Raw genomic sequence first — 144179 nt, forward strand, 5'->3', positions numbered from 1 at the left:
GAAAGGAGGGTATAAGATGAACATCAACAAAAGCAAAACAAGAATAATGGAATGTAGTTGAGTTAAGTCGGGTGATGCTGAGGGAATTAGATTAGGAAATGAGACACAAGTAGTAAAGGAGTTTTGCTGTTTGGGGAGCAAAATAACTGCTGATGGTCGAAGTAGAGAGGATATAAAATGTAGACTGGCAAAGGCAAGGAAAGCGTTTCTCAAGAAGAGAAATTTGTTAACATCGAGTATTGATTTAAGTGTTAGGAAGTCGTTTCTGAAATTTATTTGTATGGAGTGTAGCCATGTTTGGAAGTGAAACGTGGACGATAAATAGTTTGGACAAGAAGAGAATAGAAGCTTTAGAAATGTGGTGCTACAGTAGAATGCTGAAGATTAGATGGGTAGATCACATAACTAATGAGGAGGTACTGAACAGAATTGGGGAGAAGAGGATTTTGTGGCACAACTTGGCTAGAAGAAGGGATTGGTTGGTAGGACATGTTCTGAGGCATCAAGCGATCACCAATTTAGTACTGGAGGCCAGTGTGGAGGGTAAAAATCGTAGAGGGATGTAACCTCCCCCTCACTTATCGACCTTAATGACAGTGAAAAATTAAACCAGTAATGCAATTGGGACAATGAGCAACAAAGGTTCATGCTAATGGAAAAGTCTGAAAAGCTGAGATTTGCCATACATTACGTGCCATACATTACGTGCTTTCAGTCTTTCTGGTTGGTTGATTGAAGGTTTGAAGTCGTCGATCGAGGAGGTGGCGACAGTCACTCATTGTCGAGCATCATGGTTGCAGAAGCTGGATGTTGGCGTGCCTTCTTCTCGGCACAGTCACCAGGCAAAAGGGGCTCTTGACATGCGCCAGCTAATGCTTCCCCTCAGCGACACTGTGTCAGAAACTATCATAGCAAGTCGAGCGCAATTACATGCTGCCAAACCCCGAAAGCGCGGCAACTCGCGGGAGCGTCACACAACACACCTGCTCCATCGCCCTACTCCAGCCATACTTCCCTCTGCCTGCCCTCCACACGGCAGACTTGTTGTTGTTGTGGTCTTCAGTCCTGAGACTGGTTTGATGCAGCTCTCCATGCTACTCTATCCTGTGCAAGCTTCTTCATCTCCCAGTACCTACTGCAACCTACATCCTTCTGAATCTGCTTAGTGTACCCATCTCTCGGTCTCCCTCTACGATTTTTACCCTCCACACTGCCCTCCAATGCTAAATTTGTGATCCCTTGATGCCTCAAAACATGTCCTACCAACCGATCCCTTCTTCTAGTCAAGTTGTGCCACAAACTTCTCTTCTCCCCAATCTTATTCAATACCTCCTCATTAGTTACGTGATCTATCCACCTTATCTTCAGTATTCTTCTGTAGCACCACATTTCGAAAGCTTCTATTCTCTTCTTGTCCAAACTAGTTATCGTCCATGTTTCACTTCCATACATGGCTACACTCCAAACAAATATTTTCAGAAATGACTTCCTGACACTTAAATCTATATTCGATGTTAACAAATTTCTCTTCTTCAGAAACGCTTTCCTTGCCATTGCCAGTCTACATTTTATATCCTCTCTACTTCGACCATCATCAGTTATTTTACTTCCTAAATAGCAAAACTCCTTTACTACTTTAAGTGTCTCATTTCCTAATCTAATTCCCTCAGCATCACCCGATTTAATTGGACTACATTCCATTATCCTCGTTTTGCTTTTGTTGATGTTCATCTTATATCCTCCTTTCAAGACACTGTCCATTCCGTTCAACTGCTCTTCCAAGTCCTTTGCAGTCTCTGACAGAATTACAATGTCATCGGCGAACCTCAAAGTTTTTACTTCGTCTCCATGAATTTTAATACCTACTCCAAATTTTTCTTTTGTTTCCTTTACTGCTTGCTCAATATACAGATTGAATAACATCGGGGAGAGGCTACAACCCTGTCTCACTCCTTTCCCAACCACTGCTTCCCTTTCATGCCCCTCGACTCTTATGACTGCCATCTGGTTTCTGTACAAATTGTAAATAGCCTTTCGCTCCCTGTATTTTACCCCTGCCACCTTTAGAATTTGAAAAAGAGTATTCCAGTCAACATTGTCAAAAGCTTTCTCTAAGTCTACAAATGCTAGAAACGTAGGTCTGCCTTTTCTTAATCTTTCTTCTAAGATAAGTCGTAAGGTCAGTATTGCCTCACGTGTTCCAACATTTCGACGGAATCCAAACTGATCCTCCCCGAGGTCCGCATCTACCAGTTTTTCCATTCGTCTGTAAAGAATTCGCGTTAGTATTTTGCAGCTGTGACTTATTAAACTGATAGTTCGGTAATTTTCACATCTGTCAGCACCTGCTTTCTTTGGGATTGGAATTATTATATTCTTCTTGAAGTCTGAGGGTATTTGGCCTGTCTCATACATCTTGCTCACCAGCTGGTAGAGTTTTGTCATGACTGGCTCTCCCAAGGCCGTCAGTAGTTCTAATGGAATGTTGTCTACTCCGGGGGCCTTGTTCCGACTCAGATCTTTCAGTGCTCTGTCAAACTCTTCACGCAATATCGTATCACCCATTTCGTCTTCATCTACATCCTCTTCCATTTCCATAATATTGTCCTCAAGTACATCACCCTTGTATAAACCTTCTATATACTCCTTCCACCTTTCTGCCTTCCCTTCTTTGCTTAGAACTGGGTTGCCATCTGAGCTCTTGATATTCATACACGTGGTTCTCTTCTCTCCAAAGGTCTCTTTAATTTTCCTGTAGGCAGTATCTATCTTACCCCTAGTGAGATAAGCCTCTACATCCTTACATTTATCCTCTAGCCATCCCTGTTTAGCCATTTTGCACTTCCTCTCGATCTCATTTTTGAGACGTTTGTATTCCTTTTTGCCTGCTTCATTTACTGCATTTTTATATTTTCTCCTTTCATCAATTAAATTCAATATTTCTTCTGTTACCCAAGGATTTCTAGCAGCCCTCGTCTTTGTACCTACTTTATCCTCTGCTGCCTTCACTACTTCATCCCTCAGAGCTACCCATTCTTCTTCTACTGTATTTCTTTCCCCTATTCCTGTCAATTGTTCCCTTATGCTCTCCCTGAAACTCTGTACAACCTCTGGTTCTTTCAGTTTATCCAGGTCCCATCTCCTTAATTTCCCACATTTTTGCAGTTTCTTCAGTTTTAATCTACAGGTCATAACCAATAGATTGTGGTCAGAGTCCACATCTGCCCCTGGAAATGTCTTACAACCCAAAACCTGGTTCCTAAATCTCTGTCTTACCATTATATAATCTATCTGATACCTTTTAGTATCTCCAGGGTTCTTCCACGTATACAACCTTCTTTCATGATTCTTAAAGACTTAGCACTACCAAAGATCCTAAACACTTTGGTTCTCCACACGACCTATGGATGTAATCGATTGATAGCATATATATATATATATATATATATATATATATATATATATATATATATATATATATATATATATATATAGTAAAACAATTACAATATATAAACACACAGAAATGCCATATCTTCAGGTAACATAATAAGGAAAAAATTTATAGTACAATAGATGGAAATAGGAGGGATGTTAATTCTCAGTTTCATTTATTACTGTCTCATCAGAATTATACAAAATTTTATTTTTCATCACATTCATATATATGCGAACTCGCCTTTTTCCACGAAGTCGAGAGTTGCATTTCAGCATTGTTTGCCGAAGCACTGCATTCAATTCTCAGGTTAGTGTCACATGGTGGTACGATTGTGGCAAGCTTTACTCCCCAACGGGTCACTTTCATCCGCTATGACCGAATGTGAGGGAGAGCGGAGAGCACTGTAGACAGCGAAAATGTTGGTGGTTGACACTCGCCCTGTTGCCAGGGACAGATGATAATAATAATATATGCTGGAGCTCATCCGAGATCATCCTGCAGACACTTATTTAAAGAGCTAGAGATCTTCACTGTAGCCTCACAGTATAGATACATTCACATATGAAATTTGTTATTAACAACCCAAACGAATTCAAAAGCAATAGCGATGTACATGGCTGCAACACTAGGAGAAAGGATGATCTTCACTACTCAAGGTTAAATCTAACTTTGGCTCAGAAGGGGGTAAATTATGCTGCCACAAAAGTCTTTGGTCACTTACCTAATAGCATCAAAAGTCTGACAGATAGCCATATAGCATTTAAAAGGACATTAAAGGAAATTTCTTAATGCCAACTCCTTCTACTCATTAGATGAATTTTTGGATATAGGAAGTGTGCAATTTCCCCAACACCACCCAAAAAATTAAAAATATTGAGTGTCATGTAATATTTTGTGTATTCTAATTTCTTGTATAGACACCTTTTATTAACCTGACACGTTCCCCATCATTACGAAGTGTCGTATTCATGATCTATGTAACAAGTACTAATCTAATCTAATCTAGATGCTTTTGTATCCCGTTTACGATCTCGACAAAGCGGGAACACAGAGAGCTAGGTCTACCGAAAATGAGCATTTCTGCCGTCAATAACTGTTGCCTTGACCATGCAGATGTTGTAATATTGCATCTCACTCAATACCATAACTATAAAGAAGTGCTGTTGCCGAAAAATTATTGCAGCCTGAAGGAACCTGTAGTTTTTGAACTAGCACATGGTGCGGACAGGGTCACAATTTAAATATCTCAAGTGTTAGCGAACATTACAGATCGAACGGTTTTTGCAGATTAACAACATAAAAACATGTATCACAATTTACAATCTAAATGTTGTATATTAATTGCTGTCAAGTTAAATAGCATTCCAAAAATCTCTTCTGATGAAGCAATATTATGTGCATATGAATCGCCTATGTGACTTACAAAAAATGGAAATGAAGTTCCATGCTTCTTTACAGAGCATAGGGGAACGATGCGAGAGACCCGCACCACTTTACCAGGCAAGGTCCTGGTGGAGGTGGTTTGCCATTGCCTTCCTCCGACCGTGATGGGGATGAATGATGATGATGAAGACGACACAACAACATCAAGTCATCCCGAGGCAGGAAAAATCTCTGACCCCGCCGGGAATCGAACCTGGGACCCCGTGTTCGGCAAGCAAGAACGCTACCGCGAGACCACAAGCAGCGAAAAATAAATAATGGTACAAAGAAAGATTTAAAATATGACTGACACGGGATTGGTCCATGTTAGCGAGCACACAGAAGATGTTGCTGACCTCTGTGCAGTACTGTGTTTATCAAATTACGGAACACACATAGCATCTCTGCCTGAGGGATAGCAACAGTACTGTTTCCAGAGTTGTTCTGTAGCTATTCCAATGTGTGAGAATTGAATGTATCTGACCCGCTGATTGCCGTTTCCTCACAGAACCTCGTGCACTCGTAACAAGGTTGCCAAGGCAGTGAGAGCAGCTGCTCCGTCTTGATGAAAATATCTTTACAGTCATTCTTCACCTGTGGGTTGATCCACATGTGGATTAAACAGTTCCTAGACGATAGCAGTAAAAGTCATCTTCAGATGCTGCGAATACTGCTGTTACGTGTACTCACTGCATGGACTCCAACAATCGGCTTGGAGTCCAGACTGTCTGGTTCAAGACCAGGCAGACAGCACACAAAACAGCAAAACTGTCTGTTTCAAGTCGAGGTAGCGACTACACATAACAGCAAAACTCGCAGCACCTGAAGAAGAAGGCAGGGTCGGTAGTCGAAATATTGTGCATAAACGGTAACAACAACTCGGCAGAATAGCCGGGAGGACACCATTCATCAGTCACGCCGTGAAAATCTGAGAGATAGAAAACGGTATTGAGATTTCGTCGGAATTTTTTCCAGGGTTTCCTCCGCTCGAGCTGTGTTTTCTGGCTTTTTAACTATTTCCTAATTTTGTTACAGACCCAGTTTGAACTATTTTATACTAAATTTTGTATTATAGATTTTGCGGGAACTTTTACCAAAACACTACCAATTTTACATTTTTAATTTACTGGCATACGTGCCCATCTCAGCATTTCAAATATGATTCTACAGCTTTTTTTGACAATGCACAGTATACATTAGTTTAGGTTGTACCCTAGCACGACGTTAGTTAGGCTTAACAACAGATTCCGACGTAAAGCAAACGCTACATCCACAGTATACTGAGCTGTCCGGTGTGGCCTTGCGGTTCTAGGCGCTTCAGTCTGGAACCGCGTGACCGCTACGGTCGCAGGTTCGAATCCTGCCTCGGGCATGGATTTGTGTGATGTCCTTAGTTAGGTTCAAGTAGTTCTAAGTTCTAAGGGACTGATGACCACAGATGTTAAGTCCCATAGTGCTCAGAGCCATTTTTTAACAGTAAAATGGTCGTGCGGTTCTAGGCGCTCCAGTCCGGAGCCGCGCTGCTGCTGCGGTCGCAGGTTCGAATCCTGCCTCGGGCATGGATGTGTGTGATGTCCTTAGGTTTGCTACGTTTAATTAGTTCTAAGTTCTAGGGGACTGATGACCACAGCAGTTGAGTTCCATAGTGCTCAGAGCCATTTGAACCATTTGAACAGTAAAATGAAACAAGTAAACAAGGCGAAAATGTAGTTCCAGTTTTAAACTCTTGCGCTAACAGTTTTCAGATGTTTTCCACGAATTGTGCTTCACATAACACTCGACAGTGAACCCACCAGGGTAGGTGAGAGCGCTAACACGGTGCTTCCTGGACTCGGGTAGGCGTGCCGGCCCCGGATCGAATCCGTCCGGCAGATTAACAAGGAGGGCAGATGTGCCAGCCAGCCTGGATGTGGTTTTTAGGCGGTTTTCCAGGTCCCGCTAGGTGAATACCGGGCTGTTCCCCATGTTCCACCTTAGTTACATGGCTCGCAGACATCTGAACACTTATTCACTATTACATGGATTACACTCGACACAGACAATTGGGGTACACTAATTCTGTGCCAGGGTGTCCGGGGTGGCGGCAGGAAGGGCAGCTGGCCACCCCTTAAACATTAACACGCCAAATCCGATTAACGATGGCTGACCCTGCGTAACTGTGGGACAAGGCTCAAGTGATAGATAGATAGATAACACTCGACAATGAACATGCACTGTTTTATCGTAAGCACTTCCCCAGCCAAGTGCATCTACATCATAGTTTCCAGTCTTTTTTGTGACAGGCAGTTCTCCTGTTCCTTATACTCCTCGTTCTGGCCCCAGACAGGCCAATCGAACCCTACCGATAACCGTGTCATCCTCTGCCGATGCGGTGTGGAGGGTCACGTGTTCAGCACACCGTGCTCCCGGTTGTTGTCGATTTTCTTGACCTCGGAAGAGCTTCTACTCGGTCAAGTAACTGCTCATTTGCCCTCAAGAGGAGGAGTGTATCTCGTTCCAGTCCTCCAACCACGGACAAAGTCCCTGGTAGTACTGGGAATCGAACGTAGCTCTCCTGCATGGCATTCAGGTACGCTGAACACTCAGTGGACACCAGCTCTTTCCAAGTATGATGTCCACGTCAGTCTTACACTTTCCAATTTGATTTTGTTTAACCTGGGTATGGATAGAGCCATTGTACGATAACTTGTCAAGCTATGTCTACAGTTTGCACATTTCTTCATTCGTTCCTCCCTTGTATGGCCTCAGATCATTTCCTGTTCTGCGAACTTCTAACACGTCTAGTGGATCATAACAATTGGAACACGACATTACACTCTATAGGCACTCCTCACGTTCACCGGGACCATACTACTGCAGTTAAACATCCAAGTCATTCCATAGCCACGCCGCCGACATGGCGTCGTATTGAAAAGCGTGAGCCAGAAAGAGATTCACATGGAAGGTAAGAACCTGGCTTCTTCACACCAAAATTGTACTCCTCGTTATTCTGCTTTTCACGTACACATTCACAAATAACAGACATTTAATTAAGCACGCCTGCTACTGGGAGACAGTAACTGAAAACGCTGCGGGAATGGGCCCTTTACTAACTCAAATTTATCGAAAATCTCTTATGCACTCCTTCGAGGCTAGGAGACAGCACAGATCACTCCTATTTATAAAATGGGCCAAAGTAAGCTTGCACATAATTACGTACTATCTTCGGTGAAGTCTGTCTACTGCAGAATGCCAGTGCACATTAAAAGCTCGAACGCTATGACATTCCTGGAGGAAAAGAATTCATCTTAAAGAATCAGCATGGTTTCAAGGAAAGCCACTTGTATGAAGAGCAGCTCCTTTTATTCACACATGATATCTTGCAAACAACTCCCTTGTCCCTAAATTTGAAAAGGTTCGACACTGTATCACATTCTCGACTGATAACCAGGAAACGACCCTAATGAGTATCCTGAAAAATACGTGATTATGATGAAAATTTATTTTACTTATAGAACATAGTAAGTTACATTAAACGCTGAAAGTTGAATAGTAACAAAGGTGGCATCCGATGTTTCCTAAAGAAAGGCAAAGGAATTACTGAAGTTCTGAAGTGGAAAATTTTTAGTTGGATAACTATAAGAAAATGCAGGACGAATTGCACAATATTCTCCTTTCGTATAATGAAAGACTACTCTCCCTAAATGTGGATAAATGCAGGTTAATGTCTTTGACGAAAATAACTCGCTAGTATCCGATTACAGTGTTAGGGTAAACTTCTGTAGACAAAGACATCCTTTCAACATTTAAGAGTTACACTACGAAACGATTTAAAATGGGATGTACAGTTAAAATAAGTAGTAAGAAATGCGAAAGTAGAGACTTGTATTTGTAGGAAGGATTCGGGCAAAGTACTGTGATCTGTAAAAGAAGTCATACGCAACACGCTACTGCTGGTAGCTCTAGAGAACAGCTTCAGCGTTTGTAGTCCTCATCGAGTGGGCACGACAATGGGGTAAACCACTGGTGTGGTGCTAGGACCCCGAGAGGTCGTTATAGCAAAAGCCAAAAACTCATAGTGACAGTTCTGCCATCCTGTTCCTCACGAAGAGATCGTGAGAATAAGAGGAGGGATTGGGTCGCACACAGAAGTAGACAGACAATCCATTTTTATTTTCCTTTGCTCCATACTTGAAATGAGTAGGACAGAAATACTCATACGAAGAATCATCTACCATAAACAATATCAAACAATTCCTCATTGTTTTTAGTCATTTATCTGCTATTATATCTGCACTTAATAGTGGTTTCTTATCTGCACTTCTTAGCTGACACTTCTTTCTGAATTTGATCGTCCCTTTTCGATGCTTAACTGGCAGCAGTTATTTTTCACCCTTTTGACGGCAAGTGGCAACCATATACTAGATTTTTCTTAAATCTGCGGCAGTGGAAACAAAGTAAACTGAGTAACTAAAAAAGTGAAACACAATATAAATTTTTATAAACATTTGAATCTCTTTCTCATTAAATAACGAGCTTGGCGATGTTTGTGTGGAGAATGATTACGGATGTGTCAAAAATTTGAATGTGGATGTTGCGACTCATGATAATGGTGGTAGTGGTGGTGTTTTGTGGTGGTTGTGGCCGTCTACAAGTTGTTTGTGGAGACGGCCTTTGTGAAAATCGAGTACTGATGGTTGCGGATAGATGAAATAGGGACAGAAGATGGTATTTTGGTATTGAGGTTTAAGAAAAAGCTTCGTGTCGTCGTGTTGTGTGGACAGGAGGTGAGACAGGCTGCCTTGATGGTTACAATATCGTTGTGTGAGTTGAGTGTGGGATGATATGGATGTGAGGGTGTGAATTTTATTAACAGCTGCGGGATAAGATTTTGAACGGTGATATCGCCAATGACATAGACTTCTACCTGTTTTTTCCATTCTTCTCTAAACTGTTCATGTCAGTATTTTGCAGTCGTGACTGATAAAACTGATATTTTGGTTATATTCACTTCTGACAGCACCTGCCCTCTTTCTTCTTTCTCTAATTTTTCCTGGCCATATCTCGTATCTTCATGGTGTCAATGAGTTTATCTGGTTATGACAATGTTATAGGGTGGCCGGATGGACTTCCTGTAGCCACTCCCTCCTCCTCTCACCCCCCCCCCTTTCACCTATGACCGATGCACGCCGTCTGACTATGTCTACGTTATATGTCATGTGCATACTAACGAGAGTGGCTATCCAGGCGTTTGGCACCTGCCTTCTTTGGAGTTGACATTATTACAAACTTAGTTAGGAATTTTCGCCACAAAATTCTTTCCTGCTGTTTTCTTTGGTATTGAAGCTCTTACATACCTTTTATCAGGAATTCCTCGCTCTCTCTGCGTCCCCCCTCCATCGGTGCTAATTTATGTCTTTTTTTGCTGTTTTTCCGTTACTTAAATAGATCTTGCCATGTGCAATGCAAAAGGGTTGTGCTTAAAAAAATGCAAATAGGCACTGAAAAGTAAAGACTCAATGTCAAATAACTTGGAAAATGGTTGCACTTCAACTTTATATTCATCAGCAGAAATTAAAAGATATGAACATATTTACATCATTGGACATTGTTATTAACAAATAGGTGAAATCTGTAAATAAATATCAGGTGCGCGAAGTTAATTCTTTATACAAAACTTCCATGAAACTACTTCCTTAAAAAATTCACATTGATGTTAAAAAATGAAAACGGGTAAACAGTCATGTGATTCTTTCATGAAAATATGCATTTACGAGATATTGAAACAACAATATCTCAATAGACAAACAATGCGAGTTATGAAATTTACAAACCAAAACTGAAAAATATTCCCTAAACGCGACAACTCACGACTGAAATTTGAACACACGCAGATATCTGGTTGTAAATTATGTTATTAACCAAATTCTCACTAATTCAACAGCATTTCGAAATTCGGCCTTCACACAAGTGAATATCTGCTTCCTACCACACATGGTACCCGCGTCTCTCTCACCCGGACAGACTACTTCACAACAATGTAAACTGTGGAATCCAGAGAGTCTCCTTAATACACGTACTCAGGAAAAGTGTTTATCGTGGCAGATAACACAAACGAACTATCAGTAATCACAGTGCTACAACTTCTCAACTTTTGCCCACATTTTCACATGCCATAGTTTTTGACACTTGTTTTATTTTATCTGATCATTTGTTCATCATCTTTTCCGTATCAATCTGTGTAGCGATCTCCAGTCCTGACACAGATGGTGTTCGATGGTTGGTCTAGCCAGCACATTCTTCAGGTCTAACTCACACCGACAGCATGTATCTGGTCGCAGGTTGTTGAGAGACTGGTATATCACCACTTGCCAGCCACTACGTTTGGTTTACTCTAGCACAGATCTGAAGCGCATGGAGTGGCGTAACCGTATTTGTCAGACCAAGCTCAGTTCGAATCGATGGCTAGTTGGGTTAGAAGCGCTGTTGGTGCTAAAGATGGTTGCTAAATTTTGATCCATGCGTAACCCCTAATTATATATAAAGTTAATGAAGTATTCTGCACAGTATATTGTGTATGTACAATAAGTAGCCTGCCGGGGTGGCGGAGAGATTCTAGGCGTTACAATCTGGAACCACTCGACCGTACAGTCGCAGGTTCGAATCCTGCCTCGAGCATGGATGAGTGTGATGTCCTTAGGTTTGTTAGGTTCAAGTAGTTCTATGTTCTAGGGGACTGATGACCTCATAAGTTAAGTCCCTTAGTGCTCAGAGCCATTTGAACCATTTTTTACAATAAGTAAACCTTTAGGTATGTCCATCCATCTCGTTCGTGGTCCATGGGACTTTGACTGTTCACTTATGTAATAAAATGAAACCCTACTTTTGTGTTGTCTGGTTGTCACTGTATGCTTGTGCCAAGGGAAGCAAGGAGAGGATATTGTTTGATGGCTGGTATCCTCCTCTATAACACAAACAGCGGGCATGTATTAACGGGATTCTTAATGCATAAGAACAAGAAGTTACTTAACTCAAGATAGTGTTATGGTACAAGTGTGATAGTCCAAGTGAGCCTCACTGCTGGTGAAGTACAAGTCCCACCATGTACACTACTCTGGTCACTAGGTACTGACTGACTCTGAGCAAGAGGCTGTGCTAACTATGACTGCAACTCCCATTGGGCCGCGACTGGTGACTTTACACTCACTATACGACTGACTGGGCCGAATGGGCCGCAGCGGCGATCTAAATACTTCTAAATACTTGTGGCTGAGAGGGCGTTGGCGGTACGTTTCTTGCGAGTCTGTCTTTGGCCTCTCTGCTGATTGGCTCACTTGCTCTGGTGTCTATTATCGATCTTCTCAGAAACTCTTTGCCGCCTGGAGTTCTGGCATCAGCTTACACCACCACACCTGCAGCAGTCATTTAGATGTTACTTTATTACGGACCAACCAGTTTCGATCTGCAGGCATCACCTGCCAATTGACTGGAGTGAGTTGGTAGCTGATGGTTGCAGATAAAGCATCGCTGTTACTGTATTCTACGAAAGCCAGGTGGCAGATGTTGGCCATTAATGGTGTCGTATATACGATCGGATTTCAACCCCTCAGCATCAGCTAAGGCATGAGGATGGTGCACCGAGTCATATGAACTGGTCGCCGTATAATAAAATTACATCTAATGACTGCTGCAGTCATTATCTTAAATAAGTTAAATGACGTTACTTTATTTCGTTCCTGGTGCCGCAGTGTTAATGGCAAGAGGTTTAGTTCGCAGAAAAACAAATACAGTATTTTAGATACAGAAAACAAGTGTTGTGTTGGCCGGCAGTGTATACACAGGAAGCTTTGCGGTGATAGCGCGAGCTGTTGCCGCCAAAGCGGTGATGTGCCGTGCTGTGCTGTGTGGTGTGGTGTGGTGTGGTGTGGAGATTACGCAAGCAGGAAGCCGTACGCCACATTCGGCAGTCGGCAGTCGGCAGGCGAAGGCCGGCGCGTCGCCAGTCGTCGCGCTATGCTGTCCGGCGGCGGCAGCGGCGGCGGCGGCAGCGGCGGCGGCGGCGGCGGCGTCCTCAGCGTGGGCGGAGCTTTCGGCTGGCCACTGCCAGAGCTGCGCGATGACGTCACGCTGCCCTCGCGGGACCGACGCCTGCACAAGTAGGCGTCACCGCGCTCCGCGCTTGCCGACTCTCGTTATCTTGTTTGACAAGCTTCTCTCAACGAAGCATCACAGATTCATAAAAAAACACCACTCGTGTGAAACACAACTTGCTACATCCATACAAGGCACCTTCCAGTTAATACACCTTGGCGACAGGAGTCCCGGGATAGGTATAATAGGGCAATGCAACAGCAGAGCAGTCATTTGTACTCAGGTGATTCACGTGAAAAAGGTTTCCAATGCGATTATGGCCGCACGAAGGGGATTAACAGATTTTCAACGCGAGATTGTAGTTGGAGCTACCCGCATGCGACGTTCCATTTCGGAAATCATTAGGGAATTCAATATTTCGAGATCCACGGTGTCAATAATGTGTCGAGAATATCAAATTTCGAGCATTTTCTATTACCAGGAATAAATCACTTGACGACCGAGAGCAGCGGCGTTTGCGTAGAGATGTCAGTACTAACATAAAAGCAACAGTGCATGAAATAACCGTAGAAATTCATGTGTGACTTACGACTAACATATCCGTTAGGTCAGTGTGTCGAAATTTCGCTTTAATCGGCTATGGCAGCAGACGACCGACGCGAGTGCCTTTGCTAACAGCACGTCATTGTTTAAGACATCTCTCCTGGGCTCGTGACCACATCTGTTGTACCCTAGACGACTGGAAAACCGTGGCCTGGACAGATGAATCCGATTTCAGCTGTTAAGGTATGGTGGTAGGTTCCAGTATAACGCAGACCCCAAGACGTCGTGGACCCAGGCCGTTAACAAGGCACTGTGGAAGCTGGTGGCGGCTCCATAACGGTGCGGGCTGTGTTCACATGGAATGGACTGGGGTCCTCTGGGACAATTGAACCGATCAATGACTGGAAATGGTTATGTTCGGCTACTTGGAGACCATCTGCAGCCAGTCGTGGACTTAATGTTCCCAAATAATGATGGAATCTGTGGATCCCAATGCACTACGTCATCGTGCAACAATTGTCCGCTACTGGTTGCAAGAACATTATGGACAATTCGAGCGAATGATCTGGCTACCCTGATCGCTCAACAGGAATTCCATCGAATATTTATGAGACTTAATCGAGAGTTTAGTTCGAGCACAAAATCTTGCACCGGCGACGCTTTCGAAATTATGGACGAGTATAGAACCAGCAGGGCTCAGTATTTCAGCAGGCTACTTCCAACGACTTGTTCCGTCCATGCCACATCGAATTGTTGCACCACACCGCGCAAAAGGTGGTCCGACACGATATTACGAGGATCCCATGACTTTTGTCACCTCCGTGCATAGGCTGGTGTACACGTAGATTCTGCCTTCCTAATTTTGAGAAAGGCTTTCGAGTCTGTACCGATACTATCAGACGGAATATCTTTACTAATATGTGATTCACTGAAGGATTATTTGATTAATACGACCTAGTACGTTATAGTGGACAGCGAATGTTCCACAGAAACGAAAGTAACATCGAGAGTGAAGCAGGCGTAACTAGACTCCTCATATTTTGAATATACATAATCGTTTAATAAGATAGCATCAGCAGCACCCTAAAATAGTTCACTTACAATGCTGTTGTTGCAGGAAAGTATAGTCGTGAGACGACCGTAAGAAAACCTGGAAAGGCTTCCATATAGTGTAATGAATGGCAGCTTTCTTTAAATCAGGATGAATACAATGAAGTAACCCGATAGTATCTGACTACAGAAACAGTTGTGAGTATCTTCAGTACGTCGCATTTGAGGTGATATTTAGAAGCGATATCGCTAGTGACGATCATGTAAAATTAGTATCAGAGATACTTAGATGTGCTAGTTAGTTAGTTATTTTCATCTCCATGGGTTATTTATATGACTAATCGTAATGAAATGGAACGAGTCTCTTTACACGAATGTGCAAAGATGGCTACATCCAGAACATTTACAAGTGTTTGTAGTTTTTTTCGCATAACCAAATTAGTAAGTAATACTCACAACTTTTTATGTACTACATAAATAGAAAGTCTTTTGCGGAATAGCATTTGCCAAGGAGAACCTACTTCAGTTTGTTTACAAATTAAATTTTGCCTCATTGTGTAGGTGATCCAAAGTTCGCTGATAAAGTATGCACCCCTATTTGGCCTAAAGTCAATCATAACGTAAAATAATGAATGTTATCTTTTTCATATGCTGCTGTAATTATATACATCATTGCTTAAAGGGTTCTGGGAAAATGAAATGCATCTGTAATGGACATTACATACACGACGGCAGTGCGAGTATCTCAGAGTATTGATCTCCTGTTTGTAGTCCTTCTCAAATACGCTTGTCAGCAGACGTCGAAAGAATTCAGAGGTGTACAGCTAGGTATAGTCTATACAAAAGTATAATAGCAGTGTTCGGGCAATGCAAAAGCCAATATTTCGAAAAAAGAAGACACAGATCTCGCGAAATCCCTTTGGGTAAATTGGGAGAATCTGTAATCGATAATTGTGTGGTCATTATGCTGCCATCTACTTACATCTCGCCTAGGAATAATGAGAGCAGGAAACAGCGATTAGGATGCGTACAGAGACATAGAGCCAGTCAGTTTCTCTCGTTCAGAACTCGAAATAAATAAGAAAGAAAATCTATAACACTAATACGATGTACATTCCGCCATGCACTGTACAGTACGTTGCGAAACACATATATAGTAATTGTACCTTTGAGAAGGACGCGTAATAAGACATCTGGAACATTTCCGCTGCCTAGCTATTTGTTTGAAAGTTTGTTTCTATGTCCAGTTTTCCAGTTGTTAGCAAGATACAATTTGTAAGTAGCCTGCTTATGTGAAACTTCCTGTGTGCCGGATCGAGACTCGAACTCGGGCCCTTTGCCTTTCGCGGGCAAGTGCTCTACTAGAGAGCAGACGAGCTTCTGTGAAGTTTAGAAGGTAGGAGACGAGGTACTGGCAGAATTGAAGCTGCTTGGGTAACACAGTTGGTAGAGCACTTACCTGCGAAAGGCAATGGTCCCGACTTCGAGCCTCGGTCCGGCACATAGTTTTAATGTGTCAGGAAGTTTTATATCAGCGCACAATCCGCTGCAGAGAGAAAATCTCATTCCAGCCTGTGGCTAGATGAACTTGAAGTTACAAGTTAATAGTTAGCTGTGCCAGCGGTGAGCAGTATTAGAGCGAGCGGACGGTTTGGACGTGTGTCCGTCATGGAGATTTAGTGTTGGTTGGAAATGGATCCTAAAATGATGACTGGTGTATCTGCTAATGTTTGGGAAAGGCATTTATTGACGATTATATAATTTTTGGAACTGGATGTACACGATTAAGGTAAAACCTGCTAAATACATTGTTTGCTTTTTCAACAAAATCTTTCTTTCGCTAACCAAATGCCTACTAGTGGTTAGAGACTATAGTAGTTTTATTTAGTTGCCTGTAGTTGCTGATTGCTGTATTTGGTGTAGTTCGTGTCATGAAGATTTTCTGTGACGTATTAAATGTATGGGTAATTGTTAGGATTTCTCCTCATTCAGAGCCATTCTTTTGTGTTAATCATTTCTGTAGTTCAGTAGTTCTCTGAAATAACAAAAATAAGCAAAGAGACAGAAGGTTCAGTCTCCCCCAGCAGTTCCAGTAGGTTCTGTTGCATTCAGCAGTTTAAGTAAAAAGGTAGAGGTTTCACCTGTCGACCTGGAATCTTCTGATTTTCTTATAGTTTGAATATTAGTACACAATTAGAAATTAGTTATTGTCTACTGCTAGCGCGTAATTGTATATAGGGAATTCCCTTTGTAGTTGTAGTCTGTCATTGTTGTACTGGATTGTAATGACCAAAGCAGTTGTGTCATGCGTGTGGATTTGCACTAAGTATTTCGCAGTAGCGTTTGCAACTAATCAGATATTGATTATTTTTAGTGCTACTGTAGTGTGTCTTCCTATTTTTGCTTTTCAAATTGTGTTTTTGGGTGTTATCCTAATAAATACTGTGATAATCGTGGCGTGTGAAAAGCGTAACACTAGGCTCCAAAGCAAAATGAGAAATGACAGTGAAGACGGGCGTAGCATGTTAGAATCACCTAGTAATGACTTAACAAATAAACAAGACAATAATTTGATAACTGTGCATAGGGACATGGAACAGACAGTAAATAACGGGGTAAAAATTGAAACAATCAGAGAAGAGGGAACTATTGTCGATCGATCGTTCGATCGTTCGGTAACAATTCGCCTCAGTAATGCGAAATAACAGAACAAATTCTTGCAGATACCATAGATTCAGGTTTTGCGTCATTACACTTTTCTCAATTAAGTCAAGACACATTTTCAGCTTTTCAAAATGAGAATATTGCCGGTGCAAACGCGCAGCTAAAGAGCACAGAGGAACATGTTCAGTCACTAATGCGATGTTATTGGCTGCCTCTGAGCACTATGGGACTCAACATCTGAGGTCATCAGTCCCCTAGAACTTAGAACTACTTAAACCTAACTAACCTAAGGACATCACACACATCCATGCCCGAGGCAAGATTCGAACCTGCGACCGTAGCAGTCACGCGGTTCCGGACTGAAGTGTCTAGAACCGCACGGCCACCGCGGCCGGCTTGCGTTGTTATTGCAGTTAATTCAAAATCAGAAGCAAATGGAACAAAATCAGAAACAAACACAGCAACAAATGGAACAAAATCAGTAACAGCTTCAATCGTTAGACATAATTGACAAAATTAGAGAAACACTGTAACAGACACGTGGAGATTTAACTGCTAAGCTACTTAAAATCGAATCGAAGTATCAAAAGATCCATGAGGATGTAAAAATACAAATTTGTGATCATTTTCAGTATATTTCTTCGCGACATGAAAACGCATTACAGAATCATGCTACAGCCATAAAAGAACTGCAGATCAATGTTCACGAAAATCACAATACCTTGCAGGCTGAAACTGACTCAGTTGCATCTACCGATACGGTCACGCAACTTGTAAAAAATCAGGAAAACTTAAAGGACACAGTAGACACGACTAAGGCAGACATGGACACTCTAAAATTTGGTTCAAAAAAACACACGGAGGAAATCAGCACATTATCGGAAAAAGTAGTCGAAATTTCGGATCAGTTAACAGATTTATCTACGATGATAGGGGATGATTTGAATGATGCATGACCGGTAGCCTTTACTGACACAGAGGAGTACAAGGAAATCAGTAAACTTAAACAAAATCAGAATCAAATTAATATGCACACAAAAGAGAAATGCTGGCAGTAAAAGATCAATTGGCACAGATGAAACTTCTACGTTTTTACTTAAACTGCTCAATGCAACAGAACCTACTGAAACTGCTGGGTGAGACTGAACCTTCTGTCCCTTTGCTTATTTTTATCATTTGAAAGAACTACAGAAGTTTCCCTGATAAATACAACTCAAACTTATCCTATTCATTTATGACCCACAATATTTGACTGCAAACAAAAGCATAACCCTGAGTTAGAAGAAATCCTAACAATAACCCATACATTTAATACGTCTCAAAAAATCTTCATGACACGAACTACACCAAATACAGCAGTCAGCAACTACAGCCAGCTAAATAAAAATATTCTAACTACTAAAGTCTCTAACTACTTGTAGGCATATGGTTAGCGAAAGAAAGATTTTTTTGAAAAGTAAACAATGTATTTAGAAGATTTTATCTTAATCGTGTGACATCCAGTTCCAAAAATTATATAATCGTCAATAAATCCCTTTCCCAAACATTAGCAGATACACCAGTCATCATTTTAGAATCCATTTCCAACCAACACTAAATCTCCATGACGGACACACGTCCAAACCGTCCGCTCGCTCTAATACTGCTCACCGCTAGCACAGCTAACTATTAACTTGTAACTGCATATCCGTCCAGCCACAGAGTCTCTTACAGAGGTCGCACAGAACAGTCAGCGATATTAATGCAGTCTACAGCGCTGCAAACATACAAACACATAAACAGGCTAGTCAAAACTTCTCAGGCAAAGGGAGCGGTACAGGCAGGATGGCGTACGCTGGAAGGGGCAAATTCCAAGAAGCCGTAAACCATATAGGAGGGAAAAATGAGGATGCAAAAACAACAACAAACTATAAAATAAAGAACTTCGTAATTCACAAGTCTTCAGGACCACTCTATGTGCTGTTCTACTGATTTCACGTAGATCGCGATGAAAATAATTTTTTGAAGAGATTTCACGAAGCGACATTAACTGTGAATTCAGTGGCAAAAGTGCTGATGCGCGTATGATTGTTAGTTCGTGGCATCATATTTGCGTTTCTTATCGTATAGATTCTGTAACATTACTGCTACACGGTATTTCAGCAGCTTTGTCTCGTCCCATGTTCATTATGTGCTTAGTGTGAAAGACAACAGCAGTTTTTGGAAGGAATTTAATGGAGTAAAAATGGTTCCCTGAGGAGCGAAGGGTTAATGCACTCATTTATGAGCAGACATCACACAAGTTTTTATTGTTTGCTCTTCATTGGTATGCATTGTAACTTAAGGCCTAGCTATTAGTTAGAAGTTGTATGTTGTGACCCATTTTTACAGCTTCTCGTAAGAAAAACTGAAATACTAAGGTATGAGTCATTTTCCTCACTCGATTTACAGATTCGCAGGTGCGTTTCTGTATTCGTTAGTGACAGGCGACTCTAATGCATCGTACAAAGTTTTTGTGCTTACAGGTCACTGTAGAAATGCAAATGAAATCTGTGCTCTCGCATAGCCTACTGCCCCTGATATCACCTTCCTGACCCCCCACGGACGGATCACCATCAACAATTAACTAACTAACTGTATCACATACGCAACTTCATTTGATGATGAAATTTCGCACAGCGCCGCGGCTCCACTTAGCAGCCTCCGAGTTGAGCTCAGACGCATTAACGCTGCTACGGATGTAAATAGATCATCTGAAATTTATACGTGTGTCAGACCTGAAACACAAGCAAATCATAACAAATCATCTTTTTGACCTGATTGCCTGCCTATATCATTTTTCAGATACGCAGCCATAACGACATTGCGCTAAACCGCTCTACTACTGCTTTGCCGGTAAACATGTTCCTCGTTCTTTGCATATACAGCAGCCTTTATCTAATGAACAACTTGGAACGAAATTTTGGAATGGCTGCGAATCGGAAGAAAGGACTCCATTGCATCTGATGACCAATTTTGTTTAGTTCTGATAAAAGATGTTGACTCAGGGGGAGAACTGAGACGCTGAAAAAAAAGGAATAGAAAAATTGTTATGCCTTCAAACCGTATTGTTTGATGATGACACACACATCAAAAAAAGTTTTTCATCACCTCGGTTCCGAGAGTTCCGGAACCTGTACAGAAAATTGGAATAGAGGTCAACTTAAACATCATTTCAGTCCTTTTTATTTCTCACGAAAACCACACATAGCATGTTGTACCACCACACAGCGAGGCCTTCAGTGGTAGTGGTCCAGATTGCTGCACACCGGTACCTCAAAGACCCAGTAGCACGTCCTATTGCATTGACGCATGTCTGTATTCGTCGTGGCATACTATCCACAAGTTTATCAAGGCACGTTTGGTCCATATTGTCCCACTCCTCAACTGCGATTCACCATTGATCCCTCAGAGTTATTGGTGGGTCACGTCGTCCATAAACAGCCCTTTTCAATCTATTCCAAGCATGTTCGATAGGGTCCATGTATGGAGAATATGCTGGCCACACTTGTCGAGCGATGTCGTTATCCTGAAGGAAGTCATTCACAACATGTGCTCAATGTGGTCGTGCATTGTCGTCCATGAAGACGATGGCCTCGCCAATATGCTGCCGATATGGTTGCACTATCGGTCGGAGGATGGCTTTCAAGTATCGTAAATCCGTTACGGCGCTTTCCATAACACCAGCGGCGCACGTCGGCTCTACGCAATGCCACCCAAAAACAGCAGGGAACCTCCACCTTGCTGCACTCGCTGGACGGTGTAGCTAAGGTGTTTAGCCTGACCGGGTTGACTCCAAACACGTCTCCGACAATTGTCTGGCTCAAGGCAAATGCGACACTCATCGGTGAACAGAACGTGATGCCAATGGTAAGCGGTCCATTCAGCATATTGTTGGGCCCATCTGCACCGCGGTGCTTGGTGTCGTGGTTGCAAAGATGGACCTCGCCATACCTCACCATGGACGTCGGGAGTGACGTTGCGCATCATGCAGCCTACTGCGCACATTTTGAGTCGTAGCACGACGTCCAGTGGCTGCACAAAAGGCGTTATTCAACATGGTGGCGTTGCTGTCAGGGTTCCTTCGAGCCATAATCCGTAGGTAGCCGTCATCCACTTGAGTAGTAGCCCTTGGGCGGCCTGAGCTAGGCATGTCACCGAAAGTTCCCGCCTGTGTGTGTCTCATCCATGTCCGAACAACATCGCTTTGGTTCACTCCGAAACGCCTGGACACTTCATTGTTGAGAGCCCTTCGTGGGATAAAGTAACAATGTGGACGCGATCGAACAGCGGTACCTTCCGTCTAGACGTGGTTGAACTACAGACAACACGAGCCGTTTATCTCCTTCCTGGTGGAATGACGGGAACTGATCGGCTGTCGGACCCATCCGTCTAATAGGCGGTGCCCACGCATGGTTGTTTACATCTTTGGGCGGTTTTAGTGACATCTATGAACAGTCAAAGGGACTGTGTCTGTGATACAATATCCACAGTCAACGTCTATCTTCAGGAGTTCTGGGAACCAGGGTGATGCAAAACTTTTTAATGCGTGTACAATAATTGATCTCATTATAAGCTCCAGTTATAGCAGTTCGTACTTCTTTAAAGGAACAGGTGTTGACTGAACAGCACACACTGTGTATATAGCAAATAAATTCTAAAATGTTACAGTTATAGAACCATACTCTAAAGAAAGGTCAAGCAAGAATCAGCCTTTGCTTTGCAGAATTTTATGATGGTTCGTATAAATGTGGCAAATAACGATTTTATATGCAATTTAAAACACATTGGGAAAAAATGGTAATGAGTGTATGGCATCATTGGCCGGGCGGCCCCTATTCGCGGAATTTCGGCCACCAAGTGCAAGTCTTATTTCATTCGACGCCGCATTGGGTGAATTGCGCGCTGGTGATGAGGACGAAATGATGAGGAGGAAAACACAGCACCCAGTCCCCGAGGGGAGAAAATCTCCAACCCGGCCGGGAATCGAACCCGGGCCCGCTTGCGTGGGGGAGGCAAGCACGGTACCACCCAGCTATACAGGCGGACAGCATATTGGAGTTATGCAGGAAGTAAGCTTCTCGGCCACAAAAAGAAAGGGAGCATAGTGAGATGGATAAATGTGTTGAAACATGTAAAGGAGTGGCTGAACGACTGGAATGTAAATACATATCGTTCTGTTTTATTAATTTTTTTTTAATTTCTGCCTCACAAAGGTTGCCGTGGGAACTGAAACGTCTGCTTCTCTTTGCCACAGTTAAAATATTGACGCGACCCAATTATTTTTCAGTTGTAATAATAGGTGGAAATTGGTTGTAGAAAGAGAACAACTATAGATACATCATCTGGACAAAAGTATCCGGACAACTCTATGTACTGCATAACTGACCACTAGATGTCACGTTGGGCGCTTCAGCCGGTATAAAAGGAGACGGGGAATGATCTCATTTGAGAAGAAGTAACATCACAATCGTGCAGTCACAAGAGTTCAGTTACTTCGAGCGTGGACTAGTTATCGCATTTCACATTAGTGGCAAATCTGTCAAGGACACTGAAATCTATCTAAAGCAGACCAAGTCGACTGATAGAGATGCGATTCTGAAATGCAACCGCGAAGGAACGACCACAGCTAACCCAATATGGACAGCATCCGTCGAGCACTGCGGGGACAGTTGTAAAAAATCTCATAAAATCAGCAGAACGAATCTCTCGTGAGTTCCACATTGCTACCAGCTGTCCAGGTACCAGGATGGCTACGCGTAAGGATTTAAAAAGAAGGGGGTACCGTGGTCGAGCAACTGTTCCTAAAACACATAATTCCGCAGTTTAAGTGGGAATCGACGCTGGAGGTGCTGTGAAGAGTAACGCCACTGGACGATGGGTAACTGGAAACGAATGATCTGGAGCGATGCATCACGCTCTACCCTGTGGCAATCCGATGGAATTGTTTGGTTTGCTGAATGCCTGGAGAATGTTAACTAACATAATGTGTAGTACCGACAGTGAGGTGATGCGTCTAGGGATGTTTTCCCAGGTAGGGTGTGGTCCCCTTACTGTATTTAAGAAAACTCTAAATACGGAAGGATATGAGCACATTTAACAGCATCGTGCACAGATTGAAGTAGCGGAAAATTTCGATGCTGACTACTGTGTCAGCATTACAAAGCAACCCGTCATAAAGCAGTACCTGTGAGGCAGTGGTTTGTGAACAGTTACATTCGTCAAATGGGCTAGGCTGTCCAGAGGCCCAACTAGAAACCAGCGGAACACCTTTGATACAAGTTAGAACGTCAACTTCGCTCCAGCCCCCTGCGTCCAAAACCATTATCTTCCCTGGTTTCAGCTCTTCACAAGGAATGGGCTGCCACTCCTCCGTAGACTTTCATACACTTTGTTCCGAGGTTGAGGCCTCCGTAAGAGTGAAGGGTTGATACAACCCATATTAATGTCCACTGATAGGTCTCCGGATACTTTGGTAATACAGTCTAGTGCCGTATTTTCAGATAACGTTGCCACGACTTCTTCATAACACGAGTAGTGCACTGAGCCGATGGGGGATGATCAGTAGTCGAGAACTGAACCGATCACTACTCGCTAGTTGTCTGAAAGATTCGCCACTATGACAGAGTTTCGTAGATTGCCGTTTCTCTTGAGGTATTCTTACACACGAATCCGTAGACGTGTGCTTTGTTTCTGGGATAAGGAGTAGTGTGATTAACTAACGTTTCATTTCGTCCAAGTATTTCTCGTCGTCATCTCACTGCTGCCGCAGTAAAAATGACGCTATTCGCATGCGTTTTGTTTTGTGTCAGGTTTTGCAGCACGCATCTGACTCAGGTTTCGGAACAACAAGCGCTTTATGACAGTTTCTTGGGGTGTATACACCAGATGAGAGCCGAGTACCGTAGTCGTAGGCGAGCGACTGTTCTCTGCATTGCACAGCCACATGTTCCATAAGATAGTCACTGAAGGGGAACAGCCATACATTCCACTCTTTATCGCGAACACGCTAATCGCCATCTGAAAATGAACTGTGCCGATAATGCATCATCTGCTTGTATTTTAATTCTAGGCTATCAAGTAAACTGATTTCACTATGAATTTGATTTGTAGCGCCGTTCCGTGATTTCAAAGCCCATGAAAGGACGAAGTTGGTAAAGAAGAAATCGGAGCTCCGGTTTCAGTCGTTACAGCAACGATACTGGGAGCGACAGAAGGTGCTGTCCGTTACGTGAGACATCCACGCCTCGAAATCCTCACATACGACCACTCACCTTTAGCAGTGCTTGGTTTGCTATCTTCTGATATTATGAGAAACTTACGCTCTACGTAATCCCAGTGCAATATTCGGAAATATTCTTTCGCACTGCAGCTGAGTGTGCGCTGTTTTCAGACTTTCTGGCAGATTAAACCGTGTGCTGAACCGAGGCTCGAAGAGGAAAGGAACCTTGGCTTTCTCAGGGAATGCTCTCATTGACCAAACTATCGAAGCATAGACTTCAAGTCCGAAAACCTTTACTGCCACAAGTGAGACTGTGGAATCGGGTCACGAGTTGCGTTTGAATAGCTATAAAAGAAACCGAGTCGTTCAGAGCGCCTCCCGTGGAAGCCAAGGGCCCTGCTGCATGTTCTGGCCCGAAGCATGCTTTTAAACTAGAAGAATACGTCAGAGTAAAATTAGCGTGAATCGTGTTCATAAACGGGTCAAGGTGTGACGCAATAACACTACAAGAAAAGAAAAAAAACATCCAACACAAAATAAGATTCACTTGTTCAACCAAATTATAATTAGTAACAGTCGCCTATCCTCTGGTAATATCTTTCTCTGATAACTGCATTTGTAACGATTCTAATAGCATACTCTGTCACTTTCTCCGTACTTGCGCTACTTTTCTACTCAATTGAGAAGACTTCCCTAAAATCTGTAGCCGTGTCAGTAAATTACCAGAGCCATTCGTAATGTTCATCAATTAGTTCATCATCAGCAGAGCTAGTTGGCATAATAACTTGTACTACTGTAGTAGGTGTGGGCTTCGTATCTATCTTGGTCACAGTAATGCGTTCACTATGCTGTTTGCAGCAGCTTACCCGCATTCCTGTCAGGAAGGTCGCAGTTCGTAGTAATAGACGGTAAATCATCGAGTAAAACTGAAGTGATATCAGGTGTTCCTCAGGGAAGCGTCCTGGGACCTCTACTGTTCCTGATCTATATAAATGACCTGGGTGACAATCTGAGCAGTTCTCTTAGACTGTTCGCAGATGATGCTGTAATTTACCGTCTAGTAAGGTCATCCGAAGACCAGTATCAGTTGCAAAGCGATTTAGAAAAGATTGCTGTATGGTGTGGCAGGTGGCAGTTGACGCTAAATAACGAAAAGTGTGAGATGATCCACATGAGTTCCAAAAGAAATCCGTTGGAATTCGATTACTCGATAAATAGTACAATTCTCAAGGCTGTCAATTCAACTAAGTACCTGGGTGTTAAAATTACGAACAACTTCAGTTGGAAGGACCACATAGATAATATTGTCGGGAAGGGGAGCCAAAGGTTGCGTTTCATTGGCAGGACATTTAGAAGATGCAACAAGTCCACTAAAGAGACAGCTTACACTACACTCGTTCGTCCTCTGTTAGAATATTGCTGCGCGGTGTGGGATCCTTACCAGGTGGGATTGACGGAGGACATCGAAAGGGTGCAAAAAAGGGCAGCTCGTTTTGTATTATGACGTTATAGGGGAGAGAGTGTGGCAGATATGATACACGAGTTGGGATGGAAGTCATTACAGCATAGACGTTTTTCGTCGCGGCGAGACCTTTTTACGAAATTTCAGTCACCAACTTTCTCTTCCGAATGCGAAAATATTTTGTTGAGCCCAACCTACATAGGTAGGAATGATCATCAAAATAAAATGAGAGAAATCAGAGCTCGAACAGAAAGGTTTAGGTGTTCGTTTTTCCCGCTCGCTATTCGGGAGTGGAATAGTAGAGAGATAGTATGATTTTGGTTCGATGAACCCTCTGCCAAGCACTTAAATGTGAATTGCAGAGTAGTCATGTAGATGTAGATGTAATAAACTCCCCTACTCTACCTTGCAAAAAAATCCTATTTTTTATTCATTATTAAACCTACTTCTGCATTATCCCTATTTGATTTTGTATTTATAACCCTGTACTCACCTGACCAGAAATCTGGTTCCTCCTGCCACCGAACTTCACTAATTCCCACTATATCTAACTTTATCCTGTCCATTTCCCTTTCTAAAATTTCTAACCTACCTGCCCGATTAAGAGATCTGACATTCCACGCGTCGATCCGCAGAACGCCAGTTTTCTTTCTCCTGATAACGATGTCCTCATGTGCAGTCCTCGCCTGGAGATCCGAATGGGGGACTATTTTACCTCCGGAATATTTTACCCAAGAGGACGCCATCATCATTTAACCATACAGTAAAGCTGCATGCCCTCGGGAAAAATTACAGCTGTAGTTTCCCCTTGCTTTCAGCCGTTGCAGTACCAGCACAGCAAGGCCTTTTTTGTTAGTGTTACAAGGCCAGATCAGTCAATCATCCAGACTGTTGCCCCTGCAGCTACTGAAAAGGCTGCTGCCCCTCTTCAGGAACCACACGTTTGTCTGGCCTCTCAACAGATACCCCTCCGTTGTGGTTGCACCTACGGTACGGCCATCTGTATCGCTGAGGCACGCAAATCAAAGAAGGAAAAACAGAAAGGTGGAAGGAGTATATGGATGGTCTGTACAAGGACGATGTACTTGAGGACAATATTATGGAAATGGATGTAGATGAAGATGAAATGGGAGATATGATACTGCGTGGAGAGTGTGACAGAGAACTGAAAGACCAATGACGAAACAACGCCCCAGTAGTAGACAACATTCCATTAGAACTACTAACAGCCTTAGGAGAGCCAGCCCTGACAGAAATCTATCACCTGGTGAACAAGATGTTATGAGACAGGCGAAATACCCTCAGACTTCAAGAAGAATACAATAATTCCAATCCCAAAGAAAGCAGGTGTCCACAGATGTGAAAATACCGAACTATCACTTTAATACGTCACGGGTGCAAAATACAAACGCCAATCCTTTACAGACGAATGGAAAAACAGGTCGGTGAAGATCAGTTTGGATTTCATAGAAATGCAGGAACATATGAGGCAATACTGACCCTACGACTCATCTTAGAAAACAGATTAACGAAAGGCAAACCTACGTTTCTAGCATTGTAGACTTAGAGAAAGCTTTTGACAATGTTGTCTGGAATACTCTCTTTCAAATTCTGAAAGTGGCAGGGGTAAAATACAGGGAGCCAAAGGTTATTTACAATTTGTACAGAAACCAGATGGCAGTTATAATAGTTGAGGGAAATGAAAGGGAAGCAGTGGTTGGGAAGGGAATGAACAGGTTTGTAGCCCATCCCAGATGCTATTCAATCTATATATTGAGCAAGCAGTAAAGGAAACAAAAGAAAAATTTGAAGAAGGTATTAAAATCCATGGAGAAGAAATAAAAACTTTGAGGTTCGCCGATGACATTGTAATTCTGTCAGAGACAGCAAAGGACTTGTAAGAGCAGTTGAACGGAATCAACAGTATCTTGAAAGGAGGACATAAGATGAACGTCAATAAAAGCAAAACGAGGATAATGGAATGTAGTCGAACTAAGTCGGGTGATGCTGACGGCAATAGATTAGGAAATGAGACACTGAAAGTGGTAGTTGAGTTTTGTTATTTCGGGAGCAAATTAACTGATGATGGTCGAAGTAGGGTGTATATAAAATGTAGCCTGGCAATGGCAAGGAAAGTATATCTGAAGAAAAGAAATTTGTTAACATCGAATATAGATTTAGCCATGTATGAAAGTGAAACATGAACAATAAATAGTTTGGACAAGAAGATAATAGGAGGTTTAGAAATGTGGTACTACAGAAGAATGCCAAATGAGGAGGTATTGAATATAATTGGGTAGAAGAGAAATTTGTGGCACAACTTGAGTAGAAGAAGGGGTTCGGTTGGTAGGACATTTTCTGATGCATCAAGTTTTCACCAATTTAGTATTGGATGGCAGTGTGGAGGGTAAAAATCGTAAAAGGAGACCAAGAGATGAATACACTAAGCAGATTCGGAAGGATGTAGGTTGCAATAGATACTGGAAGATGAAGAAATCTGCACAGGATAGTGTGGCATGGAGAGCTGCATCAAACCAGTCTCTGGACTGAAGACCACCACCACAACAACAACAACAACAACAAAACAAATAATTACAACTCTCAATTTGAATAAGGGCTTGTTCGAGAAATTACTCAACACAGTCTATTAAATCACTCTCCCCTTGCCCCCCCCCCCTCCCCCCCGCCCACACACCCACACACATAAAAATCTGCAATGAAAAGCATTTACAAGGATTAGAATTATCCCTTGGTATCAAAGGAGACAAACTCGTTTAATTTTAAGCTTTTAATTTTGCCGTCTTAAATTAAGCCAATAGATGATTGGTCCCTCTCATACCAACTCCACAAATCAACAGTATGAAACACTTCCAGACACTTCAAGTTAGAAGTAACAATTTGACCAATGCAACAAGAGCTCTTGACTTTATGAAACAATATCGGATCAACAGCAGTGCAAACAGTTTCCTAGTTACCCATTCTCGCACACTCATTCAGCCCAAAACATTGTAATTATCTCTTTGTGTCACTCTAACCGTCACTATCTCCTGTCTCACAGCCACAGTCTCCTTAGTTCTGCCCTACTAATTCTGTCTCTTCTCACTGTCACCGTCTCCCTCTTGCTCTCTCTCACTGTTACTTTCTCATTCATCCATTCCTTCCCATCGCTGATGTTTCTTCTCACTATCTTCCCTCCCCCCTCCCTCCCTCTCTCTCTCTCTCTGAAAACTAATTTTAAACCTCAGTGCTGAAGTACTATAACATGGGGTTCCAAAAACCCTTCTGATGTTAACTGAGACACTTTACAGCGAAGTTCTCCGTACTACGTCAGATAACAAACTAATGTTTTCGCTTCGCATCGGATTTTACGTGCGTATAAGTGAGGTAACTTCGATGCTCTGTAAGTCGAAACGAAGAAAATTTGAAGGGTTGATCGAGATCGTGATCTTAGGTATGTATCGCAGAAACCATGGCACCTTGCTGTGTATAGGCGTCTTGGAATCGACGACTCGGTTTCTCCCCAATAGAATAAAGATTTTTCAAATCGGAAAGATGGCAGTTCTAGATAAATACCTACAGAATACGCAGCAGCTCACTCCTTTTAGTTATCTAGGCGTAGACGCCAGTTGCTGACGGCGAAAAATGCTGAAAAACGCTTTCTTCTGTTTTGCTCCCAAACTCCCATGAATTAAACGGTGCCTCTATAAGCCTCTTAAAGCGCACTGTTAACAACATCTAATGCAAAAAGAACCGACCCATTTTCTCCATTTATCTAAACTGCAGGAAGTATGTAATATTGAAACTTTGGCTCTGTTCTGTTGGACATACAAATGTCCATAGCCCAAGGGCTACCCAAAAAACTTCACTCTACCATTATGTCGCCATTAATACCCGAGGGATGAACCACAGGAAAATCCCGTTTTTATTTACGGCGTTTTGGAACGTATTGGTAGCGCATGCTGTATCATGCGTACCGATTTAGTGCCATTAATGCTGTGTTCCAAAAATGCATTCTCAGAAATTTCTTCCTCAAATTAAGGCCTATGTTTGATATTAGTAGTCTTCTCTTGGCCATAAATACTCTTACTGCCAGTGCTAGCCTGCTTTTTATGTCCTCCTTGCCTCATCCGTCACAGGTTATTTTGTCGTTGTGGGAGAATCCCTTAACTTTATTTATTGCAAACACCGGAGCACCAAAACCAAAGATGACAAAACAACTCTCCGAAGAGACTCAAAAAAGGCCTTTATCAAGACCATCACTAGTGACAACTTCCTGCAATATTGAAGGCTTATCTGTAAATAAAGAAATTTTATTATCTGACATGTGCAAATGAAACAACTGTGATGTTTTAGTGTTGCAAGAAACACACAGGGCACCAACTAGCCATAGACCAAAAATACAGAGCATGAAATTAGTTCTTGAGAGACCACACGAAAGGTACTGAAGTGCTATATTTGTGAAACCGAACTTAGACATATGCTCCTGTGCTCTGAACTGCGAAGAAAATATAGAAATTTTAACTATTGAGCTACATACATGTACTGTAACATCCGTGTACAAACCACCCAGTGCGAGGTTCAAATTTACGGAGCCTGGAAATTTCCATTCAAAAAACATTAAAGTTGTACTAGGAGATTTTAACTGTCACGGTCTCATAATTGGGTTATAAAGAGACAAATGACGATGACGAAATGCTGGAGATCTGGGCAGACCAGGCTAAACTGAAATTGATACATGACCCAAAGTTGCCTGCATCATTTAGCAGCGGAAGATGGAAACGAGGATATAATCCAGATAACATCTTTGTCTCCGAAAAGGTATCCCTGCAAACTGTAAAGCAAATCGAGGACCCAATTCCAAGATCGCAACACAGAGCAATAACTTTCTGCATTACTGCAGTAATCAAATCAGATGTAATGCCCTTCAAGAGACGCTTCAATTTCAAAAAAAGCTCATTGGGACACAGAGCAATAACTTGCGGCATTACTGCAGTAATCAAATCAGATGTAATGCCCTTCAAGAGACGCTTCAATTTCAAAAAAGCTCATTGGGAACATTTCACACAGGACCTTGATAAGGAGATATTGGAGATTAAACCAGAGATACAATCATATGAAACTTTTATAGACCTTGTCAAGAAAATCTCTCGACGGTGCATACGTAGAGGGTGCAGCACCCAGTATATCGCTGGACTCAATGGTAGCAGCAAGGAAGCTCTGAAAAAGTATGAAGAACTGTACAATAAGGACCCCTTCTCAGAGGAAACGATCCAGGCTGGTGAGGTACTGATGTCTGGTATCTCCGAAGCGAGAAAGGAAAAGTGGTGTAACCTCCTACAAGAGACGGACAAGAAGCGCAGCAGTAGGAAGGCATGGAAACTGGTCAGAAGTCTCAACAACGACCCAATAGAACCACAACCAAATTACAGTGAAGCTACACCTGATCAGATAGCTCACCAACTACTCATGAACGGAAAAACTAAAAGGAAGATCATGAATGGCAAAATTAAAAGAAAAATGAACGAGGAGATTAAGTTCTTAGCTCGCCCGTTCTTCATTCAGGGACTACAAGATGCCATCAACGATTTGAAAAACATTAAGGCCGCTGGCCTCGATGATCCGAGACCTGAGCAAATTAAACATTTTGGACCAGGAGTACAAGCATGGATCCTAGAGCTAATGAATAACGGTATTACAACAATGCAAATTTCTAAACTGTGGAGGAAAGCTCGGGTTATTGCGTTACTAAAACCAGGGAAAGACCCAGCTGAAGCTAAAAATTTTCGGCCTGTCTCACTGCTTTGTCATTTATTTAAAGTGCTGGAGCGAATGATCCTCAAACGCATAGCTGATTAGGTGGACAACGCCCTCATTAACGAACAAGCTGGATTTCGGCCAGGAAAATCATGCTGTGGCCTAATCCTTAATCTCACACAGTACATCGAAGATGGCTATCAGAGCGGAGAAGTAACTGGGGTCGCATTCCTGGATCTCAGTGCTGCATATGACACAGTTAACCGTAAGTTGCTTACCCAGAAAGTGTATAATGTCACTAAGGACTACACCCTTTCTATGTTCGTGAAATGCATGCTACAGAATAGACGCTACTATGTAACCTTACAATCTAAAAACAGCCGATGGAGGACACAGAAAAATGGACTTACACAGGGTAGTGTATTGGCTCTAATATTATTTAACATCTATACCAATGATCTTCCCATCAGCCACCAGACACGAATGTTCATATATGCTGATGATGCAGCAGTGGCCACTCAGGATAAAACCGTTGAACAAGTGGAGGAGAATCTCACAGGAGCCTTAACAGAACTTGCTACCTATTACGACGGCAATAATCTCAAACCAAACCCTAGTAAATCTCAAGTATCCGCCTTCCATCTTAGAAACAAACAAGCCAAACGGAAACTTCGAGTCATGTGGCAAGGGGAAGAGCTGAAACATACAAACAGCCTAAAGTACCTGGGAGTAACATTGGACAGAGCACTTACTTTTAAGCAGCACTGTCACAACACTAAAACAAAGGTCTGTGCCAGGAACAACATTCTGCGGAAGCTAACAGGTTCATCGTGGGGAGCTCAACCACATGTTTTGCGCACCACGGGTCTGGTGCTGAGTATCTCAGCAGCGGAATTTGCGGCGCCAGTTAGGAGGAACTCTGCTCACACTAAGCAAGTTGACGTCGCCGTAAACGAAACTGTACGTATTGACACAGGATGCCTCAAACCAACTCCCACAGACATCATTTATCCCATCATAGGCATAGCACCACCCACTATCCGCAGACAAGTAGCTGCAGAGATCGAAAGATCAAAACAAATGAATGATCCTCGACACCCGATGCATATGCACCGAAAACAACGTGTCCGGCTGAAATCCCGCAGGAGTTTCATTGAAACTACTGAAGAGCTCGCCACCAAGCCCGTCGCAAGGCTGCTATCTCTTTGGGAAGAAATGGTGCCACACTCCACAATGGAACTACTTGAGGAGGGATCTGCAGGATTTCAACTACCTTTTACAACTTGGAGTTCATTAAACCGGCTGCGTACTGGAGTAACTGGGTGCAAATCAAACCTATTTAAATGGGGTTACAGTGATAGCGATAGGTGTGAATGCGGAGCAATACAGAACTTGGACCACCTACTGATTTGCCCAGATATGTCTATAACATGCACTAAAGATGATATTTTGAAAGTCAATGACAAAGCAAACTACGTTGCTAATTACTGGGAAGGGAAGATATAATTGGTGCATCCGGATAAAGAAGAAGAAGTTTATTGATTGATCACCAATTTTGTTGTTAAGTTCCTCAGTAGTCTCATTTATGATAGAACCGTGGCGCTCAATGCGAGGGGACGTTTTCATTCGGTAAGAAGATCCTTGCCGAGAATTTCGAGAAACCACCCACGATAGGTCAGGGTTGCGGCGCTAGCGAGGAAACGCATGCGAACGGCGAGAGGGGGTTTGGAGATGTGCCGGGATGGAGACTGGCCCTTAGTCAGTCGACTGCTGCCGCCTTGGTCGGCTACAATTGTCTACTCTGCGGAGGTCCGTGAAGCTGTGAAATGGTGCTCTCGTGTCTATTGATACCATTGTGTCCGCTGCCTGATGGGACCAATTCCGGCGAGTGAAGACGCTGAGCCTCGCTGCGCTTCGAACAAATCTGAGTGTAACCAATGTTCGTAAAGTGGCGAGTTGGATCACAAGCTGGTTGTGAATGTTTCTCATAAATCAGCTTTAATGCTTGGAACTTTGTACTCCGGTTAAAGGTCTCACAAGTGTAGTAGGATCAAGCATACACTTGCATCTGGGCTGGTGGTATAGCTTTGGCCAGATGAATTACATCACCTAGTCTGTTAAGATTCACAACTGTAAACGCTTCTTTGTCATGTCGTGCATGATGTAAGTACATACATTGAACCTTATTAGTGCAGACTGCCAGTAACTTGGTACATTCAGGTTTCATTCTTGTCAGATAACGGAGTTTACACTTGTATCAATGCTCATGCGCCAAGCGCCCATTTAAGCAATATGAGCTTTCGCTGGGACCAGCTATTGCTCCTTGGCATGTTGTAATCTCTAGTCCCTTAACTGGTCTCCTTTCCCTCCATGTTGTTGGACAAGCAATTCCAGTTGTTTATGGTGGTCCAAATGATTTGGGCCGATCACCTGATGGAGGAAGAAAAATGCCCAATGCAGTAATATGTAATATTTTGCTGAGACCAAAGAGAAATGGGGAACGCCTTGTCCTTGGATAATGGACTAAGTTACGTACACAACAGTTGCATTATCATTTTTATAGGTTTCTGTTAAAGTGTCGCTCTTAATTTGCTGGCCACTTGGCAGCTAAAGTGTATATAAGGGTGTGGCTACCAATACTTTCTTACATTCTGTGCGAGTGCATGACATTCATTTAATCTCTGTAAATTACACAATTACTGTTTTTTTTTTCAATTGCAGCCAGTGGTATGTCTTGAGAAGTGATTGTTTCTGAAATGAAGTAAGTAACGGGGTATTCTTGATGTTATAAATTCAGTCTGTCATTGTCTTAACGTCAGTATTTGTTAGCCTTAAGTTTTAGCACGAATTTAGGAAATTGCTAGACGTTCAATATGTTGATTGCCTTAACAATTGCTAAATTCGTAAAGCGAACATCGTACTTAAAATACCATTATTCTGAATGTTGTTTTGGGTTTTGTTAAAGCTGTTAATAACACAGGGTTTTTAAGGAAATTTTTATCTTCTTTAAGGTGATCATTAATTTTTTTCTTTTTTAACGGATTATTTTTAAATGTATCTGAGATTGTTCAAGCTGAGTGAGATCTAAAAAAATTCTCTTTAAGATGTCATTATTATAAAAACATGAAATTAACAAAGGTTGCTATATCACATTAAGCTTGCCAATTTTTAAATAAATTTTCTGTTAGAAATTTTTAACTGTGAATGATGTTGCGATTGTGTTATCTTTGCATTCCCCTTACACACCACAGCCCACGTGCTGGTCTTTATATTTCCCCTGGTAAAACCCTTTGGGTGCTTCATATTACTTTCGTCTCTCTTCGATTTATTCTCAGTCCAAATTCTATTTAACAAATCCCATAATTCCTCGTCACTTTCACTGCGGATAGCAATGCTATCAGCAAATCTTATTATTGGTGTACTTTCACCCTGAATTTTAATCCCACTCTCGAACCCTACTTTTAAATCCTACATTGCTTCCTGAATAGTAGGCGCGAAAGAATATATCCCTGTCCTACATCTCTTCTAATCCAAGCACATTGTTCTTCGTCTCTCACTTTTACTGTATTCTCTTTGTTCTTGTACATATTGTAAATTACCCGTCTTTCTCTACAGTTTACACCCATCATTCTCCGAATTTAGAACATCTTGCACTATTTTGCATTGTCGAACTCTTTTCTAGATCGACAAATCCTATGAGGCCGCCTTAATTTTTCTTCACTCTCTCTTCTGTTGTCATGTACAAAATCAGAACTGCCTCTCTGGTGCCTTTATCTTTCCTAAAATCCGCCTGCTTAACTGGGTTGTAACGTCGCCCCATGTGGCTCCGACTGAAATAAGTCTCGCACTTGGCGGCCGAACCTCCGCTGATGGGGCCTCCCGGCCAACAGTGGCATACGCTCATTTCATTTTTTTATCTTTCCTACAGCCAAACCGTTCATCTAACAGTTACTCAATTTTCTTTTCCATTCTGCTGTATATTACTCTTTTCAGCACCTTGGATGCGTGAGGTGTTAAACTGTTGGTGCGATAGTTTTCGCCCCTGTCTGCTTTAGCTATATTCAGAATTGTGTGGATGATGTTTTTCCGAAAGTCCAATGGTACGTCGTCAGTCTCATAGTTTCTTAACACCAATAATCGTTTGGCTGTCATTTCTCCTAATTATTTTAGCAATTCCGATCTTTTGTTCTCTATCCCTTCAGCTTTATTTGATCTCAAGTCCTCCAGAGCTCTTTGAATTTCTTGTATCAGGTAATCAGAGGCGTTCTATGTACTCTTCCCACCTATACGCCCTCTTCTCTGCGTTTAACAGTGGAATCCCTATTGCATTCTCAATGTCACCACCCTTCCTTTTTTCACCAAATATTGTTTTGGCTTTTCTATATGCGCAATCAGTCCTTTAGACAATAATATCTTCTTCTTTTTCCAAAAATTTTTCCTGCTTCTCTGGACTTTATATTTATTTCATTTCTAAGTGGCATATTCCTGTATTCCAGTCTTTCCCCAAACATTTTGTACTTTTACCGTTGATCAACTTAAGTAGGCCTCCTTCCTCTGTTACCCAAACTTTTTTTGCAGTTAAGTGTCTTATAAATACAGAGGGGTCCAAAAAATGTATCCACTGTTTAAAAGTCCATAACTCGTAAACTAATCGACGGAGTTGTCTCATTTTTGGTGAAAGTGTAATGGTCACCATTAACATCCACACACAAACGATGCCGCCGAACTGCAGCACGAACTACTGACTGCAACGTGTTCAGTTGGATATTTGCACATGAACGTACGATGGATTCTCGAAGTCCATCCAATGTGCGTGGCTTTTGTCGATAAACGACGTCCTTTAGTGTTCCCCACAGGTCTAGGGAACGTGGTGGATACTCCACAGCACCTCTAAGACCTATCCATCTTCCTGGTAGATTTTCGTCGAGATACGCCCTAACACGATTTTGGTAGTGGGCTGGGGTTCCATCTTGTTGAAAGTAAACACTTCCGTCTCCATACAAGTCTCGGATGGCAGGTAAAATGGATGTCTGAAGCTTCTGAAGGCACACCTCATCGGTAACTTTGTCGTCAAAGAAGAATGGCCCAATCAAGCCCAGGAAAGACAACCCAAACCAGACATTTACTCCTTGCAAATTTATGGCTTTGTCTACACGGACGTTCGGATTTTCGGCGGTCCAGTAGATGCAATTGTGGCGATTTTCTGTACCACTGAGTTTGAACTGTGCCTCATCAGACCACACAATCATTTCTGCAAACTCTTCATCGTTGCACACCATGTTACTAAACCACTCTCAGTACTCCATTCTGCGATCTGAGTCGTCCTCGTTCATTGCCTGTAGCAATCGTGGGATGTAGCAATTCCACTTTGCTGTCTTCAAAATTCGCCGAACACTTGAGCGGCTGACTCCAGTTTCACGGGCACACTGTCTCACAGACTTCTGTGGTGAGCAAGTCAATTGTTATAACACACTTGTTACTGTTACAGGCCGTCCAGATCGTTGTTTGTGTACGTGTTTAACACAGCCTTCGGCTTCAAATTTGTCTCGAATGCGACGAGTCATAAAACGTGTCAGTGGCTCTGTTTGATACTCATTTCGCCATTGTCGTTGAACCTCATTAATGTTTTCGTACTTCAAATACCACGTCAAAACTGACTTCCTTTCATCGAATGTAAACCTTGCGCCAGCCATGTTCGCTCGACTAACTAGGTACTAAGAACAAAACACTGACTATCTGGCGACTGTCATCTGACACCACAAAACAACGCAATACAGTGCTTGTGTGGCGACTGCCGGAACTACAAACTGTTACACTACCAGAGATGAGACAACTCCGTCAATTAGCTTGCCAGTTATGGACTTTTAAACAGTGGGTACATTTTTTGGACCCCTCTGTTTGTCTTTCCAACAGCTGTGATTGCTTTTTTTAGAGGTTTACACTCCGCTTCAACTGGATTGCCTATTGTGTTATTCTTTATCGCAGGTTCCACATCCTTAGCAAACTTCAAACGCCTCTCATCATTTCTCATTACTTCAGTATCCCACGTCTTTTACACTATTCTACTGTACAATGCTCAATCTTCCTTCTACTCTTCATCGTTGCTAAATTGTTATCTGAGTCTTTATGTATTCCTGGATACGGCTTAGAATCCCGAATCTCGTTTCGGAATCTGTCTGGCTATGATGCGATACAGCTGGAATCTTTCTGTGTCTCCGAGACTTTTCCGAGTATGCCTCTTCTTATGATTCTTGAACAGTATTCTCTATTATCATCTTAAATTTACAGTATAACTCAATTAGTCTTTCTCCTCTTTCCTATTACCTAGTCCATATACTCCCGAAACACTTTCTGCTATACCTTCCCCTACAACTGCGTTCGAATCCCCCATTATTATTATTAGACTTTCGTCTCCCTTTACATACTCAATTATCCGTTCAGTATCCTCATACTTTCTCTATCTCTTCAACTTCTACTTGCGATGTAAGCACGTATACCAAAACTATCTTCGTCAGCGATGATGTTGTGTCCATCTGGTGAGAACAACCCTATCACTGAACTATTCACAGTGGTTCGCTCTCTTCCCTAATTTTCTATCCGCAGTGATCCGTTATTCCATTTTATGCTGCTGTTGATATTACCCTATATTCATCTGACCAGAAATTCTTATCTTCTTTCCATTTCATCTCACTAACCCAATTATATCCAGAGTGAGCCATTTCATTCCCATTATCAGATGTTCTAGCTTCCCTACCACCTTTAAACTTAACGACATACCATGCTGCGAGCGCGGGGTAGCCGCGTGGTCTTAGGCGCCCTGTCGCGGCCCGCGCGGCTCCCTCCGTCGGAGGTTCGTGTCCTCCCTCGGGCATGGGTGTGTGTGTGTTGTCCTTAGCATAAGTTACATTAACTAGTGTGCAACCTTAGGGACCAGTGACCTCAACAGTTTAGTGTCCCATATTACCACAAATTTCCAATTTCCATGCTGCGATTCTTAGTATTTTATTCTTCCGTTCGTTAACCCATCTTTTTCTCTTTGAATCCCCCCCCCCTCCCACACATACACACTTGCACACACACACACTTTACCCAGTCCCCTCTCAGAGATCGGGAATCTTTAGCCAGTGGAAATATCATCATGATACTTTCACAATTACAGTCCAATGTCCTGTTGATGCACCTTATGTATCTTTAATGCAATGGTTTCGATTACCTTCTGATGAGTCCTCCGCCTTCTGGGGACAGTTCCCCTAAGGGCAGGAGGGGTTTCCTGAACCTTTGTTCAATCCTCCATCCTCTTCGACAAAGCCGTTGATAGACGGAAATTTCCTTCTTAAGCGGGAAGTCTTCGGCCGCCAGTGTTGATTTTTATTCAAAACGTGAGGAGTGGCAGGATTCGAAACTGGGCCCCATGGCGTTTTTGCTTATTAGTCAATGGTGCCTCTAGGTAACCGGTTGATGAAGGGTACCTCATGGGAATATTGTCCATTAATGTTCTGCTCCTGTAAGCTCGACTAATCTATCAGTATGAACATCCCTAAATTGTTCACATAAATCAACGATCTGTTTCCTCTGCTCAGCTAGTACATGCGTCAGGTCATAAATCGGATCACCCATATCAAACTGAATTGCAATATGGTTTTGACGCCCTGGTCTTCTTTTCATCATAAACTTACAAAATTCTAAGAACTCACTGAGCAAGTAACAGTCACGGGTGAAAGAAGAACTTCTAATGGCTGACACAGACAAATTATGAACCGGCTCTTTAACAGTTCCAAGAATCAGCAAGCTTACAGAACTCAGCCCCACTCGGAAATCCTGGAAGTTAATGCAGCTCATAAAGAGAGGAAGACCAGTCTTCACTATCCAAGCAAACAGAACTCTCAACATCGAGAAGGCCACAAAGGGGCTCCTCATTTATAACTGGACGTAGGAGGGTGACACAAAAAGTAAAGTCTTTTTTTTATGCATTTATTTCAAATACAGACACAAACAAGATGCCATTTCTCAACATAACTACCCTTCCAAAACTGTTGCAGCAACTTTTCCATTCGAATACAAGGTTTTCGGTTGTGACCGCAGCCAAGAGTGCACCGCTTCTTTAACCTCATCATCACTTTCAAATCGTCGCCGACAGCGTCCTTCGGGTGTCCAAACACATGATAATCCGAAAGGCAGTCTGGGGGATGCAGTGCGACCTGAAATCTCGATTTCAGAATGCGGGCAAGAGTTCCAGCGGTGGTGTGGTACCGACCGGCTGCCGTGTCATCCTTAGTGAATAGGCGCCACTGCATGCTGATAGGGAGGAGCATGTGGTCAGCACACTGCTCTCTCGGCCGTATGTCAGTTTCCGAGACTGAAGCCGCTACTTCTCTATCAAGTACCTCCTCAGTTTGCCTCACAAGGGCTGAGTGCATCCCGCTTGCCAACAGCGCTTGGCAGACCGGATGGTCACCCATCCAAGTGCTAGCCCAGCCCAACAACGCCATATTCACTTCCCGGTAGTTTCAAGTGCCTGACGTGATGACGGTCGGTACGACCGAGCGGATCTATGGGCTTCAGTCCGGAACCGCACTGTTGCTACGGTCGCAGGTTCGAATCCTGCCTCGGGCATGGATGAGTGTGATGTCCTTAGGTTAGTTAGGTTTAAGTAGTTCTAAGTATAGGGGTCTGATGACCTCAGCAGTTAAGTCCCATAGTGCTCAGAGCCATTTGAACCATTTCTTCACATCGTTGCATTCCAAAGTATCCCTTCTGTTTAGCTCATGTCGAGAATGGAGGCTCAGATGATTTCGAAAAATTAGCTCCCATAATTCAACAAAAGACAGTTTCCGCCACATGGCTTCAGCCAATAGAAAATATGAGCAAGAACAGCACGTCCAGCTGCAGACAGCCGCGCAGGATTAGCCGAGCGGTCTAGGCGCTGCAGCTATGGACTGTGCGGCTGGTCCCGGCGGAGGTTCGAGTCCTCCCTCGGGCATGGGTGTGTGTGTTTGTCCTCAGAATAATTTAGGTTAAGTAGTGTGTAAGCTTAGGGACTGATGACCTTAGCAGTTAAGTCCCATAAGATTTCACACACATTTGGACATTTTTTGGCTGCAGACAGAATTTTATTAGATTATGAAAGCCTCAACATGATCCGACTAATGACTCACGAGGTTTACGTTTTAATTTTAATTCGGATGGTTGATCTTATTTCACGAGTGCTCGAAGTGGGCGGGCTCCGCCAATGCTGCATTGTAGACGCGCCGTTTTTCCGAGTACCCGGACGAGTCGAAATTCGTATAAAAATTCAGAGACAAATTAGAGCCTGATAACTTTACGGATTATAATAGAAGAGGGGGAAAATTCTGTCACATATCATTCTGAAAGGGTCTCACTTGGAAGTATCGACGGAAGATATTCCAGTGTGAAAAACTTTCAAATCGTTATTAGAGGTGTTAGCATAACTCATGTCCGCACTGTTGTGGCAAGACACGCGAGGAAGCGCCATTTTCCGGTAGAACGCGGATGGGGTCAGCATATATCACCAGGCGGCTCCGCACTCACGACAAAATAAGCATTGCGCTTGTACGTACTCCATAAATAATGTTGCCGAAAGCCAAATCCCGTAGGGAGTGAATTCTTTGGCGATTATATGTGTTTTGGCTTAGTAACATACTCAAACGACATCACACAGAGCGCACAGCTTCTGTCATTCGCAACGCCATTGTTACAATGCAAGTAAGTGAGTCGGTTGCCTTTACTGTTCCACCGTGTGCTGTCTCAATGTTATGTAATTGGTGTCGCTGCTGACCATTTGTTTGCGGAAGGAAAATATTTTAGTCATTTTGGGTTCATTATGAAAGTGATGCAATTCCAAAACTGTCCCGGCGATGTACGGTATAAAGACCCGCGTGACAGGTGCAGTTCCAGATGCAGTAGAATGGCGGGATATTATTATTGTGCCTCCGGTGCAAGTAGCTTATCTTGTGTAAAGTAGTTTCGGGTTGAGAGGCAGAAATACATTCCGAATGCGCTGTGAATTCTGATCGAAGGAGATGGTGCTTTATGCCAGTGCTGTAACAAACGTACACATACGAAACTGGAGGAAACTCGACTTTGACAATATATCAAAATTTCACCTCTTTGTCTGTAGTTAATTTACCATGGGTTACCCACTCCCCCAGAGTATTGTTCTCGCAGTAATTTCGTGCTCAGAATTCACCGACCGAGTGGAACGTGCGGTCAGCTATCCTGTGGGTGATTCACGTGAGTTTGACACGTGTGGATGGTGCCTCTGGAATACAGATTTGCAGAAACTGAAAGGCACATCTGGTAGTCAATAGACCCACGCAGCCCTGTCAGACCATAGTGTCCTGATACAGGACTAGTTAGAGTTTGTACCGTTAATATTGCCTCTCGTCGCATACCGATGTGTTTTAATTTAGTAGAGATGAGAAAGGCAACGAGACAAATTCACCTAAAATACGAGATGGAAAACCAACTGTCTTACGTGCGAGCGAGATAGTTGGCTAACTCAAGAAAGAGTGTAGACAGTAATTCAGTTAATATGCTGTTATACGACAAAATTAGTAAGGAAACGTGAGGAGAAATTTTTTTCAAAGTTCGAACTGCCGGCGTTAGCCACTCGAAAGCGTTGCCATCTGTCAGGCGGGAAGTGTAAGAGTTTCAACACCGTTACTGGGTCAGGATGAAAGCCACCTGAACACTTAACAGAGACTGCGAGTATCTCAGCAGAAAATGGTTAGACTATTGCAGACGAACTGCTTCGTTTCTTTCGTAATATTTCATAAGATACAACAGACAGGAAGCAACAACTCCAGCAAGAGTTTGACTAAACAGTAAAGACTCTTAAATTCGTTACGAAAATGTAACGGACGACTCAGGAAGAGCAGAATTAATTCAGTCGCTACGAATGCGTCTAGAGCAGGGCTCCTCCTCGACGACATAAATACTCCACTACCACTTGCTTTTGGCACTCGATCAGAAGGATTGATGGTGATCATGTCGTTTGCACTCGATTGTCTGGTTATGGTATGGTAATATCTCGTGCGTGAGATTGTTCTAGTGTTGATCTTGCGCTTGTTGCCCTTTGAGAAGATCAGCGACCCGAAGCCACATCTGCTGGAGAACGGTACTGAAGTCAGAACAGCAGCCAGCGCTGGTAGGTGGTCCGAGGGTCTATCAGCATGGCTCCGATCCAGGGCAGAAGCTGCCCACAACTCCAGCGTTGGGCGGGTCTGAAGCCCTATCGGCGGTCCAGATTCGGCATTCAGCACGGCATCCGACACCGTGTTCCATCTGAGTGGACAACGTGGGCAGTGAAACGGGAGGGACTGAGTACTCCCAGAAATTGCTTGAGAATCGAACACACACGTCGTAGTCACCGCTATATTCAAGTCGAGCTACCGACAAAGCGGCTGTGCCTCACCAACGGGGGCGATAAAGCGCCGCAGCAGGGTGTTATCGACTTCCACTTAGAATTGATGCAGTGTCCTCAGCAGCCATGAGTCCTCTATTGGATTCAGCGGATTCCTCTCTGGACTAGGTAGACACTAGCTGCCGCCGAAGACATAGCAATAACTTGTATTTTCAGTAATAAATGGAATAAGTTTGAATATAGGTCCTTGGTCGGCATCCTGACTAATTACCAGGGGCCGGAAGCGGTGGTCGTGCGTTTCTATGCGCTCAAGTCCAGAGACGCGCTGCTGCTACGGTCGCAGGTTCGAATCTTGCCTCGGGCATGAGTGTGTGTGATGTCCTTAGGCTAGTTAGGTTTAAGTAGTTCTAAGTTCTAGGGGACTGATGACCAGAGCTGTTGAGTCCCATAGTGCTCAGAGCCATTTGAATTACCAGGGGTTTGCAGCCCGGCAGAAGGCGACCCTACAAATTGGAGAGCAAAAGTACTCCAACCCAGTGCCAGTAAGCACTGAATGCCCTCCAATGTCAGTCACAGAGCGTGAGTCAAAGGAGGACACTGTTATTAGTTGTCAAAAGAAAAAATTATATTCTTTGCTATGTCCAAATTAGGACTGACAGGCTTTCAAATGACATTTTTTAGACAGAGAGAACCTGCAGATTTATCGCAGTTCTAGGTAAATAGTCGGCAAGAGTATTTTGTTCCGACACTTTGCAAAATATGTAATTTAACAGGTCCTAGTACACGGTGTGACACATTTGTACCACCTTTAGAAAAAACGGCCACGCAATAGACGATTGTTCAGAGTCTCGTTGGTTAATAATCAGGCGTGGGAACTAAATGTAACTGTTTCCTTTTTGAAACTATGGCTGTTAAATTACCGTCGGTAGTAATACTAGTTGATTCGTGTAAAAGAGGGAGAGATACATTGTACAAATGTGGCACAGACACGGGCAACTAATACCAACGAGGCGACAGACACTCTTATGAAGCAAGTTTGCTGCAGGATAATACACAGCAGAAAACTCTTAACGGAAAGCTAATAGAACGAGTACAATCTTTATTGGCACACCAACAACCTCAGTCGGATTTGTGTGAGACTAAAACAGTAGTAAATGCTCCTTCGTCATTTACTGACCTCCCAGAGAATGTTTTTGTATTTACAGACGACGTAATAGTGACAGTCGCATTAAGCAACTGGTCAGATGAAACATGCTTACGGACGGCCAACTTATAAATCACGGATGAACTGAAAACTTACATCTCGTATCATGAAGCGCGTAATAAAGTATCAACATTCACTGAGTACGCAGATGTTTGTGTCAGAGTTATAGAAAACAGAACAATACACGATCTTTTAGGGAGAAACTCAATTGTTTAACACAGAAGTCGTCGAATTAAACGGTTGAATCATTTTCTAACTGAAAACGCGAAATTAATGTTCGGACTTCGAGCTGACCCAAAAGTCATATGCGAACAGACTCGTCCTCAGAGAAGGAGAAAATAGATCACTGGACGTTTCTCAGAAGTATCCACCAGATTTTTCATGGCGGATGTGATTGGAAAATCCCGAGAGTTGTATGTGAGAAAGCCAGTCAGCAACAGCGCTATCTTACTTAAAAAATGGTGGCAAATATGATCATTATGTTATGACTTCACGGAATACCTGGAAATAGGTGGGATACGCTGGAAAATTGGTAAATTGATGGGGTAGGTCGTAAACTGGCAAAATGACGAGACTCTCCGAAAAACTGACAGGAAATTTGTAGGATAGACCATAAAATTAGCAAATTGGTGGTATAGACCATGAAAGTGGCAAACTGGTAGGATGTATGAACTGGTGCAATCCCCATCACCGCTCACTTGTGATTTTTGTGTTGCTTGTAGGTCGTGTGTGCCACGCAATGTGTCCACGGTGGGGACGGTTCACTTCTGGGCTGCCACACACACACACACACATATGAGCCGGCGTTGTCTTGCTCAGTTGCAGTCCACAACCTGGCTGTCTGTCCACCAGGTAACATAACGCATGTCTCAGTAGGACTCGTGGTGGCTACAGTCATTTTCTTCTTCACGCCGGCTGGTGTGGCCGAGCGGTTCTAGGCGCTTCAGTCTGGAACCATGCAACCGCTACTGTCGCAAGTTCGAATGCTGCCTCGGACATGGATGTGTGTGATGTCCTTAGGTTAGTTAGGTTTAAGTAGTTCTAAGTTCTAGGGGACTGATGACCTCAGATGTTAAGTCCCATAGTGCTTAGAGCCGTTTTTATTGCTGCGTTGCGGATAGCCAGGGTCCTCTGGCTCACAGAGTAGCCTGATTACCATCCCATCTTGTCTTTTAATGTGGGTTAAGAGTTTGTCACCGATGAGCCAGTCCATAAAAGATTTTGTGGCACTCAGTGAAGCACACATGGTTTGTCACTTTTTACTCAGCTGAACAGGTAATAAATGTTTGGATACTTTTGAGCACAGTCCAGTTGGAGATGTACTACAATAGTAATAATAGGCTATGATTCGAAGAGAGGAGAGAGGTGTGCGATGTATTTTTTTTTATAAATAATTCAAGTAGTTGATATACTTCTGACCACAGCCCAGGCAAGAGTAGTTAGACTCCACAGAAATTGGCAGAGAACATGATGTCATCGACATACAACTGGCAAAGAGCAAAGTGGAGGAGGGTGGGGGACAGGAAGGAGGGGTAGGGAGGGGAGGTGCAAGGAGGGGAGGGAGGGACTGACCTTGAAGACAACAAGGAGAACTGCCTCAGTTGCAACCTAATACAGGTAGCCTGACACTTAAGGTTGGCCAGAACGTACATTGCCACCTTTCCTGTGTAATCCAGAGCTAATAACGTGTAAATCTTATCCGCTGGAGAAAATTTTTCGAAAGGTGTATGCATGCAAATGATAAATTGGGAGCACTCTATGACATTACCGAATTCATCCAGCACTTGCCTTATAATTATACGATGGTCGTTCAATAAGTAATGCAACAAATATTTTCTGAAAGTAGGTCGGTTTTATTCAGTACTCCAATGTACCATATTATTCCCCACTCCTTTGGAGAGGTCTTACACCACGTTAGTGGGGCGGTCTGTATGCCCACATGGTACCACCTTAGTAGTCGACCTCGGAGCCAAGGTCTTGCTGCATCAGTCACCTTGCTCGTTCCCGTGGAATGCGTCAGCCATTGGACCAGACCATTGGAAGTCGGAAGCTGCGACATCCGGGCTCCAGGGTGGATCATGAAAAACACTCCAATGAAGTTTTCGGAGCTCCTCTCAGGTGTGCGGATTTGTGTAAGGTCTTTTGATGGAGAAGATAGCGTTTTAGTGGCGATGAACACACTGAAGTCCTTCAGTTTCTTGAGGATAGCAGAATATACTTCAGAGTTCATCGTAACACCATGAGGGAGGACACCAAATAGGACAACCCCTTCATAGCCCCAGAAGAGCGCCGCCATGAATCTGCCGGCTGAGGGTGTGGCTTTGAAATTTTTCTACGGGGAAAAGGTGATATGGCGCCATTCCATGGATTGTCGTTTTGTTTCCGGTTCGAAGTCTTGAACGCACGTTTCATCGTCTGTGACAACGTTCGATAAAGAACTGTCGCGATCAGCCTCACAAAGAGCAAGTATTTCCTTACAGATGGTACTTCATTGCTGTTTATGGTGTTTGTTCGTCAGTGAGAAACCCAGAGAGCACACATCTTTGAGTACGTCGAGTGGTGGACGGTTGTTTCAGCATTACAAAAAGGGACGTTCAGTTGTCCAGCGAAGTGTTTGACTTTGTTCCGTCGATCGCCTCGAATGGGAATGTTCGCCCGTACCAACATCGCAGGAGGAAAAGCTGTGTTCGGTCTGTCCGCCTCTTTGTGAGACTGATCGCGACAGACAGACGTGGGAAATTCGACGGGTTCGCACGACCTTGTTGCGATGATGACAGACTCATTACCGAACGACTCAGCGTGAGTTTGTTAACTGACAGGTCTCGATAGACATTGTGCAGGCACCTATGAATATGTGGTTATCTACACAAGAAACTCAATGACAGCTCTCTGCTTGGAAAGACGCCATTTTGAAGGTTTCTTATAGCACGCCACCTGGAGAAACTTTATGAAACTATAGAGGCCGAAGCGGAAATATTCAACAATGTCCCACAAAAAATTCTGCAATCTTTTCAACCGAAATTGGCCAAGAAGAGAAGTGTGTTATTGAACGCCCCTGGTATGTGACTGTATGACATACAGCACATAAATTATCTGTACAACACTAACCCTTTATTACGCTGTAACTCGATATTTTCAACATATAACGCACCTCTTACTGCTAACTACACTAATAAGCCGAACATTACATTATGAGTAGCGGCCAGCGCGGCGTTGGATGCCGCCTGGTGGCATTGCGGGCTCGTGACGCAGTAACAAAAGCACTGTGCGGAGCAGACTCGGACGGAGATCACTCTAGCAAAATATGGGGTATAAATGGGGAAATACATTGAGATAAGAGACTTTGACAAAGAGTAGATTATTACTACGCAGAACCTGTTAACGTGTATCTCGTTAACAGCGAAGCTGGTGGAATGTTCGCGTGCTACTAGCGTGAGCATCCACGGGAAGAGACAGGGCAGCGAAACTACCACTACTTGCTAAATGATTGGACGTCAACCGCTCTTCACAGAATGTGGGATTCGGAATCTTGTCTGGTCTTTAGAGTAGGACAGATGACAATGTGTGGCATCTCTGTCCAGAAAGCACAATGCTGGGGCACGCACAAGTGTTTTGGAGCACGCCGTTCATCGTGTGTTGTTGAGCGTGGAGCTCCACTGCAGACCATCCCTACGTGTTCATATGCTGACCCAACGACATCTCCAATTACGACTGTAGTGGACAAAGAAACCACCGGGATTCGACCGTCGATCAATGGAAACGTGTCAGCTCTTCGGCTACGAACTACTTGCATCTCTTCATGCTTGATATCTTCCACGACGCCGATGTAATATTTCAACAGTATAATTGTCCGTGTCTAGAAGTCAGAACTGTGATACAGTGGTTTGAGGAGCACTGTAGTGAACTCGCGTTTGATGTCTCGGCTACTAAATTCGGCTGATGTAAATCCTGTGTAATCAATCTGGATCGCTATTGGGCGCCACCGCCACGTACCCAAATCTGCGGCCCGTTATTTACCCCTGCGTAGGCATGTAATGTCACATATCTCCACATACCTGCCAACAAACTTTACGATCCCTGATACGCAGAATCAGTAATGTATTTCGTTCCGAACATGCTTTTAAGTAGTTGGTCATAATGTTTTGCCTCATCAGTGTATAATAAGACCTTTGTGGTACTTACGAATGAAACATTACGTTTCCCATTTTGACATAGTTTAGTTTGTACCATTAATAGCCTCAATTATCCTCGATTGCTTTTATCAGTGAATACTGGTGTAGAAGTATGAAACCAGAATTTGGTTGGAATAATTACACGTCTGTTGTTTGAAGCTGATAAACAATGTTTCATTCAAGGAATCTCCTTTGCTATTTATACATTTCTCCTACCTCTCCGGCAGGATATCAATGTCACGCCAAAACAAGTTTTTCTTTTGAAGCGAACCAGTCGGCGAGCCATTTTCGTACATTTTCATACGAACTGAAGCGTTGTTCAGCGAGAGCGTGTCCCATTGAGGCAATCGGCGGACGGAGCACAGTCTGGAGAATAAGCCGCATGTCCTACTATTTCCCAACTGAACGCCTCGATCGTTTCTCTGACCCGTTCTGCTATTTGTGATGAGGCGTTATCAAGGAGCAATGTGTCTCTGTGTTGTCTTTTTCCATATTCTGGTCGTTTTTCACTTAATCCTCGATTTAAATCGATCATTTACTGTTGGTAGCGATTAGTGTTAACGGTTTCATCAGGTTTTAGCGGCACGTAATAGATCACACCCTTCGAATTACACCAAACGCAGAGTATTGTCTTCTTTCCAAATCAGTTTTGTCTTGGAGTGGATTTCAATGGTTTTCCAGAACTTATCCATGACTTCGACGCTTATGATTCTCAAAATATATCCATTTTTCATCACTTTCACTATTAAATGGAGAAACGACGTTCTTTTGTATCTGGCAAGCAGCATTTCACAAATGGTCTTTCTATTTCCTTGATGCCTGTCATTCAGTTCATGTGGAACTCATTTTCCCACTTTCTGCACCTTTGCTATAGCTTTCAACCGACGAGAAACAGATTTCTGCGTCACATTCAATTGTTCCGCAAGTTCATGTTGAGTTTGATTACCATCTTCATTCAATAAGGTCTGCAATTCATTGTCTTCTAATATTTTCGGTGGTTTCTCGCGCTCGTCGGATCTCACTTTTAAATTTTTGAACCACTCAAAACACTGTGTTTTCCCAAGAACATGTTCGCCGAAAGCTTCGACAAGCATTCGATGCGATTCTGATACAGTTTTCTCCAAATGATAACAGAAATCCAATGGTGTCCGCAAATTGTAGTTCATAGGCAGAAAACTCGACACGTTTACGAGTTTTAAACAGATAGCGATGTATGGAACTTGGGTTACTGCGTGTTGAATTCTTCGTCAGCCGTTGCAGGAAGCAGATGGTGCCGCAGACGCGGTCTCACGGGCTCTACACTAACGGCCAGCACCATCTATAAGGAAATTCCGGATTCATGCTTCTACTCTTGGTTGTGAAAAAATGGGGGACGGAAGTTTATATTAAAGTGTCGCCCTTAGGCAGAATTTAAATATACAGAATTATACTGAAGTCGCAGACGCCGGTGACATGCACGATGTGCTATGCTCAGTCCATACGTATTCCTGCTCTACGAGTGATGACGCTGTTGCAGGGATGACGCCGAGGGACAGCAGGCAGCTGTGGCCCCTGCGGCAGCGGCAGCAGCCAGCCCGCCGTGCAGCAGCGCCCCTCGCAGCGAGCAGCCGCCGCCACGGCCAGGGGCAGGGTCGGGGCGGGAGCAGCGGCTGCGGCGCGCCGTGGACCGCCTCTGGAGGCAGACGAGCCGCCTGCGCGCCGACATCCGCCGCCTGCACTGCGATCTCAAGGTAGCCGCGTAACTCTTAACACTCCTGATCACAAAAAGTTCAACACCGAGCTCGCGTGTTTTTAATTGCAAATCTCACTATCAGTTTATGCTTTTGAATGCAGGAAATTGGTACCTGCAGCCATCTGTGAAATGGAGTTAACAGCTAAGACGCATTCTCACTATATTCAGTAGAGCACGCTGTGTTTCCGGTCGTGAGGAGCAGTTTCTGTACAAACTTTTTAGTCTGCCAGCACGCCTCTAATACTGATACAGAGGCTTCGGCAAAACGGGAATACGCTGCCCAGTCAGAGGCCGCAGCCTGTTGTAATCACTGTGCTGCACGAAATTTTATAATTTATCGTTTATCTTGCCGTCTCTGGAGCACTTTTACTTTTAAGCTATGACGGTTTTAATCACGATTCCCTGTTGTCATACTCTCCCTACCGCTCATTACCCATCGGAGTCCCGTCGGCATGACGAACAGCCTCCATTCCCGTTATCACTTTTTCTGACTATTAAAAATTCCTAGGACGTCCGCAACAGGTAATTTTAGAAAGATCACTGGGATGCATCCGTTCCAAGATACTGCACACAATCTCCTGCTTTTGGAACCCTAAATATATGCTCCTGAACCAGTCCTTTATTCTGTTCGCATGGTTTTCCAACAACTCATTGTTCCACTGAGCATTAAAGTAATCCTTCTAGATCAACTAGCATCACGTGCATGAAGATAGGCAGTTCATACCGACCGACCACGTATATTCTAGAAAGGAAAACCTGTCAAGCATGGCCTCCCTCTTGATTTTTTAACCTACCAGTGGTCGTCAGACTTAAAATCTGATAATATTGCTCATCCCTAATACCTAGCAGTTCGCCAGAATCTTGTAAATCGGTTCAACGTCGTCAATAGATTTTACTGATAACCCTCTCCCTTCCCGCAATACTCTGACAGCAGGACCTTAATTTCATAAACATTCTCGACAACCCTATACTTCATGTTTGGATCACATTCTCACTAACTCTTGCTTCCACAGGTAACACCACCAAATTTATCCTACTTCGCCAATACCGATGTTGAAGTTTTTCACACTGTTGCTTAATTCATCCACATGTTCTTGTAACTGTATAAGATGTATCGAGGACATATCCTGAATCTTATTAGCATAATGGTTACTCGTGCGGGGATCCTACACATTTGAGAGAAAGATGACTCAGCAACTAAAAAAAAAAAAAAATCAAGCTAACGGCACAAGCCACTTATTGCGCTTTCAATGCTGGGGCCGGCGTTACTCACCTCGGCCATGTTGAGGTTCGGGTGGGCCATGACGAGGTGGTCCGTTGTGTCCCCCAGTCGGCGCAGCGCTCCAGCTCTCCTGCACTGTCGGAAACCCCCCCCCCCCCTTCCCCTCTCACCGACAGCTCGTACGCCAACTCGTTCTCTCCCAACTTAGCAATGCCGGTTACCTCTCTCGTCGACATCCTAGCAATGGAACGCAAGTGGTGTCTGTCAGACCAGGCAAAAGACAGAAAATTACTAAAACCCCAAAACTTTCAAACTCAAAAAAGCTTTCAAAACAGTTACTACTTTCTTAACTAATCCACTGGACAAACCCGTTATCAACGCAGTAATATGCACCGCTACCAAAGAGTAGCGAAACTAGGGTTTGGAGTCGTTGAGTGGCTTGTGCAAATTCCTAAAAACGTTTATTTACACTTAAAAATCCAACTGGCAATGCCACCTCCAAGGCATATGTTCTCGGTCCCCATTCACAATAAAATTAGTCATCTAAATAAATACAAGGTACAGCATACCACCAATTTAAACACCAGCACAGTTTTACAAAATGCAACCTCCAATTATTCTCGCTGCTCAACCTTCAGCTTTTTAGCTTGAACAACTATCTAAAAAATAATAGCTTTATATCTTCAGTTAATATACTTTAAAAGGGGTTATTAGTCTATGAACTGCCTTAAAGACAGACTGAAATCCTGCACTTCAAAAAGTCACAGATCACGTGCTCATGTGTCAACACTAGTTTCTCCAGCACATAATACCAGTTATTAACCACCAGAGGGAAGCGTACGGAAATATATAAAAACTGGCGTTAAGGTTATCCCCGCTGTCCAACAATGCAATAAACAATTTACTGAAACCTCCTCTCTGCTGATCAGCAGTGAATAACACACGGTTGACTAAGTCTTATGCCCAGTGGCATTCAGCAATTTAAATTAATACATAAATACCATGAAGGCTGGCTCACTGCGAATTAAGGGAAATTATACAAATCCCAGATCGCTAACTGACACCGAAATAACCGTCTTTACAAGCAAATCAACATCGAAATAAGAACATGGGGTCCCAAGACAGAAGGCTTCTGCCGGCCGGGGTGGCCGAGTGGTTCTGGCGCTACAGTCTGGAACCGCGCGACCGCTACGGTCGCAGGTTCGAATCCTGCCTCGGGCATGGATGTGTGTGATGTCCTTAGGTTAGTTAGGTTTAAGTAGTTCTAAGTTCTAGGGGACTGATGACATCAGAAGTTAAGTCCCATAGTGCTCAGAGCCATTTAAACCAAAAGGTTTCTCGTCGAAGAAAGCCATCCTTCCACAAACTGAAGCCGATCGATAACGACCTGAAACCGTCCGTCTGCCGGTGACACGTCCAGCCGGCGGATCCACGTCGGCAGCGGCTCGCCACGTGGCGGAGCCTCTCACCTCGCGAGGCAGCGCTGTCGCTCCACACGACACCTACTGATTATGTGCCCATCCCAGCAGGGACCCGTAGCGCCCCCAGTCTCTGTGGCGCGCCGGGGAGGTAGCTGCACAGCACGCGCTAAGGCCAGCAGCGAGAACGTCGTGACGGAGTAGTACCGTCACACGATAAATAACATCTTCTGCCAAACGTATTTCCACAGATACCTGAATAACTGAATCCCAGAAAGACCTCATCGGGGAAGACTAGCCGCTTCAATGTCCAATGGAGATAACAATGCCCGGCTACGGCTGATTTACTGGGTTGCTAAAGCCGATTGTGTCCATCATGGTCAACGCACCTTTCACGTAATGTGCATGTGTGTGACCAACGTAGGCTTTCCCATACTGGCAAGGTATTCTGTAGGTTCCAGCCTTCAACAATCCCTTGATAGTCCTTTATGGAACCGAGAAAGCACAAGTCCTTGTACGTCGCCGGACGATTAGTTTAACATTATGTTTCTTAGGATTCTGCTTAATTTCGACTTAAAGTTGCTGACATAAGCGAGAAACACTATGGTCTTGAACAGATCCTTCTCCTCTTCATCTTGTGGGTGGTCATGTTTCTTCCTCCATTACCTCTGAACAAAGATTGCAGGTGTTCTAACTTCTTTGCAAGGTTGTCACTATCACACGTATGTGCCCCGTTCACCAACGTTCGAAGTATGCCCATAGTTTATGAAGAGTGGTGGCAACTAGTCACCTGCAAACACAGGACTGTATGTGTGCGCCAATGAACCATCTACGAGTGACTAAAACGGCTAGAAAAGGCCGACACCGCCCTTCTCCATTGCCATCGAAATTCGACATTCTCATGTAGTGAATACAGATACTTCAAAAATCCTGACAGTTCATCTTCATCGTGGGGTAACTCTACAAGAATATCGTCTACGTTTCAGCGGAAGATATTAGGTTGAAGTTGTCCTGAATGAAGTACCCTCTCCTCAGAGCCTTCCATGAAACAGTTTGCTACCAGAGAGGACAGAAGACTACTCACGGTAAAACACCGTCAATTTTCTCAATATATTCACTGCTGAATAAAAAGCAGGAAGAGCACACATGACATGTAGAATTCAGAAGAGTTCAGTGAGACTAGCGATGATATAACCAAATACTAAATGATTTCAGCGTCAGCTCCACTGCCCTCCCTGTAAAATAATCTTAATACTAACTAAATTTAGTGGAAAGGGTTCAAGGCTTTCCTATTTTTAGTTAGCTGGTAAAATAACGTCGAAAAAGCAATTAAGTTTACCACTGGAAATTTTATTCTACTCACAAAACATTGTTTATAAATTGCACTATTAATAAAAGGAAGTGTTTTAATACAGGATGGTAAAAACCAACTGCGTTGAACAAAAATGTGAACGAATATTCCCTGAATGGGTTTCCAAGTTCTACAATGGATCGAAGGATGACCTATACAATATCACATCTATAATCTAGGTTTAAATTAAGTTTCACAAAAAAGAAAACTATCAAAATGGTCTACACTGACCCTCAATTATCTTTAATAACTTATCTAACTTGTCGTAAATTACAGTGGCTGATGTGGCTTCTCAATAACTATATAACAGAAAAATCATCGCGTTTCAGATTTTTACTTCAAGTGGCAAATGTGAACACCATGACCTTTAATTGACGATCGACACTAGTATTACGCAAAAAGAGGGTGTAACAGATGAGACTTCCGCAGTTCTGAGTGAAGCTTTTTGCGCTGTTATGCGGCATCGCGTGCGTTCATTACCTTGTTGGTATTCGTCAGGGGGCCGCGGGCAGCGCAGCAGCCATCCACCTCGCCGTCTCGGAACTAACTCTTCTCCTAACTTCTCCTTACTACCATTTATCGAAGTTGGTTTAAAAAAAAAAAAACTATCTGGCTGTGTTTTCATCTGATCAATCAGGGTCTCAATGTTAATGTTAAGCTCCGCCTACAAAAATTCTGTCTATCCAATGAGAAACGTTATACTTTTCGTGGTGGCGCAATGTTTTTAAGGTTTGCAACGTAAAGTCTCACGCTAAAACGTGCGGGTGGTGTGGTCTTAGCGGTAGGCTGGCAATGCGGGTGTCTGTCCATCCCTTATCGTAGGGCCTTCCAGCTTAACACGGTTCTGCTCTCGGCATCTGTTCTCGTTTCTCCCCTCGGAACTGCGTCTGCCTCACCGTGGGAAGGTATGACATGCATTTAGGCATTCTTTTGTTAGTCTGTGGTATTACATTTGCTCACTCGTTACTCGTATTACTTTGGTTAATTTAATGTCACGATTTATTCGGAGCTATGTGACATACTACTGGATTTGCTTATCATGTCAGGGTTTTCATGGAAGGTGTTGGATTTGCCTGACACTTTACAACACGTAGGTTTCCCTCATCCGCTGGAAGGATCACCATGAGACAATCTTCTCGTATCACTTTTACGCATGCGACTGTGCGCCACAGACAGAGCAACATTCGAAGGGGGCGCTAACTCGTCAGAGGGCGCTCATGTGGCGGCTGAATTTGCGCATGAGTCTCCACACCAATTTGGTATAAGGTTAGCGACATGAACCAGCAATCTCCATTGTAAAATACTCACCTGAAAATGGATGAATGGTTGTCAGCCAAAATATGACAAGAAGTCGACGTCAATACGCTTCAATCTCGAAACTGGTTGGAATACTTATAACGGCGGAAAAACTCGGAGACTCCCTGACGTAGGTTGTTAAAGACAAAGATAATTGCTATTTACCATATTAAAGATCTACTGTTTTATCATAGCTAGGAAGAAACTCTGCAGGTGTATCATTTGTATCACTGTATTCAGACACATGGCCGAAATCGGACGGAACGATGTACAGGCGACCGAAGACCACCTAAAGAACACCTGGTACTAGCAAATCCACACTTATCGAAGGCAGGAAGAAACGCTGGAAACTAGAATAGGAAAGGCATCTCATCTGACATAAGAAACACGAGTTAGATCGTAAGAACGACTGCCAGGTTGAAATTCAATCACGGCTGCCTCCGATAACACTTGTACCACCACCATACAGCGACTGTGGGGAGATCCAGGGCGTTAACCACATATACTTTAGCTGCTCTAGATACAGAAAAGAAACTTACACAGATAGTCCAGAGGAATAAGAACTTCCCTCAAATGCGTTAATACTTTTCACAACAGTGAATATAGACATTTATAAATTACTTGTGGAATTCGTGTTAAAATTTGGAATTAAGCTGCAACGTTTCAGATGTGTGTGTGTGTGTGTGTGTGTGTGTGTGTGTGTGTGTGTGTGTGTGTGATGCCTTCGAAGGATAGACAGCCTCGTCAGTTTTAACTGGCTGTATTGGTGTACCCACAGCTAAATTTAAAAAAAAAAATGTGCCATTTTCTAATACTTCTTTCTCTCCGTCTTTTAGGTCAGAATGTTGTGGTGTCCGGGTGGGTCACTCCATTCCTCTGATTGCAGGTCATAGACACTGCTGAACATCATTGACTATCCAGTTGATTCAGTTACTGTATCCTGGTTACTGTATCCATTTACCAGTCGCAATGGATCTCCCAAAGTATTTAACAGTATTCGTTATATGTAAGGGATATGAGAATTTTATTGTTATCGATGTTCCTTGTGCAGACCACGCAACCAGCACCATCCTACGTAGCGGTACATCTGGTGATTAAAAACTTTGTGTAAAGCCATAGTAGATGACAGTAGACCGTAATAATATATCATGGTAACTGGTAATGTATGCTTGTTTTAGATTTCTGAGGTAAACGGTTAAAAGGCGTTACAAACACATTAATTTTTTCTGAATTGGAATTGTGCCATTACGTTCCGGTTACAAGACAGTTTCCATAAGCGAATGATAGGGCAGTAGATAGATTAAAAGTAAAATAATATCGAAACATAAACTGCTGACAAGAAAGACGCGTAAAGTTCACTGACAACATTCTTGCTTCAAATAGATGAAGAACATTTCTTCATCTCGTAACGATATAACGACCTTCTGGATGAAACTTCGTCGACCGTTTCCTCCTCGCCCTCCTCCGCCCACGATGCGAACACGCTCATTGCACTTTTGAAGGCGTCGATAATGAGAATTCCTTCTCTGTGTGACATTTCTGCAAATTATTCAACATGCCTTTACGGAAGGCAAATGTTATATCGCTCAGTTGCTAATAAATTTGGTGCACTGTTCACATTAATTTACATCTGTTCACTATTACACGACCAAACGTTGAGGACATCGGTACTGATAAAATATTTACTTAGCATACCTAATTAACATCGCATTACCTTGGAGAGCAGTATATCAGCGATGTGCTGCGGCATAAATTTCCCCTCTCTGTTTACATGACGCACCTGTGGTACTACACTACCTCCATCATGAAAATAAACCTAATGTAAACAAACTCAAACGTGGTGATTCATCAGAAGCTCTATCACACGTACACTGGGATTGTTACTCTCTTGGAAGTAGGTCTTGCTTAGGTATTGCACTGAAGGGACAAAGAAACTGGTACACCTGCCTAATACCGCGTACGGCCCCGCGAGCACTCGTAACTGCCCCAACACGACATCGCAAGGGCTCGACTAATGTATGAAGTAGTGCTGGACGGAATTGACAACATGAATCCTGCAGGACTGTTCATAGATCCATAAGAGTACAAAGGCGTGGACATCTCCTCTGAACAGCACGTTGCAAGGCATCCCAAATATGCTCCATAAGGTTCTTGTCTGGGGAGTATAAGGGCCCACGAAGTGTTTAAACTCTGAAGAGTGCTCCTGGAGCCACTGTGTAGCAATTCTGGATGTGTGGGGTGTCGCACTGTCCTGCTGGAATTGACCAATGGACACGAAAGCATCCAGGTGATCAGACAGGATGCTTACGTACGTGTCACCTGTTACAGTCTAACTAGACGTATCAGGGGTCCCAAATCACTCCAACTGCACTCGCCCCACACCATTACAGATCCTCCACCAGCTTAAACAGTCTCCTGCTGACATGCAGGGTCCATGGATTCAAGAGGGTGTCTCCACACCCGTGCTCATCCATCCTCTCGATACAGTTTGAAACGAGACTCGTCCGGCCAGATACCATGTTTCCTGAAATCACCAGTCCAATGTCGGTATTGGCAGACCCAGTCGATGCGTAAAGCTTTATGTCGTGCTAGGGTAGACGAGTGGGCCTTCAACTCCGAAAGCTCGTATCGCTGACGTTTCGTTAAATGGTACTCACGCTGACACTTGTTAATTGTTCAGCATTGAAATATGCAGCAGTCTGCAGAAGTTTTGCACTTCTGTCACGTTGAACGATTCTCTTCAGTCGGCGTTGGTTCCATTCTTGCAGGATCTTTTTCCAGTAACAGCGATGTAGGAGATTTGATGTTTTACCTGATTTCTCATATTCACGGTACACTCGTGAAATGGTCGTATGAGAAAATCCCCAGTTCGTCGCTGCCTCGGTTATGCTGTGTCCCATCGCTCGTGCGCCTAGTATAACACCACGTTCACACCCACTGAAATCCTGATAACCTGCCATTGCAGCAGTAGTAACCGATCTAACAACTGGCCAGATACTTGTTGTCTTCTATAGGCGTTGCCGACCGCAGCGCCGTTTTCTGCCTATTTACATCTCTCTGTATTTGAATGTGCATGCCTATACTAGTTTCTTAGGTGTAGGTTCCTTATTACTAACTTACTATAATTGAAACTTTAAGACATTCTAATTTGTTAACTGCTATCAACGTCTTCCTTGATCACGTTTCAGGTATGTTGCTTTTATTTCAAAAATCTTGTACAGTCGCAGTCTCTGTCGCGTTGTGCTCTGATTGTCGCCCTGTTAATGCACAGTATGGAAATGACTAAGGCTGCTTTCTGCTCTGCAGTGAAACACGTGTGTGGAAAACTATAAAAAAAGGGCCGAGAAATAGGTTGTTCTTAATTTCTTAAATAAATTTATAGTAAATATTCGATTTTGAAGTTTTGCCGGAGACTGTATTTGAAACAGTTGAGTTAAAATCATACTGGATGTATGGCGCAGTTGATAGCGTATGACATTTGATAATATAGCAGTTCAAAAATCATTGGTTAAAGTCTCCCCTTGACTTTTTTTTTTCTTTCGTTCAATTGAAAAAACCTACATCTCATAAATGTAAAATTCATCATTATTTTTATGAATTATGCACATATTATTGTTTCTAATTACGTACTTAAGGCAGAATTCCTGTTTTAATTTCAAGTTTAAATTCTTAATTGTCGATATTTTATAAAATATTGTTCTAAACATTGCTTAAATTAAGAAAACATAACACTTTAATTTTCATAACAAAAATGAAAAACCAAATACTCTTTATTTTTGACTACGCCCATTGTTCTATACCATAGACGTAATCTCCCACGAATCAGAGTGATAGGTGTCGTAAAAACACAAAAAAAATCATTTTCACATCATCGAGCACACCGTACAAATGCTTCATTTTTGCATTTGCCACTGTACCCTTACAATATGAACACAGCACAACTGATTTGGAGCCAAGTTAAGCGATCTGTCGCGAGAAATAACAAGACTGTTAAGCTGCCAGCCGTACTGGAAATGACTCACGCAGATTTTTAACTTGTCACTGACGAACGGCACGTCATGAAACAACAGGAGAAAATGAGGCACGTGGGTGGCTTCGTGGACTCTGTTGTTGATCGACTCGTTATCAACGTAGCAGATGACAGCACCAGAACTGCTATTTAGTTCTAGGATTCGTATAAGGAAGGAGCGAAGAGATTACCAGACAACTGACTGAAATTAATACCTTCAGTGGCTTCAGTATTCAACTATACGGTCAAATCCCCTCAGTAAGCATCACACATAGCGCGCTCAGAAAAATTACTCTGTGTTTAAATTAGGAATTTTCATCACTCTTATTTATAATTAAAATACTGTCTTAGGTGACAACGAGAGTTTATTATACTTCCCTTCTGGTGAACTAAGAAGAGTACCGTAGTAGTCGTGTCTTGCCGAATATTATTATATTCTCTTTAAAAATTAAATGACATTCGAAGCTATTTTTTTCTCTGCTCATCTCTTTTTCATGTCTGGACTGAAAATGTTCACATCGTTGCAGGTTAGTTGGGCCAGCTGGCTGGCCAGTGCTGTCTAAATTAAATGCGCCAGTAGAACTGTTGTCCCACATTATCGCTCAGTCTATGTGCTTGTAACACAGGATAAAACGTACCGTTATGATCGTACTTGACTGTGCTGGACACAGATGGGCCTCCGCTCCACGTGAAACGAAATTCAGTGAGATTCAAGCAAACGGGAAAGAATACATAATGTAATGTTTACATCAGGTTTATTATTGTGATGAACACAGTAAAGAAATAATGCAAGCGCATGCACTGACTTTATTTCTATTTTTTCAGTTAATAGATTTCGAGATGTTGTTTCCAGCATTGCTATCTCTCGCAAATGTTTGACTATCCTGAGGCACACCAGCTTTTTAAATATGATCTCTTATACAGTTCTGTTTGCTAAAATATGGAACTAAAATAGGATCAGTCGAAATCTCTCACCAGATCCACACTGTTGTTGTAGGCATTTCTACGTGATCACTTTGTGCTCTCAACTGAAAATAGCGAGTGAAGCGATAGATAGTCACACTAAATACACTGCCCAATACATCTGTGCAAAGTTCCATCGGTTTTTCACAGTGGTTTCCATTTCGCGCCTAATTGGACCTTACTTTCCGAATACGCCTGGTAATAAAAAGTTACGATGATCCGTAACAGGTTGGTCGCATTGTCTTGACCTGAACTGTCTGATTAGGGTTATATTAGCTAGCCACACACGAGCGGGTGCCAGGGAAGGACCATGGACACTCCCGACAGATTCTGGAACACCTGCACTCTTCGCCTGTGCATTAATGGAGAGCCCCTCTTGAGGCTGTCAGCCGCAGTTCTGGGGACAGCCGATCCGTCCTCGTTAGCTGGACGGACACGTGGGGATTTCTGCAGCTGTGGGCCAAGCCACGTTAAGAAAGTCGATGAGCTTTCCTGCGGTTTTCATGACGCAGCAGGTTCCTTACTGTTTCCAGTATGGCGAAGGGGTGGGCTAGTGATCACATCGAAAATAAACTGTATCGCAAACGACCTTGTTTGTGGAAAAGACCCATAAACATTCCACGATGAAGAATTTTTAAAAGTATGGTTTACGAAGAAATTGTTGAAAAATTTATAGACGGTGTTCCAGCTATGGACCAAGATACATTGAAACTACAAAATTTGATATCAAGTTTCACAAGAGGTCAGGAAGGCGGAGGCTTTAGAAAGAAGCGGAAATTAAAAAGGCTATATTGTATAATCCTTTAAAAAGTTGCTTGTACTGTATTCAATAGTGTATTACGCATTATTGAGTACATACGCTATTTTACTTTACGACTTATTTTTCTATATGAAATGTCAATAACAGCCTGTTCCTGGTATATAAAACCGTCACGATTCTCAGAGGACTGCTGACTATTCAGGAAGCAGATCTGCTGGTGAGTGGCCAGCCACACCCACGTTCCCAGTTCTGTCTGCTTTCCTGACGCACTGAGGCCTGTTGACACCCGGGCTCGGCCGTGTACCAGAAATCCTCGAGCCTCGATGGCTCATCGCGGCTAGCGCGCTCTTTCCCGGAACTGATTGAGCTCGACAATCCGCTATCGGGCAATGGAAAGGAGCGGTCGGCCATAGGTGGGCTCGGTCGGGTAAGAACAGCGCGATGCACGGCTCTAGCGGACATCAAGCGCGTTGGTAATACAGCAGTACGCACATATCTGAACTCAGGTAAAAAATGGCAGAAGCAAGAGAATGGCGGTGTGACAACCGAAAGCTGGACAGGGCCTGAAAGACAGCATGGTGAAAGGGGGAGGGGAGGGGAGGAGGAGGAGATTAATGTTTACCGTCTCATCGACAACGAGGTAATTATAGACGGAGAACAAGTTCGGATTAGGGAAGGATGGGGAAGAAATTGGCCGTGCCCTTTCAAAGGAACTATCCTGGCATTTGCCTGATCCGCTTTATGGGAATCATGCAAACCCTAAATCAGGATTGCTGGTCGCAGATTTGTACCACTGTCCTCCCGAATGCAAGTCCAGTGTGCTAAAAACTGCGCCACATCGCTCGGTGCATTCCAAGGGCCTCCAGCAACAGCCAGGTAAGGCACGTGGGCAAAGGTGCCACATCACCTTTTGAGAGCTGTCATGGGCACCACAGGAGGATGAGGATTTCGTACTGTATCTTAAAAAGCCAGCAGTGGCAAACATATGAATCCCATGCTGCTAGTATGTGGAAGGTATGGCCGGTGGACTGGCGAGAGTCTTCACCACGTGGGGTATACGCGCCGCAAATACACAGTTACATATTGTGTCCATTTTAGAAGACCGAGGACTCATATCTGATGTTTCAGGAACCCAGCTCTAGTTGCGACAGTAGGTGCTGGAAGTTGAAGACAGTCGTGCGCCACAGATCACTTGCGAAATCAAGTCCTAATCATCGGATAGAGGCAGCTACACCAAATGTAGCAGAACTGTCCACAGGAAGCCTCACACCTGTCCCCATAGCACTTGACTTTAATACTTCAAGGTAGCTAATAGTCAGCTCTTGCTGTAGAAGACTCCTGGCATAAGATGTCACCCTCACTCTGATAATGGCCTTGTCAAAGAGGGCAGAGGACCATACAGAGGTTCAGGGCACTCTCTTCTCTTTGGGGTGGAGGAACTGCCCCAAAGGCGGAAGAATCAGCAATGATCAACGGCATGAGGATGCAGAAGGCAATGCAAATTACTTCATTAAAGACACACAATGTGTATCTACAGGACATGTGGCCTGTAACTGAGAAACTATCACGCTGATCTCTCGATGATCCCGGAATAGTTCCCCATTCCGAAGTCCAGGAGGATACTGCCAAAGGATAACGTTGTACAAGTCTGGGCGTGGAATGTCAAAAGCTTGAATGTTGTAGGGAAGCTATAAAATCTGAAATGGGAACTGTAAAGGCTCAGTCTAGATACAGCAGTAGTCAATAAAGTGAAATGGAAAAAAGACAAGGATTTCTGGTCAGATGAGTATACGGTAATATCAACAGCAGCAGAAAATTGTATAAAAGCAGTGAGATTCTATATGAATAGGAAGGTAGGGCAGAGAGTGTGTTACTGTGAACAGTTCAGTGATAGGGTTGTTCTTGTCAGAATCGACAGGAAACCAACACCGACCACGATAGTTTAAATATACATGCCAACGTCGCAAGCTGAAGATGAAGAAATAGACAAAATGTATGTGGATATTGATAGGGTATGAAGGGAGATGGGGGACTGGAATGCAGTTGTAGGGGAAGCAGTAGAACAAAAGGTTATAGGAGAATATGGGCTTGGGACAAGGAATGATAGAGGAGAAAGACTAATTGAGTTCTGTAATAAATTTCAGGAAGTAATAGCGAATACTCAATTCAACAATCACAAGAAGAGGGGGTATATTTGAAAAAGACCGGGTGATACGGGAATATTTCAGTTAGATTTAATCATGGTCAGATAGAGATTGCGAAATCAGATACATGATGGTAAGGCGTGCCCAGGAGCAGATATAGACTCAGATCACAACATACTAGTGATGAAGAGTATACTGAAGTTTAAGAGATTAGTCAGGAAGAACAAATACAAAATGAAGTGGGATACATAAGTACTAAGGAATGATGAGATACGCTTGAAGTTCTCTAAGGGTATAGGTACAGCAATAACGAATAGCTCAGTAGGCAGTGCAGTTGAAGAGGTATGGACTTCACTGAAAAGGACAATCGTAGAAGTTGGAAAGGAAAACATAGGCGCAATTGCTAAGCAACCGTGGGCAGCAGAAGAAGTATTTCACTTTATCGATGAAAGAAGGAAGTATAAAAATATTCAGGGTAACTCGGAAATACAGAAATAAAAGCCGCTGAGGAATGAAATGAAAAGAAATTGCAGGGAAGTTAAGACGAAATGGTTACATGAAAAATGCGAAGAAATCGAAAATGAAATACTTGTAGGAGGGACTGACTCAAAATATAGAAAAGACAAAACAACATCTGAGGTGTGGGGTTGATCTGTTATTCTGTTATTCTGCGGCAACGGATTAATCTGAGATGTACCCTTTACCGTGTGGCTCCTGCAAGATGCAATTTCCACCCCCACACTACTACAGAAGTCAGACTGACGCTCCTAACGTTCTAAAGAGAAAAGCCTGAAAACTTTCAGCAATAAATATCTTCTGGAGTCGCCTGCTGTAAGGAAATGACACAAAAATTCTTACGTAACTAGTGGGATGCTTGGGTGCTGGAGTAGTGCTAGCTAGTGTAAGACAAACATGAAACTAACGAGAGTTATAATTTTTTTGCAAAAATTCTGAGAAATCGCAATGGCACTTAGAAACTGAACAAGTTATTTCCGGGTTCTTTTTGGAATGTGAAGTTACCTCTTAAGGATAGGATTCGCTAATGAAAATTCTATACAAAGTTTAACATTGTTATTGACTTGGCAGAATGGCTGAGAGGCGCGCCTACTCAACTTGAATAATTATCCTTTAGAATGGTGCTAGATACGGTCGAGGCTGTTGCGTGTGAAATGCAGTGAAGTGTACTGTTGTGGAGGAAATATGGGGCTCGCAATAGCTGTAGCGCACAATACCGTAAGCTGCTATGACTGCTGTCTGCGCAGCTCGCTGCTGACAAATAAGATAACTCTCATTCTATCTGGATTGACCTTCGCCAATCAAACTCTCCCTATGCCTTGATGAAGTCAAGGATTCCTATTAGCCCCGAGTCTAACTATTGTCGTGGTACACCGGTCAGATAACCAGTCCACCGCGATGCTACTCAAAATTCGCTCGCAGGCGTTTAACTATACCTCTGTCCATTCACACCGCACAATAAATGTCAGCCAACACAGTGAACAACGCTTAATCTCAAGGACTCAATATAGAGTAGCACTTCGATTCTCTCTCGACAGAGGTGCTGTGCCAGTGAAGTACTGAGAAGAGACTTGTTCCTCGCTCCAAGAGCAACAACGAAACGCAGCCTCTCCACGCCAGACGTGAAGAGGTATATCTTTCGGTCTCTTCCATTATTCCTTCAGCTCAAGGTGTCAGAAATATCGTCTGCCAATCAGCATTGCTCTTCTAAAATGGGAGAGTGACGTTTTGTTTAAGGCGACCAATATGGAAACCTGTAGCATTGGCATTTGGCGTTTGCTGTCTCCCTGTGAAAATCTCTGAAACTGCGTGCTATGTGTAAAGAATGCATAGGCTAGCCGCTCCCACACAATGTAGCGGAATTTTCTTTTAAGCAAAACATGGGGTCGTTCCCCCTTTTCACTCGGGCCCACACTGTCCGCTTCACGGGCGGTCACCGTCCAACATAGGCTGGGACGTCCTCTGAAGGGACCGGCGTCCCATTGTGCGGTTTCTCTCCCGAACTAAAAGCTTCTGTGACCATCGTGTCTGAAATGTATGTGTGTATGCTACCCTCAAGTATTTCAACCACGGTGCGCTTACTTGATAACTGCATATTGTTGACATGAATTCATACAACATTGACTTTATCTTATCGAGTTTGGGTTCGAATGAAGCGTCTTCATGTGCGGAATATGATTGTGAGGGCGAAATATGTAAGCAATGAAGGCCAGGAGACCACGACGTCTTACAAACCTTCGGTGACATTAAAAACAAGGGTGGTAACATTAAGAGTGTAATGGAAATTCCTCTGTTAAATGCAGAGGAAAGAGCGGATAAGTGCAAAGAACAAACTGAAGGCCTGACAGAAGAAGAAACAGGAGTCCATTTAGAAGAGATGGGGGATCTAGCATTAGAATCAGAATTTAGGAGAGCCTTGGAGGACTTAAGATCAAATAAGGCAGAAGGGATAGTTAATATTCCATCAGAAATTCTGAAATCATTGTAATAAATGGCAACAAAAAGACTCTTCAAATTAGTGTTTAGAATGTATGAGTCTGGCGAAATACCATCTAACTTTCAGAAAAATATCATCCATACAATTCCAAAGACTGCAAGAGCTGACAACTGAGAATTAGTGCACAATCAGCTTCACAACTCATGCATCCAGGTTGCTGACAAGAATAATATACCGAAGAATGGAAAGGAAAATTGAGGAAGTTTTGGATGACGATCAGTTTGGCTTCAGGAAATGTAAAGGCACCAGAGAGGCATTTATAACGTTGAAATTGATAATGAAAGCAGAACTAAAGAAAAATCCAGACGCAGTCAAGGATTTGTTGCCTTGGAAAAGGCGTTCGACAGTGTAAAATGGTACAAGATGTTCGGATTTCTGAGACGAATTGGTATAAGCTGTAGGTAGATAGGGGTAATATACAATGTGTACAGGAGCCAAGAGGGAATCATAAGAGTGGACAGCCAAAAACAAAGCGCTCGGATTAAAAACTGTGTAAGGCAGGAATGTAGTCTTTCCCCCGTACTGTTCAATCTGTACCTCGAAGAAGCAATGACGGAAATAAAAGAGAGGTTCAGGAGTGGGATCAGAATTCAAGGTGAAAGGATATCAGTGATATGATTCACGGATGACATTGCTATCTGAGTGAAAATGGAGAAGAATTACATGATCTGCTGAACGGAATTAACAATCTAACAAGTACAGAATATGAACTGAGAGGAAATCGAAGAAAGACGAAAATAATGAGAAGTAGCAGATGTAAGAATACCGAGAAATTGAACATCAGAACTGATAGTCACGAAGTAGATGAAGTCAAAGAATTCTGCTACCTATGCAGCAAAATAACCAACGACGGATGGAGCAAGAAGAACATCTGAAGCAGACTAGCACTGTCAAAAACTGCATTCCTGGCCGAGAAAAGTCTACTAGTATCAAGCAAAGGCTTTAATTTGAGGAAGAAATTTCTGAGAAAGTACGTTTGGAGCACAGCACATGTACTGTGGAAAAAGTGGAACAAAACAGAATCGTAGCGTTGTGGTGCTACAGGCGAATCTTGAAAACTAGGTAGACTGATAAGATAAAGAATGAGGATGTTCTGTGCTGTATCGGAGAGGAAAGGAATTTCTGTGACAAGGAGAAAAGACAGGATGAGAGGACATCTGGTAAGACATCAGGGACTGACTTCCATGGTACTAGAGAGAGCTGCAGACGGCAAAAACTGGTAAGGAAGACAGAACTTGGAATACATCCAGCAAATAATTGAGGATGTAGGCTGCAAGCGTTATTCTAAGGTGAAGAGGTTGGCTCTGGGGAGGAATTCATGGCAGGCCACATGAAACGAGCCAGAAGACTGATGACCCAAAAAGAAAGTAGCTACCAGAAATTTTGTCATAGTTCGTAACCCATGCCATTGACTTCCTGACTTCAGCACTGCTACGAAGAACGAGGACGAGATTGCCCGCATAAGCAAATCAGCTGAAAACAAGGCCACCAAGAGACATCCCAGGAAGGCGTTGGTGGAGGCCGCAGAGCAACAGTTCCATTGCAAAATCATACTACAGTGCAACAGTGCAGAGAGCGGGCAACCTTGACGCACTGAACTATGGATCAAGATTGCAGGGATGAGACAGTCACTGTAGAGTACATGGAACGTCACTCAACGAAGGAGACGCATTATGACATCGACAGTAGTATGAGGGTATTCCGTATTGCAGGGCCCCCCTTCCAGGTAGTCATAATCGACCTGATCGAATGCCTGGTTGAACTCAAGAGCGGCTAAAAGTCCAAAAACACGTCTCGATAGAGGGCAATGTGGTTGTTACTGGCATCCCCCAAATAGCTGCGAGGATGGGGCGTGAGTCGTGCTTGGGTAGCTCAGTTGGTAGAGCACTTGCCCGCGAAAGGCAAAGGTCGTGAGTTCGAGTCTCGGTCCGGCACATAGTTTTGATCTGCCAGGAAGTTTCATCTCTCAAATAGGTTTGATCAGGGGAAACCACGTACCAGGCTGTCCGTTTAAGCTGTCAGCCAACAGCTGCTTAATGATCTTTGTGTCGCAACGTCAAGAGGCGGTAATCATATATCCGTGATGCTCCCCAAGGCTTGTGAATGGGAAGCCGTCTGAGTTCTGCACTGTAGGCGACATAAGTTCCCGATAAATTGCCGTCCACACCGACGAAATATCCAATAAAACTCTAGCAGTTGGGGGCAACGTTTGTAGAACCCACCTGTATAGCATTATGGACTTCGTCCTCCGTGACGTCGGAAAGCAGATCCATTGTGACATCCCCACGAACCGAGCCACAGAAAAGCCGGGAAGTCGTCACAATGATGGGAAGGTGGTGACGTTGTGCAGAGTACTGATTGGTATTATGTTCGTGGAAGACACACCCTATGTTGTGTAGGCTATTTGAGTTCCGCCCGTCATCAGCGCGGGAGCGCGGGCAGAGGGGAGTCTGGCTGGAGTAGGGCAGTGGAGCAGGTGTGTTGTGTGACGCTCCCGCGAGTTACCGCGCTTTCGGGGTTTGGCAGCATGTAATTGCGCTCGACTTGCTATGTTAGTTTCTGACACGGTGTCGCGGACGGGAAGCATTAGCTGCCGCACATCAAGAGCCTGTTTCGCCTGGAGACCGTGTCGAGAAGAAGGCGCGCCAACATCCAGATTCTGCAACAGCGACGGCCGACAATGGGTGACTGTCGCCACATCCTCGATCGACGACTTCACACCTTCAATCAACCAACAAGGAAGACTGGTAGCACGTAAAGTTTTAGAACTGTATGGCAGACCTCAGCTTTTCAAACTACTAAATTTTTCTCACTAAATTACAGCAACGTAACATACCCTTTGTTGCTCATTGTCCCAATTGCATTACCAAGCAGGGTCCCTTCCTTTTCTGGAATGAACCCGAGTGTCGAAATACAAACGCCAGCATTAAAGTAATATCATTCTGTTTCACTGCTTTAATTTTAAAATTCAGTTAAGGTATTCATAGTTGGCTACAATATTTAGATTACACAAGCACAAATTAAGAGTGCGAGTTTTGTTACCGTATTTTAGCTTACCTGTGACTGCAGCTCAGCTTAGTACGTACTAAATTATACTATTGTCAAATGTTAAGAATCATTTAATTCAAGTTCAAAGTTAAATCTCTTATTTCTAAATTGCGTAAATTCAAGTAGCTCTTGAAATGATTGTTGAGGTAGCCCAAGACTAACCTTTTTTGACTGAATTTCGATGTGCTTCAGAAACAAAGCTCACTATTAATTTCAGTCACTAAATTAACTTTCAATATTCCGGTTTTATTAATTCTTTTGCTAAATTAAATCAGAGTGTAGCGAAATTTATTACTTCTGACAAACTTTCAGTTTTCACACTACACGTGTCAACCTTCAGTTGCCACGCTTCTAGTGCTAATTATATGTGTAATAACCTTTCTTTTTCAGTTACTATAGTAATTGTCCATAGGACTGGCGACCGTAATTTCCCCCAAATCTCAAATATCTAATTACCGCTACTTAATTGTTAACGTAACGGCCGCACATTTACTTTCTTTATTAACTTTACCCCTTTTCAAAATTAATTTACACCAGTTTCATTTGCATTTTTCCTTTCATTTATATGTAACCCTTTCCTCCCTCTTTACCGACAGATTAATTTCAGTGACGATTGCTTTTCCCAAATTTCCATTAGGTACACGCGGTTTAATTTTTCACTGTCAGTAAGGTCGATAAGTGAGGGGGAGGTTACACAGCTCTCCATGCCACTCCATCCTGTGCAAGCGTCTTCATCTCCCAGTACCTCCTGCAACCTACATCCTTCTGAATCTGTTTAGTGTATTCAACTCTTGGTTTCCCTCTACGATTTTTACTCTCCACGCTCCCTCCAGTACTAAATTGGTGGTCCCTTGATGCCTCAGAATATGTCTTACCAACCGATCCCTTCTTCAAGTCAAGTTGTTGTTGTTGTGGTCTTCAGTCCAGAGACTCGTTTGATGCAGCTCTCCATGCCACTCTATTCTGTGCAAGCCCCTTCATCTCCCAGTACGTACTGCAGCCTACATCCTTCTGAATTTGCTTAGTGTATTCATCTCTTGGTCTCCCTCTACGATTTTTACCCTCCACGCTGCCCTCCAATTCTAAATTGGTGATCCCTTGATGCCTCAGAATATGTCCTACCAACAGATCCCTTCTTCTAGTCAAGTTGTGCCACAAACTCTTTTTCTCCCCAATCCTATTCAATACCTCCTCATTAGTTATGTGATCTACCCTTCCAATCTTTAGCATTCTTCTGTAGCACATTTCGAAAGCTTCTATTCTCTTCTTGTCCAAACTAGTTATCGTCCATGTTTCACTTCCATAAATGGCTACACTCCATACAAATACTTTCAGAAAAGGCTTCCTGACACTTAAATCTATACTCGATGTTAACAAATTTTTCTTCTACAGAAACGCTTTACTTGCCATTGCCAGTCTACATTTCATATGCTCTGTACTTCGACCATCATCAGTTTTTTTGCTCCCCAAATACCAAAACTCATCTACTACTTTAAGTGTCTCATTTCCTTAATTAATTCCCTCTGCATCACCCGACTTAATTTGACTACGTTCCATTATCCTCGTCTTGCTTTTGTTGATGTTCACCTTAAATCTTCCCTTCAAGACACTGTCCACTCCGTTCAACTGCTCTTCCAAGTCCCTTGCTGTCTCTGACAGAATTACAATGTCATCGGTGAACCTTAAAATTTTTATTTCTTCTCCACGGATTTTAATACCAACTCCAAATTTTTCTTTTGTTTCCTTTACTGCTTGCGCAGTATACAGATTGAATAACATCGGGGAGAGGCTACAACCCTGTCTCACTCCCTTCCCAACCACTGCTTCCCTTTCGTGTCCCTCGACTCTTGTAACTGCCGTCTGGTTTGTGTACAAATTGCAAATAGCCTTTCGCTCCCTGTATTTTACCCCTGTCACCTTCAGAATTTGAAAGAGACTATTCCAGTCAACATTGTCAAAGCTTTCTCCAAGTGTACAAATGCTAGAAACGTTTGTTTGCTTTTTCTTAATCTAGCTTCTAAGATAAGTCGTAGGGTCAGTATTGCCTCATGTGTTCCCATATTTTTACGGAATACAAACTGATCTTCCCCGAGGTCGGCTTCTACCAGTCTGTAAAGAATTCGCGTTAGTATGGATTTTAATTCCTACTCAAAATTTTTCTTTTGTATTAAAATATAGTTTTATTGATACACTCGAAGACAAAGAAAAAACGACTCATCAAGAAAGAATTATCAGAACGGCACGGAAGTCGGTAAATTGATATACATGTATAGACAAAGAAATGATTACAATTTCAGAAAAATTTAATGATTTTTTTCAAGAGAAATAACCTTACAGATTGAGTAAGTAAATAATTTCATCCACCTTTGGCTCGTAAGCAAAGCTTGGCATTGACAGCGTTGCTGGATGTCCTTCTGAGGGATATCACGCCCAATTCTGTTTAACTAGAGCGTTAGACCACGAAGATCCAGAGGTCTCCGGCCCATAATGTTCCAAACGTTCTCCTTTGGGGAGATATCTGGCGAGCTTGCTCGTCGAGATGGTCAAGAAGATGATTAGAGGCAGAAACTTTCGTAGTGTGCAGGTGGGCATTATCTTTCTGTAACGTGAGCCCAGGATGCCTTACCATGAAGGGTAACAAAACGGGCAGTGGAATATCGTAGACATAGGGCAAGCTGGTATCCCTCCGTTGTCCGTGGTGTCCCCAGATGTGTCTTCGACCTGGAATCTCATTGACTGGAGTAGTATTTTCATTGATGAGTCCCGCTTCAAACTGAGCCCCGATGAACAGCGAATGCTTGTCTGGAGACGCCCCAGACAGCGGTAAGATACCAATCTGACTGTCGACCACCATACGGCCAGACAGCCGTGACTGTTGGTCTAAGGTGCCACTTCATTTGATGCCAAGACCCCTTTGGTTGTCGTCTGTGACACTCATAAAGCATAGCGGTACGTCAACGCATTCTAGGCCCGGTTCTGTTGCCCTGCACACGGCAAGGATTTCTGCTGTTTGACATCGTGCCTGGCAAACCCTAGCTTGGCCAGCAAGGTCACCACATCCCTCCCCCAGTTGAGAACGTTAAGAGCATCATGAGCAGCACCCTGCATCAAGCTCGGGATTTTGACGTCTAAAGTGCCAGTACGTCAGGATTTGGCACGATAATCCTCGGTAGCACGTCCAACAACTCTGTCAGTGAATGTCAAGCTGAGTAACTGCTTTCATAAGGACCAGAAGTGGATCAACACATTGTTCAAGCGGGATTCTAAAACTATTCTCCAATTTAAAAAAAAATATTTTATTTAAATTACAGCAGACCACAATTTACAACTAAAATTTGTTTCAGCTTAAAAATCGTAGGTACTTGCTGAATGGTAACCTTCAGCTTAAGATAAGCCTCTTCGTTGGTTTATAGTACAAGTAATTACTACAACCATAATAAACGGACCGCTGATTATTGAAATCTACGGCGCGTATGACGAATGCAGGTACTCCGGTGTTGACAGCGAGACAGGATGCGGCCTACAGACTGGTGCAGAGCGCCGCCGTTCCGCCTTTGATCGATCGTAGCGTAGCCGACGGATGAGTGTGGAGTGGCCTGTGACCAAGACATGTACAATTTTGTCATCTACAGAATTACTTCGTTACTGACGGCATCTTATTTTCAATGCACCTGTTGTTCAGTGAACCATCACAAGTTGCATACCTATCGTTAGAGTGGAACTTCTGTTCAAACACTTTAGAATGAATGTAATCAGATATCAAGTTAGATGGGAAACTTCTGTACAAAAGCTTTTTATCTCGCTTTTTGTGGGCACTATTCGCATACGACTTCTTTTATAGTTTTAAGACACAAGTATTTGTCGACTTTCGGCATAGCACGTAAATTAACTGAGACCTATAATAAAGCCACAACTAAAAGTTTACATATCGCGTTTCAGTTACATTTTGTTATTGCACTATGTAACTTATTGTCACATTACACCCTGATTTACAAGTAATTGTATTGAATGTGTAGTCATTTTACAGGCAATCATTTTAAAGAAAACAATATAGTATTCAGTTGATAATTCTATTTATTATTGTCACTGTTTGTACAACTATTTTGCTCATAATTATGATAGTTACATTATCAGCGGAGGGAAATGTTTGAAAATTAAACGGCAAGTCAAGATATTTATGACTATATTGTGCAGACACTCTATCTACCCAAGTAGCACAACAGTTGTAAAAATTTAAGAAACTGTCATAAACTGCTCTTTGTTTCTAGTTAATTAAATATGAAACTTTCTGCAGAAACTCATATTGACCTAAATAATATTGTTATTTTCCAAATAAATGTCTTAGGTAGATATTTTAAAGTGTGAAATTACAGTGAAATCAGACCCTTAGCCGTTGATAAATATCAACAGGGACAGCTGAACAACGTGTGTCCCGCCCGGGACTCGAACCTGGGACCTCCTGCTTACATGGTAGACGCGCTATCTTTTTTTTACTATTTAATAACATGAGGGATAAAATAAAATGAAAAAGAATGTTGGCAGGAGCGTCAATCGAACCGGAGCCAACAGTTCCCCAGCTGGTCAACTTGACCACTTTTTATTTATTTATTTTCACACAAATGGATACAGGAATGCCGTTCCTCTACGGTGACATAACCAGAATAATAAAGGTCGTTCCGTTACGACATAAGGATGCTCCATGCTACGGACCGCTGCGGATTTTCCGATGATTGTCGTCTCGTCGCTGTGTTGTTTCCACTGTTTGTTCAATCTCATTAATAAAAGGAAGTGGAAAGAGGCTCGCAGGTTAACTTCCCATGTTATGGATAATCCAAAGAAAATTAGAATAATATTGTCTGTTTTTAGGGTTCTTAATCGCACAATGTCGTTCGTTAAGGTAATACGAAAAATATGGTACTGTCTTTTCGCCATTGCCGAATAGGCATTGAACAGAGTGGCCGCTAATCCACGTCACAGAGTTCGTTTTTGCTCTCGGAAAATACACTCCATCTGAGAAAAGAAGTGATCGTGTAGTTATCGTGTCGGAAGTCGTACGTGTGAGAAAAGCCAATATCTGGTGCACCAAATACCAAACGTCCTTTGCCGACCCGCATTCGAAACGACGTTCATCCGTGTCGTTCATTTGGCATGTGGCACACAAGGGTGAGGCAGCGAGGTGGATGTGATGTAGGCGGGACTGGCACAACTGTTTCCCATTGACAGTTATATACCATGTAGATTGCACGTCAGTTTCAAGGGTGGTGGCATGCACTGCCTGCCACACAGCACGACATTTTGTAGTGGGGTGTTCGGTTTCAATCACATACGGGGTCCTGTTCAGTTGCATGGCAGTATATATCGCCTACGTCGTCATCAATCGTGTGCCTAGTAATGCGGTATGGTCGTAGCTTAATCCAAAGAAGAATTGACTAATGTAGAAGAAAGGTGCTGCGATGTCCGATATCATGACAGGCGGTGTGAATGAGGTGCGTCGTAACGCCTCCAGTAATAGACTAGTGAGGCACGTCGGGCTTCTTCGCCAGAGGTGCAGGTGACAGCTGACGAACAGGGCCTTTGTTCTGAACGTGATAAAGGCCTAAGCCCCCTCTGGGCCTCGGGTGGGTTAGGGACTCGTACTAACAAAGGATCCCAAAACTGCCAACATGCTGTGAGCCAGAGTAGGCGGTATCGGGAGTATCTGTGCAAAATGGGGGATGCGTGACACTAAATAGACGTTAGCATATCGCGTCCGTTGCAGGAAGTCTAGATTTCTAAGACGGTGGTCACTTATTCCTGTTCTCTTTTGATTCAATAAACGCCTGTAGTTAAGGGCTGTCGAGCGCTTCATGTCAGATGTGAAATCAATTCCAAGACAGCAGATTGTGTCACTGATTCGTAGCGGTGCGACGTTTTCCTCAGATAGACCTCTGCCTATAAACAGGGAGTGCGATTTGTGGACATTGAGATCGCTCCCCGAAGCCGCGCCGTAGGTCACCACCCACGCCAGTACTGCTCAAACGTCGTCATTACTGCGAAGAAGGTGTACCAGATCATCAGCATAGGCAGTGCAACAAAAAGTGTGTCCGCCAAGGGACATCCCCGTCAGGCGTTATCGGAGGCCACAGAGTAGTGGTTCTAGGACAAGGGCGTACAATATCTCCGAAAGAGATCAGCCTTGGCGCAACCGAGCGCTGTATCTGTATCGGCAGCGTGAGACGGCCATTATAAAATACCCTGGACGTCGCGCCGCGTAGGAGACGCATCACTACCGCAACTATGATGTCCGGATACCCCATATATCGCGCCGAGCGGTTCTAAGCGCTTCAGGCTGGAACCGCACTTGCTACGGTCGCAGGTTCGAATTCTGCCTGGGACATGGATGTGTGTGATGTCCTTATGTTGGTTAGGTTTAAGTAGTTCTAAGTTCTAGGGGACTGATGACCTCAGATGTTAAGTCCCATAGTGCTCATAGCCACTTTTGAGCCCATGTGTCACAGTACCTCCATCAAAAATGTGTGGTCGACTCTGTCAAAGGCCTGGCTAAAGTCGAGTGAGGCCAAAACTCCTGGCATTTGGAGAGCGTAGGCTGTTGTTGTTGTTGCTGTTGTCTTCAATCATGAGACTGGTTTGATGCAGCTCTCCATGCTACTCTATCCTGTGCAAGCTGCTTCATCTCCCAGTACCTACTGCAACCTACATCCTTCTGAATTTGCTTACTGTATTCATCTCTTGGTCTCCCTCTACGATTTTTACCCTCCACGCTGCCCTCCAATGCTAAATTTGTGATCCCTTGATGCCTCAAAACATGTCCTACCAAACGATCCCTTCTTCTAGTCAAGTTGTGCCACAAACTTCTCTTCTCCCCAATCCTATTCAATACCTCCTATCTAATCTTCAGCATTCTTCTGTAGCACCACATTTCGAAAGCTTCTATTCTCTTCTTGTCCAAACTAGTTATCGTCCATGTTTCACTTCCATACATGGCTACACTCCAAACAAATACTTTCATAAACGACTTCCTGATACATAAATCTATATTCGATGTTAACAAATTTCTCTTCTTGAGAAACGCTTTCCTTGCCATTGCCAGTCTACATTTTATATCCTCTCTACTTCGACCATCATAAGTTATTTTACTTCCTAAATAGCAAAACTCCTTTACTACTTTAAGTGTCTCATTTCCTAATCTAATTCCCTCAGTAGCACCTGATTTAATTTGACTACATTCCATTATCCTCGTTTTGCTTTTGTTGATGTTCATCTTATATCCTCTTTTCAAGACACTGTCCATTCCGTTCAACTGCTCTTCCAAGTCCTTTGCTGTCTCTGGCAGAATTACAATGTCATCGGCGAACCTCAAAGTTTTTATTTCTTCTCCATGAATTTTAATACCTACTCCAAATTTTTCTTTTGTTTCCTTCACTGCTTGCTCAATATACAGATTGAATAACATCGGGGAGAGACTACAACCCTGTCTCACTCCTTTCCCAACCACTGCGTCCCTTTCATGCCCCTCGACTCTTATGACTGCCATCTGGTTTCTGTACAAATTGTAAATAGCCTTTCGCTCCCTGTATTTTACCCCTGCCACCTTCAGAATTTGAAAGAGAGTATTCCAGTCAACATTGACAAAAGCTTTCTCTAAGTCTACAAATGCAAGAAACGTAGGTTTGCCTTTTCTTAATCTTTCTTCTAAGATAAGTCGTAAGGTCACTATTGCCTCACGTGTTCCAACATTCCTACGGAATCCAAACTGATCCTCCCCGAGGTCCGCATCTACCAGTTTTTCCATTCGTCTGTAAAGAATTCGCGTTAGTATTTTGCAGCTGTGACTTATTAAACTGATAGTTCGGTAATTTTCACATCTGTCAGCACCTGCTTTCTTTGGGATTGGAGTTATTATATTCTTCTTGAAGTCTGAGGGTATTTCGCCTGTCACATACATCTTGCTCACCAGATGGTAGAGTTTTGTCATGACTGGCTCTCCCAAGGCCGTCAGTAGTTCTAATGGAATGTTGTCTACTCCGGGGACCTTGTTTCGACTCAGGTCTTTCAGTGCTCTGTCAAACTCTTCACGCAGTATCTTACCTCCCATTTCGTCTTCATCTACATCCTCTTCCATTTCCATAATATTGTCCTCAAGTACATCGCCCTTGTATAAACCTTCTGTATACTCCTTCCACCTTCCTGCCTTCCCTTCTTTGCTTAGAACTGGGTTGCCATCTGAGCTCTTGATATTCATACACGTGGTTCTCTTCTCTCCAAAGGTGTCTTTAATTTTCCTGTAGGCAGTATCTATCTTACCCCTAGTGAGATAAGCTTCTACATCCTTACATTTGTCCTCTAGCCATCCCTGCTTAGCCATTTTGCACTTCCTGTCGATCTCATTTTTGAGACGTTTGCATTCCTTTTTGCCTCCGTCATTTACTGCATTTTTATATTTTATCCTTTCATCAATTAAATTCAATATTTCTTCTGTTACCCAATGATTTCTAGCAGCCCTTATCCTCTGCTGCCATCACTATTTCATCCCTCAGAGCTACCCATTCTTCTTCTACTGTATTTCTTTTCCCCATTCCTGTCAATTGTTCCCTTATGATCTCCTTGAAACTCTGTACAACCTCTGGTTCTTTCAGCTTATCCAGATCCCATGTCCTTAAATTCCCACCTTTTTGCAGTTTCTTCAGTTTTAACCTACAGGTCATAACCAATAGATTGTGGTCAGAGTCCACATCTGCCCCTGGAAATGTCCTACAATTTAAAACCTGATTCCTAAATCTCTGTCTTACCATTATATAATCTATCTGATACCTTTTAGTATCTCCAGGATTCTTCCATGTATGTAGGCTAGCGCGATCATATCTCGATATCGGCATAGTGCAGTGCGAATATTGTCTTCACCTCCTAACGATGCCTGGTCCGGCGACACAACACAATGGACCGACCTCTTTAGGCGTGCTGCCAGAAGTTGGGTGAAAACCTTCATGTCACTGTTAAGTAAGGTCAACGGGCGATAATCACTGATACTGGATTCGCCTCGTGGTTTCTGTATGTGCACAATCAGTCCTTCTAGGAACGCCCCAGGGATCTGTGTCGTGGGAGACATAAGAACGCGGTAAATATCAGTCCATGCTGGTGCCAGCAATTTCTGATATGTCCGATAAAATTCCAGAGGAAGGCCATCAGATCCAGAGGGCTTATGAGCAGCCCCCGCCTTTATTGGTTCAATGATTTCCTCCTCCGTTACATCTGCAGTCAAATCCGCTTCCGCTGTCGGAGAGATCGTGCCAAAAGTGAGGTGATAGACTGCGACGATCATCTCTGGAGAGAGTCTGTGTTCCGAGTACAGCTTAGTGTAGTCAGCATGAACGGCGTTTCCTATATCGCGCTGGGTATCAAGGCGTCTTCCGGCTTCCGTCGTGATTGCTTGGATCAGTGTCCTGCGTCGGCGCCGTCGTTTTGCAATGATGTGGTACATGGACGGTTCCTCCTGGGCCACTCTGTCTTGAGTGCGCGCTCTTAAGATCGCACCCTCAAGGTGGTAACGTGTAAATCTGAGGATCTGTTCCTTGGCACGGTTCACCATCACCTGCCTGGCAGGTGAGTACGGCAGTGTTGTACATTTCCTTAGGATGCTGTAATAAAAGTCCATGTTATGTCTCTTACATCCTGCTACATCTCGACCGTAGCCTATCAAGGTCTTCCGGAGGGCTGGTTTGGCGCAGAGTAACCACCACGACAGCGTAGACCGGTAGGTGCCACACCGGCGACTACAAGAATCCCACATGTTGTGAATAAGTCGTCGACCATCCTGAGAGGCTAGGTGGGTGACGTTCAACTTCCAAGGACCACGCAAGTGCCATACCTTCTGCAGCCGAGGGTAAAGGCGCAGATGTAGGCCTCGTGGTCAGAAAACGCTGTGGGCCAAACTTCGGCAGTTCTCGTCCCCGCGGCTATGGAGCGTGAGATGTAAACCCGATCGATGCGGCTAGAGGAACGGCTGGTGTAGTGCGTAAATCCAGGCCGATCGCCACAAAAATGTTCCCACGAGTCCACCATTTTAATATTATTTATAACTGTCGCAAGTTCTGTGCAGGAAGAATGGTATGGTAACTGATCCTTAGGTGCTTGGCTACAATTGAAGTCCCCTCCTGAAGGCTCAGAAAGGGGGGCGTGATTGTATGAGCGAAAAAGGTGGAACGTTAGTGACACCGACGAGAACCCGACGGCGCATAGATGTTAATAAGCTTCACTCCTTGGATAGTAAGAGCCATGCCTCTAGCGTCAGGGTGATACTCGATGTCTTCTGCGGATATGCCTTTGCGGAGGAGGATCGCCACACCACTGCCATTGGCCGACGCATGTGAGACCCAAGTCTTGTAGCCGTATGGTTCCTTGAAGTCTTCGACGTACACCTCCTGAAGGAGCACAATGTCGATATCTGCTGCATTGAGCAGACCCTGCAACATGGTTAGGTTACGTCGGACACGTATGTTATTGATGTTAATCGTTGCTAGACGGTATGTTTGGTCAGCCAGGTCGGCAACTGCGTTGTTTAGCAACCCAGGTGTGGGTGGCAGGGGCGGCCCCACACAGGCTGACGATACAGCCGTAGTCACTGTGGCTGGTCGAAGATGGGTACAGCCGAGGGAGCATCTCTGCCCTCGGCATTCTCCTGGCGCTGTGGCTCATCCTCGACATCATCCGCCCAAGAATCAGACGATGCGTTCTCCATTGATAGGAAGGCACAATTCGGAACAATTTCTGGCTCGACTTTCATCTTCTCTTTAGGCTCGTCTTGGTGGCACAATTGATCACCGTCTTGAGGCAAGTCAGCCGATGACGTCATGGAGGGAGGTATGGTGTCCGCCACACTATCATCGACCATTGACTGCAATATGGTGTTTCGAGCCCGGCCAGGAACAGCAGTTGCGGTTGCGGACGTTGCATACGTGATGGGAAATGAAGTAGGTGTCGATGGGGATGGAACTTTACCAGTCGGTGTCTGAGTCAGTCGGCGTTGAATACAGGCCGATTGGACATGTCCTTCCTGGCCACAGCCGGCGCAAGTACGCGGTTGTACCTTCGTTCATGAAATGGCTCTGCAGACTCCAATTACTAGATAGGACGGCACATGCTTCGTCCGTGCAATCTTAATTTGTCGCACTCCGTTTAAGACGGGGTATGTCTCAAACGTTTTCCATTTTTCAGCCACGTGGCTTAGCACGTGGCCGTACGGCTTGAACGCTGTCATCACAACATCTGGCGGGACTTCGAATGGCAGCTCGAAGACTGTCAGAGTGCGAAGGCCTAATCCGGAGTGGTCGATCCTTATTGCTCCTATGTGGCCATCAGGATGCTCAAATTTAAGTCCATGAGTGTGTCTGCACACATCAGTGCGCGCCTCTTCATTCATCAGTTTTATGTATACGACACTGTTTGTTATAGATTAGTGGATCCCAATGACGTCTTTAGGTGCTATATGAAATTCTTCTTGGATGAAACGTTCTATTTCAAGTGCTCGAGGTCTTGCGTAGTCCGCTTGAAATGTGATCTTAATTGTGGACTTGCGGTACGAGTGTGCCATGGCACTACCGGGAGACGTAGGCGTTACACTCGTCGCAGCGGAAGGTAAACAGGCAAACACTCGCGCGCCCGGTACGCTAACAGGCGGGACACAGACACGACGACCTTCCGCCACCGCTACTAACAGCGGACTGAATGTTTTGTTGGATGCGCTGTGGATCAGAGTTAAAATGACTCTAAGCACAATGGAACTTAACATCTGATGCCATCAATCCCCTAGACTTAGAACGACTTAAACCTAACTAACCTAAGGACATCACACACAGTCATGCCCGAGGCAGAATTCGAACTTGAGACCGTAGCAGCAGCGCGATTCCGGACTGAAGCGCCTAGAACCGCCCGGCCGCTGCGGTCGGCATCTATCCGACTGAGCCACAAAGGACACAGAGAATAGTAGTAGTAGTAGTAGTAGAGGGTTTTTGGGTGCACGACAGCAAGGTTTTCAGCGCCCGCTCAGTAACATAGCCAGACGGGAGTCAAGAAAAGACTTAGAACAGTAAGAAAAAACAGAATATAGAACACAGGTAACAAGGTTTGAAAAATATGTGGCTACCCACACCGAAGCGTGGGACGAAGCACGTCGTCAGCAGTGAAACATGGGCAACACAGGAAGAAAGTGGGACAGGGAGCTAAAACAATATAGCAGATGGAAGTGGCTGGCTGACCGCAAGGAGAAAGGGAGGAGTCAGCCACTCAGCAATACACTAAAACGTGCATCTTAAAAGTTAGGCCAGAGACCAGACACATCACAAAACTTTAAAACCCTAGACACACACGTCTCATCGTTCGCTCAAACCCAAGGCAGATCCCCATCAACTTGTGTTTCTGCCCTTGCATCACGGTGTAAAATGCAGTCTGTTAAAATGTACCGGACAGAGATGTGCACACCACAGGCATTACAAAACGGAGGATCCTCCCGCCGTAGTAAAAAGGTATGTGTGAGAAGACAGTGCCCGATCCGAAGACGTGTGAGGGTCACTTTTTCCCGCCTGAGCGATCGGCAGGTCGAACGCCACGGCCGAGTTGTTGACTTCACCAACCGCAGTTTATTGGCCGTCACCGCGAGCCATTCTTCCTCCCACAACTCCATGCACTTCCTGTGGAGTGCAGAAATGACAGATTGCAAGGTAATAGGACACTGGACCAAATCCTGCTCCCTGCAGGCCGCCTTGGCAGCCCGATCGGCCTGTTCATTGCCCCATCAGCTGGACCATCGTCTCAGTATGGTACAGATTCTGCAGTGATTGTAAGGCGCTAAGAGAATCGGAGCAGAGAAGAAATCGATTGCCCCGAACACGATGCATCTGCTCCAGTGCCTTCAGGATCGAGGTGGAGCTCCGCTGCGAAAACGGTATATTCATCAGGGAGGCGAATTCGAGTAACATGATCAGGGAACACTACAGAACAACCAAGGAAATTCACCCGTTTGGAGCCATCGGAGTAAACGACGGCGAAACCGTGATGCACATCTAAAATGTTAAGAAACAGAGATTAGAATGTAAAATTGGATGTGCTATCTTTATCAAAATTAGTCAAATCTAAAATAAGTCGGGGTCTCCAGAGGAGCGAAGGTGGGAATTTTCTCCAACTGCAACGTAAAACATGAAGACCAACCAGAGACTTCGCAGAGAGGCAATCCTCTGCGCGAATCCCATAGGGCTGCGTCGCACGTTGCTGGTTATGAAACAGCCGTGCCAGAGGAGGCTGAGCAACGGTATGGTATGCAGGGGTGTATGGTGTGAACAAAGTTTTATACTCCTGGTGCACCGTAAGTAGCCGTCGCCGCATTTGAAGTGGCGGTTCACCAGCCTCTGCGCAGAGGAGTATGACTGGGGGACTTACCTCTCGCACGCTCCCCGTGAGACCCACACTTTCCAACTTTCTGTCCACACGTTACATTTGTAGTGCACCTGCGCACCATACTCATTCCTCGCGGCAGTCAATCTACCGCTTCCTGTAAGAGTTCGGGCAATCTGTGTGCATCAGCACTGAAGAAAGATCGTTGGTCGGTAAGCCTTATCTATACGAAGTTGGTACCTCTGCAGATACCATTGGTGATCTCGCAGCTCTCGAAGAATGAAATTACCATGAAATCAGTTAGCTGCTTACAGGCGAGGATAAATATCAACGGGGACAGTTGAAAATGTGTGCCCCGACCGGAACGATTTTTCTTATCTCATTTTGTTCGTTAATGTTCGTTGCCTTTGTTCAGGGCGAACGTCCAGTGACACCTGTTGAAATTCGTTGTTGATCCATTCACTCAGTTTTTTATTACAGAGGGCTACTAACCCTCCGACCGAATATGCTGAGCTACCGTGCTGGTTGAACTCCAAGCTGGGATCTCCGGCTTACATGGCAGATGCTCTGTCCGTCTGAGCCACTGAGGACACAAAAGATAGTGCGATTGCACGGAGTTATCTCTGGCACGCTCCCCGTGAGACCCACACTTCCAACTTACTGTCCACACACTACGTTTGTAGTGCCCCTGCCCACTATACTCACTATTCGCGGCAGTCAATCTACCGATTCCCATAAGAGTTTCAGCAATGTGAGTGCATCCACACCGTATAAGATCATTGACCGGTAAGCCTTATCTATATGCAGATGGTATCTGTTCTTTCAGACATGTCTTCCATGTAAGCAGGAGATCTCGGTTTCGAGTCCCCCGTTGGGGCACAAATTTCATCTGTCCCTGTTGATATTTATTAACGACTGTAAGCAGCTAAAGATGTAATTACATTCTAATTTCATTCTTCGAGAGCTGCAACATCACCAATAGTATCTGTACAGATACCAGCTTCATATTCATATTTTTTTTAAAGTTTGGTTGGTAAAATGTTAGATACCAAGCATCTAAAAATTCACCTTACTAAGTTTTGTAACAGTGTTGTTTTAATTAAATGGCTACATCTAATGTGAAAATGATCTATTTCTCGTATGGTTAAGCACTTGAAATTATCGTCCTTTCAAAATTAGTTGGAAAACTTCTCTTGCCGTTTTGTACTCAAGTTATGTACTTTTCTAGCATCACAAACTGCTAACCTAGCCCATTTTTAAAGTTCATGGAAAGAGAAATAACTTACTAAAAAGTCGATGAATAATAATATAAGGAAAGATCTATTCATCTTTTTGTTTTTCCTTGATACATTACTCATCATTGAATTACGAAATGGTGTCAGGCCTCGTGTTTTTTACTGACAAATTGAACACACTTTTTCATGATATCACAATACATGTTCTATTTCACCTTTTAACTTGTCATATCAGTAAAAATATTCTATTCAGCCTTTTAGCACTAAAGAGGGTTTTTTCACACATGTCTTTTTGAGCCAAAAGACATGCTGTAGGCCACCAACTACTGACATTATTTAATTCAATTAAATTCTATGTATATTAAAACATGAACTTCTAGTATGTTCTGGAAGCTGTATTGATGAAATTAATGATTACAATGACATATAGTTTTTGTACTATTAACAGCTTCATGTAAACTTTTCTTTTTTAACTCTTGGAAGATTCAGAGTCATAAAATAATGGTAAACATATTTTATAAAGTTGCAGAATATAAATTTTGGAATTCCAAAATATACCACATGTAAAGAAGAGCATCTATTTCACAAAATATTGAATTATGTACTAATAAGGTAAGTGTATTTTAGAACATATTAGTAGTTTTATGTTTAGTAAACAATAATTTGTGTGACATATTACATAAACTACATTTCAAAAAACATTTGAACCGTATCAAATTTGTTATAACTCACATAAAGTGAAATTTTTATGATAACTACATTTTATGACCAAAACATTTAAATTCAAAGATACAAATAATGTTTCGATATGTTGCTAAATTCAGAACCTTATAGAATTTTTGCAAATACTTAAGTACAACGTTTCAGTCCATAGACATTAGTCCTGTAGTTAATAACAGCAATGAGAAACAACATTGCCAAAAGAAGAGATAGGATCACAATTTTTGGTATACAGAGGATTATATCACAAATTATATTTGACATAAGAATCCCATAATCTTGGTTTATGATATATTGCAATGACTATATCAACTGAAAAAACAATCAATCTAATTTTTGCTGGTAATATTATCACTATTATGAGAGATTTTGATTTTGATGACGTTGATTGCTACCTCAAGCTCTTTAAAGAATGGTACACTATTATCAAATTGATCATAGGGTAGTAATATTTCTTCTGGAATATGCTGCAAGTCTGTTTCTTCTGAAATGATCTTATCACCTCTCTCCAGTGTATTCATGAATTAAACACGAAAAATGTTTACAGTTTCTAGATTGTCTTTTATCAGTTTATCACTTTAGTAACTCACCTCATTAGCTAATTTCAGGGAGTTCTTTTGGAGGGCTGTAGTGAGTAATCTACAAATACAGCATATTTGTAAACGACATCTGATATCCTACCATTTTGCGTGCCCTATTCCTGTCTTTTATGAAATTGTAAAGGTTTGATTGTTAGTTATCATGTCCATTTTAAGTAAGCAAGTATACTGCTCTGAAAACCTGTTTAGAACAGGATAAAAGATATTGGATTTGTTCCCAGTTCAAAAACATTGTCTGTTGATATGCTGCTGTGTCCTGCATACCTGATAGTAAATTTTACAACTGATGTCAGTTTATAAGTGTTAATTAATATCTCATCATCATCATCATCATTATCATTGTCGTCATCATCTCTCTTTCAAGGATTAGGCTGTTGTGTACTCCAAACTCGCAAACAAAATCATTCCAATCTTTTTTGAAGACCTGCTATATCTCCTTTCCCTTTTGGCTTGTAGTTCAGGGTCTAATAGGGAATTCTGTGACCCGGCATTCTCATGAGTTGTTGTCTTCAATCTTCACAATGTTTTTAATTGTTTTGTTCATGCTGAAAATATTTCTTTTCGAATGCCATCATTTCTAATCACATCTTTTCTTGTGCAGCCCTTTGTCTTTCTTAGGAACCCCATCTCTGCTGTTTAAATTTTATTTCCTAGCTTTTCTTTCATGGTAACCGAAAGGATAACAAAGGACTCATCATAACTTTACGAAATTTCATGATGGTATCATTTTGTACATTATGGCCCAATGGTCTGCCGATGGTACCATAGACGATTGGAATTTGTGTATTTTATTTCCGGTATCAGAGTCAAAATTAAAACTTAGAGCACAGCCTAAATAAGAGATTTGAGACACTTGTTCTAAAACTGAATGATCCAAAACAATTTTTAATCTAAATCGATATTCTCCTCAGAATGCTATTATTGTTATTTTGCTGCTACAAATTTTTGGAAGTCGTACTTCCTGCAAAATTTTTAGAAGTTGTGCTTCATTCTTTGGTTAATAATGACATCATCACCAAACAGAAGTATATTGAAGTTTTCCACATTTCTTAACACCTTTGTTTAATTTCCATTTCCATTTGTGAAGAATGAAGTGAACGTAAATACTGAAAAGGGTAGGTGATAGTCCACACCCTTGTCTAATACCATGGCTAATAATTATTTTTTCTAATCGCCTCCTACCTGTGTCTATTATAATGTGTGTAGTTTCATTAAGACTTTTCACTACCTCCATTGGATGTAAAGGATATCCACATGCAGACGGTTCACATGGGCAAAAGCCTCCTCAAAGTCGATAAATTCCATATTAATTTCTATATTAAATTTTCTTTGTTTTCCTATCATGTTTTTAATTACAAACACATTGTCTGTGCATGAACGACTCCATCTAAATCCATTTTGTTCTCCAGGAATAAAAGTCTCTGCGGTATTCTTCATCTTGTTATTGATTATCTTTGAGTATAGTTTGTTGCCAGTGTTAAGAAGACTGATGCCAAGATAGATGTTTCAGTCATTACGTCTCCCTTTTGTGAAAAGAGTGATTACATCAGCTGTGTACAAGGGTGTCGGCTCTTGCAGTTCGTCCAACATTAATTTATTAATTGTAAAAGTATTGTATGTAGTGGTAGCTCTCCATTTTAATTATTTCTGCGTTTATTCCATCTATTCCAGTAGTTTTTCTGTTCTTCATGCTTTTCAAAGCCTCTTGTAGTGTCTCCATAGTAACTGGATCTACTCTTCCATTGCACATGCTTTCTTCAGTGTCATCTTCAGCCTTTTGTGCGCGCCACAAGTCTTTCTGATGATTTATCCGTTTTTCATTGGATATATTGCAATGATCATATTAGAGTATTCTTCAAAACCCCTACCTTAGATCTGTCTTTGCTTAGTCATGAAATACTTTTCAGACTATGCCCTAAGCACTTTAATCTGAATCCTAAGACACAACAGAAGCACGATATTACTTTTTTTCTGTTCTTTTTTAACACATGCTCGTATCTGGAAATTACTCAGCAGCAGCATATAAAATATATTTATTATAGACCTGTAACAGGCAGTAGCAATTCCTAGAGATGTACTTCTGGTACTGGTTTACATAGAAATTAGTTTTCTTCTTTTCAGTTTATTTACTTTAGTCACACAGAGCTTCTGCGGTACCAGGCAGCTAACTTACAACCCTATAGTTTCAACTGTTATATTCTTGTGCTCATTCTGTGATCCTGGAGACACAGTACAAAGCTGACTATGGACTACCTATATTCTTTAGTGTACAGGAAAATTATTTAACGTCTTTCTAAAGCAATTAATGTTAAAATATTTCGTCTACATTAGTTCAATTCGAGAACCAGTTTTTATTCATACTGTAGAAATTATAGCTATACCACCTCTTCCATTATTACATCTTCTATTATCACCTACGTCAACCGGAAATTTAACCCAAAACCAGGTGCCCCTGAGACAGCACTTTTGTCATGCGTGATTGTGGCCCACGTCATATTTTTCTTAAATAATATGTACAGCAATCCCTCCACATATGCAACTTTCCTCATTTTCAGCCTTTTTCAAATGCAGCAACGTCCCTAAATAAAATTCGGTACAGTTTCAATGAAGGTTTGATGTATAAAGCGTCTGTTGACGAGCTACATGAGAGTTGTGTTCTATTAAAGGAAAATGTGACTCATTCATGCTGTTCTTCTTCAGTATCACACATTTTATATCAATTGCTGGGTAACTGCCTTCTAGGCACCTCAATGTCCGTCCTTAGTAGCTGTCACAGTCCGGCTTTAGCTGTCGCTGCGGTCGCACGCTCCTCAAGTTTGCTCTGTGAACGTTCTATGTTTACGCCAGTGTTTTCGTGTTTCGTAATTGTTAGCTGGCGTTTTCCACGTGAATTAAGTGTTGGTCTTCATTCGTGTCGTCTTTCTAGGTAGTGTCGTTGGGATTTCAGTGTTGTCCGAAATTTCTTCGCTGCAGAACACCATGGCAAACTCCGTGAGAAAAAACACCGTTGTTTGCACTTTCGACAAGTACACCCGTCGAGTACAGCCCTCTTCCCTTGAAATACACGTCTGGATTACCGAGGTAATTGGCCTTCATTCTGAATCTGTTCATATCATGCAGCTAGACTCTGATGAATACTGCATTTTTGTAAAGTTTAACGATCCCGTGAGTGTAACCGCTTTCTGGAGAAGTTTGGTTATGAAACGGAAATTATACACCGTGATGGTTCTAAAAGTACTGGAAAACTCAGGAATTCCGAATCTGTAATTAGAAATGTTAGGGTTTTGAATACTCCTATAGAAGTAGAGAAGTCGAAAATTAAAGACGCCCTTTCAAAGTATGGGGCTGTCAGGGAAATAGTCAACGAGGGCGGGCTTCGCATTTCAAGCTGCAGTGCTTTAACGGCATTCGCTCCGTGGAGATGGAAGTGAAAGCAAACATTCCCTCCCACATCTTTGTTGACGGGCACAAGGCGCATGTTATTTAATCAGAGCAAACTCCTGCATGTCATGTATGTAACGACTCTGGTCACCTCCGTCATGACTGCCCTCGCTGTGTTTTGTGCTAAAAAATAACCTTACGCAACGCCGGAAATTAACACTCAACGATTTGTTGCCAGCCAGTAATACAACAGAGCCGGCGGCTGCCGTGGATCCTGTTGCTACCTCTTAAAATGTTGCACTCAATGTTAATGTATTTCCGTCTTTAAAACCTGCATTAACTGCTGAAATATCGGCGCGTGACAGCGAAATTCCCACTAAAAAGCGTCTTCTAGAGGAAACTGAATAAAATATTGATGAAGGCTCTTCCTCTGAAACACCCGTTGCCAGGAAGCCGAAGCCAAGTCCTGATGATCTGTTGGAAGTGGAAAAAGGAGATTTAATGCAGTTCGGTGTGGCTCCCACTTCCGCACAAGGAATTATGCCGCCACGAAAAGATAGTGACGCAGCTGGTGACCCTGAGAAATGTGACCCTGAGCCTGATGTCACAGCGGCAATAACCGCATCAAGTGCGCAGCCCATACAGTGCGAACAGTACGAGGAAGTAGCAAGTGAACAACCTGCTGACTCCGAAGAGCAACACCGCGCTGAAGGAGGAAATAAACAAGCATCACCACCTCGCCAGCAAGACAACACAACAGACAACACGCTGGAGCCAAATACTGACGACTCGCAAGCCACCACCGTTGCGCCAGACGGCCACCGTCGGAGGCTGCGACCGAAACCAGGTCTTGCTGTCACGCGTCATCAAGCGAAAGCCACACCAGAGAAGAAAGACTCAAGAAAAAGAATATTAAATATGAAATCATCAGGGCCAACACTGACGAGAAGCAACAGAAAGACCACAGTGACTTATCGCAATGCATTGTCAGGATTTCAGGATAATTTTCTTTCCAAGCACTTTGTTTAAAGCAGTAAAAATGTTTCTAGGACGTTAGTACAAGAAGTTGCGATAACGGAATTTCGGATCCCAGGCTTTTTTGAAATTGTTAATGTTTCTACGGAAGCCAATATCGGTACAGCCTTTCTTATAAGGGACGGCATCCCAGTGACTGAAATCGAATGACTAGAATCAGGAAGAGCCGTAGGCATAAATATTTTCGATGTGACCATGCTGAACCTTTAGGCCCCATCAGGACATTTCCATAAATTGGATAGTGTGAAGTTTTTTCAAGATGAACTAATTTATTTAATAAGGAAAAATCCGTGTTCTCTTATACTAGGTGGAGATTTTAACTGTGTTTAAACCAAAAAGATCAACAACCCAATTTCAATTACTCGCCACAGTTACAAAAGTTAGTAAGTGATCTACAACTTAAAAATGTGTGTCAGTCGAGTTCACGTATGTAACCAGCCACTCCCGCAGCAGACTAGATAGAATTTACGCGTCACCAAATTTGCAAAATTTTTTATCTAACGTTGAATCTGTTCCCGTGTATTTCAGCGATCACAGTACACTTTTAACTTGCTTTAATTTAAGTGTACAACCAACCCGTCGATTCAGAGGCCAATGGAATTTAAATATCTCTGTTTTAACTGACGAAGAACTGGAACAGGAAATAAGAGTAGCGTGGACTATGTGCCTCCGCACAGCAGACAAGCACCCAACAGTCATTGACTGGTGGACTAGGAGGGCTAAACCAAGGCTGCGGAAAGTTGTCATGCAGTATAGTGTAGCGAGGCACAGGGCGTTGAGGAATACAATGGAGTTTTATTATAAAGCTTTAAGAGACTTATATCAACAGGCCCATGATGACGTAATTCGTCTGAATGATTTCAAAAAAATAAAAGCCAAGTTATTAAGCATTAAACGGCAACAGATGGAGGGACTAAAATTAAATCGAAAGCCACATCAGTAGTAGCAGATGAAACAGCTTCTCTGTATCACTTGGTGCGGCATGCTAAAAACAGACGTCAAACTTTTATTGATGAAGTCGAGACGCATACTGGTACAAGGCTCACAAGCCAGAAAGAAATACTGGACGAAGTCCACAGGTACTATGACAACTTATATGCCCCTACCACAGTGGACGATGCAGCTCTCGAGGACTTTCTCACTATTTTAGGTCCACAATTGTCGGGAACAGAGAACTCTGACATTCTGTCACCTATTACTGAAGATGAAGTGCATGAGCCTGTGCGTAACTCACCTCTCAAAAAATCTCCGGGACTTGATGGCCTCCCTGTGGAGTTTTATGCCCGCTAGTGGTCTATAATAGGGGACAAGATCACTTCCATGGCGAATGAGGTCCTGAACGGAAAAGCGGTCCCTGCAGAGTTTAAGGAAAGTAAAATAGTACTGATTCCTAAGAGTAAAGGCAAAATCAACTTAAACAATTTTAGTCCTCAATCGCTACTAAACTCTGATTACAAAATAATTTCGCGTATTATCAACAAAAGACTCTGCCTTTTCCAACAAAACATTGAGTCATCATAAATCTTGCTCTTCAACCAGAACGATATTCGAAAGTCTATCTGAATACAGAGACGTCATTGAAATTACCTCAGTGACAAGTATAAAATGTGCTTTAAACTTCATAGATTTCAACAAAGCTTTTGACCGCGTTAGTCATAGATACCTGTCAAGAATGGCTTTCCACCCTCAGATTGTCAACATGTTAAGAAATATTGCAACAGGTATAAATGCGAAAATAGCAATCAATGGCCAAACATCTAAACCCATACAGATAAGGCGAGGGCAGTCCCTTATCTATGTTTTTGTTTTCCGTATCTTTAGAGCCCTTTCTCCACACTGTCCACGCAAGATTAACAGGCATAACATTAAGTGGTGGGAAAACTGTCATACGAGCTTATGCTGATGACGTGGGTGTTGTAATAAGGAACAAGGAGAAGACAGTTACACTGGAAAGAGAAATCCAAAAGTATTGTCTAGCGTCGGGAGCGACAACAAATGAAAACAAAAGTAAGATATTGAATCTTCGGGGTCTAGATCACCTGTGAGTGGCATAGACAAAACAAGAAAACAAACATAAAACTTTGGGAATAACCTTAAAGGCATGTCCTATAAGGATGGCTACTTTTAAATGAACGGAAACTAGAAGGAAAGTTTATGGTGCTGTAATGGAGAACATCCATCGAACTATGGACCAGGTGCAAAAAGTCAGATTCATCAACTACTGCATTTTGTCTAAAGCGTATTTCACTGCTCAGGTATTTCCAATCCCCAGACTAGTAGCGAAAGGGATCATGTCCACTGTTACCAATTATTTATGGTGAGGAGACAAATTCAGGGTTGGTGCGACTACCGTTATATTGGATGTCAGAAACGGGGGCCTCGGTTTGGTGGATATTCGCAATAAAGCGTCTGCTCTGTTCCTCAACATACTTTCCATATACTCAGAAAACTTCCACAATGTATAACCTCAAAGCTCTTGGAGAATGTGACACCCCATAGCCTGCAAGCACCGATTGATGTGCGAAGGATTAATGCCCGTCTGCAGTATGTGAGGAACTTTTTCCTGGAAGCAAATTATCTTAGTGGCGAAATCAGAAGCAACACATGTATCACAGCGCGCGACATCATACTTGAATGGAAGTTAAATGAGGGCAGAAACAAAATTGAAAATGAAATTCCCTAATTGTGACTGGAAAGCTGTATGGCGGAACATCAACTATGCCGGGATACCTACAGAAGCTATTTTCGCATGGTAAAAAACAGTTAACAATGTCATCAGCACCAACGAGAGACTATATGGGGTCGGTTTAAACTATACACACCTTTGTGGAAAATCCAATCTGGTGGATACCCTCATCCACAGATTCACCTGTGGCGGCAATGTGAATAACTGGAATTGGATCAGGCGACAAATCGCCTTTCTCACCAGATCCTCGACGGAATATATAACGCCATCGCTCCTCCAGAGACTAGACGTGACATACATACCGAAATTAAAAACCAACGCCATTATCTGGTTACTGGGAAAATATGTTAGTTATGTCATCAACAAATTTGGGTCGGACAACGAGATAGAATTCCGCGTTTACATGAAGTGTGAATACGCAAAAATCAGCACGTATCGCAACCACAAGAAACACTACGGCAACACGCTGAAGTACATTTTTGAAAGATTGGGTGTCGGTCAAATATGTGAAACCACCACATAACCTTGAACGAGAACGAACAGAATAAAATTAAAAGCCACTTGTGTTCTTATTATTACTTATATTATCTTGCTTCCGAAACTTCTATATTACACGAAGAGTTTTTTTTTTTCAAGACATTTTGTTCAGAATGTGTTCGACTTCCAAAATATTTGTGTGATTCAAGAAGAATTGTTAAGTTTTATCAGTGTTCAGTCTCTACCCACAGAAGTTTCTTTGTCTTTCTTACATCGGAGAATGGGAGTTTTGTGTTCAGATTTCTGCACACTTAGTGCTATGACCCAACAGGGAACATGAAACAAGGGGTGGGAGGGGTTTGGGCCTCGACGCACTGGCAGTGCCGTGAAGAGACCCCACTGCTAGTGTGGCGTGTGCCACGTCCTGACCTTCCTACAACAACAAAAAAAGGAACAACTACTGTATATGATTAAAGCGATGTGTGATAGTGTACAATTTTCTGAATTAAACAAGAAAAAAGTAAAAACAAAAAAGTGGTGAGTGAGACAGAATATCAATCCAAAGCGCCCGGGTTCGATTCCCGGCTGGATCGAAGGTTTTATCCCCTCAGGGACTGGGCGTTGTGTTGTCCCAATCGTCATCATTTCGTCCCCATCGACGCGCAAGTCGCCGAAGTGGCGTCATATCGAAAGACTTGTAGCCGGCGAACGGTCTACCCGACGGGAGCTCCTAGTCACACGACATTTACGTTTATTTACGCATCTCCATACGTTATGCTCTTTGGCTGCAGCGAACTACGTAGTTCCTACATATTTCACACAGACCATCTACTCATACTCCATTATGAATTTGTTTTTTCTTGTCTCTTGGACTCCATCGGAGAACTTCCTAGGTCCATTCGCGTCGCTACACATCCTGTCCATTTACATTTCATTTTTGTCAATCACAATTATGTCTTCGACCCCAGCCCGTTCCTTGATCCACTTGTTAGCTTTCTTAAATCTCCTAACAGTTCATAAGAAGCGTTTCTCTGTCACTCGCTAATAAACCCTCGCATTTTAATAGGTTTCGCGTAGAAAGTTAATTTCTCACTGAAATAATTAAAAAGTGGTAATGATGATTGACGTCCGATACCCCGAGAAGCGTAGGGGAATTTGCGGAAGACCCGCACGTCTGTACGAGGCAAGGTCCTAGTGGAGGGGTTAGCCATTGCCTCCCTCCGACCGTAATGGGGATGAATGATGATGATCAGTACGACACAACAACACCCAACCATCTCGAGGCAGGAAAAGTCCCTGACCCCGCCGGGAATCGAACCCGGGGACCCAGTGCGCGGGAAGCGAGAACGCTACCGCAAGACCACGAGCTGCAGACAAAAGTGGTAATAGACAATGATCGAAAATTTTGCGTTTCACCTACACAGTAAGCTTACCTTTCAAATCTCTTTCATTTACGAAAAGCATTCTGACTCATTTTTACTATTGTGTTCAATTTTTTGCTATCCAGAAAGTAATTTTCGTCAGTTGCCGTAAATTAAAAAAATCATCAACTACTTCTGTGTGTTTGTTGTTAATTTTTGTAATTTACATACCCATTTGTTTGTCACATATATTACACAAGTTTGAATGACGGCCTGAAAAAAATAAAGCACATTTAACGAAATTAAAATTACTTTTTCCTTCACTCAGTCATGTGATTCCTAATATTTTGGACGTAACGAATAAGTCATTATTTGTGCGAAGGTAATGTCCGCAGTGGGTATCGCGGGTGGTTTAAGCGAGAGCCTCCCTAATTGGAAACTAAATGGGTTTCTTTCAGAGGCAAGGCTCCCCGGTTAACAGGAGCGGCCGACCCTGTGGCCGCTAATCCCCGCAGTTGAGCAGTGGGCCGGCCTTAACGGCCTCGGCTGCACCTTCCCGCCTAATCCCTCCGATAACGGAATCAGCGTACACACGGCCGTGGCCGGCGATAATCGGCAGCGACCGCAGAACGATGCGCTGCAGGGGACGCCGGCCGCAGAGCACACACCGGTGGGCCGCGGCGCATACGTGGCCGCTCCGACAGGCCTCGCAAAGAGCGCCTGGCCTCCTGGAAACACGCTCTGCAGCAGACGCGAACCATCAGCCCGGCGGCTCACAGCACAAAGTCGCGACCAAAGTCCACACTGTCGAGTCACCTCATTGCAATAGCCCGTCAGTAGCCAGAATGATGGCAGGTGGGGCTTGACAATATTGTCGTTGCACGATCGTAAGGAATTACTGAAAGACTTGGACAAAACTTCGAAACGGCAGCTGTCCGTAAATGTGGGTAAATGTAAAATAAACCCAGTAACAAAGAGGGAGAATCCGAGGGTATCTGATTACTAGATTAATGGTGAACGTATTGTGCTCTTGCAGGAGGAATGGTCCTTATTTAGGGACATAACGGGAATGTTCTGCATCTACATGGATATTCTGCAAATCACATTTAAGTGCCTAGCAGAGGGTTCATTGAACCACCTTCACAATTCTCTATTATTCCAACCTCGTATAGCGCTCGGAAAGAATCAACACCTATATTTTTCCGTACGAGCTCTAATTTCTCTTATTTTATCTTTTTGATCGTTCTTCCCTATGTAATTCGGTGTCAACAAAATATTTTCGCATTCGGAGGAGAAAGTTGGTGATGTAAGTCGGTGTCAACAAAATATTTTCGCATTCGGAGGAGAAAGTTGGTGACTGGAATTTCATGAGAAGATTTCGTATCAACGAAAAATGCCTTTCTTTTAACGATGTCCAGCCCAAATCCTGTATCATTTCTGTGACACTATCTCCCATATTTCACGATAATACAAAACGTTTTGCCCTTCTTTGAACTTTTCCGATGTACTCCTTCAGTCCTATCTAGTAAGGATCCCACATTGCGCAGCAGTATTCTAAAACAGGACTGACAAGCGTAGTGTAGGCAGTCTCCTTAGTAGGTCCGATACATTTTCTAAGTGTCCTGTCAATAAAACGCAACATTTTCTGTGTTCCTTGCAATTTAAGTTGTTCGTAATTATAATTCCTAGGTATTTAGTTGAATTTACGGCCTCTAGACCTAACTGATTTCTCATGTAACCACAGTTAATGAATTCCTTTTAGCACTCATGTGGATGACCTCATGCGTTTCGTTATTTAGCGTCAACTGCCAATTTGCACACCATTCAGATATCTTTTCTAAATCTTTTTGCAATTTGTTTTTATCTTCTGAATAACTGTATTACTCGATATAAGACAGCGTCATCTGCAAACAACCTAAGCCGGCTGCTCAAATCGTCTCCCAAATCGTTTATATAGATAAGGAACAGCAAAGGGCGTATAAGACTACCTTGGGGAACTCAAGAAATCACTTCTGGTTTACTCGATGACTTTCCGTCAGTTACTACGAACTGTGACCTCTCTGTCAGGAAATCACAAATCCAGTCACATAACTGAGACGATATACCATAAGCACGCAATTTCGCTACAAGCCGCTTGTGTGGTACGGTGTCAAAAGTCTTCCAGAAATCCAGAAATACGGAATCGATCTGAAATCCCTTGTCAATAGCACTCAGCACTTCATGTGAATAAAGAGCTAGTTGTGTTTCACAAGAACGATGTTTTCTAAACCCGTGTTGACTGTGTAACAGTAGACCCTTTTCTTTGAGGTAATTCATAATGTTCGAACACGATATAAGTTCTAAAATCCTGCTGTATATCGACGTTAATGATATGGGCCTGTACTTAATTGGATTACTTCTGCTACCTTTCTTGAATATTGGTGTGACCTGAGCAACTTTCCAACCTTTGGGTACGGATCTTTCGTCGAGCGAACGGTTGTATATGATTGTTAAGTATGTAGCTAATGAATCAACATACTCTGAAAGGAACCTAATTGGTAACAGTCTGGAACAGAAGACTTGCTTTAATTAAGTGATCTAAATTGCTTCACTACTCCGAGGAGATTTTCTTCCACGTTACTCATGTTGGCAGCTGTTCTTGATTCGAATTCTGGGATATTTACTTCGTCTTCTTTTGTGAAGGCATTTCGGAAGGCTGTGTTTAGTAACTCTGCTTTGGCAGCACTGTCTTTGATTGTATCTCCGTTGCTATCGCGCAGAGAAGGCATTGATTGTTTCTTGCCGCTAACGTACTTCACATACGACCAGAATCTCTTTGGATTTTCTGCCAGATTTCGAGACAAATTTTCGTTGTGGAAACTGTTATAAGCATCTCGCATTGAAGTACACGCTAAATTTCGATCTTCTGTAAAAGATCGCCAATCTTAGGGACTTTGCGTCTGTTGAAATGTGGCATGTTTGTTTCGTTGTTTCAGTAACAGTGTTTTGACTCGTTTTGTGTACCAAGGAGGATCAGCTCGTTTGTTAGTTTATTTGGTATAAATCTCTCAATAACTGCCGATACTATTTCTCTGAATTCAAGCCATATCTGGTCTACACGTAGATTTTTAATTTGGAATGAGTGGAGATTGTCTCTCGGGAAGGAGTCAAGTGAATTTTTATCTGCTTTTTTGAGGAGGTATATTGTTCGTTTGTTTTTGGAGCATTTGGCGGTTACAATTTTCAGTCTCGCTACGGCAACCCTGTGTTCACTAATTCCTGTATCGGCTTTGATGCTCGTTATTATCTCAGGATTATTTGTTGCTAAGAGATCAAGTGTGTTTTCATGACCGTTTACTACTTGCGTGGTCTGCTGAACTAACTGCTCGAAATAATTTTCAGAGAATGCGTTTAGTACAATTTCGTATGATATTTTATGCTTTGTCCCGGAATTAAACACGTATTATCGCAAACATATCGAGGGTAAATTAAAGTTAGCATCAACTATAATCATATGAGTCGGGTACGTGTTTGGAATCAAACTCAAGTTTTCTTTGAACCTTCCAGCAACTGTATCTTCTGAATTGGTAGGTCGATAAAAACATTCAATTATTATTTTATTCCGGTTGCCAACAACAACCTCTGACCATACTAACTCACAGGAACCATCTACTTCAATTTCGCGACAAGATAAACTACTTCTAACAGCAACAAACAAGCCACCGCCGACCATGTTTAGCCTATCCTTTCGGAACACCGTTAGGTTCTTCGCAAAAATTTCGGCTGAGCCTATCTCCGGCTTTAGCCAGCTTTCAGTACCTATAACGATTTCAGCATCAGTGGTTTCTATTAGCACTTGGAGCTCTGGTACTTTCCCAACACTGCTACGACAATTTACCACTGTTATACCGATGGTTCCTGTATCTACGTTCTTCCTCTGTAGGGCCAGCACCCCTTCTGACAAGCCCTTCTTGTGTTTTTCCGAGAGCCTCTAACCTAAATAGAAACGCCCAGTCCACGCCACAAAGCCCCTGCTACCCTTGTACCCGCCTCCTGCGTATATTGGACACCTGACCTATTCAGCGGAAACCCAAACCCAACCACCCTTTGGCGCAGGTCGAGGAATCTGCAGCCTACACGGTCGCAGAACCGTCTGAGCCTCTGATTCAGACCCTCCACTCGGCTCTGTACCAGAGGTCCGCAATCGGTCCTGTTGACTATGCTGGAAATGGTCAGCTCTGCTTTCATCTTGCAACCAAGACTGGCAGCCTTTACCACTTTTGTTAGCCACTCGAAACCAGAAGGAATCTCTTCTGATCCAAAGTGACACACATCATTGGTACCGACGTGAGCAACCACCTGGAGTTGGCTGCACCCTGTGCTCTTCATGGTATCCGAGAGCACCCGTTCCACATCTGGAATGACCCCATGCGGTATGCGCGTGGAGTGCACATTGGTTTTCTTCTTGGCAGCCATGTACCTAAGGGGCCCCATAACGCACTTAACGTTGGAGTCCCATCTATCAATAATTCCACCCTCTGTGATTGTCCGGATCTTGCAAGCTGAGAGGTTTCTTCTGAAACAGGACAGGCGACAGCATCGGGCTCAGCGAAGTGCCAGCCACAGACGGAACCTAGAACCTCTTTGTCAGACAAACCGCGGAGGCCGAACGTGCGGCTGCCTGGGACGTCTCGCCACTTGCTACGCCCTAGGGCGACCTCCCACTCGACCACAGGTGAGGGGTCAGCCTCTGTGCAAGCAGTGACTGGATTGGCCACCGGTGAGGACTTATCGGAGGACTCGGACGTGCTGGACGTCCGTTGGATCACCACCGCCGGCCCACAACTGTCGTGCCCATCCGCTGCACCCTCCAGCTGTGTAACCATTTATCATGTTGTGCATAGTTCACGCATTGCTGTTTTCTTATTCATAATTAGACCAACTGCTGCGTTTTACCTATTTCATTTTGCATTGATAATCCTCTGTACTGACCTGACCAGAAGTCTTCTTCTTGCGACGGCGCGTCCTAATTCCCACCATATCTAACGCACCTATGCGACTAAAGGATCTAACTTTCGACGCTTCGACCCGTAGACAGCCGGTTTTGTTTCTCCTGGTGACAATAAAGTTCTGAATTGTCCCCACCGGGAGATCCAAACAGGGGACTATTTTAACTCCGAAATATTTTACGCAAGAATATCTTCAGAAAAAGTAACAGCTGTAAATTCCCCTTGCTTTCAGCCGTTTCTGGTACCAGCAAAACAAGGACATGCTGGCTGATGTTACTCTGCCAGATCAGTCAACCATCCGAATTGTTGTCCCTGCAACGATTGAGAAGACTGCTGCACCTTTTCACGAGCCATATATTTGTCTGACCTCTCCACAGACACCTCTGATATGAATGTACCTACGGTACAGCTGCCTCTATCGTAAATACACGCAAGCCACCCCACCCAAGGCATGGTCCATGGTTTTGTGGGGGAGGGTGGGGGTGTTATATTCAATAATAGAAATGGAAAGTGTTACACCATGAACACTGTGACCGTACGATACCAAACTAATACTCGAGTACCTATGGGATATGTTGATTAAAATTTCATCCTTGCGCTTTCTTATTTCCATTAGAGGAAGAAAGCAATTTCTGAAGACGAATGATGTTGTGAGTACGTGATGGCGATTCCACGTGAAATCGTAACGTATCCTGCCCAGTACCACTACACAATGAGAAGATAGTGGGACCGTTTAACGGGCTCTGACGATCAGAGGAATAAAAGATGAAAGCGTTATTTCATGTCTTCCAAAGTACCAACTGGATATTCTGACACGATAACACAAGACGACACACTGTAGAACATGTATCGGATTAGAAAGGAAGGCGTGTACTCTCGTACGACCCTCCAGTAAGCAATCTTCATGAAGTGACGCAGTATGTGTTTCAGGTATGTCAAGACATTTCTCAAGATGAAATCCGGAGGCTGTTTGCTTCCGTGTCCCAATGAATACAAGTGTGTATTCTTGTCTTTGGGGTCACACCTCATACTAAAGTTGATGATGGACATCAGTTGCACGTGCAATGAGGATTTGATCATTTAATACCCGTTACGTGATGAACATCTTCGTAATTGATAAATATCGACTGCTGTTTCGTGGTGTATCAGTTTCCATTACTGTCGGTGCAGAATCTATATTGGTTGGTTTTCAGACTACTTCACCTTTAAGCCATTTTGTTTGTTATTAAATTTATGACATGCAAACGTTCTTTTTAAGCCAGAAGACTTAACACAAGATAAGTGCCCTTTCTGGGGATGTTACACCAGTCGCAACCGTTCTCACAAAGTGCAAGGCGCTTTATTTATCAGTCTCGCCCTCAGCGTTACTCTAAACTGCTAATAAATGAGCTGTATTGTCTTTTGTTTGGCTTTTCAGTCCTCGTAAATGAAATACAGTTTATCCTCGCAACCGAAACACAGTTTACACTTGAAAAGCTTGCCAGTTCATTCCCAGCACCATTTCAGCGTATTTCTATCGCTCATTAGCTCATTAGCGCTTAATTCACACAGCTCCGCTACTGAACCCATTTCCTCGCGAAACTGGTAATTAGCGACATGAATGCGACCAACACACAAGAACATCTGTTTCGACACACTTATCAGTGTAATTGTTGTCTGTCTCCTGTCGCACGAAACGCTACAGTACTCCACTGAATGTGTTTCGTTAATACGTTTTGCTAATTTACCTCGCTCCAAACGACAATGGCTCCAATGGCTGTCGAGAGTACTTATTCGCCTTACAGCCTGTTTCTCCCTACCATCAACTGAGTTTCTCAGAACAGATTTCGTAAACGAGATCCAGTGAAGTCGCTCATTGTGCTGCGTTTCATAGTCGTGTGAAACAGTAAGACAATACAGTATTGTGAGATGTGATGCCACCCAGGATGTGAACTCCGCATGCATGGACCACACCAGTACCCGACCACTGTCCAGTTGGTACCTTCCCAGTGTGGTCTTGACTGTACCAACTACCACTCACTCCTATTCTCCCCCCACCCCTGGTCCAATGATGCATGGATATTACGAGAGTTGTTTCATAAACGATGTGATATTTTTTATTTATTTCCTAGTTTCCTTTGCAGTCTTCCAGTATAGTGGCCCTACTACTCAAGGACCTTGTTCCAAAGCTGAAGTATCATAGTACCATGTAAGATGCTTTCTTTGCTCAAATGATGAACGGATTAGCCATGGCAGAAAGTGCTTCCAGAGACAAAAAACGGCGTTCTCGCATGTGTTGTTTCAACTTCGGCATTGAGTCAATGTCTAGTTTGTCTGGTTGACTAGTGGCAACACTGTAGTGTGTTTTAACGAATAAATAATACAAAAGAAGAAGGAAAGAGACTGAATTACCATAATCAAGAAGGAATCAATATAACCAGCTCGATAGAAAGGTTGTATGGTCGGGTATTGAGAAACAAAATCAAAGCGCAAATTGCAGACATCGAACAGCAGAATGGATTTAGAGCAGGAAGCTCGTGTATTGACAATATATTCTCCCAACACCAGTTGACAGAAAAAGACCTGAAAGAAATTTGGGAAAGCTAATGACAACGTCCCACTGCCCCAAGCACGGAACTATATAGCATAAAGGGAATCCATACCAGAGGGCAAAGGAGGCAGGGTGGGGGGGGGGGGCGATGGCTGCGCACCCCCAAGCTTTCTGGGAAAGGAAAAAACATAGTGGAGTCAAGGTTTCCTTTCAAGAAAATGATTTAAAGTCAGTGGTACTCATATTTTTAACAGAATCGGAACTGGAACTAATTATAGCTATTTAAAAGTCGTCATTCGTCTTTCAAGATATGAAAAACATTCCAAACCCGCAGATTCAGCCTCCTCGCCGCCCTACAAACTGCCGTAAGGCTACCTTTGTATGTCACTGATCCGTTATACATAAGAACTTGTCGTACGTCCAACCTTCGTATCTGCACAGTAAGTGTACTAATGTGTGCAAACTTAGCTTACCACTTAGCACGCAAATGGACAAAACATATGAACTTTCTTCTCAAGCCCAGGGTTTCAAACAGGCAATCTAAATAAATATGACCCTGGCCCTGTAAGGCAGCTAATATCAGGTGCGGATCATAACAAAAATCATTAGAAATTCTCTCAAGTACCTAGAATGCATGAATTAATAAAAGTGAAAGTCTGGAGTCTATTCTAGAAAGACAGCACAGCTATTCCCTTTTTTTATTCTACGTATAATTTATCAACTGTTGCTTTCAGGAGTCAAATGATAAACATCAACCATGTTCAATTGCTTTTGACAAAATATTTAATTCTTGGACATATTGAAATGACGATTATTAAAATCTTTATCTCTACACATGAAAATTTTTCATCACCGGAATGAATGATTATTAAAAATCCTTATCAGCTCATTTAAATCTACGTTGTCATAGCTGGTCAATGCACTGAATTGGTGGAGAATAAATTTACTTTTTTGAACCACTGAAAAAAACCTCTCATGTACTCAATGTGAGGGTAGGATAGTATCCTAGCTTTTGATATTCAATGGTTAAAGCGTACACAAGTTGGCGTGAGCAAAATCTAGACTCAACATTTACCGTGGCCTAATGCGTGATGGTACTTTACCAAGTAGCATCTGCAATAACGTTGTCTCCATGGTAGATCTGAAACCCTAATTCCCTACTCTGCCCTTGACTGAATTCACTCAGTCGCACATTTCCTGCATTCCGTAGAAAGTTAATCCTTCCCTAATCGAAATAATGGCTATTGTACACCCCCTATGGGTTGCAGCGACGTGCATAATTTCTTTGCCCACAAAAATTCCCACAGGAATAATTAACTACCGCTTTGCTCTCTGTTGCCACGGTACGTGAAGCATATCGTCCTTCATTCGCAGAAAGCAAAGCTCTCAACGCTCTCGCTTATTTCCACACACTTGTGCAGCCCTCTGCAAGACGAGAGAGAGCGAGCGAGAGAGAGAGAGAGCCTTAAGGTCTCAAAATTTTTTTATACAAATGTGATCTCCCCACTGTGTCGCTTCTGTATCGCCTAGTATGGCTTCAGCCAATCACTGTTTCGCTAGAGGTGAATAAACAGATTTATTTTTCTTGCTGGGTCGCAGCCTAGCCCTGTTAATGACCTGCAGCCACTTACCCTCAGTCCTGGCCTTTTTTACGTTAAAAGGAATAATGTATTGTTCTGACATTATCCCTTTCTGCAATGAAGCTCGGCGTTCTCTTGCTAAATGGGAGTTTTGCGATATCATTAACCAACTGCTTGGTTCGTCTCCAAAATGTGTTTCGCTTTAATCTGTTTGTTCCATGCTATTGTCCGTATTGGTAGAGATTGTTTTGTTAGTTTTCGGTACATGAGATTAACTGCAATTGCCTTTTGCTGATATAATGCAATTATTATTTGCTGAGGATCTCATACTGTATCGTCCTTTTATTATGGATCAAGCTCATGCAACGTCTGTAAAATCTGGACGCCTTACAAGCTATAAATATAACGTATATAAGGATGTGCATGAAAGAAGAAGGGTACGAAATACCATCTCTAAATGGTTTAATATAAATAAAGGAGTGAAACAAGGCTGTTATTTATCGCCAACGTTGTTAAGACTGTATCTACAAACCACCTTTCAGAACTGTAAAAATAAATGCAGTAAAATGGGAATTCGGTTACCCCCTTATTCACAGATGACCAGGAAGTGGTTGTGACCAATGAAGAAGATTTTTCCTACATCATTAGAAAATTAATAGAACGCAACCAATGGGGACTGAAGTTGAACATCAACAATACATAGTACTTAACCATGGGAACACAATCAGTAGATCTTGAAATGTCAGAGAATGTAACCATCAGTAATTGTCAAAGATATAAATATCTTGTAACTATAATTGATAAAATGGAACATGTGAAGGTGATTTGAGAGACAGTCTGAGGTCAGGAAGAAGAGCAATATCAAAATTGAACTCCCTTTATGGTCCACAAAAATAGGATTTTAACAAAACGTACCTATATTAAGCCATGATAGAGCCTATTACCGCCTATGGTTTTCCTGTGCTGCACAATTACATAGAAGAACCACAAGAAGACTGAAGCTGTAGAAATGGACTTTCTAAGACGAGCTTCAAGAATCTTCTGTTTGAACCAAAGAACAAAAGAGGATGTAAGGGAAACAGAGCACAAGAAAGATATCATACTGGATTAAATAGAATATAGACAACTGTTCTGCTCTGAATACTTCATGAGAATGGGAAAAGAAAGAATACCTACGAAAATTTATTAAATTATAAACCGACAAATAGAAAGCTTAGGAGAAGATCGCATCTTAATTGGATTCAAGGGACAGAAGGGAAACAAAAGGCACACAAAATGCACTGAGCTGACAAAAGTCATGCGGTACCTCCAAAAACCGTGTCGGACCTCCTCCTGCCCACAGCCGTGCAGCGACTCGACGTGGCATTAACTCAACAAGTCGCTGGAAGTCCTCTGCAGAAATGTTCAGCTATGCTGCCTCTATAGCCGTCCATAGCTGCGGAAGTGTTACCGGTGCAGAATTTTGCGCACAAGCTGACTCCTCGATTATGTCCTACAAATGTTCGTTGGGTGGCCAAATCATTTGCTCGAACTGTCTAAAATGTTATTCACACTAATTGCAGACAATTGTGGCCTGGTACATGGCGCAGTGTCATCCATAAGACTTCCATCATTGTTTGAAAACATGAAGTACATGGATGGCTGCAAATGGTCTCCACGTAGCCAAACATAACCATTTCCAGTCAATGGTTAATTCAGTTGGACCAGAGGACCACGTCCATTCCCTGTAAACACTACCTTCACCATTATGGAGCCACCGCCAGCTTGCACAGTGCATTGTTGACAACTGGGCTGAGGTCTGTACCACACTCTAACCCTACTATCAGCTCTTACAAAAGGAAATCTGGACTAATCTGACCAGGCCACAGATTTCTAGTCGTCTTGGGTTCAACCAATATGGCCACGAGCCCACAAGAGGCGCAACGGGAGATGTCGTACTACCAGCAAATGCGCCTTCGTCCGTCGTCTGCTGCCATAGCCTATTAACGCCAAATTTCGCCTCACTGTTCTAACAGATACGTTCGTTGTATGACCAACACTGATTCCTGCAGTTATATCAATCAACGTTGCTTGCTATCACTGACATCTCTATTCGAAAGCCGCTGCTTTCAGCCGTTAAGTGAAGGCCGTCAGCCACTGCATTGTCTGTGTTCAGAGATAATGCATGAGACTTTGCATTCTCGACACACTCTTGGCACTGTGGATCTCTGAATATTCGATTCCCTAACTATTTCCGAAATGGGAAGTTCCACGCGCCTAGCTTCCACTATCATTCAATGTTCAAACTCTGCTATTTCCCATCGTGAGGCCATAATGAAGTCGGAAACCTTTTCAGGTGAATCACCTGAGTATGGTGTGCGCAAAATTCCTTGGCCACTAGATGTGCAGTCTGCGGTAGAAGCGAGAGGAGAGCGGTAGCAGAGGGGGTTCGCCCAGAGCGCTGTTGGGGAAACTGCGAGCGCTGGACAGGAAGTGCCGTTCTCAACTGAAGCCTATCCTCACGCTTTTTTTTGTTGTTGTAAATATTAAGTGGGGCCCTTCAACACCACACTTGCTTGGTGACCTTTCGAAAAGACCTGTCGTCACCACTGCTTTCGTTATTATCTAAAAATAATTACGCCAAAAATGCAGCCATTTATTTTCGCCTGGCTTGTTAACCACTTGTAACTTTCAGAGAAGCGTCACGAGTGGCGAATTTTGAGTAAAACCTACACATTTCTCTAGTTGCCGTGTCAAAATTTACTTGATTTGCGAAAACACAGAGGCGTTTACACTGTCACCCCTCAAAAACATGTTCCACATACACAATTACGAGAGAATTCTGATACAGTGGTTTATTACGTTTATTAAGTGAGAAAATGCGGAAAAGTGAAGTCAGTAGCTTATGAAAATGCACATCCTCGGTACAAAAACACGTGTAATGTGTTCACATATGTTGTTCCAAAACCCATAGCATTTCTCGTTTAAAAATTACATTTTTTCACTGAAACAATCTGTAGATTTGGAATAACACGGTAGAACATGAAGTTTTACATATTAACGTTATGGTAAAATACTCTTTGCGTGCTGTCATTTGCTAAAATCTCATTTCGATATCTGAAACCGTTTATGAAGTATGGAGAATGTTGTGGATATTTCACTCTGGCTTTATCGCTGGCGCAGTGCGATCGCAAGTGGATGTTCTACATCAGTTCATTTTTCTCAAGATCTAAAAAAAGATCAATACATTAGCTGAATTTCATGTGCAACAACATATTATGTAATATGCGCCAATCGGAAAATCGTAGCAACATCTGTTTTTCATTGCACACTTTACGGAATTCCACGCTGTCTCTTACTTTCTCGTAAATATCACAATAACTATGACCTTTAACGAAATAATGGGCACAGCATCATGAATCTGACATACAAAGCTCTAAGCAAAGCAAAAATGATTTTTTTACTGAATAGTTTTTGTAAAATAGTTTGAGAAAGACTGCAGGCGCGCGCCTCGATTCTGTCATCGTACCGGCCGAAAGGTGGGTAACACTTATCGGCGTCCCCTTTCGAACAAACGAATGAACTCGCTCAGCGCTTTGGATGAAATCTGGTCACTACCCATCGGTGACAGTATTCTGCGCGAATTACACAAATTACAGCTTCGCCAGTGCATTGCCCTTTCTTACCTTGCCGGAAGTTCCATGAAGCTATTCGCGAACAATGCTATTGTCTACTGGAGGGTTGCAACGTCAGGCCACAAACTAAATGCAGGATGATTTGTCAGGGATCGCTGATTGGTCCAAGAAATGACAACTGCCAATGGACGTAAATAAATTTAACGAATTGCGCATAAATAGACAAATATACCTGTACTGTTCGATTCCCTTATGTGTACACTTGAGGTAGCAACGTATACTACCTAATATGTTCCAAAACACGCCTCATAGTTCATTGGCGGTTCCTTAAAAAACCCCAAAAAAGGTTTTTTTAACATTTTTCGTGTAAAAACTGAGCTGCAGATTCCAAGACGCCTCAGCAAGGAGAATAGCACAAATCTTTACAATATATTCATAAGATCCCGATCTTCTACAACCTTGAGCATTTTCTTGTTATCTTTATCTGTATCCAAGACACAGAGGTTCAAATGTATTAGCTCATGTGCAGTTCGTTAGTGAACAGAGAAAAATGGTTTTTTAACATCTTTTCGTACTAGAATTGAGTCTGGGATTCAAAGTCGGCTACTCACAGCAAATGGCTGAAACTCTTACAATATTTTCCTAAGATCCCGGTCTTGAACACCCCAGAAAATTGTATTGATATCTTTAGCCTTTTCCGAGATACAGAGGGCATGGATGTGTGTGATGTCCTTAGGTTAGTTAGATTTAAGTAGTTCTAAGTTCTAAGGGACTGATGACATCATTTCTGAGCTTGAAATATCCTTTAAGAATGGGAAGAGTTACCCCAAAATATTATATATATATATATATATATATATATATATATATATATATATATATATATATATATATATAGTAAAATAAGCAAAATAGACTAATTTTCGTGGCAAATAATCACTCAGATACCATTTGACTAGTAAAAATGACAGCATTAAGTCTTTGAACAAGATCCTCAACGTGGGCTTTCCACGACAGCTTACTATCTCTCTGTGTTGCCAATTCTGTGAAATTAAAACGTCAGGTTTTGTTGAATTTTGAGTTATAAAACGTAAAAACTGAGTCTTACTGTGATTTAGTGTCAGTTTATTTTCTACAAGCCATGAACTTAGGTCATGAACTGCACTGTTTGAAACCAAGCCAATGTTATGCACAAAATCCTTTACTACCAAAGTAGTAATCCTTTTCTACCAAAGTAGTGTCATCAGTAAACAGAAATATTTTAGAGTTACTCGTAATGCTAGATGGCATATCATTTATATTAATAAGAAACAGGAGTGGCCCCAACACCGATCCCTGGGCACCCCCAACTTGACTGTACCCCATTCAGACCCCACATCTCAGCTATTCTCGACGCTGGGAATAATGACGTTTTGCTGTCTGTTGCTAAAGTAAGAGGTGAACCAATTGTGAGCAACTCCCCATATTCTGTAATGTTTCAACTTCTGGAGCAATATTTTGTGATTAACACAGTCAAATGCCGTAGTTAAATCAAAAAATATACCTAGTGTTCGAAACCTTTTATTTAAACCATCCAGTATCTCACAGAGAAAAAAAGAAGATAGCATTTTCACTTGTTAAATGATTGTTAAATGACTTCTAAGGCCAAACTATAAATGTGTGATATAAAATGATCAATTATCCTTATATACAAAGTCTTTTTAACAACTTTAGCAAACACTGATGGCATGGAAATAGGTCTAAAATTATCTACATTATCCATTTATACCTTTTTATGAAGCGGCTTTACTATTGAATACATTAATCGTTCAGGAAACACCATTCCTAAAGGAAACATTAGAAATATGTCTAAGCACAAAGTTAACATGTGCAGCACAATGCTTTAATATTGTGCTAGGCACTACATCATAACCATGATAGTCCTTAGTCTTTAGCGATTAAATTATTGACTCATTCTCTCTCTTGTCTGTATCACACAGAAGTATTTCAGACATCAATCTCGGAAAGGCATTTGCAAAAAACGATGTATCATTACCTGCAGAAACTAAACTTTTATTTAATTCACCAGCAATTCTCAGAAAATGATTGTTAAATGCTGTACATATATCTGATTTATCAGGAATAGAAATATTTTTACTGTGAACTGACTTTATATCGTCGACCTTGTGCTGCTGACCAGACACTTCCTTCACAACTGACCATATGATTTTAATTATATCCTGTGAATTAGCTATTCTATTTGCATACCACCTACTCTTGGCCTTCCTAATAACATTTTTAAGCACCTTACAATACTGTTTGTAATGTAATACTTTAGCTTCATTGCGACTACTTCTAACATTTTGATATAACTCCTGCTTTGTTCTACATGGTATCCTTATGCCACTATTTAGATACCTGGGCTGCCTATTACTGATAGTACCAAGTTTAGAACGTTCTAATTGGAATCAATTCGCAAAGAGCATGAGACATGTGTTAAGGAAAGCATTATATTTATTACATATGCTATCAGCACTATAAACATCCTACCACTCTTGTTCCTTGACAAGGCTTAAAAAACTCTCTGTTGCTTTTGCATTAACTGTCCTACATAGTTTGTAAGTAAATGTGACATTTGTTTGAGTACTAAAGCCTTTTAGTGTTAAAATTTGTGCATCATGGTATGAAGGGCCTTTCACCTTTTTACTAACACAATGCCCCTCTGGTAATGAAGAATGAATAAAAATATTGTCTATGGCTGTGCTACTGTTCCCCTGTACCCTAGTTGGAGAAAACACTGTCTGCATCTGATCATAGGAATTTATGAGATCTGCCATCATTCTTTTTCTTGCTCCATCATATACAAAATTTATATTGAAGTCACCACATATAACTGATTACTGGTACTTCCTACAGAGTGAATCAAGAACCCTCTCTAGCTTGAACAGAAATGCTCTGAAGTCAGGATTAGGGGACCTATAAACAACAACAGTTAGAAGTTTATTTTGACTAAATTCAACTGCCCCTGCACAACATTCAAATATCTGTTCAGTGCAGTGCCACGATTCGTCTATGGATTCAAACAGAATACTGTTTTTTATGTACATAGCCACTCCCCCACCTCACAAGGAACTCCTTGAAAAACAGCCGGCTAATCTGTATCCCGGTAAAGGAAGCCTCGGAATTGTCAAATTATTTAGGTGGTGTTCTGATATACCAATAATTTCAGAGTCAACATCTATAAGTAGTTCACTAACTTTACCTCTAATACCTGTTATATTCCGATGAAATACGCTAATTCCTTCTCTACTTGGAAACATTACATCCTCTGAAGGTGAGCCGTTAGTTAGAGGGACTTCCTTTAAGCAGGTATACCTATCAGCTGACTTCAATGTAAAAAAGATGCAGCTCTAACAGCAACTACTACACGAATGTTTGCATTAGTGATCCAGCCACCACCACCACCCACTACACTGTCACCTGTAAGCTTTGCCAGCCTCTTCTTCCCATACCTATTGAGGTGCAGGCATCTGTATCATCCAACAGAGAAACATTACGAGCTATTAAAGCTCCAGTAACTTCATCCGACAGAGAAATCGATAAGATTTTTACCACATCTCTCTCCTCCCATACATCAAAAACAAATACCATCTGCATGCCGGCATCGAGCACATGTGACGATCTGATTAAACATACAGTTATTGTTCCGTTGCATGGACCAGTGTAACGCTGCATCGCCTGCACTGTATGAGAATGGCTGTATCCTACAAACTATACTGTAATTCGAAGAGACCCTCTCTCTGACCCTGTGTTTCTGTTTGAAACATTGTTGTTTTCTGCTGTAACACGCTTATACCTGGTGTGAAGTTGGGGTCTGGATCCACATTATGCCATGTCCAGGATAGAGTTTGAAGGTGGATCTGCGCCTCAACTTCACTGTGAGGAACAACATGTGGCAGATGCACACTCGAGCGTTCACTATGGTCTACTGTGGCTACTGGGAGCTATCTGCGACACATGCATATATGTAGACATACAGAAAACAGTGCAAACGCACCGAAATTTTGGAATATGCCGGGTGGAGGCGACTGGATGAAACTGAGTACAGCGCTATACGATGCCTCCCAATCAGTGTATTTGTGCTAAGTTTTGGAAGCTGTATTACATTTGCAAGCAATTTTGGAACACAGGAAGAGACGTCATGTCAAGATTGCATGGGTAGAAGCGACATAAAAAATTGATAGAATTGCAGAAAATATGAATACATTGAGAGAAAATTGGTACAAAAGAATTCTTTTACTTGGTAACGAGTATAGCCGGCCGTGCGGTTCTAGGCGTTGCAGTCTGGAACCGTACGACAACTACGGTCGCAGGTTTGAATCCTGCCTCGGGCATGGATGTGTGTGATGTCCTTAGGTTGGTTAGGTTTAAGTACTTCTCAGTTATAGGGGACTGATGACCTCAGAAGTTAAGTCCCATAGTGCTCAGAGCCATTTGAACCATTTTTTGAACATTTATCTGTTTCCTTCTAAGAGGTATTCTTCATTAGTAACGATCATTTTATATAGGACTGATGTAGGCACAGTATAATTTCTGAACGAGAGCTAATCTTGCAAGTTGAAGAGGAGGACTTCTGTAAAATTTGGAAGTTAGGTGATGACTTGGGCAATCATATCATGGTATTCCATGGGCTCCTTGATTATTCTGTAAGATCACATTACTGCCAAGGATTATATGACTATTTCGTCTTGTCAGGGCCGTCCCACTGTACAACGTCTGTCCCTCACTGTTGAATCTGTGTTTCGAATCGACAGGGTCCATTTCCACAGAGTTCGCGTCATCGAGGACCGATTTTACGAGCACGAGGATGAACTGTCTCAACTTCCCTGCCCACTAATCACCAGATCTCAATATTAGTGAGCCTTTGTGGTCTACTTTGGAAAGAAGGGTGCGAGATCGTTGTCTACCCTCAACATCATTACCTGAATGTGCCACTATTTTGCAGGCAGAATGGTACAATATTCCCTTGAAAAGAAAATTGTACGGAATCTGTATTTATCCATTCCGAGACGACTGGAAACTGTTTTGAATGGCAACGGGTTTCCTTCACCACAGTAGGTATGAGAATGTGTGGTTTTTGTGATGTGTCCATATTTTTATCCACCCAGTGTACTTACCTTCTAATGACTGATAACTGACGCCCGTTTTCTCTATCCCTATTCCGCCAATTGCTTGAGGCACCACTCCCTAAGTCTCGATTTTCTGCAAACAGGATCTGGCAACCGTACTTACGAACCACATGCAATTTTAACACTTTTTTAAGTTTTCAAATTACTTTGACACATTTTAAATCGTTCTGACTTTACCTCAGCCCACCCCCGACGTATGTGAGGTGACAGGGATGAAAACACAGTCAAGACAACAAAATTTCAACTATATGGCAGACTTTCGCGCACTGGATGAATTCTGGGAAATGCACGCTGTTGCAGACGGAGGAGCAGCGAGTCGCCGGCCTGCTGGAGGAAGCGCGGCGGGTCCGGGGGGAGCTGCTGGACGCGCGCTTCCTGGACGACCTGCTCCTGTTGCTCGACGGCCGCCTCGACTGCATGCCCCTGCGCCACTGGCCCTTCGCGGTGGCGAACGCGGCGCGCTCTGTCGCCGGAGACGCCAACCTCGTCATATGACCGCCACACAGTGCCACCATCTGTTAGCGAAAGCGACTACTGTCTCTGCGACAATGGTGAAAAGAAATTCGGCTCGGTTGCGTTATCGGATACTGTTTCGGCCTCAGTTATTACTGTGGAATTATTCGTTGAATTCCGGGTCATTTTCGACAGTCGAGGCGGCGAAAGAAGTCGCAGAACTTCACATAACTGTTTCCACGAGTAAAGTTTGTATTCAAATTAGACATACATCGTGAGCTTATGCAGAAAGAACGCTAGTCGGTTGGAGAAATATCAGAGTTGCCTTGAAGTTTCTCCAGCTTTCATACCAGGATTTCTGAGAACAGTAATTACGTTTAAAGTTCAGAACTGTCATCAGTACAAGGAAAAGAGTGACTGCAAAACTGATAACGCATGGTTTTGAATCAGACCATAACACTGTTGGCTTTCGCAGACAAATAAAATATTGAGGCTTGCTCTCTACTTCCGGTCTCATAGTGGCACAGCCATGACACAAGTCACGTTCTAGAAATTTTGGGCGAACTCTGCTGCTTTTAAGTTATCTAAATATAATAGAAGAAAACTCTGTGTCTCCATTTACTACCAGATATTCACTTCTCAATTCTTTTTTTGTGCTGTTAACGATCTGGGCTGTATTGGACAATGAACATGGATCTTCCGTCTGCGAAAACTGCTGAGCAACAGCGACGCCTACCAGGCATGGTGTTCCGAAACAGAACTTACTTGGACACTTGCAGTCGTTGTATAGCAACTGTTATGCATAGATGACAAATGGGAAACTAGTTTAAATAATTATTCGAATAATTCATATGCAGCCTCTCATTCGTGAAAATAATTTGTTACTGTGCGAATGGCACAAGTGAAATGTTCTCAAGTAACATTCACATCTTAAGAGTCCCCTCCTTTTATTTCAACATACTCCATTACAATATTTGTAATAGTTCATCTATTGTGTGCGTGTGGGGTGTGGTATAATGGTTGTGTTGTAGGTGGCCGCCAAGCTTAAAATCCCCGGATCACCATGAGAAACCGCGGTTTCGAACCAGCGTCTCCCCAGGTCGAGAGCCACGCGACCTCGGCCACGGAGGTGGCTCAGAGTCCCCTGCTGCGGCAGCTTTTTTATCTAGCTCTCCTATCGCACTTTGCTTAGGCAGCATACACGAGCTCCTGCTTCATAGCGTGTTTGTTCACCTTAAGAACGCAGTAGAGAAGCAATTCTGCTTGGCATGAATTCGACAAGTCTCACATCGCGATGATACTGTGTCGACTTTAATCGAAACTAGAAATATCCTTCAGTCATCGTGGGAATACGCAGGGGTCGTCGATGTGGAGCGCCATGTTTAACATGGTGCGCTCAACAGCGTGCTCTAAAACACTTGTTCCCGCCACAAATAACTACGTATCCTTCTTCACACCTTGGACAAGCCTCCCCTTCCACATTCTGTGTTTAGGCGTGGACATCTCTAATCTCGTCGTCTACGTGTTGTTTCACCTTCCTTCAGATGCTCACGACAGTGGCACTCGAGCATACGACCAGCTTCACCGTTTCCGGACTGGTCGGAGAACAATGCCACAACAATATGCCGTTCGTCAGAGTACCTCATGTCAGTGGACGTCCCCATTTGAGGCTCCTATTGTCGCTAGAATGGTTCCCAATTCTTCTCTTCTCGGCTTTCATACTTTCCTGACCGCATCATGTACCCACATGACCCCAAGCAGTATTCATTCTGGCGTTGGTCACATTATTTTGCATTGTCAGTGTACACTGGAGGGACAAGAAACTGTTACGCCTGCCTATTACCGTGCAGGGCCCCCCACGAGCACGCAGAAGAGTCGCAACACGACGTGGCATGGACTCGACCAATGTCTGAAGAAGTGCTAGAGGGAAATGACACCATGAATCCTGCAGGGCTCTCCATAAATCTATAAGAATACGATGGGGTGGAGATCTCTCCTGAACAACACGTTGCAAGGCATCCCAGATATATCCAATAAATGTTTATGACTGCGGAGTTTGGTGGCCAGCGGAACTGTTTAAACTCCAGTTCCTGAAGCCACTCTGTAGCAATTCTGGACGTGTGTAGTGTCGCATTGTCCTGCTGAAATTGACCAAGTACGTTGGAATGCACAATGAACACGAATGGATGCACATGATTAGACAAGCTGCTTACGTATGTGTCACCTTTCAGACATGTATCTAGACATATCAGGTCCCATACCACTCCCCCTGCATACGCCCCACACCATTACAGAACCTCTACCATCTTGAACATTCCCCTGCTGACATGCAGGGTCCATGGTTTCATAAGGTTGTCTCCCAACTCGTACACATCCATCCGCTCGATACAATTTGAAACGAGACTCGTCCGACGAGGCAATCTGTTTCCAGTCATCAACAGTCCAATGCCGGTGTTGACAGGCCCAGGAGAGGATTTCAACTATATCTTTTAATAACACATAAAATACTTGACGCTCCCTCTCTCTCCCTCTCTCCGTCTCTCTCTCTCTCTCTCTCTCTCTCTCTCTCTCTCTCACTCACTCTCTCTCTCTCTCTCTCTCTCTCTCTCTCTCTCTCTCTCTCTCTCTCTCTCTCACTCTCACTCTCTCCCCCTCTCTCTCTCTCTCTCTCTCTCTCTCTCTCTCTCTCTCTCTCTCTATCTATCTATCTATCTATCTGTCTGTCCATCTCTCCCCCCTCCCCCTCCAGTTCAGATTTTCAGACTGAAAATATCTTTGGCAGTGAAATGAGACTGGGCATAAAACACAAGTTTTAGCCTAAAACTTTTAGTTCATACCTAGTCAAAGCGACATTTTTAGCACGTATTTATATCCAAAATACACTGCGTCGATAATCGGGCCCACGACACCCCACATAAGAGGTAACATCTTACGTCACAGGGCTTGTTGGTGTCAATCAGAAGGCGTTTTACTGTTGCTGGTGCCATGTCAGTTAAACTACTATTTAGTATCATCTACAAACGTGTTTTCTACCTGAAAATTAGTCATTCATGATGTGTCAAAGAAATAATGCCTCAGCAATGGTTTCCTTGTGTATTTCAACTTAAGATAATTTTTTATAATTCCTTTTACCTTTCATAATGCGAATTTATCATTAGTTACGTGATTTTTCATTGTTTTTGTCGCTAACAATTTGATTACATGATTTATTAAATTTTATAAAATACTTTGACAATCATAATAAAGCAGTTATATTAATAATAACACAGTTAGCTCATTTTGCCATTTAGCTTTGTAGAAATATAGTATTTGTAAATCAGAATGGGAATTGTATATATGAGGGCTATTGGGAAAGAAGGGTCTGCTCGTCGGTCGTGTGACGCCGCTCTTTTCAGTTCTGAAGGCTCAGTGACCACATAAAGATGTCTAGCAAAGAGTGTCTCCCGCCAAGTACGACAGCCCCGTTAGGGATTTCGCCTGACGTCGCGCACCCCACGTAACTATCGTCGTTTCCTTCTTCGTGACAGTTCTCCGCCCCACTCTGCAAGGGCCATGAAGACACTCCTGCGGCCTTTTCGATAGGAAGTGTTTTATTACGCGCAATACACTCCGCAGTTGGCTTACCCTGAGTTTCATCTCTGCTTACATGAACAGTTGGCTGTGTAGACAAAATTTGTCATAGAGAACGAGCTGTAGACAAGGGTAGAGAATTGGCGGAAAGGATAGGCGGCTGCCTCCTACGGCGAGAGTACTGGAAATTTGGTACAGCGGTACGACAAATACCTAAATCGAGGTGGTGATTATGTAGAGAAATATGTGGAAAGTACAGCTAATTGTTGATTTTCCCAGTGGTTTCCATTTCGTGACCAATCGCACATCACTTTCCGAATAGCCTTCATGTTACAAACAATTGAAAAACATCCATTGCAGCACTGGGTAGCGTTCCAGACTCAAGTAATGTTTAAAAAAACCTGAGAAATAATTTGGTACAGGGGTTTCGTCAATCAAGGAAACGTCTCTGGTAGTCTGTCACAGCCACGCGGGCACTGCCATTACAGTAACTGCACATAAACATCATCTCTGCATCTTCCACATGGGTGAACTTGGCTGAATTTTTGTATTCACGCACACAGTGCACTTACTCAATTAAATAACGCTCACTTACGACACCGCCGCGGCCTCACAGCTACTCACTTATACAAGCCACGATTGTGCTCTGGGCACACTTGCGGTTGGTGCCTCGTCACAGTGCTGCCATCTGTCGGAGAACCCATATACCTCTTGTAGCATGGATCTGTCCCACCATTATTCTGTCCACCACAACGCCTACACAGCATTTTGGTAAGTAATATTCACACTTATATCCATTCATGGATGTGTGTGGCCTTCAACTTGCTCCATTTCCGTGGCGACTGAAAATCGGACACATGTTCATAGGACGTTTACGGTTCAGTTTCAAGTATAGAGTAACCTCACAAATTACATGACATTGATTCTGAATCACTCTGCTTATATCATGCTGTGACGAAGCAACTCGAAATAACTTCAAAAATAATAGTTGGATACATACTGTATTTGAAAGTGATGTGCCCAATGCTATTGCAGAAAAAAATGGACTGTCATGATCGTGGAAACTGTACATTTTGAAACTTTGAAAGTATTGGCATGTTTTAGCTTTTAACAGGAGGTATTGAGTCTTAATCGAAATTTTAAACTGATGCTTTACCAACGAAAATCTGAATTCTAAAATGATTGCAGTGGATGCTGTGTCTAAGGCGAGTGTTGTTCTGTATTGGTGCAGCGTGCCAAAAGGGCACAGCAGCGACCGGACACTCGGTGCAGGTAAGAATTTTTTCTGCACGCCCGTCCACACAACGCAAGGCCGAGCTGGCCGGGACAGGGGAGACGGGCCGTGACCGCCAAGCAGCGCGCACACATCTGTAACTGTGTCCCGCAATGTAATGTCCAAATACAGACCATCTTTATCAGTCTCGTACTTTCATTTTCAACCGCCATTCCTTTGCAAAGAGTGATATGCATTCGTTGGAACTGTAGAAAGACCGAGGCAGCGCAGAATTTACCGCGCGTTTTGCAACTGCCTACATTTTGGTCCTCTGGGCTTTTCCAGCGATATTATTGTTTATTGTCATGTATGTCTGCTGAACCTCGTAAGCTGGTTGAAAACTTACCGGTTACAGAAAGTAACTTCAAGAACTTCAAGATTGCATGGGATTTGATTGTTCAAAGGAATAACAATCCCAATTTAATTGTTGATTTGCATGTAAAAGAACTTCTGAATCCGCCCAACGTCAGAACTGAATCTGCTAAGGACTTACGAATGTTAATTAATCTTCTAATTGTTAATCTGAACGCTATTGAGGTAATGCAGGTCGTCATTCAATTGCACGAAATATTGCCCTCGTACATTCTGTTGGATTACATTAGTGTGACTCTGAGGAAACAGTGGGAACGTAAAACAGCTGACACCACATTTCCTCGTCTGAAAGATCTGGTGACATTTCTACAAACCACCTGTTAGACGTTAGAGCACATTCATCCAGACAAAATGCTGCCCCAGTCCCAGCAGCGGGCCGTGAAGCATACTAAGGCAGAAGGGTACAGTTCTCGACGTGCATTTGTCGCGACTTCTCCCGTCCGTGCATTCTGCAACTCAACGCATATTCGAAGTAGGTGTCCTAAGTTCAAAGAGAGCAACACTACTAGTAGAATATACTTCGTGAACAGACATAAACTTTGTTTCAAAATTCTGGACTCGAATCATAGGCAGAAGGAATGCCGTGCTGACAACTTCCTTATTTGTAACAACCACCACTACAAATTATTGCACAAGGAACAAAACAGTAATAGTGACAGTAGAAACCGAGAAAGGAATGTACAAGAGCAAGCATACTGCACAGTGAAAGGAGACTACCAGCGTGCAGAAGTATTGTTATCTACTGTGAACATCGCCGACAAAAATGGAAAGGTGTACAAATGCAGGGCACTTCTTAACACCGCCTCACAAATAAACTTCACGTCTAGAAGCTTAGCAGATCGGATGGGACTACAGCTCAGTAGGCATCCGACACCAATAAGTGGCATCAGCGATGTTCAAAAGGCAGAGTCGTGGCGCGTTTGCAGTGTGTAAATTTCCTCAAGAGTTGCTGATCATGCCACACATGCTGTCTGTGCATTACTACCGTGTATAACATGGCCACTCTCAACAGCTGCCTTTGAAAGCTCCACGTGGCAGCTTCTAAAGCACGTAAGGTTAGCTGACCCATCATTTAACAAACCTGGGGAGATTGATCTTCTGCTTTGAGCATCGATCTTTTTTGATGTGTTGCAGTCTGGTCAGCTGAAAAGGGATAACCATCCAACCTTCCAGGAAACATCATTTGGTTGGGTTGTGTCAGGAAAAATACTTCCTCATTCAGTTAATTCCAATGCTCGAAGAGTACTGTCATACCATGCATGCAATACTAATCTTAACATTCAGATCGAAAGATTCTGGCAAAAAGAAGGAAGTAGAGAACAGGATGATGGTGAGGATGACGGAATTACAGATAAGTCGAGGGATGATAAAGATCCATTGCTGGAGCAATCCTCGGAAGTATCAGATGCAGGAGAGAGAAAGAAAGTGTAAGGATTCAATGAACAATTCAATGAGCCTCAAGAAACGAAGGCAATTGAAAAACCAAAAGGCAAAGGAACTCCCCTGGGTGAAATACCAAGAATGAGACATTTCTCAAGAAATTCAAGGCTGATGCTCTAAGGCCGCTTCAAAGAGCTCTGTTGAACAGAGTTGGGAAGGTCACTTTTGCGAGAAACAACATACAGAAATTCTGTGGGTTTGACTTCGACAAAGGGTCAGATCAGTATGGAAAGCAGAAACACATTCTGAGCAAAATGGAAGTGAGTCTCTTGAAAACAATTTGTTGCATTTTAGACATTGAGAAAAAATGAAAACGTGATGAACTTGTAGCGAGAATTTTAACATTTCTGTTAGAACCCAAAAGCTCTGGTGCGCCTGTTCCTGACACCAGACCAAAGCCCTCTACAGTTCAAACATCCAGCGACAAGGACCTTTCGAAATCAGAAGATAAAGCAGCAGACAAACAAGATGAAACTGATGAAGAAGCTAGCAGTGATGATTCAGAGTCCGAGTCAAAATCAGATAGCAGAAGCCAATCTAGACATTCAAGAAAGCTAATGCTAAAAGACTCCAAACAAAAAGTCTGAGAATAAATCTTCAGCTAAAAAACTGAAATCCTCTAGTAAGAGTGATGACAAGTCTTCATCTGAAGATGAACCTCTCCCGAAAACCTTTCTTAGTTATGTGGTTGACTATGGAGGGCCACTACACGTAATCAATGGGGAAAGAAGAGCAAAACTAGGATAAAGGTCTACATTACCTTGTTCGTTTGCATGGTAACAAAGGCAGTACTCATCGAGCTTGTCACTGTTTTATCCTCCCAAGGTTTCATTGGTGCTCTTCGAAGACTCATGTCACGACGAGGCGTTTGCGCAAACGTGTACAGTGACAATGGGACGACGTTTGTGAGTGCAAGGAATGAGTTGAATGCACAGCGTAAACTGTAAACTGTTAAGCTATCAGTTTCACACAACCAAAATCCACAATTATGCATCACAGAATGGTATACACTGGCATTTCATCCAACACATTTTGGTGGTGTTAGGGAAGCAGACATAAAATCTGTCAAGACACATTTGAAGAGAGTCGTGGGAAACCAAGTGCTGATGTTTGAAGACATACATACTACTGACAAAGATTGATGCAGGTTTGAATTCCCTACCCATTACACAACTGCCTAACAACCCAGACGAATTCTTGTACCTTACTCCAGGCCATTTTCTTATTGGCAAATCATTAACAACTATCCCAGAGGCAGTCTTGCTTTCAGAGCCATCATACAGCTTGTCAAGATGGCAGCTCATGTGCGAGTGGAAGCAGCGCATCTGGAAACGGTGGTAAAAGGAATACCTATCACAACTACAACAGAGAACTAAATAATCGTCAACAGAGGACAGTCTGCAACCTAGTACATTGGTTCTCCTGAAGGAAGACAGTTGGCTACCCCTCGAGTGGTGGTCTGGTGTCATTGTTGTTACACACCCTGGGCCTGATGGTACGGCACAAGTTCTTTCAGTGCGCACAGCAGTGGTAACTTCTAAACGACCACTGTCGGAGATCTGTGTTGTTACACAGCAAACATAGACTCTACTGCACATAACTATTAAATTACTAACTGAAATGTTTCTTTTGTTTACAGTGGACACAGTTTCTTCAATCATCTTATTTCCTGGTTTGTTCGGTGTAGCTTGTGTTGCATGTGATTATTTGCATTTGTAAAATTTATATAAATGGGGTGCGGAATGTTCTGAATTGATGCAACGCCCAACAAGGGCGCAGCAGCGACTGGACATTCGCTGCAGGTAGGAGTTTTTTCTGCCCGCCCCTCCACACAACGCACGGCAGGAAGTGGCCGGGAGAAGGAGACGGGCCGTGACTGCCGAGCAGCGAGCACGCGTCTGTAAATGTAGTCTCTAAATACGGTCCACTTTTATCAGTCATTTACTTTCATTCTCAGCCGCCTTTACTTTGAACCGTGTGATATGCAATTGTTTGGACAGTGGAAAGAGCGAGGCAGCGCAGTATTTACCCACGCGTCTTGCGGCTGCCTACAAGTGTAAATCTTTGTTTCTCCAGTTTCAGAAGTATTGATTTGGCATTTGTCGTCATTGTTTTTGATGCTGTTCGACAGAATTTTTACCCTTCTGAGTTTTTTCTATTTCAATATATTCATTTTCAGAGAAAACCTAATGTTACCTGCTTATGAACTGAAATATTCCTTATAAAAACTCGTTGAATACCGTAAATATAATCACAAAGAAGATGAAATTTTGATCTTTGAATCAAAATGCTGTCACCCATATTCATATTCATACTATCAAAATATGTACTACTGAAACATTCTTAACATTTGAGTGTCATAGAAACTTATCTGTAAACATTGAATGAACACCTGTCAGTCGTTTGAGATGCAAACGATTTTGTGCAGTTACCTTTAAATTTAGTTTCTGAGGCACCATGAATTCTCAAACTCACAGAACCAATTACATTTTAGAATATTGCCCCAACTTGGTTAAATTTGGCATGTAGACTTGGCAACAGTGCATGACGCCATCCAAGAGGGCGGCTTTTGGCAGGAAAACAGGCCAATTGTGCTACATCCACTAACCCAACTTCTAGAAAAAATCGCGGGAATTTTGAATTTTGGCCGGAAAATACACCAATTGGGCTACGTCCACTAACCTATGCCTCCAAAAGAAAAAAATGGCGTGAAGTTTGAATTCCAACACCATAATGCATGCAAAAACCGTAATTATCTTTATTATTATTGATTATCATTCATTATCATTTATTATTATTTATTATCATTTATTATTATTCATTATTATTGACCTGCCTCCACTAGAAAATTCCCTCCAGAAACAAATTCCAACATTACATTTGTTTATCATTATTCATTATCATGTATTATCATTCATTGTCATTTATTATCATTCATTATCATTTATTATCATTCATGATCATTTATTATTATTATTATTTATTATTATAGGCCTACTTCCACTAGAAAATTGCGCCAAATTCAAATTGTAACACCATAATGTCTCGAAAACTGTACTTCTATTTATTATTATTTATTATTTATTCAAGATGTCCAATTTTCTAGGCAAGAAAGCCATTTTACTTACATTCATAACAAAAATCTATCACAAGTTCAAATCCCAACACCATAATTGATCACACGTACGAACTTTCTCCGTCACTTATCTTTCTTCACAGGTAGCCTATCATAATCGCGTCAAATAACAAACTGGTCTTATAGTAATGTAAGCCACGTCCTTTTATTTTGCAGGAGGGAAGGGACTGAAGACTTTATTTCAAGCAGTGCGGTCATCACTTGTTCTCCAACACAGTCAGCACACAAATCTTTGATATCGCAGTGCAGTCACCACGACGTCCGCGCTCCAACTGAATTAGGTCAAATTCTCGCCACCCTCTGGCCAGCGCGTGGAAACACTGCCGATGCCTCTCACGAGAGGCGGCCGCCCGCGCTGGACTGCCGGTACGCTGGGGGCGAGCCCAGCGATCGCTCCCACGTCGTAAACATGTTTTCGCTGGACGCGCTGGAACTTGCCGAGTTTGACGTCACAGCGGTCCCTTGTCCTCTCACCTCGTGTATTCGTCGCCTCCGCACGTTTCCCGCCAAAATTGTTTGCCTCGGAGCTGAATCACTTAACAGTCGACTGTTCCCTGCCACACTTTTGGCGCCAAAGTTCTTTTCCTGGGCACGTTCAAACCTGTCGATGCCGACCGCTCGCCGTCCACCACGTGTCCCTGTGCGAGCGAGAACTCAGTGCTACACTTTTGGCGGCAACGTTTGCTCGACAGTGGAACCCGCCATGGCGCTCGCTAATTGACTCTCTCTCTCGCGCGCGTAATAACTGTACAATCGCTGCGCCGCCGGCCCGCTTACGTCACATACCCTCCATACACGCGACGGATCCAGTCTTCTGTAAATACCTAAGTACTTAATTCCTTTTCGTTTTTAATCGTATTAAATAATTCAATTTACAATTTCATATACGTATGCAAAGGTGTTCAACTACCTAATTTCAACTACTTTTCGAGGACCAGACAGCCACCTCTTCCTAGGAACCAGCGTCGAGTCTGAATTCTGGCAGTAAAGAAAGGTCACTTCTTCCTTCTCTACCAGCCTAACAAAATTGTTATAAATAAAGGGCACTTGTACTAACCTCAGCAACCCGACCGCCACGTCCTCCTAGGAACCAGCGCCAAGTTTGAAATCTGCCATTAAACAAAGCTCACTGGCGCTTCTGAAATCAACCTAAGAAAGTTGTTGCAAAGCAAGCTCATCACCGCTAAACTAAGCCACCAGCACTCAACCTCTTAGTACACGTTTCAGGTAAAAGGACTCACTCTGCACTAGGCCCATGGATGGAGGAACCAAATTACTTTATTTAGGAATGGAGTATATGTATCACACCGACATGTTCCACACCATACAGACCTGCGAAACACTCCTACATAACTCATTTATAATGTTCTAGACACACGCTTGCTAATTGTAAACAGTTAAAAATAACTCATAGCCCAGCCTACAGAAATGCGAACCGCTCGTAAATAATGCAAAACATTTACGTCCAAATAGCCAAACAACTGCTAATTTTCGGAAATAATTTCAGTGCATATGCTGATGGAAGGAGTAAGGAGTGTACTTTATTTATGTGGGACATATTTTTTTGAAACTTGTACTTCTCATAGGTTTCCATATGTAAGGCTGACATAAGGAAGTTTCTGAACTCCAGTAGTGCAATACACTTGGCAACACAACCACACCCATCAAGATATTCACTCCAGTCCAGACCTGTAACTCCTCTACAGATAGATTTGTCCAGTTATTTGTCTACTCACTCACATTCTGACCAGATTGCTGTTATTGCGAAAACCAGCTCAGACTGCGCTGTGATGCTCGGGGAAGTAAGGAACGACTGCACTCTATTTATTTCAAACCCTTTTATTTAGTAGAGGAGTATATATGTCACTTATCCGACTGTGGTCATCGGACACAGCCCACAGCTCCAAATTCACCACACAATAGCAAACAGCTTTTAAATAATGCGGTAAACAATATCAGCAGATGAGCTCTGTACTCTTAAACTCTCCAAATAAAGCACAGCACAGTGCACAGACATGCTCGCAAAATAGTGCAACAGACGCGTCCAAACACTCACAGCTGCCAAACTGACCAAAAGTCTCTGCTCGGCCTCCCCCCCAAACATGACCTCAACACAGTCGCATTCGCGCCTAACACCGGAGATGTTGATATCACCTATGCACCTTAGACTACGTTCCAAGGCAGGCCCAGGCCGCGTGCCTGCGTGCGTGCTGTCGCCTGCGGGAAGGCGTCATAAAATCGAAAGAAATGCGAAAACCGATTAGCGCATAGATATAAACTAACCTAATATACACCGAAAATGAGAACGTACTTGTTTATCTTCTGATTTGCAGGGGGAAATCCTTGCATGGTTCAAATATGTGGCAACAAGAGGAATGCAGGAAGACGGTGACATCGAAGCGAGCGGAATAAGGAAGGCAGTCAATTTTTTCTCGTTGAGTTCGTATTATAGTGTATGTCTACTGAGGTAGCAGTGATACACGCGAGTTGAATACTGTATTTGATGCTTTTCAGGAGGACCGAGAATCATTCACGTCTAAACCTACTCACATCTGTGTTAAATGATACCAGAGGGTGTACGGGATGATCGATTGAGACAGTTCTGAGACTAGATACGATTCAAACGTTGACTGATTTATTCTAGAAAAGGACAAGTTGGTGAAGGTAGATATTTTTTCCAGTATTCTATTTGGATGCTTTAGTCACGTGATATAGCCAGCGTTCTAGTCGTATGCGGCTACGTGTTCGGCATGTGGTTTAAACCATTATCTACTTGCGATCGTTAACGGTGAACCAGTCGGTCATCAGAGGACTTCCATCTCATGTGTGTTGAAAGTTGACACATTCCTCTAAACACCTTTTGATTTACGTGATCCCCACCCTCTCAGATGCTTGGTGTAAAATCGAGACTTCAGTGTCATAACTAAGTTAGCTGTGGGTATTTGTGAGGGGCTGTAATCATTGTGTACACACTTATCCGACAGATGGGTGTTTACAGAGTTGGTGACGGGATGACTTGTAATTTTCACATGCTGAACGCTGCTGTTATGCGTATCTGTTTGCTTGTAGGATGTACCGGCTGCTAATAACTATCATTTTTATATAGACCTGATGGAGTAATCGTATTATTTCCGACTCGTGATCTGGTGTGATCATTGGGCACTAGACGTGTCTGCAGGGCTAGATTGGGCTCGTATCATATCAATTTTGGTAGAGATAGCTCAGCATAGGGTGACCGGGGAGAAGGATGTATGTCTGACAAGACGGAAAAGTAAGCGATCTAAGACTATTGCCCGTTTTTAAGCGCTGAACGTTCTAGTCTTAGGAGTGTGTGTGTGTTTATGTTCTCTCTCTCTCTCTCTCTCTCTCTCTCTCTCTCCCTCTCTCTCCTACCACAACCTTCGATGCACCCATCATGGACTCTAGAACATTACTTTATACATGATAGATTGGATGATTTACTTAAAAATGTATCGAACTACGTTGTGTATAAATATCGCTCCGTTCTTGTTCTTCTTAAGTGTATGCTATTAAATTAAGGCACTTTGAGGTATGTTACTATATATCGATATGGTGCGCTAGGCTCCAAGACTTGGTTACATTTCGAGAAATGTGGTGCACTTGGAGGGTTTAGGACTAGGAAAGCTCTATTCAGTGAAGAGACGTGGAATGGGGCTGTATTCGTCTGCTCGGTTGAGGAATGTTGTGGGGTAGGTTGGTCAATGCCTAGGTGAGGATGATCTTTTAACGTAAGAGGACTAGATAGCTCTGTGACCACCATATGCAGAGAGATTGATCGAATACTATGTGCTAGGTCTTAGAAATATGTATAGCGTTGTCTGCTATAATTTGATCGTCTTTATGAGTAGTATGTGGGTCACTTCGGAACAACCCCTCTTCTAAGGTTCATTTTAACCATAACTTTAATTAACTTTTAAGGTTCGATGCAACCATACAAATAATTTTACTATTTTATTACCTTAAGCTTGAAACTAACCATACAACACAATCAACATTTATGGTTAACCTCAACCTTAATAAGTAATAGAAATTATGGTCAAAGGTAACCATAAACATTTTCTTAAATTGTCTACTGTGGTATGGTTCAATTCAATCTTAAAAATTATTTCACTTATCTCTTGTGCTATGGTTCTCTTTAACATTAAAAATTATTTCACCTATATATTGCGGTATGCTCTAAGTCAACCTTAACTTGTCTATTTATCTTAATCTGTTTTAAGATTGTGTCTACCTTAACTTACGCCAGTACTCTAGCTATTATTTTGTAGACAGCTTAAAGGTACCCCAAAGCAACGGTTTTTGCATTAAAAATTTTAATGGTTTAAAAACCATTAAAATTAAAACTTCTCCATCAAAAGTTTTCAGTAATTAGTCCATGCTTAAGATCATAAGTCAAGTTTCTTTATGCTAAAGTGTTGTCAGGAATTGGTGAATTGAAAGTCGCTGATAATTTCATTGCTATTTTTTGTGCAGTGACAACATTCTTACGCCTGCTCATATTTATTACATAAACAGGGTACGAATTAATGAAATTGTATGCACTAATTTTATGGTCATCTTTCAATTCAGTTATTCTCTTAAAGTCTGCAAATGCATTGTATGCCTTCAAACAAGTACGAGAAGGATCTATGTTCCACAGTTCTTCAGGAAATATCTCATTTCTGCCATACTTTAGATAAATGTTTTGGATATGCACATGATCATACACTGATGAGTCTGCATCTTGGTTTCCTTTCCTGTTGGTCTGAAACACCACAAATACAAAATAAGGCATGTCAAACTCCATAGAATTGTAGTAATTCGTTATGTCTAGCTCAAAGTTTCTCTTACCACTAATTCCTGCTATTTCCTGCGTCTGAAGATCAAAAAATGAAATCGGAATCTTAGGATCTTTTAGCATCTTTTCTCTTAGCTCTAATTCATAGTTAGGCTCATACTTAACAATGGGTACTCTAATCTCCATATTTGTAATGGTTACTTTACCCAACTCAGGTCGAGAGCTTTCAATATCAGCACCACTATTATTTTTTGAAAACCATCTAAACAAGGCATCGCCAGCGTTTGCGCTTCCCACAAAAGTTACTGTTAGGTCATTTCTTTGTAATCTTTAAAAAATCCACCCAGCATTTTTAACGGATACAGTGCCTCATTTGCTTTCCTTTGTAGCTTACCATTGTTGGTGAAATTACCCTCGGATCTAATGTCATCGTCGAGAGAAGAGGTAAGGTGGTATAAAACCGTTGAAGAAATGCTCGGATGCTCTAACCTGTAGATTATGTGACCTCTTTTCTTAACAATTACTGCACTCCATAACTGTGCCAGAAAGTTGTCTACTAGTTTAACATTCGATTTGCCTTCGTAAGAAGTATAGTCTGAGCCATTTGCATGAGTAACGTTATATGTCATATACAAGTATGCGTTGTTGTCAAACCAACCATCACCAACTTTGATGTCTATTTCCACATCTTTGTTCGGTAGGTTCAAATTATTTCTAGTCTTCTCATTTACTGGGAAAGACTGCCACTGATAGCTTTCTATCTTATTCATTTTATTTACTGCAATATTTTAATTTTAAAGCATTTCTAAAAGAACAGTCACTGTAGCTCCACCAAAATCTATAACACAGTCGTTCTCGTCCGTTACACTGACTTCCAAATTTTGAACTTTATCATGTACAGGAAAAAATAATGGATAACTCTGTTCGTCTATTATAGGACTACCAAACTGTAAGTGACCACACCCTCCAATTTGGGTTTAAAAGAAGCAAGAATGTTTGTTTCTCGATGAAAGTGTTCAGAATCCCTTACAAACATACCATCAGCTAAGTTAAAATGCACTTTAATTTTTTCAAAATGACGTTGTACATTGACGTTGGTACGTTGACGTTGGTACGTTGATGTTGGTATGTTGACGTTGGTACGTTGGAGATTTTAAGGGTAAAAAACCATTAAAATCAATTTAAAAGAACTCAATATCGTGTATCTTGTTGTCTTTGTTTGTTTCTTTGGTACCATTGTATAACATCTTTAATCCAACCAAAGTATTACAATCATCCCAGCTTAATAATTTGGTGTATCTATCGGGTAATATAATCTTGTATTCACTGTCGAGTTGTAAAAAAATCTTTTGGCCATATTTTGTACTTATATTCTCAGCATTCGTAATGGTATAAGTGTGTCCCTTTTCTAACTCATTCAGCTTTGTAAACGTTTTGTTGGCGCTGTTAAGTTTCAATAGCAGTTGATTTCGTTCCATTTATTTACTGATTTATTTCTTTAAGTGAAAAAAACTTCTTAGGGTGTCATTGGAGACGTGTATGTGGTTGCCGGTATGGTTAATTGGAAACCAGAAATATCCCAAACGTATCCATTAAAATTTCATTGAAAATGGCAAAACCTCGGCGCCGAGGAACCCTGTGGGGTCTTTTGTCTGTAACATTTCTTCGTCGTTGTCGTTGTTCTTCTGCCCCATAGGGTTTTTTTCCTCTTTGTTACCACGTCTTGTCCCATACTTCTTAGCAGATGAGGGAGAGCGGATCAGTGCGGACGTCTCATGACGTCACTCAAAATTCCACGATGAAAACTTTACTCAGTTTTTTCTTCAGAAAGGTGGCCAGTCTTCCTGACCAAACGCGCTGAGCTACCGCGCTGGCGAAGCAAATGCATTCGAGTAAGCTATTAATCTTACTCTCTCTCTCTCTCAGCATTACGCTTCATTCGACTTACCGTATATTTTTACTTGCATTACGTAGAGTAACATACACAACAACACCCAAAAACAACAATTTATTAGCGGAACATTTACGTTTAAGTGAATAATATACATTTAAGTTAAAATATTACGCTAGAGCAACGCTGTTGTGACTAATGCAGACACTCATGACATCGGCGGATAGACCTTCACCGCTGACCTCCCACCCCGCTATCGCTACCGCAAAGGCTATGGCAGTGAAGCTGTCGCAAGAGGTGAGGCGGGACACGGCTGCTCGAACCAGCGTCAATGAAAATACGGAAGAATCTACTCCTCACCCTTTATTTAATTTACTATACACACTTAAAATTCAATTTTTTAAATTTACCACGCTTAAGCATCCTAATAAAAATTTGCCGTTGGCTGAAGTATTCCCCTTTGTACCCATCCATTGCAGAACCACCCTGGTCACATGACCAGGGTGCTTTTTAACCATTATTTGCCAAAAGTAGTTAACCATTACAGGATCCATAACAAACTTGGTCACCTCTATGAACTGAAATCTTTTTATTATTTCTATTCAAATAAATGAACAGAATAATTCTACTTTCAATCTTATCCTTAGTATGTGCTCACGATGAAGCAGCAATAAAATATTTGCACAACTTTGGGTACTTAGACTACCAAGAAGATCAACTTTCTCAACTGAGTGAAGAAGCGTACAAAGATGCACTTACGTTATTCCAACAGAAATATCATCTCGTGGTTAATGGTGAGCTGACTGATGAAACTTTACAATTAATGAAGAACCCGAGGTGTGGCGTGGAAGATAACGTTTTAAGCTTTACTACGCACATCTACAAGTGGAATAAGAAGAATATAAAATGGCATTACTATCCCGCAACTAGAAAAATGTTACAGGTGGCACAATCAGCATTTACAATGTGGGAAGAACACACGGATCTTACTTTTGAGAACAGCAACCAAAGTCCTGATATTGTCATTCCGACTAAGAGAGGAGCACACCGACGCCGAAACTCAGCCCTACAGTTCTGTCAACGAAGTTTTGAAACGTATTAGCTCATGCCGACTTTCCTAACTTGTACAACGACCCCATTGAAATCCACGTTGATCAGGATGAATACTGGTACATGGAAATAGACGGTAACACACCTTCTTCACAGACAAACCTGTTTGTTGTTCTAGTTCACGAGATTGGTCACACGTTAGGTATGGCGCATTCAGATTTCTCTGAATCGGTGATGTACGCCTTTTACAATAGCACTATCACCACCCTATCTGAAGATGATATACGCGGTATCCAAAGTTCATATGGGAAACGTGCTTCTAGCGATACTGAACAGCGCCCTACTCCTACTCCGGCTTCGCCCTCAACCGAAGCAGTCCCTGTAAAGGAACCTGAACTGTGCAGACGGAAGCAGTTTGGAAGTTCTGTAACTGTGAATGAGTTTCTATACATTTTTTATGGAACGTGGGTTTGGATGACTGCTCTTAATAGTAATGACGAGTTTTCAAAACCGCAACTAATCACAGACTGGTTAACGTTTCTACCTCAACAATTCGAGAATATATCTTCTGTTTTTCAGAGACCATCAGGTGAAGTCGTTCTGATCATTAATAACATGATATACACGGTTCATTTACCGAGTTTAACGTTACAACCTGGTTACCCAAAAAGAGTATCTGATATAGGGTTGCGACAAAATTCTGTTGTACATGGAGCTGTGAACACTTACTCTGGTAGAACCTTCATTTTTTATGACCATATATATTTTGCAGAAATCGATGAATGTAGCTTGAAAGCAAAAGCTTATGGTGTGATTAGTAAAAGCTTCCCAGGAGTACCTTCAGCCTTTGATTCTGTTTTTAGATACATAAACGGTTTGCTGTACTTCTTCAAGGATGGTATATTCTATGAATACAATGAATTCTCAAACGTACTAGTAAGAGCAGGGAAATTCGAACTTTCTTTATTTGGCATAAACTGTCCCAAGAAGTCATCTTCTTTTACGGCACTAGTGAAGAGTTTAAAAGATACTGTGACTCAGCTAGAAACATTAAAACCCTAATGAGAAATTTTTTTAAATATTGCAGTAAATAAATAAACATGAGTAATAAACTAATACCTCCTTGCAGCATGACAGCCTTAATGAAAGGCGGTGACATGTCAGTAGAACTTCCTTTTGAAATAAATAAGGTGCCTGAAAACGTAAGAGATATCGTTTTTAATTATCTATGCAGACTTCAGTGTTTACAGCTAACTATTCTAGAACTTGCTGAAGACCCCAGTGACCTCAATAAAATAGGTAAAGATATGTCTCAGCTAGAAGAACAATTCGCAAAGTTGATGGTTGAAATAATACCACAATGTGGTTCCCCACCACCACATCGTAGGTCACCTTCACCAAGGCCAAGACCACCTTCACCAACACCACCTTCACCACAACGTAAGAAAAAAGATTGAACTAATGGATATAGCAAAGGCTATGGGTCTCAACCCAAAGCAAGCCATGACAAAAGCCATATTGGTTAATTTAATTTTAGGTCGGACACAGTCTAAAGTCCAGCCTAGGTCTATGAAACCTTAAAAACTATTTGTAGCAAGTAGTAAGAAGCAGTCTCTATTGGTATGTTTTGTAATGCTTTGTTTGGAACCATTATTTTGATGTTGAGGCCAGGGTGGTGCAATAGAGTTCAACACAACAGGTGATCTGGCCGACTCCGCTTGAACCACATTTTGGAACGGAAAAATGAGGCAAAGGGGTACCCCACGGTCAAACGGTCCGTTCTGCAACTTTGAAGTTAATGGTTCAATGAACCATTAAGTTGAGGGAGGTCCTTGTCAAAAGGGTCGAACAGGGTAAATGGTTAGAGCAGAAGCTTAGGGAGGAAGGCAATGGACCAACTAACCATAAAGGATACAGCACACCAGGTTGAACAGGATAGGCTAAAAGAGGAGCTTGCCAAAGCCAAGCAACAAGCTTTAGAGGAAGCTAAACAAAAGGAGCGTCTAGAGCGTCGTGTTAGGTTGATTGGTAAGCTTACAGATTCAACCACACCATGAACAAAGGATCAGTTCATCTACATCGTGACCAAACGATCGTATCTGTCCGAGAACAAGTATAAGGTTGGTGGTAGCCTTAACTACCAAACCCTAAAGTCAAGAACGAACGAGACCCAATAACTTTTTTTCACTTAAAGAAAAGCCTAAACAAAGAAAGAATCAGTATGTCGGAAGGAAGTAAATATAACTATGCAGGTAAGCACTGCAACAAGTGTTGAGTGAACATCACTTATAAGAACTGATCCAGGCACTTGAAATCAAAGAGTCATGTTAAGAATGACCCTAACAATGAAGAGAAGGAGGAGCACAACAAGGAGAAAATAATGCGCCAGGACCTTAGAACCATGGCTAAAGATTACAATCTTAGTGGGTTTTCGAAAATGAAGAAATCGGAACTTAAAGACGTTTTGGATAAGTTTATGGACATGTTGTACAAGAAGCAGGATTTGGAAAAGCTAAGGGCACCACAGCTTAGAGAGATCGGCAGAAGTAAAACCATTAAGGTAACTGTTGGGATGAGGAAGGCTGCAATAATCGAATCCATTTTGAAGATGCAAGACATTGTCTTTCGTAATAAGGTAGCTCAAGAGTTAGGCTTCCACAAGGACTTGATAGAACCACCTAAGGAAGAACGCAAGCCACCATACACCATCACAGAACCAAACTCACGGTTCATTAAGAAATTTAACGCAACTGAAGTGGATTACACCATTAAAGTTGATAAGTTAATGCAAGTTGAGAACGCCATCAACGCAATGATTAAACTGGCCAAAGAGAAGGGCAACTACAAATAAGGAGACAAACTGACTATAGTAGCAAGTAATCAGAATTTTAACCATGATATTTCGACTGTGGTTCAATCAGACGTCAGTGCTAGAACATTCATGAGTCATCTAGGCAGAATTCTATCTTCTAACGACAACTTAAATATCACACAGACCAGGTTCAATATTAAGATTCTGAATGTACCTAGAGGTCAAGGCAGGTCCAAAATTATAAACCTGTCTGAAGATGTGAGAACCAAAAGATGCATCACCCAAATAAAGAACAAAGATAACTTGTGCTGCCCACGAGCCATAGTAACAGCCCTGACCTACCACACGAATGAAGTTCTCGGTAGGCAATTGAGTCCCATAGATATTAAACAAGTCAGAATGGGTAGACAGACCCATTCAAACAGAGTTAACTGAAGAGCTGTGCAAGAGACTAGGTAACTACAACGAAGAAGGCTTCACACTAGAAGAATTGTTGGGCATTCAGACAAAGGTTGTGTGTTCTGAAAATTTTAATTCGGTTATATACTCGGGCCAGGAGAAGGATACAAAAATTTATCTATACAAAAACGGGAACCACTTTGACGTCATAAACAGTATGAAAGCTTTCTTGGGTAGTGTATATTACTGCGACAGGTGCGATGCACCTTACAACAACAAGGATAAGCACAAGTGTAAGAACAACATAAAGGTATGTATCATGTGTAAGAAACCAGCACACCCCACTGAAGATAAGGCTAAAGTTTACTGTGAAGATTGTAATAGGTATTGTTATAACCAGGAATGCTTGAATCATCACTCTGAAGTTTGTAAAGCAGTTTAAAAGTGCAGAGGGTGTAATATGATTCTTCAGAGATCTGAGGAACATAAATGTGGATACTCCTTCTGCTTTAACTGCATGGAACATTGCAAAACAGTCGAACATCAATGCTACATACAGAAGATGCAACAGAAAGGTGGAAGGTGTGAAAGTCGGTGTATTTGTAAGGCTACCGATAAGGAGAGTTTTTTGGAACACTTTGTAGCTAAAAACAAGGATAAACTTGTCAAAAATGCAAAGCTCATTAGGCTTTAGAAGAAACTGGCGAACGGAGACGTTTCAGAACAAGATTATAAAGTACTCTACACTAACACACTGACGGAAATTGTAACGCTATTCAATGGTTGCGACTATACAGAGCAGTATATTTGGTTCGATTATGAAGCTATGCAAGATACTGGAGTGCATACCCCTAACCTCGTAGTTGCATATTACATCGACGGAACCAAATTAAGCTTTAATACGAATGAAGAGTTCTGTAAGTGGTTGATTTCTAAGAACCATCAAGGTTACACCGCCATCGCACACAACGCAAAAGGGTATGACTCACAATTTATCTTGAAATACTGTATAGAGAATACGTTGAAACCATACACTATATACAGTGGAACAAAGTTAATGATGCTTGAGGTAAACAATTTGATTAAGGTTATCGATAGCCACAATTTTGTAGCTTCACCCCTGAGCGAGTTTCCTAAAACATTCGGGCTGAAAGAACTTAAGAAGGGCTACTTCCCACATTTCTTCAACACAAGAGACAATCAGACTTATGTAAGACCTATTCCTGAGACCAAATACTATGGCGTTGACACGATAAAGACAAAAGCTAGGAAAGAGTTCTTCGATTGGTACACCAGCAAAATTAAGGAAAATTACGTGTTTGACTTTCAGAAAGAATTTATGGAGTATTGTAACTCTGATGTAGATATTCTGCGTAGGGGTTGCCTAGAGCTTAGAAAGCAGTTCTTGGAAATTGCTAACATAGATCCATTTCAGTACATAACTATTGTGAGTGTTTGTATGGGTATTTATAGGTCCAAGTACCTCCAGGAAAATACTATGGCTGTGATAAAAAGTGACAAGAAAGAAATGTATAGTAAAGAGTCGATAGCGTGGCTCAGCACATTCGGGGGTGTACAACATGCTTTGAATGGTGGTGAAGTCATGATTCGTGGGGCAAAGGTTGACGGGTTCAATAAGGACAGTAATGTCGTATACCAGTTTCACGGTTGCTTTTGGCATGGATGTCCTGATTGTTATCAATAAGAGACTATTAACAATGTTAACCATGAGACCGTGGGAGACTTGTACGAGAAAACAAAGCGAAGAAGTGACCAAATTAGGGAAGCAGGATACAACCTTGTCGAAATGTGGGAATGCAAGTGGGCTAAGAGTAAAGGATACAACAATACTACTCCAATCGTTGAGCCCTTGAACCCTAGAGATGCTTTCTATGGAGGGAGGACCAATGCAAGCAAGCTTAAAGTTCAGAATCAAAAGCTGAGATACATAGATGTATGCAGCCTCTACCCTACAGTTCAGTATTTTGATTACTATCCTGTCGGTCACCCTATAAAGATACTCAAACCGAAAGCATATAACGAAGACTGATACGGTTTGATAAAGTGCAAGGTATTAGCACCGCGTAAGCTTTACCATCCAGTACTGCCTGTTAAGAAGGAGAAGCTGATATTTGCGTTGTGCGGAAAGTGTATTGAGGAGAAATGTGATGCTTGTCAGCACTCTGATGGTGAAAGAGCAATAATAGGAACGTGGACCACAGACGAAGTTAACAAAGCTATACAGAAGGGTTACAAGGTGGTAGAAGTATACGAGGTTTGGCACTTCGAAGAAAGAAGTAATGATCTTAGTAAAGGATACGTTAAGGACTTTATGAAAATTAAGCTAGAAACGAGTCCTTGGAAAGAAGACTTTGAAACTATTGAAGAGTACACCACAGCAGTTAAGGAACATCTTGATATCGATCTGAATCCCGAAGAAGTGGTTCCAAACCCTGGTAAACGCGCTGTTTCTAAGATTTGCTTAAACTCATTGTGGGGTAAATACGTAGTAGATGTAGAGAGGTGGTACAAAATAATGTTAGATGATAGGGTTGATGTAAGCAATATGATTTTTATTAATGATAATATTGTACAAGTCACCTATAAGTATAAAGACAATTTCGTTGAAAACTCCTACTCAACCAATGTGTTTATAGCAGCATTCACTACTTCTAGTGCGCGCCTACTGCTTTATGATATGCTAGACAGGCTAGGGTCAAATGTGGTCTACTACGATACTGATAGTATTGTTTCTATTGATGATGGTACCAACACTGTTGAAACTGGTTGTATGTTGGGGGAGTGGACTGATGAACTGGGTAAGGATGATCATATCACAGACTGGATTTCTACAGGACCTAAGAGCTACAGGTACGTGACATACAAAGGAAAGGAAACTATGAAGGTGAAAGGCTTCGCGTTAAATTATGAAAACTCTAAAGCACTCAACATAAATACCATGAAAAATATTGTGGATAAGGAGATAGATAAAGTTAAATTAAACTACAAAATGATTACGAGAGATACAAAAACCAAAAGCTTGATTAATAAGGATGTTAGTAAGGAATTCAAATTTGACTATGATAAGAGAATGATTAAGCCTGAGGCTGGCGGTATTATTGAAACATATCCTTGGGGATATTAGAGTTAGAAAATAAGGTAGACTTACAGCATAAGTAAAGGCAGACTTACAGCATAAGTTAAGGTTGACTTAGAGCATACCGCAATATATAGGTGAAATAATTTTTAATGTTAAAGAGAACCATAGCACAAGAGATAAGTGAAATAATTTTTAAGATTGAATTGAACCATACCACAGTAGACAATTTAAGAAAATGTTTATGGTTACCTTTGACCATAATTTCTATTACTTATTAAGGTTGAGGTTAACCATAAATGTTGATTGTGTTGTATGGTTAGTTTCAAGCTTAAGGTAATAAAATAGTAAAATTATTTGTATGGTTGCATCGAACCTTAAAAGTTAATTAAAGTTATGGTTAAAATGAACCTTAGAAGAGGGGTTGTTCCGAAGTGACCCACATACTACTCATAAAGACGATCAAATTATAGCAGACAACGCTATACATATTTCTAAGACCTAGCACATAGTATTCGATCAATCTCTCTGCATATGGTGGTCACAGAGCTATCTAGTCCTCTTACGTTAAAAGATCATCCTCACCTAGGCATTGACCAACCTACCCCACAACATTCCTCAACCGAGCAGACGAATACAGCCCCATTCCACGTCTCTTCACTGAATAGAGCTTTCCTAGTCCTAAACCCTCCAAGTGCACCACATTTCTCGAAATGTAACCAAGTCTTGGAGCCTAGCGCACCATATCGATATATAGTAACATACCTCAAAGTGCCTTAATTTAATAGCATACACTTAAGAAGAACAAGAACGGAGCGATATTTATACACAACGTAGTTCGATACATTTTTAAGTAAATCATCCAATCTATCATGTATAAAGTAATGTTCTAGAGTCCATGATGGGTGCATCGAAGGTTGTGGTAGGAGAGAGAGAGAGAGAGAGAGAGAACATAAACACACACACACTCCTAAGACTAGAACGTTCAGCGCTTAAAAACGGGCAATAGTCTTAGATCGCTTACTTTTCCGTCTTGTCAGACATACATCCTTCTCCCCGGTCACCCTATGCTGAGCTATCTCTACCAAAATTGATATGATACGAGCCCAATCTAGCCCTGCAGACACGTCTAGTGCCCAATGATCACACCAGATCACGAGTCGGAAATAATACGATTACTCCATCAGGTCTATATAAAAATGATAGTTATTAGCAGCCGGTACATCCTACAAGCAAACAGATACGCATAACAGCAGCGTTCAGCATGTGAAAATTACAAGTCATCCCGTCACCAACTCTGTAAACACCCATCTGTCGGATAAGTGTGTACACAATGATTACAGCCCCTCACAAATACCCACAGCTAACTTAGTTATGACACTGAAGTCTCGATTTTACACCAAGCATCTGAGAGGGTGGGGATCACGTAAATCAAAAGGTGTTTAGAGGAATGTGTCAACTTTCAACACACATGAGATGGAAGTCCTCTGATGACCGACTGGTTCACCGTTAACGATCGCAAGTAGATAATGGTTTAAACCACATGCCGAACACGTAGCCGCATACGACTAGAACGCTGGCTATATCACGTGACTAAAGCATCCAAATAGAATACTGGAAAAAATATCTACCTTCACCAACTTGTCCTTTTCTAGAATAAATCAGTCAACGTTTGAATCGTATCTAGTCTCAGAACTGTCTCAATCGATCATCCCGTACACCCTCTGGTATCATTTAACACAGATGTGAGTAGGTTTAGACGTGAATGATTCTCGGTCCTCCTGAAAAGCATCAAATACAGTATTCAACTCGCGTGTATCACTGCTACCTCAGTAGACATACACTATAATACGAACTCAACGAGAAAAAATTGACTGCCTTCCTTATTCCGCTCGCTTCGATGTCACCGTCTTCCTGCATTCCTCTTGTTGCCACATATTTGAACCATGCAAGGATTTCCCCCTGCAAATCAGAAGATAAACAAGTACGTTCTCATTTTCGGTGTATATTAGGTTAGTTTATATCTATGCGCTAATCGGTTTTCGCATTTCTTTCGATTTTATGACGCCTTCCCGCAGGCGACAGCACGCACGCAGGCACGCGGCCTGGGCCTGCCTTGGAACGTAGTCTAAGGTGCATAGGTGATATCAACATCTCCGGTGTTAGGCGCGAATGCGACTGTGTTGAGGTCATGTTTGGGGGGGGAGGCCGAGCAGAGACTTTTGGTCAGTTCGGCAGCTGTGGGTGTTTGGACGCGTCTGTTGCACTATTTTGCGAGCATGTCTGTGCACTGTGCTGTGCTTTATTTGGAGAGTTTAAGAGTACAGAGCTCATCTGCTGATATTGTTTACCGCATTATTTAAAAGCTGTTTGCTATTGTGTGGTGAATTTGGAGCTGTGGGCTGTGTCCGATGACCACAGTCGGATCAGTGACATATATACTCCTCTACTAAATAAAAGGGTTTGAAATAAATAGAGTGCAGCCCTTCCTTACTTCCCCGAGCATCACAGCGCAGTCTGAGCTGGTTTTGCGCAATAACAGCAATCTGGTCAGAGTGTGAGTGAGTAGACAAATAACTGGACAAATCTATCTGTAGAGGAGTTACAGGTCTGGACTGGAGTGAATATCTTGATGGGTGTGGTTGTATGCGATTGCAGTCTTTCTCGGCGTATTCCATTGATGAAATCTTCTCGGGTTATCAGCCGAGTGGTGGCGTCGTCTTGTCGCAACGTTTCGATGAGTTTCGTACCCATCATCTTCTGGCGAAGTGTCGGGATGCTGTGTTCCACCTATCTATATAGTTGCTGGACCGTTGTCCGTCTCTGTAGGCCGGCCAATCACGCTTCTCCGGAAGGGAGTGCCGCGTCAGTGGTGGGGGAACCCGTCGCGGCCGGTGGTGGGGGGCCGCGGTGCGGCCCTGGCGTCGAGGCCCGGTGGCTATCCATTCTGTCTGCGGGCGCTGCTGCCTTCCGATCGTAGCGTTCCTGACGTATCATGTCAAGTGTGGGGTTCCACGCTGCGCTAAGCTGAAATCCGCTGTCTCTGTTTACTAAATTGTTGTGCAGACGAATCTCCACTGCCTCTTTGAAGATGGAGTCCCAGAAACCGTTGGCGCTACACAGCTTCTTCGTGTTTTCGAATTCGAAGGTGTGTCCCTCGGTAATGCTGTGTTCTGCTACCGGGGACTTGTTAGTCTGTCCCAGTCGTACGTTTCTGATGTGTTCAGCACAGCCCTGGGAGATACATCGTTGTGTCTGCCCGATGTATTCCATCCCACATTCGCACCAAATACTGTAGATTCCTGGCGTCTGTAAGCCCAGGTGGTCCTTGGTTGAGCCAAGAATATCTTAAACGAAGCACGAAATAACGAACATCTTTCACGCACCGCGGAAAGTTAAAGATATTCTTGGCTCAACCAAGGACCACCGGCCGCGACGGGTTCCCCCACCACTGACGCGGCACTCCCTTCCAGAGAAGCGTGATTGGCCGGCCTACAGAGACGGACAACGGTCCAGCAACTATATAGATAGGTGGAACACAGCATCCCGACACTTCGCCAGAAGATGATGGGTACGAAACTCATCGAAACGTTGCGACAAGACGACGCCACCACTCGGGTGTGGTTGTGTTGCCAAGTGTATTGCACTACTGGAGTTCAGAAACTTCCTTATGTCAGCCTTACATATGGAAACCTATGAGAAGTACAAGTTTCAAAAAAATATGTCCCACATAAATAAAGTACACTCCTTACTCCTTCCATCAGCCTATGCACTGAAATTATTTCCGAAAATTAGCAGTTGTTTGGCTATTTGGACGTAAATGTTTTGCATTATTTACGAGCGGTTCGCATTTCTGTAGGCTGGGCTATGAGTTATTTTTAACTGTTTACAATTAGCAAGCGTGTGTCTAGAATATTATAAATGAGTTATGTAGGAGTGTTTCGCAGGTCTGTATGGTGTGGAACATGTTGGTGTGATACATATACTCCATTCCTAAATAAAGTAAATTGGTTCCTCCATCCATGGGCCTAGTGCAGAGTGAGTCCTTTTACCTGAAACGTGTACGAAGAGGTTGAGTGCTGGTGGCTTAGTTTAGCGGTGATGAGCTTGCTTTGCAACAACTTTCTTAGGTTGATTTCAGAAGCGCCAGTGAGCTTTGTTTAATGGCACATTTCAAACTTGGCGCTGGTTCCTAGGAGGTCGTGGCGGTCGGGTTTCTGAGGTTAGTACAAGTGCCCTTTATTTATGACAATTTTGTTAGGCTGGTAGAGAAGGAAGAAGTGACCTTTCTTTACTGCCAGAATTCAGACTCGGCGCTGGTTCCTAGGAAGAGGTGGCTGTCTGGTCCTCGAAAAGTAGTTGAAATTAGGTAGTTGAACACCTTTGCATACGTATATGAAATTGTAAATTGAATTATTTAATACGATTAAAAACGAAAAGGAATTAAGTACTTAGGTATTTACAGAAGACTGGATCCGTCGCGTGTATGGAGGGTATGTGACGTAAGCGGGCCGGCGGCGCAGCGATTGTACAGTTATTCCGCGCGCGAGAGAGAGAGTCAATTAGCGAGCGTTCTAGTGCGGTCCAAAGGTGCTGTTATATAGTCATGGCGGGTTCCACTGTCGAGCAAACGTTGCCGCCAAAAGTGTAGCACTGAGTTCTCGCTCGCACAGGGACACGTGGTGGACGGCGAGCGGTCGGCATCGACAGGTTTGAACGTGCCCAGGAAAAGAACTTTGGCGCCAAAAGTGTGGCAGGGAACAGTCGACTGTTAAGTGATTCAGCTCCGAGGCAAACAATTTTGGCGGGAAACGTGCGGAGGCGACGAATACACGAGGTGAGCGGACAAGGGATCGCTGTGACGTCAAACTCGGCAAGTTCCAGCGCGTCCAGCGAAAACATGTTTACGACGTGGGAGCGATCGTTGGACTCGCCCCCAGCGTACCGGCAGTCCAGCGCGGGCGGCCGCCTCTCGTGACAGGCATCGGCAGTGTTTCCACGCGCTGGCCAGAGGGTGGCGAGAATTTGACCTAATTCAGTTGGAGCGCGGACGTCGTGGTGACTGCACTGCGATAGCAAAGATTTGTGTGCTGACTGTGTTGGAGTACAAGTGGTGACCGCACTGCTTGAAATAAAGTCTTCAGTCCCTTCCCTCCTGCAAAATAAAAGGACGTGGCTTACGGTACTATAAGACCAGTTTTTTATTTGACGCGATTATGATAGGCTACCTGTGAAGAAAGATAAGTGACGTAGAAAGTTCGTACGTGTGATCAATTATGGTGTTGGGATTTGAACTTGTGATAGATTTTTGTTATGAATGTAAGTAAAATGGCTTTCTTGCCTAGAAAATCGGACATCTTGAATAAATAATAAATGATAATAATAAATAGAAGTACAGTTTTCGAGACATTATGGTGTTACAATTTGAATTTGGCGCAATTTTCTAGTGGAAGTAGGCCTATAATAATAAATAATAATAATAATAAATGATCATGAATGATAATAAATGATAATGAATGATAATAAATGACAATGAATGATAATAAATGATAATGAATATTAATAAACAAAATGATTATGAGAGATACAAAAACCAAAAGCTTGATTAATAAGGATGTTAGTAAGGAATTCAAATTTGACTATGATAAGAGAATGATTAAGCCTGAGGCTGGCGGTATTATTGAAACATATCCTTGGGGATATTAGAGTTAGAAAATAAGGTAGACTTACAGCATAAGTAAAGGTAGACTTACAGCATAAGTTAAGGTTGACTTAGAGCATACCGCAATATATAGGTGAAATAATTTTTAATGCTAAAGAGAAGCATAGCACAAGAGATAAGTGAAATAATTTTTAAGATTGAATTGAACCATACCACAGTAGACAATTTAAGAAAATATTTATGGTTACCTTTGACCATAATTTCTATTACTTATTAAGGTTGAGGTTAACCATAAATGTTGATTGTGTTGTATGGTTAGTTCCAAGCTTAAGGTAATAAAATAGTAAAATTATTTGTATGGTTGCATCGAACCTTAAAAGTTTATTAAAGTTATGGTTAAAATGAACCTTAGAAGAGGGGTTGTTCCGAATTGACCCACATACTACTTTTATGTGTTCGAGAATTAAGTGTGAATGGACGTTCTGAGCGGTCATCTATGAATGATTATAATGATAATTGCAAAGTAGAGGATGATTCTGAAATTAAGAAAACAAGCTGTCACATGATTGGCCAGTGTTAGACTTATGGTAAAATTTTTCGCGGTATCAGCTGTGATCGATAATATTACAGTAGATCGGTGTGTACAGTAGATCGTGTCTGTGCATTGAGTACGACATAATGATTGACTGACAATGCTTGCTTGAGTTGGGGGACAAATTTTGGTTGATGGGTCGCAACTTCCGGGGTTGCTTGCACCGAAAACGGTGACCCGTACTTGTGTGCAAAAATGACCAATCACTAGAAATGGAACGCAGTGTTATAAACTATTCGGTCACTGCGACATATGTGTTTAAATGTAGAGGTGGTCAATCAGTTTCGAGGGAAGTCGCTACAACGACAGCAGGTTCTTCTAGTTTCCTTGTGTTGTTGCTGTCCTTTATTTAAAGTCGTTCAATATTATGCTATCGACTGTAAGAATATGATTTACAAGGTACAAGGTATAGTTTCCTGTGAGAGGCGGTGCATCAGTCCGTGTTAATGTCTGTTTAGAATCAGACACTGACTTCGAAGTCGCGGCAGAAAGACGAAATGCTCGGCAGTGTGCAAAAGCGTGTTGGAAAACACTGTTTGAATAAGGGCCAGAGGCAGCTTCTCATTCGCTTAGAGTATGGGCGACCAAACTTAAAAGGGGTCTCTGCAGCGTGTGTATATTTAATATGATCTTGTTCATATAGGCAACTGTAGTTTGAGGTGTCGGACTTGGCGAGTTGTTAGGAATTCTTGGATGGTCGCACTCTGCGTTATTCGGGGGGAGTATTGTGAATTACATTTGACCGCGCTGGAGATGGATTGCATTGGTGACTTTTACATTTTCACTGTTTGATGGTAGAGGATGAAGATGAAAAGGTGTTAAGGATCTGTTGTACTTGTACCTAGTTTGAGGCATACAACATTAAGCGCATTTCCGGCGAATGCCCAAAACAAGGTCCTGTTGTAGTAACTGAGATCGTTCTGTTTATAGAAAGGTTGGAGAAGGTAATACATATGTCTTTCTCCGACTTAAATTTCAGAGATCAGATGGGTGAAGATAAATGCATACTCATCTATGCTTAGAAAGGGAGAATGCTTTTTTATTATTAAGTGAGTTTTGACAGGAATGAATATGATTTTATATATGCGAGTGTTTAAGCGAAGGGTGAATGACGTCGGGTTCGCTGGCTGGGGGGAGATCTGTTTACATGTACTGTTGGAGATGCAAGGGGGAGATAGAGATCTGCGCTATTCAGGAATCCATTTGTGCACTGTATGTCGTTAGACAATAGCTGGAGAGCAGGTATAGGGAGAGCTCACTTCAGCATTCTGGTCCTGGGGGCTGAGTGGACGGCAGTTTATATGGACAGCTATGTGGCTTTGACATGCCGACGGCGGCGCTCGGAGACTCGCTTTGTAAGGCGCTATGGGATTAGTTTAAGCATTTAGCACTTGTTTCGGTAGTTATTGGATTAAGAACTGTAATATTGAAGGTCATGTCCTCAGTGGGACCGCTGTGTAATTGAGTAAGTGTGTTTAGGTATTTGAAGAAACGTTTTGCGAATGGTGTTGTTAAGTTGATGGCGCAATTTAGCCACCACTGTAAAAAAAAAAAAAAGCTGCCTGCTGCTGAAAGAAAGAAAGAAAGAAAGGGGTGACCTTGCCCCCAGACCTGATGGATGAGTTATTAGATTACAGCAAGTGATAGTTGAATGATGTTATGTGTTCAGATATAGGAGCCTCTAAACGGCGGGGCGACATTTTTTTAATGTGGAAATTTATGCAATCTATAGATAGTGATATTCGACCCCTAGTGACAACAGTTAAGAGCGGAAAAATTGGTACAAATCGAGCGCTGGAAGAATCTTGCGGCAATGGTCATAATATTTAAGTCAAGGTGGAGGTTGTCAATATGGGCCAGGCTTTGAATGATGGTTGGAGTGTGGTATGTGTTTGATGCTCTGTATAAAAGTTTGACTGTTTAATTGCATTTGTTATTTACGGGTGTGTGTAAAATTAATTTTACTGTTGAAAGTGCGAGAAAGATGAGTTGATTGGTGTGTAGATAGAGGCTACGTTT

The 144179-nt window shown here is 42.6% G+C and overlaps 1 protein-coding gene across 1 annotated transcript; it reads left to right on the forward strand.

The window, feature by feature from the left end:
- Positions 1–12847: 12847 nt before the first annotated feature.
- LOC126272355 (uncharacterized) lies at positions 12848–115330 on the forward strand. Its single transcript, XM_049975162.1, has 3 exons — positions 12848–12996; positions 49920–50133; positions 111916–115330. The coding sequence occupies exons 1-3, from the start codon at positions 12854–12856 to the stop codon at positions 112108–112110; spliced, it is 552 nt and encodes a 183-aa protein (XP_049831119.1). The 5' UTR covers positions 12848–12853; the 3' UTR covers positions 112111–115330.
- Positions 115331–144179: the final 28849 nt, after the last annotated feature.

Source organism: Schistocerca gregaria, chromosome 5 (genome assembly GCF_023897955.1).
Source record: "Schistocerca gregaria isolate iqSchGreg1 chromosome 5, iqSchGreg1.2, whole genome shotgun sequence".
Taxonomy (NCBI): Eukaryota; Metazoa; Arthropoda; class Insecta; order Orthoptera; family Acrididae; genus Schistocerca; species Schistocerca gregaria.

Bases quoted from the DNA above. Each gene is read 5' to 3' on its own strand.
- LOC126272355 (XM_049975162.1), top strand. From the start codon at position 12,854: ATGCTGTCCGGCGGCGGCAGCGGCGGCGGCGGCAGCGGCGGCGGCGGC. The intron at 12,997-49,919 runs GTAGGCGTCACC...ACGCTGTTGCAG, and splicing joins CGGGACCGACGCCTGCACAA to GGATGACGCCGAGGGACAGC. The intron at 50,134-111,915 runs GTAGCCGCGTAA...ACGCTGTTGCAG, and splicing joins GCCTGCACTGCGATCTCAAG to ACGGAGGAGCAGCGAGTCGC.